Genomic DNA, 116,781 nt, shown 5'->3' with positions numbered 1-116,781 from the left:
CAAGTTTCCTGACAGATGATTTCATCCCTGGGCCCCTGGTCTCTCATCCAGAGCACACACTGAAAGTATCATGCGTGATGGTAATCACAACATTGCATTTGCTTTTATTTTCTATTTTTATGCATGTTGGATGCAGTACAAGAGAAACATTTTCCTGATGTTTCCAGACTACAGTGAATTGGCAATACATAATGACTGGAATAGAGGAGAGTAAATTCCTAAGCCAAAGTCCTTTAAATCCACAGGGGTTCACACAACGTATGTATCAGTCTTCCAAGATGAACAGGAGCCAAGACATCTGTGTGACTAGCAAGGACTGATCCCCTCTACCAAGAACACTGAGAATAGGAAAACCAGGATTATCTGGTCACATTGAATATCACGGGCATATATTCTCTGCACAATAGTACATGCCCTGCCTCGCTGCTATCCATAAAGTGCTCTGTGTCAAATTCATAATGCAATTTGAATAAAACATCCCAATTAGCATTAACTGTTAGATGTGCACACATATTTGTGAGGTGGAACTCAAGGGAAACACTCAGTGAGAATGTATCTCTCCCTACACTAATCTACTCTGTGTGGAGGTTTTCATTATCCACTATCCACTGCATTCCTGTTCAGTGGGGTCTCTGTGCCCAGTTAAGAGTCCCACTAGCCTGAGGGTAAAAGGATGGTAATGGGGATGACGGGAGAGCAGGGCTTAACTATTTCACTGCATTATGTTTTACACTTGCAATAATGCAGTAAAAGTAGAAGATTATTTCATCACCGCGTGATTATGATATTCACCATGCTTGTAATTTGAAATTTGTTGGGTGAGTAAATCAATAGATTTTTGAAATGGTGGACGGCTATTGGGAGACACACAGCTTGAAACTACTGTATGACATCAAGCAGTACTGTGCTATTGATTTAGAGCTTTACTGAGATTTGTCGGTGGACATGGAGGCTTCATTTGATATTTTAGCATGCAGAATATCTACAGTGTATAAAGTACATGTAAACACGACATGAGACTGTGTTTGTACATGCAGGAGCGTACAGGATAGGAAGCTTGTGTTCTCACATATGTGACCTCCTGTGTCCTAGAATGTTGCCTCCACCCAACCACACCCCCTGGTACACACACACACACGCACACACACACACACACCGCACACACAAACACACACGTATTCCACCCTAGACAGGCCAGGTTGCCAGAGCTACACAAACTCCCACCCATTAGCGGCAGGATTCCAGGATAACCATGGCAACCAGTCTCTCACCCCCGGGGAGACGAGCAGTAGAACTGAAAGGCTCCATTCAATTTCCACATCCCAGTACAGCACACACAAAAGGACACAAATGCACACTTTTCACACACTAACACACACTCACTGACAAGCACACACTCACAGAATCTCACACACATACACACACATACACACGCACACACACACAGACAGACATGGACACGTCCAACGCAACCCACTTGCTCTAACAGCCTCGCAGTCACTCCAGCCTTCCCTGCCTGCCTCCACTGGGGTGAGTGGGAGCTTGTTAGAGAGACCGCACACTACATCCTCTCACCCACGGTCCTCAACTGCACATACACAGCACACCAGTGAAACATTAATTACACCTCACTCATTGTGATTAGACACACTTTTAAAGGAAGTCGAGACTCTTTATTTTATGCACAAAGATTATCTTTTTCTCTCTCCGGAGGCATGAAGCATCTTATCAACGACAAAATGCTATACTGGGTCATATCACCTGACTGCATCCACAGTGACAATATGGCATGTGCATTCTTGTCTACAACGAGTGTTATGTCAGATGGCAGATTCAGGGAGGTGAGATTGGTTTCATGTAGAGTCATTTTCTTTGACAGCCCTACAGTATCTCTTCTGTGCAGACGTAAAAACTAAGGTTTGAAAGAAATTATATAACATAGAGCAAGGCAGAAGGAAATATTGGTATATGATAAGAGAGTGAAGTGCAGTTACAGTATCATTTCAATGGCTAATAAGGATCACTGGTGAAATCCCCATCCCACTTGAGTGAGCATGGCATGTTCCCCAAGTCTCCTCCGTCTCAAACAACAGAACTCGCTAGGTTTAACCAAGAGGAGAGAGAAAAGGTTAATGATGCACAGTGGGAAACCAACCTCTAAGTATCACAGATAGTATCACAGGAAATGGGATAGAGAGGTACGGGGTGGAAGAGAATGGGTAGAAATAGGCTATATGAGAAGGAGCAGATGATGAGATCCTGAGAGAAAAATGAAGGAAGGCAATGAGAAGGTATGGGCAGAAAGAGACAGTCATAGAAATATAAATGAATGACAAACATAGCTCAGAAATGCTGGGTGTTGATTATCTCCTGTTCACATTAGAGCCCACACAGACCATTAGATGTGAGCCCAGCTTGAATCAATTTGGAAATTATCTATTCAAGAAAATCTTTAATGGCAAGCACACAGCACTCAGCCTTTTACCAACACAATACTGGTTGTTTTTGTCATCTCTGTGGCAGATAATGGGGAGGTGAAAATGTGAGAGGGTGCAGTGTCTTGTTAAGATGGATGGACAGGTGGGAAGACTGGCAGAATTTAGGTCAAATATTATAAAAGGGTGTGGTGTTGTTTTGGAAACAATGTAGGAGAGAGCAAGGGAGGGAGATCTGGAACAGGGGAGGGATGGAGTGGAGTGAGGCTGGCACTAATGACGGGTGCGCCCAGGGCCACACAAGTACAGCTGTCTCCCCTCCCAACTTCAGCAATGTCAGATCAGCATAATAAAACCCAGTGTGTTAGTCTGTGCTCACAGGAACAGCTGGGTGGCATGACGAAAAAAATGAACAAGGGAGAGGAGAATTGTGCATCACCAAATCCTATCATCTCTGCCCTGAGCTTGTAGAGTTTCTTGTACAAATCCCAGCGATGTTCAGGAACACTATGGTTTAGAAAGGAGCTAGTGGTGGTGGGCACTTAAACCTCTGGCAGCCTCTGCTTGGACAAATCACTTTGCTTTCATCGAGTTTCCAGAGGCTGACGTCAGAATGTGTCCAGAGCACAGAGTCACACACGCAGGCTCAGCTCACCACCTCGTCTTTGTGTTTGTGTCCTTTGTGGCCTTGTGAAAAGGATGTACGTACACACTTTGAATGATGTCAGAAGTACTTCGCTAACCTCACCTCACACCCAGAGTCCCTTATCGCTGATATCACGCACCCAGGTCTTACAGGGCCTGAACACACAAACAGATAAAGTCAGCTCAAAGACTGTCTATACTGGACTTGATCTTTACATATTATTTGCACTTTTATTGGATGGACCTACATGTAGGAGGATATCTGCCTGTCTGACTCACTCCTTGTCTGTCTGACCACCCCCTCCTTCTAGCCTGCCAGCACTCTCTTTGTGTCTCTCGCTATCTCTTTCTCGTCCTCTCTCGCCTGTGTTTGTCTTAATCATTGCTGAGGTGATGTGGGCCAGGCAGAGCCATTGGATAATGTGATTAGAAAGGGCTCAGGCGCAAAGTCTCTACTCTGATCATTCCAGTCACCTGGGACTTCAGTCACATTTGTCAGGGATCTCCAGGTGGAAAATGGCCTCAATAAGATCTTCTTGTTACTTACAGTGTTTGAGCTCCATCTAACCTTTTTTTAGCCTTGTTTTTAAAAGTGTCACTATGTGTGCACCAGCCCTGCCAGAGATGTCTGTGAGCACAGCCATGGAGCAGAGGCCAGAGGGAATAGAGGGTTTGGGCAGCATGTCTGTGGCAGTTTAAAGTCCATGTGTGTGTACAAACAATTTGTGCGTGCGTCAAAGTCTAAGGAGTGTGTTTTTTAGGCCTCCAGAGGCTACACAGATGAATGAAGCATTGGATCAGGTAAGCCGAGAAATACTCCCCAGCATATGCTGCAGCTGGCCCCGGGGGATTATGGGTAGTGTGTCTACCAGACCACTAGAGGGGGTGGGGGTGGGGGTGGGGTGGCTCTCGTCAGAAAAAAGATGAACAGGGTTTAAACATGACAGGCGTGTCATTAATCACAGGATTTTCCAGGCAGTATTAGTGGATCTACCTGCTCTCGATGGAAGGAACCAAAGGAATGGACTGGACTAGTCATTGGAATAGGAAGAGTGTGTGGTTGTGTGTTTAGCTGTGTGTTTCTTCTGCGACTTCATTATTTTCCTATTTCCTTCTGCCTTTCCTGGCTCTGGCCATTTACTATAAGCCCCTCTGGCAGCTACATCTATGACAGGTACAGAGAGAGAAAGGCACTCTGTAGGAAGCAAATCTGTCACTGTGCTAACTAAAACATGTCAGTGGAGTGGTGCTGTGTCTAGGTGCACGCTTGTGCATGCCTGTAAAGTGTGGATAGCTGATTGGAATCCAAGGCTGCTATAGTGAAGAGTTTATTTCATAGCTTTAGAGAAGGAATAGACAAGGAAGGAGCTTTGAAATGGCTGGAGCAGTCGGTATATCTGCAAAGTAGGAAGATAGGGGGAAAAACGGGGAGAGAAATCAAGGCACAGCTAAACAATGAGATGCGGTGAAATGTGTCTGTGCCTGTGAATATGTGTGTGTGTTCCTGGCCTCAGGGGAGCCAACTCCTCTCTCTGGACTAGACTGAGACCACCTGAGTCTCTCACCCACCCCTCCAGCTGTTTCCCTCTCCACCTCCTTCCCCCATCACCCTTATCTCCATCCTCCAAATTCAGTAACTCCCAATATCTCTCTGCAGCTACAAGCCTGGTGCCGCTCAGATGAGCTGATGTATTTCTGCAGTTGTGTAATGTTTGTGTTTTTGCCTTCGAACCACATTATTGATTTGAATTGTGGATAATCGTGCTGCAAAGTAAAAGTTGAGCTGGTGTATAGATATTCCTTGACCTGTAATACTTTGTACTGAGGGCTGTAGCCCAGTGTTTTCTACTGAAACAAATCCAGCTTTTAGGCTGCGCCACAAGCGGAGCAGTACGAATTCCCATATAAGGCAGGAGGACCCTTTCTAACCTTCTCCCTCCTCCTCCACTCTCCCTCCTCTACTCCTTCACTGCAACCAGCTCACTCTTCCCTTTCTGATGAGACCGTGGTCTAATGCCCTTAAGACACACACACACACACACACACACACAGGCAAATATCTTATAGAGGGCTGCCTGAGAACAACAGTCCTGTGTCAAACAGTGGGGGTTCTCTCAGTTTGAGTACTGATACTTGTCATTTTGTGTTTGCAGTCTGTCATTCACTGAAATACCTGTCTGGACTTCAGCATTGCTGCATTTTCTCCTGTAAGCTCCACTATACCAAAGCTTCAGATCAAGACTCACAATTCCAATGGGAGGGATGAGGAGACCGGGAAACAGAGTGGGAGGTAGAGATGGATTGAAAGATGATGACAGTGAAGACGGAGAGAGAAAAAAAGAAACACAAACAGAGCTGATAAGACCTTCGGCAGAGGAAGTGTCGTTCTCAGCCAATCCCCAGTGGACTCCCAGTATCCCACTCTTCCCCCTGCTGCAGGATGTAACCTCGTGTGGGAATACGTAAGGAATGTGGCCCCTTTTGTTTAGTGTGCGATAGGCTCCTGTTTGGCGGTCATTTGTGTGTCTTATGTGTGACAAGCTCCAGGCTTGGCAGAGGCTGATCAGAGCAACACTCAACAGTCCTTTCTGAGTAAGACCCTCCTAGGAAAACAATGTCTTATGGCTTCTATCTTTCAAAGCCCCGCCTTGGCTGATGGAGCTCTTGCTGGGTTCTCACTGTGGTTCATATTCATAGACTACAGATTAAACAATGGCCTACAAAGACAACTACATCAGTGTTTCCCAACCTTTTTTGTGTGATGTACCCCTAAAGCCCTATCAGATCAAGGACCCCGTCATCAACACCACCTGACATGTTCCAAAAGTGTTTATTTAAAATGTAATATAATTTATAAATTATATTTATAATATAATTTATAAATTTAATATACTATAAATATAATTTATAGTATATTAAAGTGGATAGTGTTACAATAATCTTTTCATACAACTGAACTGTTAATGTTTAGATGGTTTAGTGAAAGTTGCATTCATACTACTACGTGGCATGACATTTCAACCAGCTTCTGCCACATAGTTACTTTTAGTTAGCTGTTTTACCCATTTATCCATTACTTTTAATGTTTTAATGAACAATTTCAACAGTTTATCCATTACAGTACCTTACTATTTGTACGATATATCCATTACTTTTAACTATCTATTTCAACTATTTATCCATTACTTTTAGCTAACGAGTTAGACTTGTTAACTCGCTCGCTAACTAATTTTCACACGCTCTCAATCATAGTACATAGTAGTCAAGTACCCCTGATTGGGAATCCCTGATTTACATCAAAGTGGTTTCATCAAACCAACTTAGTAGTGTGCGACACTGATATCTTCATTTCATTAAATGAAATGACACACCGCATTGTTCTGTATTTCTTTCATCATAAGTCAAGCATGTGAGGCATATTTCATTCACTACATTATGGCTAATTCAGAAATGTACACTCAGTTGAAAGTTTCAGATATTTTGTAAAAAGGTACAATTTCATAGAGGGTTTTTTTTCCCCCACTGGAGACGTGTAGTTCTCTTTGCCCAAGGCACTAACAAAAAGTACAACTCTGGAAAGGCCTTTAAATAGACTCACTATAACTGTCGAAGCATACCTTGGCCTTTTACGCAATAATACGTCTACACACAGAGACCATTTCAGCTTGAGGCTACGTCCTGCACTTGAAGTGCTACCTTGTAGAGCAGTAAAGGAACATGATTTCTTTATGAGAGCATACTGAGCAGGAAAGACATTTGGACATGAGTAGACAGAAAACAAGGCAAGGTTAAGTTTATTGAAGAATTCATGACAGTTTCTTTGCTTTTGTGTAGCCCTCATGTTGACAGAAAAACAATCCATCTATTATTAAGTGTCTTTTCTAAAAACACAGTGATACAAGAACTATTTAGTAGTCAGGACTCAGAGCACCTGATAAAATAAAGACCCTTCGCTGACCATGAGGATGTACTTAACATAAGATATTGACAAAATGGTCTCATATCTCCGATTAATAGAGAATAAAGGCCATCATTAACTTTTGGCACAAAGGAATAAGATGAGAGCGATGAATAAACAAGTCTGCCAATGTTTGTTTTTTTAGTGTCAAGTTTTTACTGCCAGTATTTGGTATCGTTTCAAGCTTCTGTGTTAGTACAAACCTAAAAAATGTTGAAAAGGTGTGGTGACAAAAAAGTTATCACATTTAACATACAGTACACCACAGCATTTTGGATGAATTCATTCATTTTTGAAAAACAACCACATCTTTGGTTCAATGGTCTTATATGACGCACAAATACGGTAGATAAGCAAAATACAGACAAAAAGAGGCAGGAAAGCTGTGTAGGACTGTATCCTACGTATCCTTCAACAGATTTCAAAATTAGTTGTTTGATATGTTTCACTTGCTGAACTGTTGACAGAATCCCTGCTGTTCAGAGGTAACTCTTTCTCTATTATGAGAAGTTTGGTGCAAACCTTTACAACATCACCTCAATTACCACAAGAACATTTCACAATGACAGGGAACGTCAGGCCAGATCAACTTTATCAAACTTATGTGAATTATTGTAGCTCCTCTAACTTCGCAAAAGTAGGCAAGTGCTCTGGGTATATGGAAATACACAGGACTGCTAAACATATTGCATTGAATGCCAAAGGGTTTGTCTGCTTGGACTAAAGTTTGAGAGTAAAACCTTTACACTGAAACAGACACAAATGTGTCCCCACAACTTGTCACTAAGGACAGGAAGACTGACACACACTGTTAGTAAGTACTTTTTTCATGATAGACATCACCTTGCTTTTAATGTAAGGGTGTTTTATGAAAGCGGAGTCAAGCCCAGAACTGTTTTGCTTTCAATCAGAACTGGCAATGGTGAGTCAGACACGGAGGTGGTATAAAACAAACTGTGAAGGGATCCAGGGACACTCCTTCAACTCATTTGAGCTGTCTGCCCATACACTCAGCCAGTTCACTGTACAGCTTGTGTGTATGTGAGAGTGTGTGTGTACATACACTGTATATATTACCCAGTATCAGGAGACACTTGTCCCCACTCAAAAGGAAACTGCATTGTTTTGTTTTCCTTTGCAGTCTCTCTGCTCACCTAAACACTTGCGTTTCACTGCAAACATGTGTGACTAACAGCGGTGCAACTGCAGATATGTGTTGTCTTAAAATCTTGAGCCAAACAACTGCTTGTAGTCCCACCTTCAAGAACTACAGGAAGAGAGGATGTTGCTAGTTTTGTCAAACCTCAGGCTGACAAAAACAAAAATGTCATACAGACTTCTAGAACAGAAGCATGTGATGCATATTCAGATCACTCCCCCACCTTAGTCTGTTCTTTGATGCCTCCTGGGGAGTGTGAACTTTGCTTCAGTGTCTGAACGTGGTGCTAAAACAAGGCGACACCGCGGTCAGTCACACAGGAAACTGAGAAGGCAGACAACCTCACATCCTGCCTGAGCTTTGGAAGAAACACTTCCTCCTTAAAAGCAGTAAGTACTAAAGATCTCTCACGTGAAGGAAGTGGTGCTGTGCTGAGAGATGAGTAACGAGGTACTTTATGTCTGCTGAAATTTAAAGCCTAACATGGCAGACGTGCATCCAGATGTCTCTGTTCTGAAAAACAGAATGTTCACAATGATCTTTGGGGGGAAATTACATTCACAAAAATCTCAAGTGAATAAATGGAAATAACAAAGAAATGTGATTACTCTGAGGCAGAGTTTCCATCACATAAACAAGTTCAAAAACAATGGGGTATCAACTCCAGGATCATACACACTGGTAATGGCTATAAGTTGAACCTGAGGTCCAAAGGACTGTTTTCCAACAGGCACCTTCTGTTCACTGCTTTTGTGATGCTACTGAGATTGGCAGTAAATACATCAAGGCAGTGCTCAAAAAGATTTGCAGAGGCAGACACATTTCTCACTTGTGTCAATCTAGAAAATTCCCCTGTGATTACCAAAAAGATCTGAATAGGGAAGGATGTTGTACATCTTGATCTAACCTTCAAACTGGCAGTGAAACACATGAGACAGAACAGCAGCTTTGATGCACTGATGGAACAGTCTGTTTGCTAATATAACCATCCTCCCACCACTCTATTATATACTGACAAATATCATGTAGATATTTCCCATTCAGTCTGTACATCTCAAGTCCAGACATCACACATTTACAAATCGCTGCTACTCTTGTGCAGCAGTACAACAATAGCTGTGGGGCTCAGCAGCTTTCCACTAAAGCAGTCTCCATTTGTTCACTTCAGTCTCTGCCTGTGCATCTGCCCAGAGCAGCCAGCCCCCTGGTTGCCATCAGGGCTTCTTGGCTGCAGTTTTGGCTTTCCCGTTGGGTCCTGTTTTGATCTGGGTCATCTCCACATCTGTCAGGGCGTCAGGGGGAAGGCATGAGCGCATGCGTTCAATGGTCTTCTGGTAAGCTGCCCTCTCCTGCTCCAGAGAGCGAATCATGTGCTTCATTTTGCTCTCCCGAGAAAGGAAGCTCTCTACGCTTGTCTCCAGCGTCTGAATCTTCTGCCGCGCGGCCTGGAGGACACAGTCATTGTACCTCAGTAAATACAGGGTACGATGCAAAGACAGACATTTGGACAGAGGGGAAACAAAAAGCACAGAAGCTACAAATTCTGAGAACTCAACTAGAAATCAGCACTAGTATGACTTTGTACCAGGACCATAGCACAAAATCTCGACAAAAGTGCGATCAAATATGATTGTAGTTCATACAGAATCCACATTTAACAAGTGTAAACCACTTGTTAAAGATTGTAGTAACAGTTATCCAGCACCATAGGTCTAAGAGTCCACTAATTTTGCTTTGTTATATGAAGTGAGAGCAGCTTAATACCTCTTTGACCCTCATTAGTATGAGGAACATAAGGTGTGACTTTAGCAGTCCTGCTGCACAGATTCCAAAACTACTGATCAAAATGTTAAGAGTACTTGGAAAACATATACCGTTCAACCCCTTTGTCTTGCTATCATTTCCATTGTGTTTTTAACTTGTGTTTTAGTGCCATCTATGGGTAGTCTGAGACACTATCAGTGGCAACTTCTGTGGATGTCTAAAGAAATATGACAGAGCCATTCACCAGTCAAATTCCCTCAATGATCAAGCATTAAAATAATGAATATCATTACAAATTATATACCAAGCATTTACTGTTGTTTCCCAAAATCATTCCCACTGATATGGATGAAAGGTAATAATAATCCAATAATCCAAATCTAAGTGCAATGCTTCTCTTCCTTACCTGAAGTTTTTCCAGCAGGTCCATGTTCTGTTTCTTCAGCTGCACATTTGTCTTTTCTAGTTTGTCGAGCCGGTCAGAGTCATCAGGCAGCGGCCCGGCATCTAACATCTCATCCTGCAGGACATGGTACTCCACCTCGTATGCATGCAGCTGCTTGGAGATGTCCATCTCCATAACCTGGTAAGCAACAGGTTACACAGTAAGACAGAGGCTATCAACTGACAAGTCATTATAGTTACAAAACCTAACAGTAAGGTCCAGCAAAATTAGTCTGTATAGAGAATTTAAAGGATGAGTTTATATTTTTATTAGTGTCAACAAATCCCATGAAAAGACTAAAACCAACAGTGAATTAATCTTACTAACAACTATTGTCTGTGTATGAAATGCCTGATAGCTTATTTTTCTGTGCCGTAGAGCTCCATTGTTGTCCAAAAACTATTAGAAACACATCACTGAGCCACAACGTTGCACTGGATGACATCTTCCTTCATTACAATGAACATGGGCACTGTAGTTAATTTTGAGTCAGTCCCACATACACTGCCCTGATGCTGAAAATACTCACTAGAGCACAAAATTTGCAGCTTAAAATGCTCTTGCTCCTGTTTGAGTAACATTTGGTAAAAACTACAGTGCCCAGCTATTGTAGGAAATTATTTAGCCTTAAAAAAAAATAAAAGTATATATTCATGACCAACTTTGAAAGACTCTCGTGCTCCTCGAAGTGACTGTACTAGTAACTAACACTAACACATTGTTGGTTTTGATATTTTCATGGGATTTGTTGACAAAACAAAAATCTACAATTAACATTAATGTTGATTTGCCGGATAATATTTGCACAATTTACTCACAGTCAAATCCTGAAAAACAAAAGTCTACTTTTTTGAGAAAGCTGACTATTGTGATAAATCTAAATGGATTGAAAAGGGATTGACAATCAGTTTTTGTGACTGTGGCTAAACACATACAACAACAGTACTTTTGCCAGCAGGTACTGTAACAGCAAACGTGCAAGAGCTAGGAATTATCTTGTTTTTTTCAAGAGAAACCTATGTACAAGAACATATACCGTTTAAATATGGACAGACACAAGTGACAATAGTTTCACATTAAGAAAATCAATTACAAGTGGAATTGCAAACACGCAAAAATTATCAAGTGAAATGAGAGATTTTAGTTTCAAAGTTTTTTGCGGCTCATTCCATTTGTGAGGAGCATAGCATAAAACCAGTTCTTCCTAGCTCAGTTTGAACATTTGGTACAGGTAATGTTAAAATATCTTGTGACCTGAAACTGAGAGATCTGAAATGTATCAAAAGCAGTCTGAAATGCAATGACCAGATTAAGGGGAGGGCCTGTGGCATATAAAATAGCATAATCAGCATCAAAATGTACATTTCAATCTGGAGTGGCAGAGATAATATTGTTTATGTATATGGTGAATAAAAGAGGACAAAGAATAGGCCTTTGTGGGGCAGCTATACTAACCTTAAGAGCACTTTGGAACCATTAGAAACTACTGCCTGAGTTCATCATATCAGAGAGATAGTCATAAATTGACTGTTCATCTAGTCCTAACTAGGATAGTTTTTCTAGTAAAATATTATGCTCAACAGAATCAAATGCTTTAGATAGGTCTATAAGAAGCACAGCACAGTGCTGATCATTGTCCAGGGCATTAACAATATCATAAAGTACACAAAATGCAGCGGTTGTTGTGCTATGGCATGATCTAAATCCTGACTGCTGAGGCTGTAATATGTTTTTTTTCTCTAGAAACAAACATAGCTGAGAGTTCACTGGGCACTCCCGGGTTTTTGCTAAGCAGGATAATTTTGAAATTGGATGGTAGTTATTCAAGTCACATGGATCACCACCTTTATGTAACGGAATAACCTGTGTAGCTTTCCAGATTTTCGGGATTTCACCAGATATAAATAACAGATTAAAAATGTGAGCTAGAGGTGCAGCAAGTAAGTGAGCACTAAGGCACAGAAGGGAAGGATCTAAATTATGTTCAGCCTAAGATTTCTTTCTAAGTATTAAGTTTACATGCATCACTGTGCTTAATTATCTGGAAACCTGGGGCTGTATTTCATACTATTTCAACTTCCCATTCCGTACCTTCGCAATGGTTTGCTCCATCTGTGTCTGAGAGAGGGCAGGAAGTGTAGTTTTCAGATAATCTACAATGCTCTCAAAGCTGTCACACTCCACTATCTCCCCCTCATGGCTGCTCAGCAGACAGAGGGCCACTTTAAAGATCACCTCGGTCCCTTGGACAAATACAAAATCTGAAAAAAACAAAACAAAACACAGGCACAGCAATAAAACATCAGTGCTTTAAACACTTTTCCTTTAAGCTGTAATTCTTACAAGGTTATTTAAATATCATCCACTTTTGAAAATAGCATTGTGCTGATAAGCATTTGTGTGTGAGCAAACACAGGGGCCATTATTCTAAAAATATACCAAAGATGCGGGACACAAAGCTGAGGGGGAACTGTGAGGCAAAGAGAGTGAGGAACCAAGGTGCTGCATAGAGGCTCGGGCAGATCTCGTGCTCCTCGAAGTGATTGTACAACTCGCGGTGGTAGTCGTGTAACAGTCTGGAGAGCTGGTACATCTGAATCTGGAATGACACAGAGTGTGCACAGGCATAAACAGACACATTCAAACAGATAATACACACATGTCAAAACATGCTTTGCTTGAACAAACTGGTATATCTGGATCTGCAGGAGGCAGAGTATCACAGGGCAATCTAAGAATTACTAGCTGGCAAATGAACCTTTAACCAAGCAGGCAGCTCCTTAAATATTATCAGTGATGTTTTACAGACTTCCTCAGACACACATCAAGGTCAAGAATTTCATAAACAGTACTAACTTGATAACAATGTATTACAGTGATCCTGACAAGTGATACAGTGAAATGCACAGCAGACAGAAAGGAGAAGCAGAAGTTAGCTCAAGCTAAAATTAGACCGTTATCAATATTACAATTTCCTGACTGTTACAAAGAAGACAAGTTATATCTTTACCTCCTCGTACTGAACCACTGCAGAGAAAACAAATTCCTCTTTGCTTTGCAACCTTTGGATTAGTCTTAACAGAACATAACTGCAGTGTACAGAAAACCAAGAGGCCACTGCTTGGCTAAATGGTTACCTGCTGTAGATTAAACATTACCACGCCTGCTGATGCATTCACCCATGAGGTCAGCTGATTTTTAACAGAGCAGGCAGGTGTGGTTTGAATAAGAGGTGGAGACACTTGACTACTGTTTGCCATTGCTAACTAATAACCCACACAAGCCCAGGGTTGCTTGTTAGTCACATACTGTTTTTAATAGGATGGAAACATACTGTACATATACTATAATATTTCAATTTAATAAGTCTTTGTGATTATAGCTCTTTTATTATTCACAACAAAAATGCTCAAATTATACTGAGAAAAATTCTGGTGAAAATGTATCTATGTGTTACTGTTTAATTGCAGTGCCCCATGGTCAGATCTGTTGGGGGAGGTGTAGGGGGGTATTGGCATACATTGCTGTCTACCACAGTGTCTTTCTTTGATACTACCAGTGGGGGGCACCAGAGTTGAAATTCTATTTATAGTTGCTTTAATGTTCAGAGGATTTGTTGAAGACCACTTTATTAAGTAGTCTGATAAAAGCTGTAATTTGGCTCTAACTTGGGCTCTACCTGGGTGCAACAAGTAATCATGTCTGATGTTAAACCCGAAATTATCTTGCAGGAATGAAATATAAAGGATTCTGTAGCTAAAATGTTACCACATAATAATGACATCCCTTATGTTTTTAATAACATGTTCTAGTGGTCCATCCACCCATTCATGTACTGACCTGCAGAGAGACCATGTCAGGTCTGTACTGCTGCCTGATGCCGAGGTCATACATAAGGAACTTCAGCATGTCAAAGGCCTGTTCTTCGCTCATGTGCAGCAGCAACACTCCAGCCACAAAGCTGATACCCTGGCAGTAGCCAACCTGTGTGACACAAAAAAAAAAAGAGCACACAATATGTACTAACATTTTCAGGACGTTGACCACACTATAGCCTTACAGTGATGCACTGTGGGGAAGGGAAACAGGATTACAGTACGTACCTCTGTATCCAGCAGAGAATAGGCTTTCAGGAGATTGTAGAGGGAAAGCTGCCCTGCGCCCAGCTGGGCTGAGAAGTACTGGTGGGTGGGGAAGGTCCGGCCTGAGCACAGAGACAGAGACAGAGATAATATTTACATCTGAACATTTACTAAATTTTCATAGTTTCTGTGAGCTTTCAACATGACAAGAAGAAGCATTGGGGCGAAGTTATTTAGTTTGCCTGTGAATAAATAAAACTAAAGAATAAAACCGAACTACTACTCCTAAGACTAATAATAATAATGATAGCTTCTACCTATAGAGCAGCTGATGCTGCAGCTGTCCTAAAATGTCTAAAACTTCCTCAGCATGCATTATCCTGAATAACTGTCCCATGCCTAAAATGTGAAACAGGCAAAGTTCATGACTTTTCTTTGTTCTCCATGACCGTGGGAACCCCTTTTTACAATTGCGTGCACACCTAGATCCACCAAAATAGCATGCTGCTGTGCGGTGAGCTGCTTGAGCAGGTCATGGTAGGGGGTGTCCGGGGCTTGCTGACGCTGGGGCAGTCTGTGACGCAGCCGGTGCTGATGGGAAAGGAGCAACCAGACCTCCCCACGCCTGCTCTTGGGAACACCTGCACACAAAGATGGCGGCTACATATGCTCATTCAAAACTTGTGTACCGCTTTGTGAAGAATAATAGATAAACAAATACATGAGCACGTCTTTGTTACACACAAAAACGTACAAACATGCACACATCTCTCACCTTGGCAGAGTACACGATACATCTCCTCCTTGTCTTGTGGGACCGTTGTTCTGCCTGGGGCTGTCAGTTTTCTCTCCCATAATGCCTGTGCTTCTTTGGAGCACTGCCCCACTTCCTGGTAATTCAGCTTCATCTTGCGGATGTGCAGCTCATCTCTGCTCGCTGCAACACAATTACCAGAATAAAAAGAGATCAAAGAACATAGTCAACATCATTTTGTCAATGAAGATTCTCTTGTTGCACCAGAAAATCAAGACCAAAAGGCCAACAAAAGAGGGCTGTCCTTGTACTGTAAAAAGCCCTTCTGTTCTTGCTTTTGTAAATCAGAATGTAGCTGATTAAAAGATGTGAGATTTGAGAGCAAGTGTGGATATAGTCCCTCACACCTTTTGTCACCTGTTACCATGGAAAGCCTACTACATAAACACAAGCCACAATACCCCGATTAACACCAAAGATCCATCTTTATTATAATGGAGGCATGTAGAACCTACATCAAGATAGTGGGGAGAGGTACAAAGGATAAAAGAAACAAAAACACCATAAAGTATGATTGTTCCTGAACATGCAAACAAAAGAATCTAAATTGAATGAATATGACAACCAACACCCGAAACCATGCAAAACATCTATGTGCCTTGATCCCATGGGCTCCTGTTATATCACTTACCTTCTATTGAAAACGGTTATTCACAGTTAGGTCCTCAGACCAGCATGTGTCAGAGCGACAAACAAAAGGGAAAGAGATGTGTTGTTATAATATAATATAAAGGCTACACATAGCAGGTCAATCCCAAGGCTAAAAAAATATCTCCTTTTCTCTTAGAGTAACATGTTAATTTTACACGCTGGTTTTCGTCCAATGTTTGAGAAAGGCATGCATAAAACTGACATATTATGTTCTTAGACTTATCATTTACAAGGTGGGGTTTACTTCATGCCACTTCACTGCCACCTTTTTTGATAATCAAGTAGCTAATAAACTGTCCCAAATGACCTCTACTTTCTCTTCTTCACTCTATTCCTCCTCTTGCCTGTTAACTTCCTGTTAAGAGACAAGTGGTTGTGAGGGGAGGAGAGGAAAAAAGGAGTGCTAAAAAAAGCTTTGGGATGGACCCTAAATAAGGTTGGGTGCATCAGTAGGCCATTAGAGGACGATATTTCAAATGCTATATCATTTTGTATGAGTATGTTTATGTATCTGCATGTGCTCATATGTGTGCGTGTATATGCAACACCAAAACATTTTGCTCTAAATAAAGTTGTGCTCTGGAATCTCAAACCAAGATGGCAACATTTGACTTCTCAAAATAAACAGAAATGACAGTGTAAGGAGTAGCAAACTCTGAGCTTTCTATCCTTGCCAAAACTCATAAAGCTTCAGTTAGGAATGACAAGACTTTAAGTGTTGGAGCATGTGGTGAGGACTGAGTGTGAAACTTTCATGAATATCTTAACAACCTTAACAATAAGACCCAGTGTGAGCAGATTTCAACAAGAACAGCCCCATGCCAAATTATAAATACCACCAGTGTCTGCAGAGGAACAAATACACTAAACATCAAAGAATACTGAATGATCTAGCGGCAACAAGACTACGGACATCATGTTCTTAATATTTGTCATTCATGTGACCAAAGGAAGGATTCATTCTAGGGCGATTATGATACTTTATGTCCACAGTAACAACTGCAACTCACCCTCCAGTCTCTGGTTCTCCTTTTCCATGCGCAGCAATAGGATCTGCTGGTGGATGGCAGTCTTCCAGAGGGCCCGGTAGTCAGCCCTCGTCCTCTTAGGCCTCTCCCCAGAGAGGGGGTCACCTGCCAGTGGCAGCAGACGCCCCAAAGGATCCAGACTTGAGTCAAAGGCACGAGGAGAGAGGGGCAACAACTCCCTGCCATCAGAATGGTCTAAAACACAACATCCAAAAACATCAATAGAAAGTATGTGTCGAAAATATATTTTTTAAATCATAATTTTTTATATGAGTAGTGACTCTTATGGCTGTACTATGTACTATGTGTACTACGGTTGTCTGCAGAGCTTTTAGCCTGTTCAGCTTATTGTTTTGATAGTACGGCATAGTCCCAGCTGCAGCAGGCAGTTGTTTTCAGCAAAAAAGCTCAGATAAACCTATTGTAACGCTACAGTAACTGGCAAGCACCAAACAGCAGACAGACCAAGTAAGCAACTAGATGGTGAAGAAAGTGGAGCATTTAGCAGGTAAAGAGCCAGATATTTCAGGGGTGGTTAATACTCTGTGAATAATCTGCTAGCTTCATTTTTAGCTCCCTTGAGTAGGCTAAGACTAAGACTATGCCAAAGGCAAGAAAAAACTGGCCATGAGAACAGGTAGGAGGGTCACTTTCACAAGCTCCTTTATCAGTGTGTATCTGACAAGGATGAAGTGGGAAAATTCCTCTTTCCTTTCAACCCTCACTGCATTTCCCATATACGCATGCAATTTCAAAGTCAAATAAGTTTCAGTATAGTGATTCTCCACGAGAATCAAAAGCTCCCCACTGCCTTGTACTCATTTTCTATGCACTTGTGGATTATTCAGAGCATATTCACTGTGCATCATGTTGTGCCTTGCCTGAACTGCTTGAGGGATTGTGTTACCAGACCTGGGTCCTGCATGGATGCAGACGGCTTGTTCATGGGCGAAGCGACCCTCAAGAAGATCTTCTGTCTCCAGGAGACCCTGCGTGGGGTCGGAGGGAGACCTCCACTCACTGAGTCACTGCTGCAGCCAGACAGAGTCCTCTTCCTGCCTTCCCCATTGCTATGAAAGAAGACAGCAGCGTCACAGAAACCCGATAAATGAGTCAGTATCATCTTACACCAACACTCTTTCAGCAGCTTTTACAAATGCAGGCACACACACATCCTTCAGTACGTGAACACACACACACACACACACACACACACACACACACACACACACACACACACACACACACACACACACACCTCACCTCTACACTCAGAAACGACACAGGAAACCTTATACAAGCTTCTCATCAACAAACTCTCTGAGCTAATGAGAAATGGTCAAGATGAATGTTAAACATACTAATGAAAAACATGTACAAGGCATTGACTGATTCCCAATGTCCATGTCAATAAAGCAGAAGGTGGTGTTGTAGGTCACAATTAGTATGTAAAATGACAACAAACATCAGCCACACAAACAGCCACAGCTGAGGAGCATGCGTGCTTGTTTGTTTTCTGGAAAAGAAGTTGCTTTTGTTAGTGGAGAAAAAAACTTGGTTACTGAGCTGCTGGAGGTACTGAAAGATTTTCACTGCCTCGTGTTACTTATTTTTCACATTTACGGTATGTACAAATAAAGGTGGGTGAAATGGAGAGGAGAGCGCAGCCCGGTTTCTCCAAGTAGGAAAGTTGTCTCCATATTTCACTTTTATTTCATGCATAATGATGCACCATGCAATTACCGACTCTGTAGCACAACATAATTAGTACAATAGCAGCAGAATCAAAGAAAATGTCTATATTCTTTTGCAGGCTGGGTTGTTTTACTTAAGTGATTAGTAAGGCTGCATTCAACTAGATATGATTATGTATACATGACAGACATTAATATCGTATTACCTTATTACTTTATACTGTATTATTATCATCAACCAGTAAACCCACTTTGTACTTCACACTTATTTTATTTTATTTTATACTTATACCCACTTGGTACTTAATTTATTTTCTGACCTGTATTATAGTGCTTTATATTTTTTGCTTAGTACTTCTATTCCTGTGTGCACTGACGTGATAGTGAGCTACTGTAACAAAAGAGTTTCCCCTCGGGGATCAATAAAGTATTTCTGATTCTGATTCTGTAATGTAACTGTCTGAAATATTACAGTCACTAAAACATTTTTACATTTTTTGTTCTCTTGAAGTTCTCGGCCTCGCTATTTATTGGATTTTCATGACAACCGTTGTTGCTCATTGAGGATCACTTGATTGCTACAGTAATTAACAAGCTTGGTCAGCGCACAAGCATCCGTCTGATCACGTAGACAGTGAAAAACAGGAAGTGACCTTTATTGAGACAAATATCACTGAGACCAAGATTTTACTCTCGGAGCTGTTCCGCAGATTTAACATTGCCTCTTTAACAGATTAAAATTCTTCACTTGACATATGACCTCTTAATGTGTTTTCCTGCCAGTAAAGTCATAAAGAAAGTCAGAGAAAAGACAGCACAAGGGTAAAGTTATCTCACAACAACAGATAAAGCAAACCTGGCTGTGAACAAGTTGGCATATTAAGATTTAAATACCCAGCAGGTCGAGGCTTTTCAACAAGTTCAGCTCTTATTCATCATCAGGGGTAATGTGTGCTGAAAAAGCTTTTCTTGCTCCTTTGGCTGCATTATCAATCCAAGTGCTCAGAGGATTGGACTGCTGTCAGAGGAGAAAAACATCCTGTGGAGATGCCATTTTACAATGGTCTGCTCCACTGCATTTCATTCATAATGGAAATGTTACTTTCTGCCATTCAGACACCTAGTAGACCCTGTCAGGGTAGCACTGCCAGAGAGGATCTAGAGACTCTCAGGCACATCGTGGTCTTCTTTCCTTGAACATACTATATTAGCAGATTGATTAGTGCAGCTGAACATTAACAGCAACCTTTCAAAATAAACACATCGCTGAACGGAATCAGCATGATGCTTAGTGTTCCTAAGGCATCGTGAATAGGACTGGTCAGGAAAGGTAATGGCAGTGTGAAGTGCAGTTAATAAAGGCTATAAATCCAGGTTAAAAACAGTTTTGCCGAAATTTACATGCAAATACAACAAGAGAGGGGTGTATCAGCATCCCCTTCTACTTCTGAGCGAAACAGGAAGAGGGCGGGTCCAGCTGCAGAGATGATTTTTTTGGGGGGATAGCTGGAAAATATTTTTACCAATAAAAAGTTGCTATGGATAGACAGGAAAAACGTACAAAGATACAGGGACATAAAAAGCTGGGTGTTAAAAGGTTTGGACAGCCAACATGTATGCGGCTACTGCCATTCCAGCAAAGAACAGTTTGTCCCTCCCACCCATCTCATCCCCTCTGTCCATGGTCGATGCGTTTGGGTCTAAGCCGGGGTCTGAGCACCCCCTCTCACCTCTTGAGGCTCCCACTGTCTGCCAGGGAGCTCAGGGAGCCCAGTGAGCCCTGGTAAATGTTTTTCAGGAAAGTGGGAGTGGAGAAGGAGGAGGGGAGGCTGAAGGAGGACTCGCTCTCCGAAACGCTGCGCGTTCTGGAGACAGCCAGGGGACTGGGCGAGCCACACATGAAATGCCCACAAATAAAAACACATTACACAAAAGAAAGAGCTTCTGGTCAGAGCACAGAAAAACACTGAGGAACTCATGAGGGATCAAAACAGTGACAGGAAACTTGTGATACTATTGTTCAAGGATAGTGAAGCAGGAGGTGGAGAGATTTAGAACTGATCAAAGTGCTACAAATAGATTACATTGTCTGTGTGTCTATCAAAGGTTAACAAAATATTTAGTTAGTGTTAAACTGATTAAAAGAAAAGCAAACAGGTTCTGATTTTCTAAGAAAAGTTAGAATTAGTCATATCTTCAATCAAAACACAAAAGCTCACTGCTATAGAAACATTTTAGTACAAATCACTCAAAACATCCACTCCTCCAGCATTACTAAAGGAGATGGATATTCTGCATTGATCATTCTTTCTCCCACAGGTTCAAACTAGGAAGGCAGTGACTGATAAGTGAAGTGTCAGTTACCTGCTCTGCAGTAGTTCTGGGTTAACAGACTGTTGTCTGCGCAGTGGAGCCTGTTTGCTCTGGTTGGCCGGCTGACCCTCGAAGGAGATGCGTTTCTTCACAGGTGGATGGCTGAAGGTGTGGGCACGCCGACGGAAGTGCAGGCCGGCTTCCGGGTCGTCGTCAGGAAAAGCAGGAGGGGAACCTGGAGGGGAATGACCAGGAGATTCCTCATCCTGCTGAGGAGGACAGAATGTGAAAGGGAGAAAGATGTCAGTGCATATGTAAAACTCTTTTACAGTAATGTACATTTATGATATTTTATATCTAGATTTTTTAAGCATGGTTGGATTGTCTGATGTATCTGACTGTAATACTGAGTGACAGGGTGAAATAATGAGAGAATGGTGAATTTAAAAGACATAATCCCAAAAAAATCCTCTAACATATTCTGCATAGCTATGCAGGTCAATAACCTGGGTATAAGAAGGCAAAATTCAAGGGCAATAATCATGCTAAATGTCTTTGGAAGTCAAACCACACACAGCTAGTAATTCTATTCCAGAGGCACAGCCCAAAACCAAATAAAACAACACCTTTATTACTCAAATTACAGGTCCGCACTCACCTTGCCAATGTAACCCCACAGCAAGACTCATTTCAGGTCCAACTTTCCGCTCAACAATCTTGGACTCAGCATTGCCTCATGCCTGGCGGTACAACACCCACATCTATTGTATTCTAATGGACAATGTCCTGTGACTCACAGCATCACACACTATTGGTGGGAAGGACCTCAGTGGATCAACTCCACATGAAAACCCTCCAATCTCCTCCCATCATGCTTTTAGAGACCTCCCTCTCTAAGATCTGACATGACAAGAGAAATTCAGCAATATTTGTGCTGCTTCTTTCAATATACTAGGAAAAAAACCTGCAAGGTCTAATGGAGCTACTGTCACTATCTTGAAAGTCCTTGCACTGCTAATCACGCTGCAGATTGCAAAAGGTCTGTTCGTCTGTTGCACACATGTAAATCATGCTAGATATCACTGTCAGCTCAATGGCTTAATTGTGATTTGTAGATTTCAGGAAACACTGTTAAGATAAACTGTCTCAGTGGATCAAACACTTGTGCAGCGCTGTGTCCTATGACAGGGCTAAGAAGAGGAAGCCAAGGACAGGCAAGGCTCACCAGACGCACAACTGGACATCCTGACTTGAATTTCCTGCTTGACAGGACATTGGAATCCTGACACAATCCCCAGATGACTACTTATTCGCTTAATGACCGGGTAAACAACATTCTTCTGACCGTATATAACAAAGAAGGGCACAGGTGAGCCTTGAAGGTGAAGACACCAGATTCTCCCTGTACATACAGAATATACACACACGAACTGATGTCACTTAATTTTGCATAGAACAACAACAGAAGGACATCTTAGTGATACACAAGTTGTTTATGAAAATACCATTACTCGCTCCTTATAAGTATGGTCGTCTGCGTCATTGTGACTATGACTGTTTGGTTTGATGATTTTTTAAATCTGCAACAGCCAGTATTGGTGGATTTGGTGACAGTAAGAGATACAGCAGCTTAATAAAACCTCCCATCACTTGAAGCTGCCATTTGAAGGCTGATGTGAATTATTTCCCTCACTTGGCGGTTCATATTTCCAGTAAATTTGACATAACATAATTAATGCAACAGGCAAACTAAATCATATGACAGCTACGCGGAGGGTCTATTTCATATCTCTGTGTGTTAAATACTATGAGCAACACATCTGGGGAACTCCACCGATTTTACACATCAAAGTCTGTTTACAGGTCTTTGGGAGTACTACTGCATATGTGAAAAAAGTTGTATAAAGCCTTTTGTGGCTCCAAAAGGAACAGCGTGAAATCTGATAAATTTCCTCAGGTGATGTCACTTGAGTCAGCATGGGTTGGGGCTGAAGACTACAAGTTTGAAAATGTCTGAGGGTGTGGAGAAAGAAGTGAGTTTACCAGACCTCTGTAGTTCGCTCCTCATCTCTTCTTGAGGCTAGCGGCTCGAGGCTACATTAGCCGCTACTAGCATAACACACCTGAATCTCTGACTGAACTGTTGGCGGTCGAGTTGCATTGTGGGTAATGTAGGTGCCAGGTTACAGGAGTTCAATGCTAAATCAGTGGAGTACTTTTAACGGCATCATGACTAATGGGGAGTCAGAGGGACTACATCACACACTCACTTCACATTCTGCACAGCAGTGACACAGTGGAGCCAACAACCCCAAATGGTTCACTGATAGCTCTGTAAATACACTCCCTGCTGTACTGTTCCGTCTTTTGGCCATTGCAGCTTCAGCATGAAACTATGGCGGAATAATGCAGTGCAGAATCATGTCTCCATGTGAGAAGAGAACTGTTAGCAGCCTCTAACTACTGACAGTGGTGAAAGTGAAAGCATGTTTATTACACTTGTCCTTTTCTAAGGACAGAGCTGGAATACAACATTCTTTTAAAAGTCACTGGGTAAAAAGTGAGAATTCCCAGAGTCCCTCGAGTGAAGTTCTGGGAATTCTCATGTTCCCCCTCAAGGACACTTACCCTTTCAAAACTGCTAATGCTTCCCATGCTTCCCAAACGGCCTCGCATCCGGCTGGCACCCTGGTGACAGAGGTGATTATACAATATGAAATGTGTTCTTTAAAAACAAATAGGTAAATTATAACATATATGCAAAAATATGTTTACATAACCCTTTTTCAAAAGTGTACCAACTGTTCATGACAAAAATTGCAGTTGGTATTGTCAAGAAGGTGGTAAAAAAAAAAAAAATCACAAATGGCAAGAAATATAAAGGACAAATATTTCCCTTTTTTTAAGATTATTTTTTGGGCTTTTTGCCTTTATTTGATAGGAACAGCTGAAGAGAGACAGGAAATATGAGAGAGAGAGAGAGAGAGAGAGAGAGAGAGAGAGAGAGAGAGAGAGAGAGAGAGAGAGAGAGGTTAGATTCAAACCCGGGCCACCCGGGACTCAGCCTTGTACATGGGGTGCAAGCTCTACCAGATGAGCTACCGGGGTGTCCCAGACAAATATTTCCTGACTTGATAACATTAACAGTGTCATTGTTCGGCTAAGTCTCTGAGACAATAACAGATGGCAGCAGAGGTCTCAAATTGCCTGGATCCCTTTAGTAAGGAATTATTCTGCTGTCTCACAGGCAGATATGGGTTAATCCAAATCCCCTGGATGACAATGACACAGAAACAGCAACTGATACAAAGAGAGCAGAGAGACACAAAAGTACACAGCACAGTGGCTATATTCTGTTTGGGGTGGAGAAATAAGAGACTGAGACAGGGATAAACTTGGAGAAAGAGAGATAAAATAACAGTAGGAAATTAAATAAAGATAAAGGTGGGGGCAGAAAAGAAAACGTCTTATAAAAAACACTCTCTGCTCAGACCCACCCTTGCAAATATGTTCTCCAGAGAGCTGGTGAGGGAGGTGCGTGCTTTATTTTTGAGAATATCAAGTTTGAAGCGACTGCTGGTGGCTGTGCCATCTCCTGATGAGCTGTTTGCTGCATTCTGTCAGAACAATGGACAGAAGAAAAGAATCGTCACAGAAATAATTAATAAAATGGGACTGCAGAGCCTTCAGTATACAAGCATACAGTAGCAAACCACATGGCCAAGAATAATACTGGGTCTGTTGTTGGGGTTCTGCCATTTGAATGATAATATTTAACATCCAATCCCTCAGGCTAGATCATGCTAAAGTAATAATCCACAACCCTTTCATACTTTAATGTCATGTTTTCCCCTCAGCAACTTATGGAATGTAACACTGATTCAACTGATAACCAGCTTCGGTCTTCTCCAGCAACATTGGGAAGTAATGAACTTTACGACAGCAGCAAAGAGCTGAAAAACTGAGCTTTTTGCATCAATAGCAGCCAACTACAATTCTAAAACATTCTATGCAAACTTACAATCACTCACAGAAAAGTATCACCAATAAAAAACCTAGGCTGACTTGTTTGTTGGAATTCAAGGACTTAAACTGGCTTGTTTGGGGGTAAATAATTATGCCATCATTGTTTTATTTTAACTCAATCTCTCTGTGGCCATGTCAGTTTAAAACTGCTGCTATATCAACACAAAAATCCAAAAGAAACCTAAGGATAAGAAGTCTTTGTAGATTGAGAGGTCCAGAGGTCTAAAATTTCTCAAATTTCAGGGATGTTAAAGGCCCTCAGAAACCTTTAAAGGCATTCAGACTACACCATTCGATTTTGATTTTAGTGAATATGTCGTTTCTTCAGTAACATTAAAGTAAAACCTCAGAAATCAATCTATAAATGGGAATCAATGAGAGGTTCATCTCTGCTCTTGATTTTTTTCATCATCTACAGGGTATAAAGTATTTACCTGAGGGGTCTCTCCGATGTGAAGGTGGGACTTTTGTTTGGTTTCACAGAGTTGTCTTAGATGAAGAATCACCAGCTCATTCTCCTCTTGGTCTGACCCGGGCTTCAATCTCTGCAGACATGGATACACAAACATTCAAAACCCAAGATGGAGAAAAACACTGCCTCAAAGCACATGCAACATCTGTCACGAAAATGTCAGTAATCTTGCAGACAGTAAAGTGTGTTTTCTCTAAATCTTACCTGAACTCGCTCAAAAATCTCAGCCTGCTCATTATCATTCAGCTGGGAGAGATATTTTTGGATGGCTAGCTTTGCTCTGGGTGGGTAGAGACCTGGAAATTAAAGAGGAAAAAAGAATGCTCTTTTATGTTGTTTTAACTTTGAGAAACAGACCGTGCATCAATATATTCATGAGTCAAACCGGAGAGAAGTGCTGAATGTGTGAGTGAGTTTACGTTGCTCACCTTCAATCCGCTCGCAGAGCTTGTGCAGGTCATGCATGGGGCAGGCTTCACATAGCTGGATCTGGGTCTTGTTGCTCTGCAAGGCTGCAGCTGTAGTGAAGGCCTGCTTCAGGGTCAGCATCACCTCATCCACCTGACACATACAGTCAAACGTCGGGACAAGACAAGAATGTATACACACACACACACACACACACACACACACACACACACACACACAGAAAGACACCACAGACAAGTTTGTAGGGACTCAAAAAAAAGTATTGGGTTAAGAGCAAAAGCTGAAGTCATTTGAATTTACATGTTTTGTGTGACTCACCAAGGGCTCACTGGCACACTGGAAAACGTAGCACACATACTGACTGGGACCAGACTCTGATTGGTCCCGACAGATGAATCCAAAATGGTCGGATTGGTTGATACCCTGCGTCAAAGTCAAGACAAACAGGAAACTAGAATAAATCACAGCAAGGGAAGACAATACCGTTGGATCTTTGTATTCAGTCCAGCAATACAAATTATAAAATTGCAACTACATGTCACTGACACCACAATGGCTCTTGACATTCTCCATTTACATTTTCCATTCAATTAGTAAAAATGACCACTTTGCTCACACTAGACAGTGTATTATTTTGTCTATTTAAAAAAATGGGACTGCATCAGGCAGTACAAAAAAGAACATATCTACATCACTGATGAAGATGTCATTGAAAATTAAAAGCCTGCTGTACTGTAAAGACAGGCATTAATGCATTCATTGTCCAGAAAAGACTTAAAATTAGTCTGAGCTTATTCTCTGGCTGGGAGCAGCAGAGACAGAAGAGAGAGGCTTTTAGTGTAAATACAGCAAGTAAAAATAAACCAACCTGACAGCAGGATGATATATCTTTGAAGTTCTTCTCCAGCACCACTGTTTTACTGTCCGGACTTATGAGGTTTACTTCAAAACGCCCGACCTGTGAAACACAAAAGTATATTGTTGTCAGACAGATTCATGCAAGAACACATAAAAAAAATACTTACACAAAATAATAATATCTCTTACTGTTTGTAGATCATGGATATAACTTGAGGCTAAGAGAATCTCAGTGTAAAGTATCTCATGACAAGGTCTGTGACTATTCGGAGACCCATTCAATGACAAACACAGACATATTCACGCACTCTCAAAATCAAGGTCAACAAGTCTGTACCAACGATTTTTCCCATAATTGACTGCTATGTGGAGTATCATATTGAGCGATGTGCTCTAGTTTTTAAAATTAGCTTCATGAGGAAATGGGCATGGTGTGTGAGGAATGGCAGCTGGCTCACTCTGCAGCCCGCATGCTTTTCATAAAGCAGGGGCCTTACATTTACACAGGAGTAGTGCTGCAGTCACAAATTCTATTCAGGAGTTATAGCTTCTTTAACTGAAGCAGTAACACAGGGCTGAGCTAGTCTGTACATCATAACTGCCAGCCACGTGCACATAAAAATGATTTGCAGTAGAAAGAGGCTCAGAGGCTGGACTAAATGCAGAGAGGGTGACATGCAAACAATGACAAATGGCGCGAAGCAAGCAAGCATTTGGTTTTCTGGTGTGACAGATGGAATCAAGTTCTTCAAGACAAATTATGACTTGGCGGTAGTGAGTGAAAAACATCCATCCATCTCATTGACAAAGGGAGTATATTTACAGTTCTGCCCATAAACCTAACATCCACTACAATTTTGGAATAAATCCAAAGAGTATAAAATGTTACTACAACTGTACATTGTATGTTGTCCATCTATACCACAATCACACATAGTATTCATTCCTTTCAGTACACTGCAAATTACTGTAATTCAAATATAATAGATCCTGTGGTGCTGGCCAGGCACTTAAGTGCACACTAAGCCATAGGTTTTAATGAGAGAACATTGCCGTTATGATAAAGCTCCTCAGTCCTGTGTTCTACCAATGGACTGACCATCAACAGTCAGCTTGACACAGATAAGAAACCTCTGAGCTGCTAAGCTCATTCTGAAACCAAGACATCAGCAAATTTACAGCACATCATTACTTTTCATGCAAATCAACAGCACTTCCTTTCTATCAAATTTCCTCTACCTGGAAGAGCATGGTGCGGTTCTTGTCTGCATCAGACGGCTGAACATGGTTTGGTGCGCTAGAGTGTCTACGGCGTGTGGGACCCTTAATGACGCCTTCCCCTGGCTTCCTTTGCATACTCCCTGCCAGGCTGCTGCAGCGCGTTCGAAACCCCTGAGGCTCCTCAAATCCAGAATCCTCCAGGATCCGCTCGGGGAACGATCCTCGCAGGCTGCTCTGATTGGCACTACTAAACAGGTCTTTATCTGAAACACATACAGCAAAGGTACACTCCATTGTTTATTTAGACAAGTTTGACCATATTATCTAGTTTAACCATATTATCATCTGATTTTACATTTTCTCTTATACTTAAAATATTATATAATACAATAATAATAATAAAATTATAATCTATACCAACAATACAAGAACAATGCTGTTTCTTTATTTAGCATTACATCTTTTGCATGAATAACCAACTGGTGAGGATGCTGACTTTTTGCCTGGGACATGTAGGTTTAGCCTCAGTCTTGTAGCACGATATCATATATGTAGACATCAAGTACATATCTAAGACCCCTTTCACACGATTCTTATTTTATCATCTTCAGCTATGCTGAAGGATAAGACAATCTCTCTGAACACCAACGGAAGGACATCGCTGGCCACACATGCTTTTGTGACAACTCATTGTATCTCAGACTCACGCACTACACTACATGGGTGGCATGCTAATTCATTTTAACAAATTACACGTTAGTTCGACTTTGTTCGAACTTGACTTTTTGAAAAAGTGACAGCTAGCAAAATCGACATTCGCCGGCTAGAAATGATAAGCCTGCTTTTATCTACCTCTGTATAAAATGAAGGACCCATTGTTTCAAAATTTACAAAGAATTTCAAGGGGTAAATCTGCCACCATTGTAAACTGCACATGTTTTGTGCAAGAACGGAAAGCTTGACAGGTGTAGCAACAGTAACTAAGGGCTGCGGGGCTTAGCGAAAGGTCAGTTGTGTGCTGTAACAATCTGACTAAAGCTACTTGCAGATTCGGTGTTTACCTTTTGTTCTTACTGTAGTTGTGCGCACACATTATTTCAATTAAACAATTAATCCTAATCCTCAATCTACATGAGGCTCTTACCTCCACTTCCAGTCATATCCTCCACTCCAGGGCCTTCGGGGTCTTCTATACTCTCATTTAGAACAGAGAAGAGTGGGTCTCCTTCTCCCCCCATGAGGAACTCCACAGGGGCACTCTCTGTGGACCCTCGCTGGCCATTGAGCAGTCGCAGGCGCTTGCGCTCGACCTCATGCTGGCGAAACTTATCGATGCAGTCATCGATGAGGGTGGATGGAGCCTTTTTGTGCAAAACTGTCACCTGGAATTTTTTCAGCTGCATTAATTAAATTGCCATATCAAATGGAAACATTTCCTATGTGAGGAGTGCATTCATTTCTACCTTGCCACAGTAAAGCACTTCAAACTTCTGGGAGTTGTAGAAGGCCTCGTCAGTTTCCTGTTTGGGCTTGGTGTCTTCCTTTAGGGCTGATTTGGACACTTGACGAATGCTGCTGATCACCTCAGGGACCTATAAGAAAGGAGAGTGGAACGAAGGGATATGATGAATAGGAAGACATTAAGGAGGAAAACCATAACAAAAGAGAAAGGGAAGTGAACTAGAACCAAACGCCAGAGATAGTTTTCTCTGCAGTCCTCCTACAACTGAACAACATAAGAATAACATAACACAACTGAGACAGCTAATAGCAATAACCATATTGCCTCAAAAGACACAGTGTGACTTGTTTCCAGTTTCTATAATATTAAAAATGTTATTTTCATCTTAAATTCAATCTCAAAACTGCTAAGACTTTAAATAACTCAAGGCTAAAAAAACAGCACAAGATTTGAGCTAACTAAGGCTAGTCAACAACAGACAGAACAAACACTACGTTGGTAACAGAAGTAGGCAAGGAGCCAGGAAAACGCCCACACTCTATAGGACAGAAGACAGGGCTGGAAGAAATCAGAGACTTGAAGGTCACAGAGCCTGTTTCTGCTCAACTGTGTTAGGCACTTGCACCTTGTTCAACACCTGCAGGAACGGTGCCATCAAAGCAGGAAATCTGTTTCGGTAACTTGCATCCAGAAAAAAACCCCAAACAAGTCAAGACAGAAAATGTAAGTCTTTCAAAGCACACTCTTAAGCAATACTTGGGAATTTGAAGCCAATCCATCCCACAGTCTTGAGACACTTATACAGTTGAGATTATAATAATTTTGGCAGACACAAGTTCCACACAGTTCCAGCTCTCTAAAAAGCGAGAGTGCCTAGAACCAGGGCCACAGCCAAGGTCAGCCAAATACCGTGCTTAAGACAACAATGAGCGCTAAAACAAACAGTAGCTCAACACACATCTCATATCGTATCTGATAAGATTTGCCTACTGACTGTTGAGCAAATATATTTATTATGTAGACTAGGGAGGGAAGTTATGTAACAAAATACATCAGTCTTACTTCAGAGGTGTGACCAGAACAACAGGATAGAGGTGGGAGGGCAGGCAAACGGCAAAAGGAATGATTTTGAATAAAACATCCTGACAAAGTCTATCTCGGCCAGTTTATGTATGAGACACAGAGATCAAATACTTGTCTGCCATTTTGCTGCTGTGGCTACATGAGCTATTTTAAAGTCCGTGCCTTCCCAAGGGTTGAGCTGTGCGTGGCTGGTGACAGAGGGCTCTATTGAGATGAGGAAGAGGGCAGGTGGTAGGGGTGGTTGATGGTTGGGCGTACATACTCAGCCATCTCTTCATTCCAACAAAACTCTGACCTGTGTAATTGATTTTCTAACTGTTAGCTGGCTTATTTTTCTGGAATTCTTTCTGGAAGATATTTAAAGAATCTTTTCAGATAACAGCAAACTTTAAGCTGCAACATAAATATAGGCACAAGATAACCTGAAACAAGTCACCGTAATTTTGAAAAGTTAAAGTGTGAAAAAACAGTACGTGAAATCAAACTGGCTACCTTTGTGGGGAAAAAAGCAGTTCTGCCTTGGCAAAAGCAGTGCTGACACTGTGAGGTCAAGGTAATTCAGAGGCCTTGGTGGCTGAAAATCACAGCTGCACTGCCTGGTCTGTCATGCAGTCAGGCCTGTGTCCACCACCACATTGTCACGGAGGAAAAAATGACTGCGCCGTCTTAACATTAAAAGGAACTGCTGGATTATACATGAGTAAGATGACGCCACAGCACCATTTGATCTGATTAATTATTTGTAGTCAACCCAATACAGAGCCAGTAAAGGTGCTCATTTCTTGGGTGGAGACAGGCACAGACAGGCAGAAAGCTGTTAGGGAAGAGAGGAAAGCCGTGTGTTTTCCACTGGAAATCTATTCAAAAAATATCCTGTCACTCCAGCGGTTCTTCCTGCTGGTTTTTACATCTAACCTTCACCCACCATTACCTAGCTTTATCAAACAATATCAGTGACAGTGGTTGTGATCCAAAGCCTGTCTACATGAACACCAGCAGCTTTAGAGCTTAGGAGAAAACAAACACGAGGATTGTCCCCTCTGAGCTGGTAGAGTCCTGAGCACTCTCAGTGCATGGCTCATGTAATGGCAAACCTCCCTACAATGGGCCCTCATAACATCTGATCAAACAGTAGCTGGCACATAGTTGTGTTGCACTTATTAGCACCATTAAGCTAAACCACTGAGAAACAGTGAAAACCCAACACACTCGCCCACAGAAGCAGAAGCAATCCAATCCGTTTTTTAAGTTTAAAGCAATCAATGTAAGTTCCTTCAAGATGACTCAACATAAATAAAAGACTAGAAAATCCAATTACAGCTGAACTTCATTCGTCCAAATTTCAACTGTTCAACCCAACAAGCCAATAAGAAAGAAAAAAAAGCTGAATTGAATCAGAAACCGCCTTATAAAATATCGGCACCTGAAAAAACATTCTGTTGCTTATTAACGTGACTTCAAGCATAAACTTGGATAAATGCTGTTGCTTAAGCAAACATATCTGTTTGTGTGGCTAAAGCTCTCCAAGGATTGGTTCTAAAGGCTTACTGTTGTCACGTGTTTGTAGCTGCACCTCACTACCACTATGACGTCCTCCCAGTGCTTTTCCATCTGCCCGAGGACAAACTAGGCACCGTAGTTTATGTTCATGTCCCAACTCACAACAAAGCAAGACAAAGGCTCTTTTGTCACCTTAACATGGGGCATATCAAAACTGAAAATCACCATGTGTCAAGACGGCAGTGAAATTAAGTGGTTATTTCTTTACTTTTACTTTTCAACCTTCAGTATACTTTTTTTTGCATCAAATAATATGTGATTTTTCCATGGAAGATCCATGTTGTGTCTTTAGTTTGTCATTACAATACAATGTCAGAAGAAGATCAATTAGCCTACAGTATATTTCAGTTATGAAATGATCAGGGGCAGTCTGTCTTCTTATAACAAACCAATGTACTGTACAGCTAAAAAGAGAATCAACTGGAAATAATGGAAGCAGTAGACTGTGATAGTGTGTTCTTATCATATGGAGGTAAAAGCAGGCAATATTTTCACGTATGCAAAGCTACTTTAACAATATATTGTATCCTTGCTTGGATGTAACATGTCAACATATGAATAAACTCAATTTGTTCCCAATGCAATGTTAACAGAGCCGATTAAGCACTACTTGTGACAACCAGATAAGAATCTATGGTTTCTCATTTTGCAAGATAGTGATTGTGTTAACAGCCACCTCACCTGCCTTGGCTAACCAAAGCTAGCACAGGTGTGACTCAACAAGCTTATGAAGCGGAGTCAAGTATGTCACTCTTGCCCTGACTTGGCTCATGAGTGTGTCCCACTGTCACTACGTGTCAGTGAAATGATGAACAGCACCCACAAGACAGCAGAGGGTCACCCAGTGAGAGATTCTACTGTAGTCCAGTTCCAGTCAACTTTTTTTCCACGCATACAAAATCTAACGAACTGTACTTGAGCCAACTAAGCTTCTCTGTTCTTCAAGACATCATGAGTGTCATTTCATTTTAACCTTTTACATCATATTGATAGATGCCAGGGGTCTTTCTTCAGGCGTTACACAATGTACCCTTGTCATGTCTACAGCTAAGAATAGATTTTGAAAACATGCCTGTCATTCAGAAACAAAGCAAAGACGTATAATGTCTTCAAACTCAAGGCAATAACTGGCAAATAATCAAATCATTAACAATGACTGCAACAGGGTATTGTACATGGCAGCAGTGTACTTGTAGAATAACCCGTGCATTCCACATGGTCCACCTTGCACATTTTGCTAGCTTGCTGGCTGCCAAACCAGTTTTTGTTGCATAGTAATGCTGAATGAGTTATGTTCAAGATGCCTTTCTGACTGCTGCAAACATTTGGATCCCAGTAGAGAGGCCAGACACCTCGAAAGTGCATCTGCCTTGAACTTGTTGCCTCTTCTACTCTCAGCTTTCACCAGCAGACAAACAGCTGGCACAGCCCCGCACATTGGAAGGAAACATGATACAACGCAGGCATATTTGAGATCTATGCAATAAGTAAGCATAACTGGATGTCTGTTTGTGAACATTATTTGCCAAGGAGGTTTCCATGTTCATTGGGGAAAACAAGAATAACATGGGCATGTGTAAGACTTCAAGCTTGTCTTACAGCAGGTGAAGAATCATGTTGGCACAACCCCAAACCACATGATTCATATATAAACACAAAAAAAAACATGTATTAAGCACTTATTCTAACTGCAAACTCTCACTCACACGCAAGCAAACACACAGACACACATCAGTGCCACTGGGGTGAGCTCTTGAGCACAGTGCCTTACACATACAGTATGACCTAAACTGCATTTCAGCAAAGACCAAAAAACATGACTGCACATTGATTTTTCAAACACTCCCACGTTCCTGATTTTGGACTGTTTACCACATTTCAGTTTATTACTCAAGAGTGGCATGCTGATCAGCATGTAAATGTGCTGACTCGATACTGTGCCTGTTCAGTTGTTCTCGCACTAAAGTCACCAGAGAGATGTCTGATCCCCTAAAGAGGAAAGCACAGAGATGGATTAACTTTGCCAAAAATCCAGGGTGCTCTGTTTATCATTCCCACCGACCGGTGGCCTAAATACTTAATACCAAAGCAAACATGTTTGGACCATTGACTAATCTACGTTGTGTGATTAAATAACATAGTTGTCACCTAAAGGATATTTCGTTTCAGGCTTTGCAGGACATTCCTTTGTCTTGTGTTTACTCTTAAAGCCAAACTCAGTCCATCATAACATTTAAATAGGTGGGCCTCACTGTCATCATAGTAGATTTACAGTTAAGGATCCTGAGGATTTTTACATTTTAATCCCTTTGGAATATTGTGAAAACATTACAGAGAGAGATTGGCATTGTTTAAACTGGACTTTTGAGGTCACTGAATAACTCGCTTCAGGTCTTCTTAAGTGCCTACAGCAATATGAGGGGGGGAGAACCAGAGGGGTGTAGATTACATTTTGGGCGAAAATAATTATACATATGAAATGAAAGCTCTTGAGGAGCTCTTTCTACTGCCAAAAGGGCACATGTGAATTCTAAAGCAATTATTAATCAAAAAACCGACCTAACGCTGAACTATTTGGGGCCAAAAGGGCAAAGGGTGATTGAAAGATATTTTTTCAATAAATGTCAAAATATTGTTAATTATATTGTCTTCCACATGTTTTGGAAACTTTATTATTAAAGATTGAATTTAATAAACAAAGTCAGGACAGGACAAAGTATGGTCATTTTTAGTTTTGGCTCTCCTGCAAAGTTGGTCAAATGTCACTTACACCCCTCTGGTTCTTATATACTCCATATAATTTTTTTTTTAATTTCAGTGATTACACTACTAATCCCCTAATTACCTTTTGACCTGCATTTTCTCAGTCTATTGTTCTTTACAATGCTATTAGGGGTACTAGGTGTTTAAAGGTATGTCTGATACTTGGGCAGGCCTACCTGGTTGTGGTCGCAGGCCTTAAATACGTGACAGGACATCTCGGACTCAGGGTTGTCAGGCTGGCCCCGCAGGAGATAGGCAAAATAGGTGAGGTCATTGCTGTTGTGGATGAAGCGAGAGATGAGCTGAGCTTTGTGCTCGAATATAAAGACTGAATCGTTGTTGCTGTTAGAGGGGACACATCGGACGAAGGGGGGGTTGAGGATCAGCTGAACTTCTCTCGGCTGCACCATGGGGCCGCAGTCGCCTTTCTCAGCCCTCCTGCGGATCTCAGCCACCAGCCACGGCAGCATGGGAAGGGTGGTCCGCCTGTCCAGCGAAGACCAGCCGATATAAGTCAGAGCCAACCTCCTGTCTGACTTCGGGCTGTTCTCGCTCTCATCCTGATTCTTCATGTCGACCCAGCAGACTTTCGGCCGAAGCTTGTTGACAGCGATGTGGGACTAAAGATTACTTTCAAAAGTGATGCCGATGTACCATCCCCCTGCAACCAGGGCCGGGCGTAGTTGTGGTTAGTTTGCAACAGTTTCCATGTACACATCCATAGTGAAAGTTCATCCAACGAAGCGATTAGCTACATGCACAACATGTGCTCGCCCTGTCGATCAACTGCAGCACTTCATGTTATCCACATCTCAAAAATCTCTCCGATGGACAGTTTTCCTTCAAGGATTTCAACTAAATTCACTTATATGGTCATGTATTTGCAGCTTGCTTCCCTGCTCTGTTCCTCCACTGTTTGCATGGGCAGTAAGTCAAACGCTGAACACTCCTGCACCGCACTGTCCCAACCAAGTTGCGTGCTTGCTTGCTAAAACGTGGCTTTGGATGGCTCCTGTGTAAACACAGGTCGCCCTGAGAAATCTGATTTCTTTGACGCGCTGTACGTTGCTCCTGAGCGCAGAACGGGACGGCGCATTACAGTCCCAGCCCTAAAATCCTGTTACATATAAGCTTGGCGGGCGCATTTTCCTTTCTCAGTGGTCTATAAAATGCATACTGATGCTTGTTTATCGCATTTTAATGCAGACTCCCGACTGTGATCCTTTCTTCCACAACGACTTGGAGGCGGAGCTGGTGTGCGCGTCGACGACCCGCCCAGCCTTCCCATGTGCTGGAGGAGTGGGCAGGGCAGAGTCGCTGTGTGAAACGTGACAGGACAAGGCTCCACCTTTCTCGACAGTGCATAATAACTGGAAAGCCTCTTCCATGGTAGTGTGGAAAATGTTTGCTGCCCCCATGGCTTTAGTCCTCCAGGCCTATAACTATGTTGGTTGTAATCCTACCTACCAACTGCCTTCACCAGGTAAAACGAGCAGGGGTCATGAAGACCAGACTTGGCCAAATGCTATATGTTTGCGGCACAATGAACCATATGCAATACTTGTAAACAAAACTGTTTACAAGCAGACTGTGCTGTTTCATAGTCCTGAAAATGTGTAATCTCTGATATACTTTATGCACTAGAGGAGTTCCAATCTACCAAATGCATTAATTCCAAGCACTCTGCCTATCCCAAAAACAGTGGCTGTGCCATATATAACCTCATCACTGAAGCAGTAACCACTAGAGCTCTGCAGCCTACCAAACCCCACACTACAGGTGAGGACCTGTGTACATATTTTAGTAGATGTAGATGACTTTTATATTGCAGGGCACCGAATAGACACACTAGCCTCCAGACCCTCATTTGATGAAATCATATGGTTTTATTTGTTTTTAACTGTTGCCATTGTATTGAATTGACTGTCTACAATGCATTGCGGTAAATGCATGAATGAATGAAATCATGGTTAAAATATGCAATCGTATACAATCTGCACACTGGATATTTTAAGTATCCCTAAATCTGCTGCAGACCCTCTGGACTCCCCACCAGAATGTTAAGATTCTCAGACTTCACATGGGGAACTACTATAATAAATATAATATCAATATAATAAAACTACCCAAAGGTAGATCAGAATTATTTCTCTGTTTATTCTACATATACAGGGTAGTTAGATGATAGATAACAGTGACACCAATTTACAGGATTCAATCAATGTAGTGTTGCATTTAGTTTGATTTGCTCTGAGCTGTGAAGTTGGGATCAAATAACCATGAAATGAAGGTTTACATTTAGTAATTATTTATTGCATCACTGTTGTATGGCATCCAACTGAGGACAGACCAAAGTAGAAAAAAGGTAAAGGCCTCCTCAGAACCACACAGTATGCATTTCAGCATTAGCAGGGCAAACACAAACAGTAAAAGTAAGTATTCATAATTTATTATCAACATCAACAAAAAGCAAAAGGACTGTAAAAAGTTCACATGGATCATTTTAAGTCACAAGCTTTTCAAACTAAAAACTGTGCTGCAAAGTTTATATGAAATTTTAGCCACCATATTCAAACTATATAGTACACAGGATGCTGTATTGTGGGCTAATCACAATCTCTTACCCTAGATAAAAATACAGCAACATAAGCAGTTGTTGTGTTCACTGTGGCAACGTATTTTCTTTCTGTTCAGTCTAAAGTACAAAATCAGAGGCCAACTGAAGTGAGTGTAGGCTAAACAACAGAAACACCTCTCTGTATAATGCAATACAGTTGAACAGCACCACAAACCTAGAACATTCTAACCTTCATGAAGGTAGGATTTATTGCAGGACGGTCGTGTTAAGACTGCATTAGTTTTAGCTAGGTGTGCCTAATAAACTGGCAACTGAGTGTACAGTACATGTCCCTAAAATTAAATTCATGACACCTGGATAAGTTGATGGGAAGAAGTACACTTCAATCTTGGCATTTAAAGTGAATACAGGCATTTTCAACTATTTTAACAACTGGAGGTCCTAAAAATCATTTAGGAGCAATCTGTGGAAAAATGGAAGTGCAACGCAGACAATTGAGACAGCCAGCAGACAAACGTGTCAAACTGTTCTTTCATTGGTTGCATGTAAACTGGGGTGTAATTGCGACAAGCACTTGGGTGTGCTTGCAACCATCATACAGTCTCCATAACAGCTGCCATCTCCTTGAACTGCTTGTGAAAGTTCTGCAGACGACAAAAAAAGAATCTCAAAATCAAGCCAGAAATAAATGACACCAACAACACTAGGTTCACATCAACAAATGTAGACCTGGAACTGTGGAATGGTCATCTCAAAAGACCGCTGACAAATCTGTCCAGAGGGCTCAACGATCTTCAGCAGTAGAGACACATATGGGGAGTTGAGAGATCGGCAGGTGTCGGAGCTCACGGCCATGCCAAGCTTCCACTGCATGTCCACTAACTAGAAAGATATAGCAAAACAACAAACAATGTAAGTCTCATCAGCCTTGAAAATAGACAAAATCTGTCTTCAGGTCATCAAAAAATATTTGAATGATTGACACTGCTTTAATGCACTACATTTGGACATACTTGGCTGATACTGAGCATGGCCTGGACCTCCTGCTGAGCATGGACTAATGCACCATGTTCACTCCACAACCTGTGGAACACCTGAAGGGAAGCTTTAGGCCATGTGTTACTACTGCCTTCTTCCAGCCGCGACACAAGGTCATCCCCAGAGAGGTTGTTCTTCCCAGCTGACCTGGTGATACAAATATTAATGATCACACCTTACATCGTAGAAAAGGTTTCAGTCGTAGTCATCTGGACACTGTTTTCAGAATCAAGACGTTTGGCTCCCATCCGGAAGTCATTCTCACATGCACAATTGAGAATGACTTCCGGATGGGAGCCGAAACGCCTTGATTCTGAAAACAGTGTCCAGATGACTACGACTGAAACCTTTTCTACGATAGAACGCTCCTGGACGAATGAGGGACTACACCATATCACACCTTACAGTACAACAGTGTGCTTCTTTATGTATGATTTAGCCTTATGTCAGGCCCATAATCCAGGATAAAAGCTGTTAAAGCTCCATTACACAACTGAAGCCAATAGTATTGACATGTTCTTATCTAGGGGATTTGGAATCAACATACAAATACATGAAACTGGACAAACATATCGACATGCAGGGCCTTGATGAATAACATATGGAATAAGCATGGGCTACATGGGAGAAGAAACACCAGTTATTACATTTTGACAAACCATATTCAGAGGCAAAAAGAATATGACAAAAGATACCTGAATGTTAACAAGAGAAATCTGATCATGCTCTGTAGAGCTTCATGATCAAGTCTGACTCCAGCTCTCTGAAATCTCTGCACAGAAAAGAAAAAAAAACACAAGTAATGAAAGAGGAACTTTGGAAGATGGGTTACTATAAGTTAAAAAAATATATTCTAAGGAAATATTGACTCACATCAGAAATTTCAGCTGAATCTACTCCTCTAGTCTGTCCTTGAAGATAAGTCAGAATGTGCTGACACTGTGGAGATTATAAGATTAGTTATCAGAACTACAGTATAACACCCCCACATCCTGCGTGACTTGTGCAGAGTATGGCTGCTAATATTCCTAGATGAACACTATTACTTTGTATTTAACATCCAATGGTTAATCTCACTGAGAGCTTTGCTCCCCAACAACTTCATCCTGTTGCAAATCTTAGGTTATATTATGACGTGTGAAGAGGCATGTTTGTTTGAATTATTGTCATTTAGGAAATTCATTATGTGCCTGTGGTAATCCAACAAATACTACAGGCCAACAATAACAACATCAATAACAACATGATGTGTGATTTGTGCGGTGCTTCTTTTCTAAGCACTTTAACTATATTACTCATTTAAATATTAATCAATGACTATGCTGTATGCTTAGTTCCCCTTTTGTAAAAATGTAACTTGTGCTGGCTGCATGGGGATATATACAACTAGAGATAAAATATACTCACTGCTTCTGCCAACAGATCTGGAGAAAGCCTACAGATGTTGTCCACAACTTTGTTGACTCCTGAAGCACAGAAGTGAAGCAATCCATTTATCACAGGTTTCCCCACACTTTTCTGGACCCGTAACCACATTACTGGTCTCAAAATGCCCACTAGTCACTGTGTCACGTGAGTCTGACTATGGCACCTCCTTGTTCTCTTCTCAAGAGCAGGCAAGCAACTTCAACAGCATTTATGATGTTTAGAAATGTTGTTTTATAAATGACAAAACTACTACAATATGAGTAAATATATCAGTCTAACATTATCAGTCTTCTTTGATCTGAAGAAATCTCAGACCTTTATTCTGTAAACAGACAAAATCTAACATATTCAGGACAGGAATGAAGAGAAGACACCAGGGGATTAAAAGCAGGGCCAACATAAAGCAAGATATAATAAAATAAAATAATTACATAACAGAAATGTTGAGGGTACAACATCCATTTGTAAGTTTAATTGTGTTCGCATTGGAAATAAGTGTTAGCATATATTGTGGAGTTACTTTTTTGTATATTAAAGTAGGGTTTAACCTTAGTAAATTTGTTCATATAAATAGGAATTTTGCCAAAATAATAAAACAAGTTGATAATATAGTAGTGCTTGGACTTAATTATGGCATATGTTCAACACATAAAACAAAGTCTGGAAGGATACGATCAACAATGACAGAACTAATATCAGACCAAAAACAATGTATATGAGAGCAGCCCCAAAATAAGCCAGAAACACTTTCAGCAGCCAAAGCACGAAAGGTACAATTATCATCACTTTTGAATCTCTTTAAATAAAGGTTAGTTGGGATAACATTTATGTAAAAGCATGAAAGAGATGTATTTAACTGTATTACTTATTAGACATTTATGAGGTACTTTCCAGATATTTTTCCAGTTAAGGATGCTAACCAAATTAACGTTATTCCAATAAGATTCTACATATGAAATATCTTTCTGAAATAATGTTCGGATGCTGTTATTGCTCAGTAGATATTTCCTGTGATATGCAGACTCCGTCTGCCCCGTATGTGGTCCCGATTACCCTGACAATCAGACTGCACTGATATTTTGTTCAAAAACTGAACATGTGAGCAGCGAGTCCGTGGTCTGGATCAGCCCAGGTCCGGACCCCAATACTGAGACACTTATCACTCCTTGTTCCGCTACCTAGCTAACCTAACATACATGTCTTGTGTGTTCTCTGACAGCTAACACCGTTATAGCATAAAGCCAGTTACGTATATTGTTTCCCTCCCGTTAAAATTATTTTTCTCGTAGCCCCCCCCTCGTCAGAACAAAGATGGTCGCAACTTGGGAAACGGGTCAAAAATATTTTCTCATCGTGCAGTTGGCGGAATATTTTTCATCCAGATGGTTAGAAGAGTCTTTGGGGAATCTGTAAATACCGCCAGAACAGCGGTAACGTTATTAAAGTGTTATTAAACGACCTTTTTAATTTCTTAAACATCGCCGGTTAAAGAAACCGACGGTTGCCTTTGTGACCCGAACATATACTAGTGTTAATAACTAGTTACATGAGAGGCACAAACTGGGGCTAGGCTAAATTATGGTTAGTGTAAAGTTGGGCATTACGCATCTTAGAAGACAGCTGGTTGGGGATATGGTCTGGTTCTTCAGATAAGTAAGGGGAACCACATATCGACAGGGAAACGGTCTTCGACACACCTCCGGCTAGCTTAGTTACCGTGTTAAGCTAACGCTAATGAGTAACTAATATACTGCCTGGGTGGTGTACAGTGTTACCGTGAAAAGCCCAGCATATTCGTCTCTCTAGTCAAACTACAATCTATTGAAAACAATATAACGCCATCTATATGCTGTAAGTTAAAACCCACCATGTGATTCCTCTGCTGCTGGCATCTTCTCTCTCAATTAGGCTGCAGGTTTCACCACCGTGGCAGTGTTACCAACTTAACGACTTTCTCGCTCGACAACTTGGAAGACCCCTTTAGCTTTTTTAAAAATGTATTATTATTAAAAAAACCCGCCTAGTGACAAATAGAGCGATTTTTTGGCCAGACAACTCCTCTCCTTTAAAGAGACTCGCTGTGTTTACTGGCGGATCGCAACCATAGTAAAAACGAGCATACTGCCCTCTACTGTATCGGAGTGTCTTCTTCTTTGACGTTTTACGGCAGTTGGCATTTTCATGACGTTGCATTACTGCCTCCTTCTGGATGATTTGGTCTTCCTCGACGTCTATTTCTTCTAAAGTCGTCTAATCAGTCAAATTGTGCTTAAAAAAACAAAAAAACAAATACTCACTCGAATATACTCTTTATCTATTTTCCGTAGGCCTAATTGTGTGATCAGTTCTTGACTTTCTATAGGCTATATTTTCTACATGTTACTAGGATATGCCCAACTGTCTCTTTTGAATGACACTGATCGTAATGACCTGTTGGATGTTTTCCCATAATGTAAAGTGTACTGTTAATGTTACTGTGTATAAGTGAGTCTTCTACCTACTTTATTTCGGATAGAGTGTAGATGTCTTCCTTTTGTTGGGTTATCTCAATACTGTTGCCACTGTTGATTTTTTTATTTACACTATGCTTTTCCCCTCTGATTTTGAACTTTAATTCATAATCAGATTACTTTCGACAATTCCCTTTTTGATCGATTCCTTTGCCAAGTTTGTTTCTAAATTTGCTTGGACCCACGTGAATGTAATATTTAAGACATTGTGGTGTCTGAATGTTGATTGTTTAAAAAAATCATAACAATTTTAAAAACAAAACCTATTTCCTAATCTTGTCTCCATAAAAAATCCCATTAGCCCCCTTTTGATTTCTCTTTATCCTAGACCTCCAGTCAATAGTCCTTTTAAACCCCATATGTGTCCTGTCTCTTGAGCTATATCTTTTAATATCTCCCTTTCTGAATTATATTTATTACATTGCATAATGACATGTTAAACATCTTCTACAGTATTACGCCACTTTTAAGGGTTCTGGAGGTGTCTTTCAAATTAAATAGAGGGTAGAATTAAAACCTGCATGTCCGAGTCTAAGCTGTGAATATATCACTCCCTCTCTCTGAGTACAACATCCTCTCTGAAACAGCTTCACATTAACAGATTTCTGTATTCTGTAATAATGTCTCCCACTGTGATCTGCATGCCATTCCTTCTGCCAGGCGTAAATCATGGCTGTATTCCAAACATTTATCCCACTTAGCTTTAGATTTTACTCCTCCCCTACAATATGTTACTCTTATTATTTCATGATTGTGTAATTTTAGAGCTTTCTTTGCTATTTTACCTGCTTGTTTATTTCCTTTAGCATCCACAGGTGCAGGGACCCAACAAAACTGAACCTCTACACTTATCCTTTGTAATTGTGAAAGCTTGATATGTATTCCCAAAATTAATTCTTCTCTTTGCAACAAAATGCAAACTTTTTCCTGGGTCAAAAAATCACAAATGATTCCATGTATAATAGCAGAAATGTAATCCTTCTCCCTGATTAAGAAATCCAAAATCTATGAATATGCAAATATTTTTGTCTGTAGAGACTTTTCTCAGTTTATGTGTGGTGGAAGTTTTAAGTTTCCACATCACAATTTTATAAGTTGCATATTGGACCACGATTGGCTTTCAAACCAGTTGTGATGTTATAAAATCCATTCTTTAACAACTTTAAGATGAGCACAGAGAAACTTTCCTCCTTCACCCCACAACAGCCTTCTAGTGTCTAACTCTGCACATACACCATTCTGCACAAGTGAAGTAACAATAAGCAAAACACATTTTTTCATGGAGGGGGATTTTAACTTAACAATTTTCTACTTTTTCCAGTTACACTTTATTTGGACATTTATTTCGACATAAATGAAAAAATATTCTTTCCTTGACAGGCATTGCAAAATACTCATGGAAAAAAGAACAGTGCGTATTTTTTAACTGTATAATTATCACATAAAGTAATCAAAACTAGAGACCATCTTCCGATGCGATCACACCAGCCGCGACGCCAAATTGGTGTGTTAATAGTGTGATGTAACACGTGACATGAGAGAAGTGTGAACTGTGCCAGATTTATTCAAAATCCCTAACCATCCTCGCAGGGTCAAGTATTGACATATGTATGTGTTTTGCTGAAATATTCCCTGCTTTGATACAAGGAATGTACAACATAAAAGATGGTTAGTCGTGAATGTAGAACGTGTAATTATTGGCAAGAGGCCTGGGGCGTAAAGGGGTGATGTGTGGGGGGTGTACACAGACAGACCCCCTATCATAGAGTATTCTGGGGCTTTAAGATTTTTAAGACTTTAACTTTTGCTGACAAACATGAAACTCAATCAAGTGAGTTGCTTCTTGGAACAGGCCCAAGGTGAAGTATGTACTCTGGTGTGCCAACAACTACAAATGTTGTACCAAACTAAAATTATTATCATTTTCATTGTCCTCATGTGGGTGACTGGACACAAATTCCTACCAACAATACTGCTAGGAAGTAAACATGTAAACAATGCCGGTTTTAAACCTTTAAAAGCCCCGAAAATGCTTTTTTTTCAATCAGCTTATTATGAACAATGGGGTTCTACATGAATGTGCAACTTTCTGCCAAAGTTTGAACATTTTTGATTATTTCCAATGAGAGAGTTCCATCTGACACGACTAAATCTTGCCTGTAGAGACTACTCACTAGAAAGCTTTCAAAGTGCCAAAGACCATTTAATAAATATCACATTAATAAATAAGAGATAAATAATTCTGTAATTAATGACACACCACTCACACAGACTTCTTTGGTTATCCTACTGCTGCCAAAAGAGATTAAATCCCAATTAGCTTTTTTCGTTCTCCTCGTGCCCGTTTGATTATGGTGAAAAAGCTGTGCTTTCACATGCAGACAAGTCGCTGGCTGTGCCTAAGAGTTGGTGAGGATACTTTAAAAGGACAATTTAAAGAGACCCATACCCATGCAATTTTATGGAAAGTTCTACAAATCTTTAAAGCCAAAATTAGGCTCAGGAAGAGGTTTAACATACAATCAGAGGCATGGTAATCACCACCCCACCACTGAAATGCTCCTATCCCTGTTGCTACGTTTTGTGTTGGTCCAATACGTTGGCGTCAATGACAGACTTTGTAGCTAGTGTGACTCAGCCACTTTTGTGGCTGCTGTCACCCGTTCGCTGCATGCGAGCAATGAGGACTTCCTTTGACACCTTCTTGCGGTCCTTGGCCAATCCCAGGAAGCACATGAGGTCTATAAAGGCAGTGGCGGGATTGAGCCAGTAGCCAAACTCACTGGAGGCATAGTCAAAGGGGAATGTGTGATGGAAGTTGTGGAAGCCTCCACCTGGAAACCAAAAAGAAAAGCTTAGTGTTTCAGTGAATGTCAACAAGTTCACAGGTATAACTTGCTAACAGCTATTGGCCGTATGTGACTGATAATTTGATTTGATGCTAAGTGGAGACTTATTTTTGGATTAGAAAATCTTAAAGGCTGACTGTCAAGTAATATAACTTACAAGCTACCAAAATCAGATTTGCTAAGTTAGTCTTTGTAATCATTATGACATTGGTTGGTAACAGCACAGGTGTCCCCAAATATATTTGTCAAGTAGAAGTTCCATTCATCGTTTTTCAAGGTTGAATCAACACCGCAAACAATGAGCAGATATGTTGAAAATAGACATTCTGGTTCATGAAAGACATAACAGCTTTAGGAAACAAGGTGTCTGTGGATCTCATGGAGCATTGCAGTAGAAAACATCCAATTAACAAGCTTAAGATGATGTTGTCACATCAAATGACACAATAAGTGGGACTAAAAACAAGGTGAAAATGGACTTCTGAATATAATTGTTTCCAGTACATTTTTTCCATTTTAAAAAATTCCAGTGGCTGATTCCAAATTAACGTCAGCCACTGGATTAGCACGCTTCCCCACTAGAGATGCCAGACTGAATCAGCTTTGAAAGAGCCGCCACTGTGTTTGACTTGACAGGACAAGCTTTCAACAAGTGATGAAAAGATCATTCAAATATCCCTTGGGCGCAAAGAGACACTTAATCACACAAAAATGCTTACATGGTCACAACAGGGTATAAGCACATTACTGTAGGACAAATAATAGTGAAAAGTTGCCCCACCTGTGTGCAGCACTGTTGACCAGCCAGGAGGCATTGAGCAGCAGAACGTATCTCAGGAGCCCAGAGAGGAAGTATCCTATAACCAAGGATTCACCCCAGAAATACCAGGGCACCAACGTGGGCACGAGGAAGCAAAGGATCACCACAGAGAGCATGTAGTGCCTGAAATGAAAGAACAAATTATATCTTACACAGATAAATTCTGACCTGACTGTAATTCAATCTGAGGCTAAGTAAAATAAAATAGAATTTTTTAATAATAAAAATTGTCTTTTTAGATTTAACTGGCATTGTCACATAATACAGTCTATAATCCCACAACACACTCTAAATGGGAGTGAAAAGCAACATTGCATCTCATGTGTTTTGTGATTTACATAATTTGATTGCTAAAACAGCATCAAAATCTGTACCTACGTCATGGTGAAATAAATGTAAACCTACATTGTTATGAGAGCAATTATAAACATATTAACATGAATATTTTTAGACAATTTGCACATTAGTACACTGCACACAGTTGATAGGGCCATCTGATTGGGTAGAAAAGAAGAGTAGAAATGCTGAGTGGACACTGCGCAGGTACGCTGTGATTCTGTTCCCATATGTATATTTAATATGCACATTTAAACAACACCTGAAGTGAAGAAATGCTTTTTAATATTTGACGCTCTCACATCCACTCTCTTTCTTTCAATCAGATCGTTCTTGCCTTGAGTATCATTAAATATAGACAAACAATAAACTCTCAAATACAGGCAACATAGGTCTGGGGATGTCATATGTGGAAGCCATCAGCAGCTCTGCTCTGGGTAGTGAGACGTGACCAGGCTGGGGAGCCGTAAGGGCTGGAGATGCCTGATGAGCATAGGGGGCATTATGAGTCAAATATGGTGGTGGTGACTAAAGAGGGGAAGAATGGAGACTGGACTGGAAAGGAGGTACAACATGCAGTGCATGGCAGCACAACGTGACACAGTGTGGAGTTGGTCACAGCTGGTGCTGGATCTGGGTGTGGTGTCACTGGGGATGCCCCAGGCAGTGGTGAGCCTGTAGCAGAATGTGACACCAGCGGAGGCGATGCCACAGGGGCCAGCGCAGAGTGTGAGGAGGCTGGAGGTGCTGCTCCTCATGTGGTCCTGCAGTAGGAGTTTGGTCAGCTGTGATGACTATGGCTGGGAGAGTTAATGCAGCTTGCTATACTGTTGAATACCCGCTGTGAATGCAGTAAGAAAAAGGTGGAGGATGACCCACTGGAGGTTTCTAACCAACTTCATAGTCAGCCAAGTTAGGAGTCAAGTGGTGGTCTCTACATGGCCTGTCATCGCTCGCTGGCATGTCTGGGACTGTGCTGTCCATATTGTCTGAGGGGTTGCTCTCAATCCAGCTCGAAGGACCAATTATTGCGCAAGTAACGCTTCCTCTCCAAATTATGCTGGTTGACGTGGCCAATATGGACATTGATTCTGGCTAAAGAATCAGGCTCCAGAGAAGGGATACCTTTCGAATGGTTTATTTCAACAGATGCCCAGCTCAGTCTGGGTAGGTATAGTCTGTGTGGGGCTTGCTTTGGTGTGTATTTGTAATTGTGTGTGTGTGTGTGCGTGTTTGTGTTCTGTGGATAGAATACATATAGGTAAATATGAGCTAAATTAAGCAAAAACTATCATTTCCATACAGAAAATGAGAATAACTAAGAAGTTACAGATTTACATGATGCATACTACTAAAAGTTAGCAACGGGTGATTCAATACAATAATAATGTGGCAAAACCACTTATGTACTCCTCGTGGTGCTGCAGTGACTGAGTGAAGCAGCAGACACATTTGACAGAACAACAGCAGTAAATCCAAAGACAAACTCTGGTTAGTGTTTGCTCACCTTCTCTGAAACATAACCACTTTATCTGCCTTCAGTTCAGACAGATCCAATTTTTGTCCCTTTTCAAATACGTTGGGATGCTTGCGAACCAGCAGCCAACCAACGTGGGTGAAGAAGAACCCCCGTGTGGTATTGTAGGGGTCTGGGTCTGTCTCTGAGTACTTGTTGGCGATAGCGAGGAAGACTCGCAGTGGAAAAGAAGCCTTAAAGGTTCTGTGGCTCCATAATCTGTGTGCTCCCACAATCACACCAAGCATACTGAAGATGTAGTGCACTGTAGCTGGAAGAAAGGACAGATATTATAGCTTTCACCACTACACTGACATAAATTTTATACCCATGAGAGCAGAGTCACTGGGACACCATGTTCTTTCCATTACACCCATGCCTCTCTGTTGGAAGAAAATTCATCTAGATGGGGAGATGGGACAGTGGGAGTACGCAGGTCTGCTGTTTTTCTAAAACTGCTGAATGTGTTTCTATGTGAAGCGTAGACAAGGCAACCCACGATTTGAGAATCGGGGACTTCGACTGGCAAAGAGCATTCTGTCTATGGGAATGGTGATTGTGCTTTGTCTTCCCCACTGAAATAATATGCAGCTCAGCATTGCAAAGAGAGGAATAATGAAAACAAAGTTGAGACATTCAGTTGTTCAGCATTTGGCGGTCTGGGCCGCTCTTTATCTTTATAGGTTTCGTCATCTTGTGCCTCCCATGTTTCTGCAGTGGAATCTCCATTTTGTTGCTTGCCAGCATGATGACTCCAGGTTTCCATTTCTGTCATTTTGCTGTCAGAAAAAGAGGACATGTTGGTCAGTTAAATGCGCACAGTGGGATGTAGAAACAGAGAGAAAGGCACAGCAGCTGGCTGTATAACCTCCATGTGGCAGTCCACCGTTAACTCTCCAGCAGTGCTCAGATTGGAAAGTGGCTGACGGTAGCCTACGCCACTCTTAGTGGCATATGTCGATTCTGAGTATTATGTCACCGTTGGTCTTTGGTATGCTGCTGCCATTCTACTGGCTTAGGCTATTTATAAATGGTATTTCACTCATGTTCCAGAGTCATAAGTTATACCACTTCCCACTGACATATACCGATTATTTTTGACAAATCCCAGTGATGATTATGATATGCTGCTGCTGTGTGTGATTTAAAAACAGCTCATCATTCATGTTTCACTGGCAGATATGACGTTTCACTGGTATACCAGTGGTTTGCCACTCTTGTTTTAGTATCATATGCCAATTCTGTGACTAGTTTTATATTGCCGACTGGCATATGGCACATGAAAGCACCATGTTACTGTCACACGACAGACATTTGATTACAGCTCTAAATATCTCAAGGCTGTTTTGTTTTGTTTTTTGACTGATCTGTGTTTGGCCTCCATGTTTCGACGGTTTTCCTCAAGTTTCTGGCCTCCAGTTACTGCTTAGCTGCAAGCAGGGGTCGAAGTAACGAATTGCATTTAGGCCTACTCTCATTCTGTAGGCTAACAAAGTCGTTTTCTGTTTCCTTCCATTTTTATGTCAAGTATTGTACTTAGATACATGTCGAGATGCATCCATGACAGTGAGAACAAAAGCCACATGAAAAATGATAAACCGTGTGAGAATGGAACAAGAGAAAGGTGCCAAGCTGCGGCGGAGAGGAGGCTGCTGGTGTGCTGCATGTCCAGAGAAGTGGACATGCCTCTTGGGTCAAGCCAGCCGCCGTTTGGATTGTGATGCGCGTCTATTCCTGCCGTCATGGTACTGGTGCTTTGGAGCTGAAACTCGTATTTCAGAAATAATTTCTCACATTTTATACAGTGTTTTCTCATGTAAGTAGTCAATAATAACAATAATGGCCGGGGGTGTGGTTGGGGGCAAAAAACAAGGGTGGATAAACTGCTGGTGCCTGTCATATAATGTGCATGCCAACTAAGCATAATGTGCATTTGATCTAAAGTGTTGTTGTCATATTTCACTTACTGTGGCTGTATACAGTATTTGCGTAATGTCTTAACCAAACGTTATTTTGTGCCACAAGATGGCAGCAGCTACATTTGAATGTATGGGAACTGTGCCATGTACTGTACATCCATGAGTCACAGAATTTTCTATATCAGGGTCCTACAAATGTTTCACAATAAAAGCCTTGTTATGAATGAAGGGATTCTGTCCACTGAAATGAGGGCTTTTAATTTTAAACAGATACAGAGTATCGAGTTTGTATTAACAGCATAATGCAGTCAATTTTACAGGGCAAATAGGAGTGGATTAGAAAACAATTAGGCTTCATACTAAAATATAAGCAAATAACTTATCAAAAAGGGGGAATTAGAAAAGACAGGGCAATCTTTTAATCCTGTTACGACAAAATACTGTTGGCTGAGACATTAACACATATACACCAACAGAGACTGAAATATATCTATTTACATCAGGTCAGCTGGAAATATTCACAAAAGCCCTACATTAAACTTGAAGGTGTCTTTGTATGTGGGAGACAGGTTCAATGAAGAATATTCCAGGAATAACTTAAATAATGTTTAGAGAAGTGGAATTTTTTGGAAAGAGATACAGCCGAGTAGGTTTACAGTAGGGTTGCACCTAACAATTATTTTAATTAACGATTAAATTACAAATTATTTTCTTGATTAATGAGTTCATCGTTTGGTCTATAAAATTAAAGTGAAAAACACACATCACAATTTCACAGAGCCCAAGTTTACATATTTAAATTGATTGCTTTGTCCAACCAACAGTCCCAAACCCAAAGATATTAATTTCACATATGTGAAGCTGGAACCAGCAAATTCTTCTTGCATTTTTTGCTTCAAAGCTTAAGACAAAAATCTTGTCTGGTAGTGCAGGAGACACTCTCACACTCACAGTAAAAACCGCTGCCTCCCTTGACCCCTTTTTACTTTGTAAATTCATGTTCTCTCTTTTAACAAGTGCAAGTCAACAAAATTAAAATTAAAATGCTCATTGGTTACAAAGTGCATCAACCCAAACAAAAGACATTAGAGCCTCCTCAGACAAAGCCTGAAACACTCCCCAGTTTCACTCTTGAAAAAGACATCTTTAAAACAAAATAGATCAGGTTGTAAAACGTGCAATGGTATCCAAGCCCCCTAAGCTAAGGAAAGTTTTTTCAGTTAATTGACAATATTAACTGGAATAAAACTTGGTCATTAACATATACATTCTGTATACCCAATAAGGCTCATGACACACATTTAAAAATCCTACATAACATATATCCCACTAATGTTTTTGTGTCACAATTCACAGATTTTGATTTTAACTAAAAGAAGTAATTTTTTAAAGAAAATGACTAGTTTGAAAGCCAATCATGGACCAATATGCAAAATGAAACCTCCAGTACACATACATTGATAATGGACTTTTCAGTGGAGTAGGAGACATCTTGTGTCCAGCAGTTAAACTTTTTAAATGAAAATATTAGCATTAAATTAATGAAGAACAACAGCGCCCCCGTCTGGCGAGCCAGTTCCCTGATTTGGGGGAAGTTTGTTTTTCTTTTTTCTTCTTCATCTTATTATTATTGCAAAATGGCTTCCAAAAAACGATTAGAAACACGTCCACCATTGATATAACGAACGACAACTAAACTGGAACAGCCAGATCATATTAACGGGAGTGAACAACTACAACCCCTGGGAACGTGTCTCACGCCCATGACCCTGGAATGGTCCACTGTGGGGCCGATGGTGTGGGTAGTACATTCAAAAATCCTTCATTTTGCAGACAAAGAACCATGACACAACTATTTAGGTTAAAAAAAGATATACTGTTATTAAGTAATAAATATATATAATTGTCTGTTCATGTCGTAAAGTAATGGGTGTGGTGTATTTATGGTTTATGAAGAAGCAAGTACCCCTGCGCACTACCTAAAAGTCAAGGTGCTCTTTCCAGACGCGGAAGCGATTTCCAGCTGTCAAACAGCTTTTGGTAAATTAGTTTCACCTCTCGGTTGAAAGGAAAACAACAATTGACGTTACTTCAAAATGGACTGTCCACGCTGGTTGCCTCTGGAGTCGAATCCAGAAGTATGTATTGCTGATTAAATTCAAACTATATGGTTTTGTCGAAGTCATTCATAAGCATGTGAGGGCTAGCTGACTTGTAGCTAGCAGAGAGAACAAAAGCTGAAGCCGGTATGACTGCTTTGCTAAACCCAAAAGCAATTTGATTAATATTTTTCTTTGTATCTTTTCATTTCAGGTCATGACAAAGGTGAGTATTTTCTTCTGACTGAATTTAACACCAGATGGGTCTGAATAATCAGCGGCAAAGCGACTTGCAGAGGCACACGGCCTACCCAGCAGCGATGCTACATCCAATGCAACGTTATTATTCAAGATTAAAAGTTACGAAATAATGTACTACTGTCTGATAAACATAATGAAAGGGAACAGGCCACGAAGAATTTGACATAAGCATTAACAGACCTTATTGCTAGTAGCATGCTGTAATTGTATGTCAGAGAATATATTTTTATAAGTTGTTTCACGAGCTTCACACATAAAACAAATGACATGGTTGGTTACATTTCATGCAGCTGTCCATGACATGTTCTAAGAGATCTACCTGACAAGGTAGTTTCTGACCTGCAGTTAATATTTACAACTTGAAGAAGCCAAGACTTGTGAGTAAAGTTACCGATGTAACCCCAGAATAATAACCAGACTAATTGCTGTCCACTTTTAACAGTGTCAAGAGGTTGGATGGTTTCAAAATTTCTCATTCTATAAATGCAAGGGCGGTTCATCTGTTGAATGTCATCCTAAGTAGAGACACACTTACGCACAATTTGGTAAAGCTCTGTTGTACAAGTTCACAGGAGCTATGTAATTTGGTACTAATCATGAGGAAACATAGAGAGTGTTTAATTGGTATATTTCCAATTAATTAATTTCAATTTATTGCAAGTGTAACCATTCATTCAATACACAGCAGGTCAGCTGAACATGAAAAATGTGAAATTTATCAACAGGCAAGCATACAATTTAACATACATGGACGGTAAAGTTTCCAATAATGTATCAGTAAAGAGTTTATATTTGTTTGGGTTTTAATGGGACTCTTCTTTTAAGAAAATTCCTATTTTCCTTATAATTAGTATCAACATACATAATTTAAGTGCTTTACATGGTTGAACCAGGAATAAAATATTTCAGGACTGAGGCAAAGAAAATCAGGCAATTTAAAAAAATAAATAAAAGTACAGCAATAAAATAAAATACAACAAACATAAAACACCCCACAATAAAGAGAATTAGAAGTAATAAAGCAGATACAATATATATATGCAATAAAAATGGAGTACTAGAATTAATAAGGCTTTTTTGAAAAGATAAGTTTTGAGAAGTGATTTAAAAGATACCATCGATTCAGCAAGCCTCAGATCAATAAGGCAGAAGTTTAGTATGCTGCCATGCAGTGGCCGAATATTTATTGGAGAGTAATGACACTGCATTTCCATTTCATTTGTAATATTTTTTTAATGTCTATGTTCTAGCATTTTTGGGGTTAGGTAGGAATCGGTTGTTTCTAAAAGTAATGAGGAGACAGCTATTACATACAACTTTACTTTGAGTTAAACTTGTCTGCCAGATATTGTTAGGTAAGCTTTAAGTCTTTGTATGCACACAAATTTACTCTCAGCTTTTGTGTAGTTTGTCAGTTGTTTGGGTATGAGGCCAACCTGGCAATTTGGAGATGTATATGGATTGGATCCAGAGCTTCTCAGCATGGTACCAAGACCAGTGTGTGCAGTGCTACTTCTGTTCCCAGTGACAGAGAAGGTACTTATTTTTGCAACATCTTTGGTGTAAAATGTATTAACTGCATGTTCATGAACCAACTTAAGAATTCCATGTAGTTGTGCAGACTCATGTCCATGCCATAAAACATTTATCTTCTCTGCTACGTCTGTCCAGTATGAGACATTCAAGCAAGAAGAGGAAGAGAAACTCAAGGATCAGCGACAGGAGGTCTCTCCTGACATCTACTTCATTAAGCAAACTATCGGCAATGCCTGTGGAACAATAGGATTAATTCACGCAGTGGCAAACAACAAGACACACCTTGAATTTGGTGAATAATTATTCTGTTCACGTCATATGCAATTGCAGAGATATGAAAGATTCCCATGTTTACAACTTGAGAGCGACTGTTGATTGCAGAGTTGATCGTGTGAGGGCTTAAATTACTGTGAATTGACAATACAATGCTATAAATATGGGTTTTATTACATTTTGAGAAAAAACTAGTGGTGTTGATATGATGGCAAAACAGTTAAAGGCATTAACTGTTCATTATTTTTCTCAGCTAGAACAGTTCAGACGATTGTATCACTTTATTTTTAGACCAGGAAAAGATGGCATTTATCATAATAACTCAGTGCCTCATAATACATAATCTCCTATTACAATATCAGTGTATTGACATATCACCCAGCTCTAAAGCCAAACACATTTTTGCTTGCAGACAGTTTCCTATAAATGTTACTATATGTTGTCCTTTTCTCTTCAGAGCCTGATTCTCCTCTTAAGAAGTTTCTTGAGCAATCCGCTAAAATGACCCCAGAGGAAAGGGCCACCTTCCTGGAAAAAGATGAGGTAAGAAACCACTGAAAAGAAAATCTTTGCTCAAGGATGGGGTGATGAAGCGGTCAGAGATAGCCACACGAATGAAGGACTGCACTTTTAATCAGTCAGGGGACAAATGAAAAAATGTCTTGGCTCCAGACCTTTAATCCATGTCACCATATCAGTATCTTGTTGGTCACCCAGCGCTCATAATCTATATTACCTGGTAACTCTTTAGCATTTACAATTTTATGGAACAGCTCTGTGGCTATCATTTGTTAGATAATAATAATAGTAAATAATAAAAAGTCTTAAATGTGTAGGAGATTGTTAATATTACTGTTAAGTACAATACCAAAAAAAGTACAAGGGACCAAATTATTGGCTTTTTTCCCTACTTTCTATTTCAGAGTATACGTGTTACACATGAATCCAGTGCACAGGAGGGACAGACTGAGGTTTGTATTGAGTGTTGGATGATCTGTGTTGCCTGAGGATGCTTCTGACCAAGATAACACCACTAATCTTGTGTTGAACTTTGTTCATTACACAATCTAAAAGAATGTGTTTAACTCAATACTTTGTGTTTATTTCTCGTCTGTTATAGGCTCCAAGTTTAGATGAGAAAGTGAATCTGCATTTTATATGTTTTGTGAATGTCGGAGGACAGTTATATGAACTGGGTGAGTTAACCGCTGCTGTATGCGCATATTTATATATAGTAGTATTTGTCACATTGTTGATGGTAATTACTTTAATTCCACATTTAGTGGTGACAGATTTGAAGCACACTGTTTGTTTGTTTTTTATATATAGATGGCCGGAAGCCTTTCCCTATTGTCCACGGAAAAACGGCAGAAGATACTTTCCTCGAGGTAAGGCATCACAGAATATAACAGACAGATTTTCATAAAAATATCTTCTCAAGCTGAGTTGCAAATAATCATTTTCCTGACGTGTTCGATTGCACTGCAGGATGCTGTAGAGGTTTGTAAGAGCTTCATGGCTCGCGACCCTCAGGAGGTTCGTTTCACCATCATTGCTCTCTCCAAAGATTCATACTGAGGAAACTCCCTTGTGACCCCAGAAAACAAAGAAAACATTACTGCCAAACATTCTCAAGTGCTGACTTCATTGGAAAATTACATCTTACACTTGTTAGAGTTGGATGAAATACGAAGAGAATTAGAGTGCTGCTGTGCAACTAAAGGTATTTCTTGTTAAGATCAAATTCTTCCAGTTCCCCACTGCTGAAACGTCTCAATAACTACACTGCACTAAAGTTTGTTTACATGGCATGTTTGGCTTTCAATTAAGAAAGAAATTTAACAAAATGTCCACGTCACTGAGGGAACTCAACTTCTTTTTTACTCTGGGTTAAATGATGCATATAGTGATTTGTTTTTGATCATATGTCTAACCACATGGTCAAAACCGGTTGAAGAAACATGTTTTGCAAGGCTTTAATTTCAGTCATGGCTTTGAAAAAAACAGATGCTAACAGCTTAATGCTGTTGTATGCAGTAATGATGTTACGAAAAGCTTATCAAAAAAAGATGTCTCCTGTAAGTGAGGCTAACTGAAAAATGCAGACTGTACGTCCATGTGGAAGGTGCCTACATTTTTGTAATAAGAATAAAAGATTCTGTCAAATAAAAGGCAAATTTATTAAACACTTTGCTTGTGGATCTTCTCTGTAACATAAACACATCTTAGTGGAAATGTTCATCTTTTTACCTTTTGTGTAAATTAGACTTTGACAGGTTTATTGCCAGATGTATACAACTTGATCAGGCCTACTGAAGAGAATTTAAAAAATATTCTGGCACACTGGTGTAGAATCTCAGCAATGGAAAATTAAATGCTATTTAGAAATCAGAAGTGTGAAACAGGCCTCTCCCTTGGAAATACAAAAAGCTATTGATTTGAATGCAACCAGAAACCTGCTCCAAATGTTGCAAAAATCATCCTAATTTTACTGAATCTCATTTTCATTAGTATGTCACTCTACCAATTTATTCCATAAAATGGAAAGATATTCAAAATACCTCTGCAAGGAGTATGTTTTTTCTCAAAACTTAAAGGATAGGTTCACAATTTTTAAGTCAGTCTTAAAACAATACTCAGGTGTACATATGGACATTGAAACAGGATTTGATTGCTGTAATCATTCCTCATGTTCATACTGGCCATTAAAAGATCTCTTCCTAATGCACTTTCAATGTAAGTGATGGGGGACAAAATCCACAGTCTTCATTCTGTGCAAAAATACATTCCACACTTTATCTGAAACCAATATGAGACTTTAGCAGTCTTAGTTAGACAAATCAAGTGGATATCTTCCAAAGTTACAGCCTTTCCCCCTTTTTGTTTACCCGGACAGTGTTTCCTTGCTAAGCTGTGGTGCAGGAACAATAAGACAAATTTTGTACTAAAAGGACTGAAACTTTGAAACATAACCTGCTTTATCTAACAATAGATTTGGGAACGGATCTCTTAAGGGCCAGTATGGAAAGATTACAGCAAGCAAAACCTGTTGCAATGTTCATATGGACACCTGACTATTGTTTTAAGACAGACTTAACATATCCTTTAAAAACACTAGAGGAGGCCTCATGATTTGCTAAGTCACTTGCCAAACTTGTGCCCTACATCTGAACATTAAGCAAACTGCATCTAAAGTCTTGACTTGTCTGTCTTGTTTATGTAATGTAGGCCATACCTCAGATGAACCAGAAAATACATTCTCAGGAGAACACAAATCATTATAGACACTTGACCAGGTGCTTAACTGCTGCGGTTTACATTGTGATTAAAACTTTGGTCCGTAAACTTCACTGCTTCTAGATGGAAGATCATCCAATCTGTGATTCCTGTAAGTCTGCACTTGGAGCAGATGTGAAAGCAACTTTAAATTGAAAAGTGTAGATTCTTGTTATTGTAGAAGCTACAGAAATGTTCACAAAAAGTAATTATTCTGTACATAGACAGATACTTGTTTGCCTTTTTATGAGGAGATGCTAGAGGGGTAACTGACTTACTGGATTATTATCAGCAAAATATCATTAAAGTATCAAAATTAAAAGTACTCATGCAGAATACCCCCTTTCATTCTGTTGTGTTAGTATATACAGTATATTACATCAGTGGATTATTATCATTGATCCATTAACATGTAAGCAACATTTTAATATTGTTGGTCAAGGTTGAGCTCATTTTAACAACTCTATATACTGTTGGGTATTTTAATCTATAGCAATGCATTTTATAAGATGATGGGTTATGTAGTCTATGTAAAATTTGAATCTGCAAAGTCACTATAATTGTCAAAGAAATGTAGCGGAGAAACATGCATTTCCCTCTGAATAGTAGTGGAACAGAAGTATAAAGTAGCAGAATATGGAAACACTCAAGTACAAGTACCTCAAAATTGTACTATACAGTAGTTGCTTTCCACAGCTGCTGTTACGTTTCCTTTTTTTTTCAGGCCCTGCAATGCACCCTATCCGCCGCTGTGTGGCGTTGCAGGAAAGAGATTTGTTTTAAAAAGAGAGCCGAACTCCATCAAAAGTAGAAGAGTTTACCCATGGACTCAAATATTTTAACATTTATCTGTTTGGTGCTCAGCAGTCCACATACTTCAAATTGATATGATTGTGTCCAGAGGAATTGTAATGTGAGAATATGTTAGGCCTAATATATGGGCATCAGTGAAAACCTGGGATCAAAACGGTCTTCCACAGAGGAAAATAACAGCGTACTAACACCTGGAAGCCGCTCAAGGACCCGTGGGTGGTTCTCGGACCCCACTTTGGAAACCCTCCTGCCACAGCCCCCACCTCATGCAGCTTAAACTTGATGAAAAGAGAATCTCTCCTGCCAGAGCCTCTACCAGACGCGGTGAGCCCGGGTCAACTTTGAAAACTCGTTTGATCGCTGCATAGGCGGAGTAGACCGAGCGCTGCGTGAAAATACCAAAAAGAAACAAACCACAGGTGTGTCGGATGAAAGAACAGGTAAGCAGCAGCAGCAAGGTGATGCAAAGGCAATACTGTTTCACCTTGCATTCATTCACCGATGAGCTGGTGGAAATGAACAATAGGAGGCATATTTCATGAATGAGGAGTGCGAATACAATTTCACCTGTGCTCGTCTAGACTGCTTGACCAGTTTTAAGTGCGTTCATTGTTTCTGCTTGTTTGAACCGGCCCACATTGATGTCACTGGACTTTTAAATGCGGGCGACTAGGAACCGATTTGGCCCGCCGGTGCAGCTCCGATAATAAGGTTGTGTGATGGAGTGGCGTGAGCAGTCCGCTGTCAGCTGCGACGAAGCCTATTTGGAGGCGCAGAGGTGGATTGAGGTGAGTAAAAACATGAAACTACCTCAACTTTCTTCATAGTTAGTGGCAGGAGTTTAGCATTGGAAATCCTAGGCAAGGCGACAAAAAGGTGAAAAAAAATTGGCAACTGCTTGTTGTGATCACCAAATGGCACTTCAGGAAAGTGTTTTTCTGTGGATGTTTTCAGTTTAAAGACTATACCCTTAGATATGATAGTATTTGGCTACTCTGAGATTACGTAAGAAAGACTGACATGAGCATAAAAGGTGTAAAGGTGAGGTTATGGATTCCTGATTTAGAATTTGCTTGAGTTTATGGCTGAACGCTTCAGGTGAACACCCTTGAACTTAAGTCTCAGGTAACTGGTAAGATAGAATCAGTCTATTATTTCAACTACCAGAGATCAGATGGCTCTTCAGAATACAGGTACATGGATTTGACCCCATTCATCATTATTGTTTTCTTTCTGCTTCCTTTGTCAGATCTTGCCTAGACCTGTTCATCCGTTTTTTAAGGGCTTTGAGGTTGCAGCTGCCAGCATGTAGTGAGAAAATCAGCAGAGCAATTAAGAAAAACTAATATGAATGATCCAAACTATTGTACCACACACCTACTGTAAGCAGATCAACCCAGATTGATAAATTGACTGGGTTTAGGGTTTATGTCACTTGCTATAAAAAGTAATACTCTTAGTCATTTACAGAATATTGATATAATAGCTATTTCAGGTGTCAGTAATGAATCCAAAACTACTAAAAGCAGTCACATATTATATATAATGTTTATGACAATTTCTGGGAAATGTGTAAGAGGTTTCAACAAGTGATTGCTTTTCTAAGGCTAAGAATGCTATTTTTACGGTCATAATGTGCCCCTTTTTTCTAGTGCAGTAATCAAAATGCAAAATAGCTACCAACCCAAAAAAAAAACAACTATCCACCAGCACTTTCAAAAACAGTCCCTTTTTATTTCCAAAATGTCAAATTATCTAAAGTTTCCATCCGACCTCCAGCCAGACTCTCATTCTTTCTTTTCTCTTTACAAGCGGGTAAAACTGTGTTTCCTCATCTCGCAAATTCTCTTCCCAGCAGGGTTGTGTGGAGCTGCTGCAAGGCTGTAACTAAACAAATATTGTTCTAATTTCATGAGGGGTGAATCTGAATGCTTGTGATGTGACATCAGTGTCTCTCACACTTGCACACTGGCCCTTTGTAGTGGCTTAGCTCGTGGACTGTGGTGGGGGCATGATCTCAAGCAGGGGCAGGAAGACTGAATAAGCTGAATAAGTTGAATAGGTAAAGGTATAGGCCATGGGACTATAACAGGATAGGTATGAGAGGTTTGGCGTAGGCGAAATACAATAGTAATCAGGGGCCAAGTTCTGGCACGGGGCAAACAGTTTCCCTTCAAAGAGAAAGTTTTGTGGCTATTGGATTCTGCCACTGAATGATTAACAAGCTGCTTGGCTTCACAGCACTTTAAACAGAGGCATGTGTGCAAGGCGAGGTTGGTGGTATTGTTAAAAACTAGACTAAATGGTCTGGAGCCTGTCACATGGACGCATTCCTGCATTAGCTTCCATGGCTGTGAACATAGCCCCCTCAGAGCTGGCCAGCTGTCAGCACAGGGCGCTGCGTCCTACAACCACAGGGCCTAGTAGAATAAAAGTCCTTGTTAATTCGATAAAAGGGTTGTAAGTGTGACTGTTATGACAATCAAGAACAAGTGGCAGTCTTTATGCAACTTACAGGTCAGAAGATCATGTATGTGGCCGTCTGTAAACACAAACACAGTCTGTTATGAATAATAACTAAGTTTGCGGTTAGTAATCTAATAAGTTCTTATTTATTAGATTTTGTCTCTTTCAGTTCTTTTTATGGTTTCACTGATGATGTTTTAGCAAATGTAGGTTGTTATATTAATAAATCACAAACATAGGTAACAGTGTCAGACTAATGCCAGTTTTTCTGTTACCTCTTTTGTTTAGGTTCTGATGGACAAGAATGTATTTTCCCAAAGAGCCAGGAAGGTGTTACCCAGAATACTTAGAATACCTCTTTAAACAAGTTTTCGGTAGAGCTTCACTACAGCCATTGGTCTGCTTTAAGGTCATGTAACAACACAGGCTATAATCTGTATTATATTGCAGCTCTAGTATTTTACTCTCTGCGTTTGTGTGTGGCTGGTTGAAAAAGACTAAGAACCAAGCAGCCAATCAAAGGTAACACAAGCCTGTGGATTTCTTGACGTTTTGTTACTTATCCTGTTGTTGCAGTCATGTAAAACTGAACCAACCTCCTTCAGGTTTTGGTGTATGTTGTTGATTAATTGTTTTTGTCTGTAAAATTTCAGGAAAACAATGGAAAATGCCGCCTTGGGCTCTGGGATTTGTTTGATCAACAGTCCAAAACTCAAAGATATTTAATTTACAATGAAATAAAACAGAGGAAACCAGCAAATCTGCAAGTTTGAGAAGCTGGAACCAGATGAAGTTTGGCATTTTTGCTTGAAACGATTAATCGATCGATTATCAAAATAGTTGCCGATTAATTTTCTGTTGACCAACTAATTGATAAATTGACTAATTGTTTCAGCTGTTCTGAATGTTAGATACTATATATGGCATATTTTTAAGGGGTTCACCCCACAGTTCACCCAGATTACAAGCTAAAAGATATTCCCTCTAGTGTTATTAAACCATCCAGATAGTTTGGGTTTTATTTTGGAGAGGTTTGGAGATATCCATCTATGAGTTTTGCCGCCACCCCAATACAATGGAGGTGAATGGAATTTATTTATTTATGCGGTGCTCACAAAATTGAAAAATTACTGTAACATAGGGACCATTTCTTTGGTAGAAAGAAAGTAGTAGTTCCAGTTAATCTGTTCAGTGAGGTCTGTGAATTATCTTGTCAGGGACATTATTTCTAGAAACAAATGTTGATATCAAATTTCAAAAATATTTTTAATATATTTTCAATCATGTGATCAACACAAACAAATTCCATTCATCTCCACTGGACTGAGGTGATGGCTGAAATCTCAGGGGTGGATAGGCCTTCCGTGACCTATGTTGCTGTGTTGTTTTTCGTACCAGGAACTGTGTGAGTGGTCACCTCACTGTAGCACCGTTCTGGGTTTTTGACAGTTTTGATAGAGAGCAATTAGAAACTATTATTTCTATGAACTATCATTCAGATGTACTCACATGAAGCCATTCACTTGCTGATACATGTTGATGTAGTTCTATTATTCTGATATGTTGATGGTGTCGATACTAATGGCTTCCACAGTAGTATATTTTTCTTGAGTCAGATCCCTGAAATATTTGGATAATGTTCCACTTGCCCTCTGATGACCCATGCCTCTCTCCTCTGAAGAAGGAACAAAGAATTTTAGGAACAATTAGTGGTGGGGGGCTGCATCCGTGCAAACCTAATACTGATTTGCCTCAGTGCCCTGCATGAATAAACAATAGCTGTGGTCATGGACCCAGAGACTCCTCAATTCCCCTGATTATTTGTGTTCTACCAAGACACCATTCTTGGTTCACTGCAAGAATAATAATTCATTTCACACATGTATCAGAACACTTTAAGAGTCCATAATGAATTCTGAGGACCACATTTCTATCTTTTACAGTGGGGTAAAGTCGTCATGAGACTCCATTCTTCAACACATTCAGCAGCACATTCTTGAGGGGAGCGAGGGTGGGTTTGCGGGAAGGCAAGCTGTTTTTGAAATCTCTGCTCCTGCCTTAAATCTCCCTGTTAAATCAGAGTAGCTGTATGTTGTTGCAGATTAGAGTTGTTATCCCGCATGGCAGGTTCAACAGGAGAGAGAGGGCACAGTAGGCCAAATCTAAGGGGATGTAATACCTCTAATGATGACGATAGAGAGGGGAAAACTATTCTGTTACAGCCAGCTTAGTGCTAGGTTCAGTGCCAGGGTAGGTCCCACCTTCCACACATGGACTAGGAGATAATATCTTAATTATCCCATTCAGTCTGTTGGGCTGATGTAACTTTGATAAGAAAATGTGTGGGGGGAAAAACATCAAAGTACCAAACACCTTAAGTAAGTCACAATGAAAGAGTGAATCCAAATTATTATGCTCTTTCTAACTGTATTGTCTGATTGCATACATGAATCCCAGCTGCTGGCCCCGCATACATAGAACAGTAGGGGTCAGGATTTCATATGCCAACTGCAGTGCTTGACGTATTATACACTGTACTGTAAAGTTTCTTTGCTCTGTGTGTGAATGTGTGTGTTTGCAGCTTTGCGTGTCAGTCTGTGTTCCTGTTTTCTGTTTTCAGTGTCTGGTTATGATTGTATTTTTGTCAATGAAGGAGGAGTAGGCCACGATTTCTGCATGTTTTGTAAACAAAACAAGTATTTCCCAACAATAGCTTGATCACCTTGTGCAAACACTGAAAGACTGCAGACGACTGCTGCGTCAAAACTTCAGTCTTATTCATCTTCTACAACATGATCTAATTCTCTTGGAATGATGGGTATTTCTGGCCTTGGCCATCTCAGGTTACCCAGAGTGTGGTCTGAGGGGTAACATGATTTTTTTCGAAAATGATAATAGTGTCCTCCAGCCACTTTATCTAATTGCTCCAGGTGCCACAACTGCATTCCTCAAAATGATGGCCTGTTATTAGTTATGACAGTAATTGTCCCTGCTTTTGTCCCTTTCTCTTGAAAGTAAAAGGGACAAAAGCCTTGAAGCAGGGCACATCTGACCAATTTTGTTGGTGAGACCCGTTTGACTTGTTTTGCCTTGTGCGTGAGTATGTGTGTGTGTGCAATCTGGTTAATACCAGCTGTCTTACTTTACTGTATACTTACAGTGTATTATGTGTGCTCATCAGTCCTATTGGTATTGTAAATTAATTGATTTCCATGCAGACTTGAAATCAAACACATTACAATATGTGAGGTTAGTGGAGCTAAAAGTGTTCATAATTCATAACATACACTCAGTTGCCAGTTTATTAGGTACACCTAGCTAAAACGAATGCAGTCTAATCCAACAGCCCTGTAATAAATCCAGCTCTCATGAAGGTTGTAATGTTCAGCTTGTGTTACTAGAGAGGTGTTGATTCAACTTTCTGATAATTTTGGAGGATGTAGTTTGTGGTGCTGTTGTACTCTACTGCACTATACAGAGAGGTGTTTCTGTGATTTAGTCTACCCTCATTGATATAAAAGGTTGGACAAAATAATAGAAACACCTGTCAGTATAATGCAATACAATTCAGCAGCACCACAAACTACATCACCCAAAATGTCCATACAGTCATAAATGCCACAATCCCACAGAGACTATTATTGAACTAATTCTGCAACAAAATATGATTAAATGTGGCTGCCAGTGTAGCCATAACCCCAGCCAATGAGGTAAGGTTGTCAGCCCAGTTTTATTAGCATTTGGTACAGATCCAGCTCCAGGATGTTTTAAAATGTTTTCTAGGCATTGGAAGGCCTTTTTGAGCATTTTTGCTATATACTTATGAAGTACTGCACTAACTAGAATGCAAAAAATGTATGTATCCATGTATAATTGTCTATAATTATGTATTTTGATGCACATCCAGATGTAGATTAAAAAAACTATGGACATTTTCATAAAATCATAAAATAACAAATATAGAGGGTTGTGCATAATTGGTGTAAGTATACACTAATTGTTTTCTAACTTTGTGTTGGATTCAGTAACTCAGGCACTGATTGGTCAAGTCGTTGATGGTGGAAACTTTCCAACAAAACATAACAGGAAGCTCTGTTAAGGAGTGGCCATCAACATGAATTTGATATCCCATAACAAAGTTGCAATTTCACATGAAAACATAAAAAACAATGCTATTATTGCCTTTTAGAGGAAATGTAAATTTGTATTTTGGTGTTCCTGCAGTGGTGGTTTGAGATCATGGGAAAGGCATGAGGCTCTAACACAGCACTGTGTTCCTCCAGCACTCCAGATGCTCCCATAGCCTTGCGGCTTGGGCAGCCTGGCTCCAGCACAGTTTTAGCACAGCTCTCCTGTTTACCAGTGGCTTTTAGCATTAATGTGAGCCACTCGAGAGCTCCTGAGGAATACCTGAAGAACTGTGCTCAACTCTGTCCCAGACACACTGTAGGAACTAAGGAGGAAATACCTCTGACTTCCTCTGCTACTGTTCTCAACATCCTACCTTTCTTCTTCAACCTCCCCACCTCCCAACCACACACACACAAACCCCCGCCTCCTCTCCTCACCCAACCCCTCTCGCTATTTTGCTCACTGTTTTTGTATTCCTTTTTTCCAGGCAGTAACCAAGAAAAAATTTGGGAGCAATGACTTCCGATCAGCGCTGGAGAATGGCGTTCTGCTGTGTGAGTAAGTACTCTGCTTTTCCCAGGCACCTCTCTTAAGCCACTCATTCATATGGAAGCCCTCTGCTCTCCTCCAGGTCTGCACTCCAACGTAAGTGTTACTGATATTTCCCAGGCAGACCCCCTGCCGGGTCACTGTTTGTTTGTCAGCCACATAAAGTGAGCCAGTTTTTCCAGACAGCTCAATAGAGGTTGTATTATGTAGTTATTTGATGTGTCCAGTGTCAGATTTGCCCTCTGTGGTCTTGTTTGAGAATATGAAGTGTGATCTATTTCAAGAGGAGTTGTGTTGCCTGTTTGACAGATGTTACAGATCTGTGGATGGGCAGAGTGCCATCCTTACTTTAATGAGAGCTGTGAGAAGCCATGTAGTGAAGGGAAAGCCTCAAGCTGAAACCACATCGGAGAGCCAGAGCACCCTGCTTTCTCATTAGCCCGGGGTGCATCAAGTTTTGATGAGCTAGAGGAACAAATTTATCTACGCAGAATTGGCTTTTGCATTGATTCCCCAACTGCTCTTCTAAGAGTTGTGGAGTTGTGGCTTTTCTCAGATCAGAAGTGTGTGTGTGTGTGTGTGTGTGTGTGTGTGTGTGTGTGAGGTTAGTATCATGTCCCTTTATCCATGTGTATGTGGGCAGCCCTGGTAGATGGACACAGTGATGTGATTTGCACGAATCAGCAGGAAGCCATAATTACCAGCAGCCCATGCAGAATCTTCCAAACCTCTATTGGCATCGGTTCAAGGAAGAAGCCCCTCATTGTGCTGATTTGAGCCTGACTCCACTGTTTGCTCACTCTCAGAGAACAACAGACACTTAAATTCAGAAAGCTGTCCATGTTTTCTCAGCGTGAGGAAGAGGAAGACAGATTAAATCGTTTTCACCTACAAACTCAGCCTCCATTACCATTGTGTTGTGGTTATCACAACTGTTTGGAAAGGAATGTTTAGTGTGGGTCACACACATGATTACATCCTACTTGGCTTACAGTGTGTGTTATCTGATTAAATCACTACAGCTTTCTATTGTTTCACTGCTAAAGGACTAATTTAAACCCAAATTCCATAGCATTCTTTCTGTACATCTGTTGTCAACCTATGCAAAGTCTTACATTCATCCACCCCCAGTCTGTCTGCTGAGAGAGCAGAAGATACACACTGCAAAAACATCCACCTTAACAAGTCATTTAGTCTCATGTTGAGTTTTTCTTAAAACAAACATTAGGTGTGATATTTATACTTTTTTATTTGCAGATTAAGATTTTACATACAAAAATAGCTTAAAATTAGCTTTACCAACTATGTCATTAAATACTGTTCACTCGTTAGTGCATCTGTAATAACAATCGAATAATATATGTGATAATATAACACACTGAAAGAAGCCATTCTGCATATGAGTACTATCACTTTTGATGCTTTGAGTTAGAGCTGCAATGATTAGTCAATTAATCAATTAGTGGATCAACAGAAATTTAATCTGCAACTATTTTGATAATCGATTCATCGTTTGAGTCATTTTTCATCAAACATGCCAAACATTTGACTCTTCCAGCTTCTCAAATGGGAACATTTCCTGCCGTTTCTCGTTTTACATTTTAGTAAATTGAATGTTTTTAGGTTTTGGACTGTTGGTTGGACAAAACAAGACATTTGATGGCATTGCCTTGAGCTCTAGAGAATTGTGACAGGCATGTTTCACTGTGTGCTGGTGTTTTATGTTTTATAGACTAAGCAATTAATCAGTAATAAAAATATTATAATATCATATATTTTGCTCCTAATTCTTCTGTAATTTTATTTGTGAATGCAAGACTTGAATTTTTACAGTGTAATTCCTACTTTTACTTAAGCAGAAGATCTGAATAGAATTTTATTGATTTTTTTTCTTATTTGGGGGATTTAGGATTTTTTACATCTTAGACTAAAGAATCCCTTTTAATAACACCAAAAATGCATTGTCATCTATCAAAAACCATTTCTGTTTTTCTAAGCTGATATGTGGTGATTCCAGGTTTGTTTGGTTTTGTTTTAGTAGATGAAGGTATGTTTTAGGAGCAGAGGACCCAGTGTTTTACATCAGGGTGCAGCACTGGCCACTTACTAAACTAAAGCCAGGTGGCCACCATTAAACAAAGTCGTAAACACACAACACTGAGACTTTGCAACACTTTTTGTTCATTTCCTGCTAGTTAGGCCAGTCTAGCCAATGACCGAGTGTATTCACTTACCCTCTTGATGTTCTCTCACTCTTTCTTTTGCTCACAGTCTGATCAACAAGATCAAGCCTAGTATTATCAAGAGGGTTAACAGGCTGCCCACACCTATTGCTGGACTGGTAAGTCTTCTTCTCTTTTTATTCAGCTTAAATGTGAGACATAAGACGTTGCATGTACATTTTGTTTACACATAGCCTCAACAGCTCATCCTAGTTTTCTTCATACACAGTTTTGTCTCATTATTACAGTTTTTTCATGTCGGGGTGATGTGTGTTGTAGAGAGTACATGTTTAGCTGTGAGAGGAAGCGTTGCGAGGTGCAGCAGCAGCAGTTGAGCTGACTGGTGACAGGTCTGAGGCACGGCTGCCAATGAGAAAGAGGTGTTTGCCTCAGTGACTCGTCGCTCCTCATATCCATCCACGCTAATAAGTTCAGTGAACGTGGAGCTGCTTGAAAGGCCACTGGCCGCATCTGAGTGCACCCTAAATGTGATGTCTGCCATGCTTGAGGCTGTGTTCAATCAAAATCATTTAAGACAAAAAGTTTTTGTACTGGTATGATAATTAGGTTTTTGATTGAGTGACGGGGGTCAGAAGGGGTCAGAGTTTGGTTTACGTAATAACCTATTATTGAATCAGTGTTTCTCAATCTTTTCACCTTTTTTAGACCTGGCAACGTCTTCAAATTCAAGCATCATGTGGCCGAGGTCTGTTGGGGCACAGTGGCTCAGTTGAAGTAAATGTTTTGGGAGTGTCTGCATACAAGTGCTCGGGAAGTAGAGGGTTGAAAACCCCTACCTTAAACTCATCTCTCACAAAGCTCTCTCTTGTGGGAGTAATTGAGTCCAGCTGTCTAGAGGAATTATAGAGAACCTGAACCCTAACACAGGCAGTCCAGGCAGGAGTGAATGTCGCTCAGTAACACTCAACATGTTTGGCAAGACAGTGACAAGTAGAGTTGCAGTAGCAGAAACAGGCTGGCTGGATGTAAAAAGTAAACACAGTATTTGCAGTACCAAACACTATACCATCATATGTGTGTTGTGACATAAATCAAATTCCCTGCCAATTTGTTTTGGACTGTTAGTAATATAACTGGCTGGGCACCTGCTGAGGTAATGAGGTAAAGTATCTCTTCCATCAGTAGCAGTGGTGTGGTATTTCCGAGACTTGGACACAAACCTGAAACCACCTGATCATAAATTCTCCAACAAATGTGAAGGCTCCGTGTTGGCCTGCGGGCGGCTATCAGTTACTGCCAACCACATGGAGAAAAGTGGAGAGCTCTCCCAAACAAACATTACTCACTCTCACTCTGCTGTGAGAATAGCTTTTCTCCCAAAGTAGTCAAGTAGTGTTGTTAAGATTGCTCTGTCCTTTATCTCTCATCCCTATAAATAGTAACACATCTGTTGTTTAAGTGTTGGAATTAAGTGTTTGAAATGGAAGTTAGCTGTGTTCTCTGAAATTGTGAAAACATTTAAGCATTAAATGTATATGTTTAGCCACTTTTTAGTTGTTTTTTTTAAAGGATTTTTGCATTGGGTTTGTCTTCATGTATGCTATCCATCTCCACTGAATGTTGTCAAAGAAGAGGAAACTGGAAAAATGTTGCTTTTCTAGTATGCTTAACTTCCAAAATGGCATGTAAAAGAAAAATGCAGTAATGTTGTTGGTGCTTTTTTTGTTTGTTTTTAAAGTAGATTATAAATTTGATCACTGCTGAATGAAAGGCTCTTTGCAAACACGCCTCATTAACACTCGAATATGAACATTTTCTACCATTCTGGTCCTAACTGTCGTTTTAGTTTTGCTATCTGAAAGATTTCAGCACTCAAATCAGTACCAGGCTTCTGCAGAATATAAAGCCCAGGGAGGGAAAAGGGGAAAAAACGGAAATCTCTGGTTTTGTGGAATATTTAGCAACATTGGCTCCAGATCCAGGCCTATTCTTTGGCTTCACTTGTGTCCAAGGGAATGTTTCCCATGTCAGCACACTTCTCTGCCTGTTGCTGAGCACTCAGTGAGCTGTGGGTTTGGGTCATGGCACCCTGGTTCAGGCCTGGTTCTGCTTTTACCAGTGCTGGGCAGGAAGCCGACAGTTGTGCGGTGGGGCAGCCAGCTACATGAGCAGGGGCCCGGGTTTGAGGCCCACTGGGCTGAATCCAGAGGGATCGGAGTTAAAGATGACTCCATCGGCCTCTGCTCCACCGTAAATACACTGTAATTGACATGGTGCTAGATGTTCCTGGATACACCAACTCCATAGTGAGTTGAGGTAGCAGTGGGAGGAGATAAACAATCAGTTCCAATGTCCCTGAGGGTGTCTTTACTCATCTAAATGTCTGTGTAATCATCTGTGCAATGACAGGCATTTGACCATCTTTTGTTACTGTGTTTGTGTTGTATGGGTGCATGTTATGACTGGATCAGACTGGAGGGACAGGAAGGTCTTTTATTGGGCCGGTTTCAGGAGAGGCAACATTTCAAGTATTCCATCTCCTCTCGGTTTATTGTCACAGGACTTAAAAATGTGTAGCCTGATATTTTAACCATAGCTTTGCCTGGTGTTTGAAGCACTGCCTGGGGTCAGTTGAGGGTAATTGTAGAGTATGCCCATCTTAGACAAAGAATGCAGTGGAAGAAATAGAGTGACCACAATGTGACCAGTAGGAACGAAGATCCTTTTATACCAAATCAGACACCTTATGAGTCAAATCTTTCCGTGTCTTGGTGTGAAGTGCTTAAATCAGGGTCCTCAAGTCTGCATGAGAGGATTAGAGGCTGCTGGATGGGTACAGCATATTTAGCAGGATTATGTGCAGGCACAAGTCAGCATAACATTCCTTCAGCATCATTATCTCTGCATGTTCTGGGACTGATTGTTAAAGAGGCTTTTAGTGTGTTCATAATGCTCCTTGAGGTCAAAGGGAATTCATACCTTAGTGATATTAATTATCCTTATACATTGGCCTTCATTACATTGGCTTAAGGTGAGTTTTTGCTTCACAAGGGGAAGACCAGGGTCTACAGTGAGAGATCCTTTGAGAGATTTTTGTCTACATTGCAGCAATAAAGCTCAGTTGTCTTTTATGGCCTGCAGTCTTTCAGAATATAAAAATCATATCTAGAGCTAGACCGATAAATTATCTGGTCGGATATATCGGACATTATTAGCTTATTGCAGATATTTAGTAGCATATGTCGGTCAGTAAGTAACAAGAAATTACTGTAGAGAAATACCAACGATTATGTTTACTATAAAATGTTCTGATTAGTACATACTGATGGTCACAATTCTTTGTCTATGTTAAATGCGTACGTAAAAAAAATATATAAAAAAAATATATATATGACCATCGGCCAGTACATTATCAAGTTTTATAAACTATAGAAAAACAATATCAGTATACGCCTAAAAATTCAGTATTGGTCAGGCTATAATCATATCTAATATGCAGAGTACCGGTACTTGAAAGTTACATGTAATGCTGTTTGTGCTGTCTGTTCATGCTAAGGTGAGGCGAGGTAGGCAAGATGTCATGTATACTTCTGACTGTACATGCTGTAAGCATTGAATAACAAGGTCATAAATTTTGTGTCACTGAAAAATGTACATGTGAAATGTGTTACATGGACAAATGATGAGAGAAAAGAAAGTCTTACATACTGTGTGAGATAAAATTTACCATTCAAAACCTATGTAATTAACTCATTTACTCAATCCTATTCTGTGCCATTCTGGAAAATTACATTATCATATCTATTACCAAGACACAGCAGAAGAAGAGAAAATTTCATCTGTGTTATAATGAACAAAGAGTAGCCCCAGTGCCTGCATACAAAGTAGGGAGGGGTTTGATCTTTGATCTGTAGGGGCCCACAGTGACCTGTAGGGCCCGGCAAAGTGCCGTTAAGGGACAAGCAAAGCTGTTAGTAAGCGATTCCTGCACAGAGAGGTCAGCTCTCTCCTACCATTTGCTAATAAGCATGTTTGCCATTTAAATATAGAACTAGCTACCCCTTAATTATTCCAGCCCATGTTGAAGCGATGTGTCATCACATGAAACCCTCTTAAGCAGTGCTGTCCCAATGGGAAGTGCAGACTTACAAACGAGACACTTGGGATTACAAGTGGAAAAGTCATAACCCCAGAAAGGAATGGTGTTTTTATGGTTGAAGATTTGTTTAAAATGCACGAGGTGCGTGTGTATTTATAGACCAAAATGTCTTTTTGCTATCTTGCATTACACTCATACATCTGTGCAAATCATGTGCACACATATAAACGTTATGCAATATAAAATGATTGACATAGTGTAGGAGGAGAAACAGTCGTTCCACTCCCATGTCCTCTTGAGTTGCCTCTGGAAAAATATTTGTCAGTTTCTGTCACCCGACCTCATGTTTCATAGCAACCAAATGTCTCCAAAATACTCCACCACCCCACAGGTATTTCACAGGTATTCACGAGTAAAGGGCATGGCAAGGAGGGGAGGGGACAGTTTCAGGGTGTGAGGGAGTCTGCGGCAGGCATTGTGCTCCTGTGTGTCAGTTTGCACTCGCGTGGCCGGTTGGGTGGGACTTGTGCGCAGCTCTGATGTCATTCTTCCTGGTTTTGGTTTTGTCCCCACCCTAACCCAGTCACAGGTAGCTTTGCTCCTGTCAGTCAGCTTCTGTCACGCAGCCTCTCCCCCCTGCATGAGTGTTTGTGTGTGTTCTGCACTGGGTCGCTTCTTATTTGCTACACACATGCTCCTCCCCGTCCGTCTCTGTTCTCTGGTGATATGAACTTTGGAAGCAATGAGTTGTAGGCTGTGTCCCTGCCAGAGAATTCTTGAGTGATTATTCTTTGCCTCTGAAGGTGGACCCTCATCCCTGCTTTGTTCTTTGTCCAGGACAACCTAAACGTCTTCCTCAAGGCCTGTGGGAAGCTTGGACTAAAGGAAGCACAGCTATTTCACTCCGGAGATCTTCAGGACTTATCCACAAGAGTTACAGTCAAGTAAGTTCTAAATATTGGTACTACGATGATAGTTTGAGACCTGTCCTTTCCATTCACAGAGTTGAGGTCCTCCTGTAAGCTGAGGCCAACTCTTCCTTGATTGAACCAATTCTTAGCTTCTGTTTATGCTGCCGTTGATAGGCACAGAAAGGATGAAGGTTTAAATGTAACTTTCACACTATACAGTATTTCAGAGCACTTGTCTCCTCATGTGAGGCATGATTCAAGCTGCCGTTAAAAAAGGTCAGTGCTATTTTCAGTGTGCGTGTATTCGTGTGTTGGTAGGCACCTGCTTAAGCACAACACTATGTGTTTCCTTAAAATATGATGGAGGGAACAACTGATGAAACCACACAGGCGAGAAGAACAAAGAACATGCTAATCAACATGTCTGGTGCTCTGGTTTGATTTAAAAAATATCTGATCAAATGAATTTCCTTTTGGTAAATCATGACCTCAGTCACAAACAAATTGTCATGAAAGTATTTGCTTACTGTCAGGCACAGGTTATACATCTTAAAGAAATGATTTTCTGATAGTGTGAACAGAAAGAAGTTCAACTTCAGTTGGTGCATGAGTTAGCGAGCAGGACAAACATTTCCAGACACCGCCACAGTGTTTATTATTTTTCAGTTTTAGACAGTTGTTCTTATGTCATTTTCGTTCCGGGCAAATATGTATGTTGAACAACCTGTTCGGTTTTTATACAGGTGTGCCTTCAGAAGGGAGCGAGGCAAGGCAGAGCAGTCCATCCACTGTGACACACTCTATGTGGCTATACAGCACTGCTGTGCAAGCACAAAGAAAAGTGCTTTAGCAGCAATGCCTGCAGGATGTTTAAAAAGTAGATAGGCACTCAATAACAAATACATCACTTTAGGTGACAAAATAATGCAAGGTGATGTCATAAAGTTGTCTTCCTACAACTCTGACACTCAGTCACTCTGTCACTTAGTTGTGCAATTAAGCTCAGATTGGATGTTCCTTTGAGATGTTGCCACAACCTCTAGGAACATTTTTCCCATGATCCACCCAAGACTCAGTCATTCTTCAGTAACACTGACAATGATGTCGAAACCACAGTCGTTACTAAGACACATACAGAGGCAGATGTACTGTACATACACTGGAATATGACCTCTGAATAAAGAAATCTGCCTGCCTTTTATCAAGACACACCCTTTCCCCACAGCAGAAGATATGCTGATAAAGATAAAGCAATACTATTCACAAAATGTCTGATTCTGTGTCATATAGAGATAATTATTTTATGGACATAATGCCTTGTGCGTTATCAGACATTTCTTGCACAACCTTTTTCCATGATATTGGCGGTAAATGTTTGTTTCAAAATGACATTCACAGTGTGGAAAAATTAGGCATATTTAAGGCTTCATTCACAGATTTTTGAATTTCAGTTTGTTTTTTCTCCGGATCAACCACTTTTTGCAAGAAATCTTTCAAATGTGCGACACCAAATCCTATTCCCACTGTTCTGTTGTTGCTGAGTGTACTGTAGCTCAGCTTTTTGCCACCACGTCTGCCTGTGTGCAGGGGGGTTTGGTCAGAGGGCGCTCACTATCCTATTTTTAGGACCTGGGGGTCACTTTGACGAGCAGGATTGATTGGAATGGTATCAGGACTCAGAGGAAGATCTTTTAATAGTGTTTTGTCTCCTCCTGGTACATTCTCCCCCTGCATGTGATCTTGAAAGTACACGTGTGTGAGGTTGTGGTTTTGTCACTGTCACTGTACTCATATGGAAGAGGAAAATGCATTTTTGTGTCTTCGATTGCTGCTGCAGCACACTGTTGCTCACCTCAACCATGCTCAACAGTTACAGGTTCTCATTTTTTTAGATGAACCTTCAGCTGCTCCTACTGTTCCCACTGAAGTGTTTTTTGTACATGAGTCAGTCTTGATGAGTTGTACGGAGGGAATTTCTTCAAATTGATTTCTTAGTCACCCTTGTTCTTAAATGCAGCATATTTCCATTGGGTTAAATGTTATTTTTGCTGGTGTATTTGTGTTTGTGGGCACAATTATGTGGTTCCCCAACAGCAGTATTTTTAACTCGTACAGTGAGAGATGGCACACAGAGGAGATGATCCCAAACAAGGCTGCAGACAAGCAACCAATGTTTTTTTTTTTCCAGTGTTATCAGAGCCTAGGCAAATTAACCACAGAGAGCAGAGCACACAGAGAGAGAAAGTTGTCTCTATCAGCTGTCTTTGCCCCTGGTGTGTGTCCAACCCCCACTCCCTTAAACCCAGTCTGACAGGTGCTTTACTCAGCTTTCCTGTTTCAGCAGCAATAAGGTTGTTATCTGTTGGTGTTGTATTTTGTTGTATTTTTTCCAGCAAAACCGTTAACTAATACATGAAGCAATCAGCTGCCTTTCATGTTTTGTTATAATTTTTTGTTCAATTTGTCATTTTATAGACAAAGTTATAGTATAACTTTAACTTTTGTGTGTGCATTAGTTTCCCTATAGTTTTGTTTCTGCACTAGAGCTACAATGATTAGTTGGTTTATCGATTAGTTGATCAACAGAAATTTTAGCATTTTGATAACTTATTAATCGTTTCAGTCATTTATCTAGCAAAAATAGCAAACATTTTCTGATTCCAGTTTCTCAAATGTGAGGATTTGTTGCTTTCCTCTGTTTTTACTGTTGCTTGGGCTAAACAAGACATTTGAAGATGTCACCTTGCACTTTGGGAAGTTGTGATAATTTTACTATTTTTTGACATTTAAATGACCAAACAATTAAGAAAACAATCAGCAGATTAATCAATAATAAAAAGAATCATTATTTGCAGCCCTAATCAACACTAACTAGTTTGAAAGATGCTACACAACAAAAGGAATTGATTGATATTTAAAAAAAAAACAACACTATTGCACTAGTGCACTGAAAAAGGAACCTCCCATTGATTTAGGATTGATTAGTCTTATTGACCTACACCTCCATGAGAAATGCTGGATTTCACACGTTAATAGTTTGTGCTTGAAATATAGTTATTAGCAAGGCCAGTATCTTTCTTTTGGCATGAAGCTGAAGTCAGATATTGGCTGAAGCAACATGTGCTTAGAACACAGTTTAATTCATACAAATCTGTGTCATCACAACAGCCATAAAAGATTATTGGATGTCTATTTTGACCTTTGAGCTTTGCAGTTCTTTGCAGGCCTTACCACCATCTGGAGTGCATATTGCTCTAGCTTATTGCCTTATGTTGTAAAATTGTGCTTTCTGATAAAGACAGAAACACATTCAATATCAAAATTGTCAAATAGCATGACAAACTGTTGTAATAGAGATACAGACTAATAAGAGGGGACGGTGTGCTGCTGTTCGATGTGTTCTGGAAGATTTTCTCACATCATCTACATGTCGTTTAACCACAGAGTGCAACTTCACTTCATCGTTGGAGGTATGATTCACTGGCTACTTTAGACCAACTCTGTCAGTTTCTAACAGCTGCCCAGTAAATCAGGGCATTAGAGTGCTGCAGATGAATCATGGTATCTGAAAGTGCTCTATTTAACTTCAGCCACTTCCTTTAGACCCTTAGCTGCCATTTGGAAATTCAGCAGCATGGAGTCCAGATCGGACTAGGACCACAACTCTGAGTTAACATAAAGGAAAAGGCTAGAACATGCAGGGTTTTCCCTAATGACACTAAATGTCAGCTGATTGCTTTACACTTGACCTCTATGAATGTTTTAACAAGTGACAACATTTGTCACAGAGCTACTTAAACAGGATATCTGTTTTAGAGGGTAGAAGTTGAAGTGTGTGGAACCAGGGATGCGCAGTCATTATACTGTAACATTACACATTGTGCTGTTATACTGCACTGTAGTTGCTGAGGGACTCTCGTGCTATTTAGCTTATTTCAGTGTGTAAGCTACCTCCTCATACCTACTGTATATCATAATAAGTTTAAGAGGAATTACAGCATATCTGATGTTCTATACTGTAGATGTTGTAAAAATCAGATGCCTAAGAGAACAAGCTATAAGGAGTGTTGGAAATTAACTAAGTACATTTACTCAAGTACTGTATTTAAGTACAGGTCTGAGGTATTTACACTTAAATTTAGTATTTCCTTTTTATGCCACTTTATACTCCACTACATCTAAGAGGGAGGTATTGTACTTTTTACAACACTATATTTATTTGACAGCTATAGTTACTAGTTGTGAATAACAGTTTACTGTAAATCTACTGTTTTGGTTCACTCTCACTGCTCTCATAGCGTTGTTTTCAGCCGCAACAGGCAGCAGTTTTCAGTGAAAAAGCTCTAAAAACCCACTGTACAGTACCTTCCCAGCACCAAACAGCAGACAGGCACAGTTGTCGACTCACTGGTGAACATAGTGCATTTAGCAGATAAAGAGCCAGATATTTCCCTAAAGAATTGGTGGAGACCAAAAACAGAGCTAAAAGAGAGTGAATATTGGACTTACATTTGTCAGATGGACAGAAACACAACTCCAAATGAATGATAATGTTTCTCTGTATCTGCTGGGTGTGTAAAACTGTTTGCAAACAAGTTCACCATAACAACTTAAAAGGTGATATGTCAATGTTGTGTTCACAACTCCAAGTGGCCAAAAAATCAGGAATTCCAGGTTTAAAGTATATTTTGCTGATAGTATTCTGTACTTTTAAATGAGTAAATTTTTAATGCAGGACTTTTACTTGTAATAGAGTACTTTAACATTGTAGTATTACTACTTACACTGAAGTAAAGAATCTATGTCTATGGCTCCAGCTCTTGCTCTGTGACCTCCAGTAACTGACAGAACACATCCCCCGCTGAGAGGGGTCCAAAGTCTCACTCATTGCCGCCGTTTGATTAAGCAAATTATTGACAAGGGTTGACTGCTCTCCAAACTGGAAAAAAAGGAAACTGCTCAAGATCAGCAGGTACATCAAAAATTCATTGTCCTTTGAGGAATGTCAATAATTCTTTCTAAACAATAGATAAAGAGGAGTGGCTGTGTGGTATGAATACATGATTTGGATTATGCAATGGCATCTGTGGCTGTAGATCAAACCAAATGTTTGAACTAACTGAAGGAATGTGTTGTTTCCCAAACAAATTTGGACTGACTACACAGCTTGTTATCAGAATTTACTCAACACTCACCATATATTGCACCTCATGCCATGTTTGTCTATTATTTATGTTTAAAACTTAATGTGACAATTCTACATGTTCTTAAGTGAAGTGCATAATGCAAAGGACACAAACCAAGTGCCCTGTGTGTTAGTATTTGGGGTGTGGTTCACTGAACTGGCACTTCATGCTCTGGTTTCATGGTTTAATATATGGCACTGCCGTCACTTCTTGTTGCAGTGTTGTGATAACTGTGGGCAGATTGTGAAACCAAACGAGTGATGATGGTGAAAGGCCAATAAAGTTTCTACACCCTGGACACAGCCCTGGCTGTAAAAGGCCAACACAAGCGTTATATTTGTGCTCTGTAGTTGACTTGGAGAGAGAAATGCCAGCCTCACCCAGTTTCCTCATTCACAGAGGCTGCAGTGTCTCTGATAAGTACGACACAATGATGCCCGACACTGTCTCACCCACAGCTGATTCCTCTATTCAAACTCTCCTTGTGTCTACATTTTTCTGGACTCCTGATGCATGAGAGCGTCTGGGTGTGTCTTTAAATCCGGAGTGTTTTATTAGAATGAAAGAACATAGCTGTAGGATGTTACATGTGGCGTTGAATACTGCAGAGCAAGTGATCTTCATTGCAGAGGTATGCTTCTGATCATACGTGCACACCCATTAATTTAAGGCTTTGGTACTGAGTTTGTTTGTCTTTCGGATGTTATTGTCTCAAGGAAGCAGGGCTGCCTTGATCTTGTTGGTGGCTGTACACAGACACATCCTGTGGTCTCAGTGCGGTTCATGTACAGCTCGCACCTGTAGATCTTTGTCTTGCTAGAGATCTAAACGTAATTTTGCCTCAGTTGCAGCAAAGAGAAGGGATTGACTGAATTGCAAAGATCATTTACTTTGGCTAATGTTAAGAAGTTATTTGTCTAACATTTGAATAGTGGCTGATGTTTCTTCGGTTGTATGTGTTTCTTTTTGTCTCTGGTTTGTATTGGCAGAACACGCTCTCTTCGACTTCTTCAAATCAAATGAAATTAATTTGATGTTTTGGCACAATAGTGTCACAATTTGACAAGATAGAACTCAATCAGGTTAATAACAATATCAGTTAGAAACCTGTTTTGTTATCACGTTATCATATAAATTATGGTTTTGATTTGTCTCTAATAATTATCTTTTGTCTGATATTGTTCCCCTGTATTGCATTGTGTGGTTGATGATTGTTTAGCATACAGCAAGTGGCTAACTTGCACAAGCATAGTGTCTTGTATCTTCGCATTTCCACTAGAAGTTAAAAAAAGAAGGATGTCCCTGGCTGGTGGAAGATTGGTTGTCTCTCACCCTTGGACCTCGGCAAGAGAGTGTTGATGTGAAAGTCTGTGTAAGCATGCAGAAGTTGAGTCTTATGGCTTAAATGACTGGCTATGGCTCTGGTGGGAAGTGATGGAGGGTTTCCTGTCAGAACTCTGTATACTTATTGTACAGCACATATACATTGTCTGATGGGGTCAGCTGTTTTAAGGACCATGAACTGTCCTGTTTTACTTCCTAAATTAGAACTTTTTTACCCGTAACATGAGAAAGAAACTTAGGAGGGACATCTAACAAAAGATGATCACATCTTCACAAGTCAAAAACACTACATTTTATTCTGATGCCATTTGTCTGACATGATATGTATTGAAATTGAAAAGTGCAATGCGGTGTTTAGAATGTCCAGGCTGCCTTCATTGCTTGTCTGTGTGCAAGATACACAAACACAAATGGCTTCCTTCTCCTTTTGGCACATTAAATACAAAAAACCCAATCTGATTATTTGAACTGATAATACTACTTCACGAAAGCTATTCCTAGCCTGTACTCTCTGTGCAGAACTCAGACACAGACTGGTGATGTTCTGTCGATGATTATGCTCAGTCATATGAGCGCTCAGCTGATTCTAAAAGACTGCAGCAAAGTCCTGAGGCTCTGGGGGCCTGAAAATAGCCCTTATATATTTTTTCCTCTGTTCAGCTATTACCACCAGCCATAAATGAGCATTACGAGAAGCGGTGTGGTTGTAGTTTTGGTATACAGCTTCTTTTTTTCTGGATCTGGCTTCCACTGCTAGACTTTGTGACTGTGTTCCAAGCCACACAAGAGAGGGCATTTTTTTTCTCCAGCCTCTTTTATTGGGCCTATAAATTTGCAATATGTCAAATTGGTAAATGTCCATTTCAGTTTTCACCGTTGGCAAGTTAGCATGTTGGAAGCCCCAGGTGTGAGATGACGCATAGTGGTGAGAAAGCTGATCTGCTTCCCAACCAGTTAAATGCTGTCAGTGGTGGAAGAAGTACTCAGATCCTTTACTTAAGTAAAAGTACCAGTACAGCAATGTAAAAATACTCCATTACAAGTAAAAGTTCTGCATTCACAATGTTAATAAAATATAAGAGTATTAAATATTAAAGAGTATTTAAGTATTAAAAGCAATTTATACTTAAAGCAGCTATAATTGATGTTTTTATAATAACAATGTATAAAATTATGCTAAAAGAGAGTGAATATTGGACTTACATTCACCAGGTGGCCAGAAACACAACTACAAATGAATTATAATGTTGTTCCGTAAGTGCTGGATGTGTAAATTGCAACTTAAAAGGTGATAATATATCAGTGTTGTGTTCACTTGTTTCTGCTGCCCCCAAGTGGACAAAAAATCTGGTATTTCAGGTATTAAGTATCAAAATAAAAATACTCATTCTACAAAAAAATGTCCCATGTGAATGTGTTATATTATTAGGCTGTTAATACTGATGCATCAATGCGTAAGTAACATTTTATTGTTGTAGCTGGTCGAGGTGGAGCTGGTTTCAACTACTTTATATACAGTCCAGTGCCTCCAAGTGGGTCAAAGTTCTGCTACAAATATTTGAATTCATTTTTAGATTTTTCTGTAATCTTAGCTTTTTTTTGTGAGATACTGAATAATACCTCTTTACCTCTTTGGTCCTCAAACAGTTACTTAAATGAAATCATCTGAGAAGTTTAGAGGCTTCAACTCATAGACATCCAAAACATGACAACTTTTTTGTAAAAATTCACAAGCTAAAATGGTTGGGAACCACTTGTTTACTCTTCAACAGTTCATTGTGTTTTATAATATGATCCAATGTTTTTAAAGTAAAATCTTAATCTGAAAAGTAACCATAGCTGTCAGATAAATGTAGTAGAGTAAAAAATGTTTCTCTCTAAATAAATATTTCTCTCTGAATTGCAGTGAAGTAGAAATATATAGTAACAGAAATGGAATTGCTCAAGTTCTGTACAAGTACCTCAAAATTAGACTTAAGTACCACTGAATGCTACATTGGACAATCAGTGCTAATGTCTCAGTTCAGTTCTCCCCATCTAATAGCAGTCCTGATTTTAAAGAATTGAAATTAAGTGTTTAATTATAACTCCTTGTTTCCTCCACTTGAACCAAGCAACCTATAGGAAGGGGCTGTAAGAAATTCAAGTGCTCCTGGGTAGAGAGGCATGTGTGACTATTGTATTACCACATGATAACAGGAATGTGTAGCATGCACAAGGGCTGTGAAGCAGACTGTAAATCTTCCTATGTCACCGTTATGGTTACTGTATGTACTGTAGCCATTTATCACTGTTTATTGACCTTTCTAAAGAGACACTATATTCAACTTAGGTGACAGGTACACAATGTACATGAGAAAAAGGTAATATCAGGCTTGTAGGTTGACACTGTAAGCTTTGTTTGGTTTCACAGGAGCAAGAATGAGCTGGCATTTTAATGGGAAAGTGATTTACTGAATGCCAGGTCAACTGGGAAACCCCAGAAATATAACTGACATTTTGCATTACCTGGGTAGCATGCTTGGGGCTTTGTTGCTCCAACAGTAGAACCTTGTTTGGTATTCAGATGTTAAATTAGCAGATATTAGTTTAATCATTATTTGAAATCAGAAACAAAAACCCCTTTTGTGTCCCTAAACTTTAACTAAATATTTTTACAGCTGCTTCATTTTGTGATTAGTGGAAAAAATAGACGCACATGTAACACTTTACTTTATGGCTTGCAATGATTTCTTTTTTAAATGTGTGTTTGTTTTCCTCTCAGCCTTTGTGTTGTTGTGTGAAAGTGAGTGAAGGGCTGGCAGTAGTCTGGATTGTACTCTCAGTTTCCAGCTCTTTCACTGCCCAACACAGAGACCCAACAAGCATGCCCTCTGTTCTTTTATTGTCATTTTCTCTCACACATACACCTCTGTTTTCTGCTCTTTCTCTTGCAGGCATCAAGAGACCAACAGAAGGCTGAAAAATGTGAGTGGAAAAATACAAGCAATGTTGCAATGTTTTTTTTCTGAGAGCTTAATTTGTTGGCCTATCATTCACCAATAATAAAATGTAAAACATAATTTAGCTTCAGTTACAGTCCTGTTCAGATGTCACTGGAGAATAGAATTAGCCGCTACTAGCATAACACACCCAAATCTCCAACCAAACTGTCGGCAATCACGTTGTATTGTGGGTAATGTATGCGCCAGGTTTTGACAAGGAAGAAGAATGCATGGAATAAAAAATATGTTTCTGATTTTTAGACTTTCTTTTTTAACTGTCCATTGTGAGTCCAACAATGCTAGGGTATAATGCTAAATCGTTGAAGTACTCTTTTAATTTTATACCTCAATAGTCCCTTAAACATTTTGTACCATTGTTAAGATGACATTAATGTGATATGAACAACTAAATATGGGATGGTAACATAAAATTTAGCTTTATTGCTTACACTCGCTTTTTTGGGGCAGTATTTTTTGGGCATGGGGGATGATGACAGGCAACAAGGGTTCCCAAGGACGTAGCAATTACATGTCAGCATCTTAAACCTTTAGGCCACCAGGACGCCTCTACATTATTTTATTTTGTTTTATTTGATTTATTTATGGATCTACAAATACAGGCAGACACTAAACATGTAACACAAAATTAATTAGTTTATCCTTACATTAATCCCAGACTAAATATGAGATATATTTCAAGGTCTTGCCTGTAAGTTTAAACAGTAAGCATAAAGGCATTAAAGGAGGAAATGTAAATGTTTAAATTGCTCTTTTTGAGGTAATGTTTGTCCCATAGATGTAATATTAGTCATAGATTTTCATTTTCATTTTCAAGTGCAATTGAAAACATAGTATTTTTCACCACAGCTACATCCTGTTACATTATTTTCCTGCATGTGGCCACTGTACACTCCAACTGTAACAATAATAAATTTCTAACTTTGATGACATAAAACCAAAGAGCTGACATATCAGTTTGAACTGTATCATGTGTAATAGGGGACCAGCATTGATGTAGCGATGATTGTTTGCTTTAGTGCAGCACATTTACCTGTCGTCCAGCTTGCTAATGCACACACAAACAGCAGCAGAGTATTCTGGATGAGCCTGGAAACAAGAGCATGGTACCAGGTGATATCGCTGTGTGCCAATGTAGGGCTACAACTATCAAAACAATCTTTAGCACTGCACAGAACATTCATCAGTTAGGGTAAAGGTTTAGCTATAATCTGATGTATTCTGTCTGGTAATGATATTGAATTTCCACATATAAGCATGTATGGTTTGTGTATTAAGCTATTCTTCTCTCCAGGTATTGATCACCATTTACTGGCTGGGTAGAAGAGCTCAGTGTGACCGTGTCTATGATGGACCTTACCTGAATTTTAAGGCATTCGAGGGATTATTGGGCACAGCACTATACAAGGTAAAACTCACTAAGTGGGTAATTATGCACTCTGTTTGCACACTGTTTTGTATGTGCTGCCATGAAACAAAAGCTTAATTTTCTTGTGGAAACCAGAAATAGCATGAATGAAATCCTCTTTTACAGCCACTGCCCAGTACATTTCTGTATCCACCCTGGTATGTAGACTATGTGCAGAAGAAGACCGTTAAAGGCCGAGGGGCATCAGATCGCTGGCCACCAAAACCAAAGCTACGCTAAGTCATAAATGACCTGGTCCCCTGACTCAGCTATTTTAATCTTGTTTACAGCACGGCACACAGTTCGCATAGTTTGTATATGAAAATAGCTGCTTCTTTTCTTGAGGAAGCCTGTTTCCTCCACCTGCTCATTCTAGTGTTGAATTTGGCACTTTGCTTTCACATAGATTTATAGGTGGTGGTGTGCAAGGCCTCTATAATTCAACTGACTACAGGGATTTTCAGTAATAGCAGTTGGTTACTACGTGTCTTGTACGTTTAGCTATGATAATCCAAGTTCACTGGCGCAGGGTTAGGCTGGGTTTAGTTTGTGGACTTGTATTGTCTGGTAGGATTCAGTGGATTACAGATCTGAAAATAATTTTCTTTTTAAAGTGGCTGACAAGTTTTTGCTTGTTTGTAGCCATGCTGGTTAAAGTGGCTCCAGGTCTTGCTTATGTGTTTATGTGCAATAACATTTTCTTCATGCAGTAAACAGGGTCATCAAGGGCACATGGAACATGGCACTGTTTGTTTTGACAGAGATGGCAGTGAATAGAAAACAATGAAGTTATTCCATTTAAATTGCAGCATTCATCACCCCTTATAAACAGTATAGGAGTGTATGTTTACAGTAACTAAATCTGCAAGAATGAGAGGCCAGATAGTACAGACTTCACACTCTACCTGGGAGATCTCTCACACACCACACACACAGTGGAGCTAAATATTGTAATTGGCACCCATTATCTGACTGTGTGTGTTTTTGTGTGTATGAAAGGCTCTGCAGGAATCATCCAGTCAGAAAGGCAACAACGTCAGAGACAGCGGTTTTGGAGATAACTGGTACACAGAGCAAGAGGAGCTCTACCAACTGAGAGGAGGAGGAGAAGGCGAACACAGGAGAGACGACTCCCTGGACAGTTTGGACTCTTTGGGCTCCCGACCCCACAGCATCTCATCTGACACTACTCTTAAAGGCAGCAGCGAGGGTAGGAGACGTCATGTCATTTGCATCTAAACACAAACAGACACACACTCATAATCAGACACATGTGCTATTCTGACAAAACCTGTAACACATTCTGTTCTTGACCTTTTTCTTTTTACCCTTCTAAAGCTTTTTTCTGTGTGTTATTTGAGATGGCCTCTCACACCCTAACAGTAGATTGTCATCAAAGTGTTCAGATTTTCTCAAATTGTATCTCTGCATGAATATGTATAATCAAGTTCATCTGTCTATAACTTCAAATATTTGTGAACGGGGAAGATATGCTGCATCAGAGCCAGAATGTTGCCTCCCATTTGTGAAAACAAATACCTATTGCCATCTAGTGGTATGCTTTTGAAAGTGAATATTTTCAGTGAAATCCACCCAATTCTCCAAGGAGGGTGGCCCGTCTGTGATCTTGTTTCATGACAAAAGTGTGGTATGCTTTGAGAGAGGGAATTGCTGGTTAGTGATCTCAGAGTGGTTGTCCCCCCTGTAAGAGACAGCAGTGAGACATTCCACAGCCGTCCACACCGGCTTGTAAATGAGGAGGCCTCCGCTCCCCACCCTGCACCCCTCTGTTACTCCTTCAAAGTCACGCCAGAACACACAAAACACTCCCCTCACTCTTTTCTCTATTCTCACGTCGTTTGTCCTTTTTGCTACTTCATTACCCTTATCAGACCTCTGTCTTCTCCTCCTTTTCATTTCTTCTGCCACTTTCTTAATTTCCCATAATCTGACCCCTGTTTGTGCTCCCTCCTCTCCTGTTCTGTCTATGCTCCAGGTTGTTGCAGTGATACTGAGGCAGACTCTGTCTTGAGGATGGCTGAGAACAAGGACTCTCTCAGTTACCGCCGGTCGGTTAGCATCACACCCAAGGCCAGCATCCAGTTTAATCAGTTCCTGCCCACTAAAGACAAACCCTCAGGCTACGTGCCTGCTCCGTTAAGGAAGAAACGAGCTGAACGCACTGAGGACAGTCGGCGCAGCTGGGCCAACCCCACATACACAGAGGATGAAGGCACACTCACTAGGTACAGTACTGTTACACTCAACAGTAAACACTTTAATCTGTGCTGTTTCTTATCTTGGCTAATTAATAAGTTATTATGCCTTTTATTTTTTGTAGTGTTGTCCACATACCCAAATCCTTGGTTTGTGCTTCCAATGCCTGAAGTTTACATTGTCTCCTCTCTCATCACTGTTGATGTTTGTGGTGCTGTTGTGTTGTCTGCGAATGGTCAATGGTGGTGTGTACTGGTGTTGTTTCATTTTGCTTTGCTGTGGAATGACAACCTCAGTGAAACAAGGCGTTCCTCTGACCGCTATGGCGACAGTCAAGTGTCCCAGAGTGCTTCGCCTGCGGCTCATCTACAGTGGGCCTACGAGTATGAAAGTGGCAGTGACTCGGACGCAGATCGACCGGACCCTGACCTTGTTCTGGATGACCTGGCCAGCAGACGCTTCCACAGCCCCTCCCCAGCTCCTCCCACCAACTTTGCCGTGCCTATCAGTCCCCTGGCAGCGGGAAGGGCATCTGGGGGTAGAGGGGGCCCCTGGCCTAAGGTCACTATGACTCCCAATGTTGCCCCTCAACATAATGTGACCTTCCTCAGGTCAGAGAACATGAAGCAACAGTGTGACTTTGATGTGCCTGCCTGAAGAGAGCAAACTAGAACGCTTCTCATACCCTCAGTTTGCATGGTTAATTGTAACCATGAGCTACATCTTTGGTCGTAGTATGCTGCCTCTAACAAGTCTTCAGTTTGTTGGTTTCTGTTTGAATTGTTTTGAGATTTTAGCTGCAGCACGTCCTTATTTGCACCTTCTGAATTTTATGAGCTTGGAGGAGTGATTTGAGTTGGCAACATAACTCCTCAAATCAATTTTTGCCTCCTTTACAGTTTGGTTTTGAGCTTGCATTGGTTTGCTAATCCTTGCGTCATCTCATTTGAGTTTGTTGTGCTCGAGGAATATGCTCCTCTTTGCGTGACTGGCGTGCTGTACTGTTGCTGAAAAATTCTTTTGACACGTATGATTGGCTGTCTCTCTTGAGCAGCAGCGGGATCAACAGTGGGGAAATGCAGCCCCCCCAGGACGGCTGTGTGAGGTTGAACCACCACCAGGCCGTGCCCACTGACAGCCTGTTCAGGGAGATATACCATGACTCTGAGGATGAAGACGATGAGGTGGGCTATGCTGACCCCATCCAAGATGATGTCTACGCCCGCAAGATGGGCGTCAAACCCCAGCCTGCTGGCAGTGTATCTCATGACAAGTTCTTACCAAAGTTTTGGACCCCCGAAGAAGACATTCACATACAGAAGATCAAACTGGGCTCTCAGAGGAGACCCTGGTACAAGAAGATGCAAGGCTTCAGGTGTGTGAGGGCATTCAAATCCAGCATACTTTAAATCTGTGTATATAATATTCTACAGAGTAGCAATATCATGAAATTTATTCCCTGCTTCTTGCACAATCTTTTCTTACTTTTCTACCAGACACATTGGATTTTGCATGCCAATTTAACCATTTAGGTCCTAAAATTCAACATTTGGTGTTCTGTCATTCACTGCATTTTCTGTATCGTTTCTTCCCACTTACTTTTCTTTCTCTTTCCCTACTATTGCCTTCTATCTTTCCCTTTTACCCTCTCTCTGCTTCTGTCCCCTGTCCTTCGTCCACCTTGCTGTCCCCTGTCCTCGGCTGTAGCCATAAGAAGTCGGGCTCTTCGTCAGATGATTCAGACTGTGACATCAGTCCTTGGCTCTCCTCTGCCCCCTCTCCCTCCGGCACCTCTCCCTCTCACTCCCACACACATGAGGCCTCAGATCACACCACCGTTGTTGTGGGGAAAAGGTCGATACAGCTGCATGATTGTGACAATGAAGGAATGTTTTAGAACATCCGGATTTTATAGGAGAAATATAATTGGTTCCTGTTAGGGCTGAATTTCTGATAAGCTGCTTTCTAATATACTAATGATAAAATACAGTGTCAAGCTACGGAAGGTTGCCCTAACTTGCTTTATAACGCTGTTTGCCTGCAATGACCTTAGTAGAAAATAGGCTGTGTCTCAGCATTATCCTATTTTTATTACAGCTTATTCTAGTGAAGACTTTTTTTAATAGCAAAATAGCATCTCTGTTTCGTTTCGTATCAGGGTGATTGTAAAATCCTGATTTGATCAACATCTGTTTGAATCAGATATCACCACTATGGCTGCTTGACGTATCTCTTCCTCCTTTTCTTGCTCTTTGATCCGGTTCACATGCATGCACTCATCACCTCTCTGTCCTTTTCTCTCCTTTTGCCCACCCTGCAGTCCTCATATCCAACCTCATAATCTCCCACAGCTCCCCAAGATACAGCCCCCTCTGTTAGAGACCCCCCCTCTGGTGTTCGCCCCAGTGGACCCCACCTCGGGTCCCAGACTGGTCAAATGTGAGAGGTGGCCCCTCCTGGGGCGTCAAGACCCCCGGGAGTCCCCAGACCTCTTTGATTATGAGAGCATTAACCCTGACTTGGAGAATGATGACATGTTTGCTAGGCGAACCCTGGCCTTCCAGTCCAACATAGATTTGGCTATGATGAAGACTCAGTTGTCTGCCAACCGCCGTCTCTACACATCCGAGCCGCAGCTCAACATCATCACCCAACAACACTGCCGTGGCAGCACTGAGGAGAGCGATTTCCCTGATATCGAGCAGGACGATGTGGTTTATCGTAAGGAGAAAACCCTGCAGGCTCAGCAACAGCGGCCACTCTCAGGAGCCCCTGACAACTATGCCCCTATGCCCATCCCAGAGCCATGGGCTCTGCCTCCTGATCTCAAGGCCAGACTCTTGTGCCCCCCATGTCCTCTGACCCAGGAAGCAGCAGCAAATAAACAGAATCAGGTTGAGAAGGAGACGCGTCCTAAAACAGACGACATGCTTGTCCGGAAATTTGGAGTTAGTTCTGATCAGAGCTCCCAGAGAGGCCCATCAGCCAATCAGATCTCAGTACCTTCTTCCTGTAGTGAAGATGACCTGCAGAGATGGCAGGCTATCAGGGAAGCCAGTCAGCTAAGATATAAGAAGAGGCTTATGGTGGAGAGACTGGCTGCTCTGAAGTTGTAATAAAGCAGATTGCTGTAACAGTGCCTGTTAGACTTTTTCTTCCATTTTTTGTGTTTTTATTGTTTCTGTGAAAACTCACAAGTGCCATTTCAGTCTTGAAATATTTTCTGTCTGATAGTGAAGTGGTCACAGATGGGAGTTCTATCCAATTAAGCCGTCTGCATTCATTGGATCAGTCATGAGTATTTCAACACAAACTGCAATGAAGGAGCAGCAACAGCTCAGAACTTGTTTTAAATGTTTGGTGTTACCTCAAGATTGAAAGAGTATTTTTCCAGTCAGAAAAAACTGTAATGAAAGGCCCTATGCCATGATGGCTATATGGTTTATTTTACCTTAGCAACACATGGTATGTAAATGCTGAGTGGATGGTCAGACTGTACATTGAACTTACTGCTACTGTGTTTTTGAAGTGTGATTTCTGAACAAAACTACACAAATCCCCGACATCATTAACAAATTGTTTGGTACATCATGAGCACTGTTAAACAGACCCAAATTCTGCATTTTATCTTTGGTTTTGTTTTCCTATCAGACCGAGTTTGCCTGTGAATGGAAAAAATATTCAAGCTTAATAAAGAAAATAAGAGACTTCATGACCTTGTGATGGAGTGCCTTGAATTGGCCATTCCTTGACCTCACCTAACACCTACAGTAACATGGATCTGACCAGTACAATGTTGTTTTTCTCAGCAGAAGGAACTTCACACTGACATGTAAAGCTCAAAGTGCAGCAGTATGAGAGTGTGGAAAGGTTCAAGCCTGAGTAATATTTAAACATAACGTCCTGAACACACTGACAGCACCAAGCAGGGCTGTTAAATGTAGTCTTGTCTGTTGAGTCGACATGAAAGCCTATAGAAATTCCCCACAGCTCTGAAAGAAGATGCGACTTGTAGACTCCATAGTAACCTGAACACAAATCTGTATTGCAGTGTTTGCACATGAAAAGACACACACAAGGACGCACAAAGCAACCATTTAACCTGAGTCAAGGCCATCTGGATTTACTTCACTTCCATATGTAAAGCCATGTTTCCAGTGACATCATGTTGGAGTTTCCAGAAAGGCAGCATTGTTTAGAAAAAGATACATGTCTACACACCTCCCCAGCCAAATGTCAGGGAAAGGAAAGGTGATACTACGCCTAAGCCTACTATATACAGACCTTAAACTCTAATAAATTCATCGTATAACGTGAAAACCAGCAGAGTCATGTTTTAGCTATGTATACAAACATTTGAAGCCCACCACCTGGGGATGACCTGGTCTGAGATTCACTAATTGGCCTCAAGCTCTTGACCAGACCATTGTCAGACTCACTGTCAAATGCCCTGCAGAAATGTGACTTTATTGTCTGTGGATCTCTCTGGTTTCCTAGACAGCCGCAAATGCAAGAGAGTATCGACGGGTGAGTTGATACGAGCTCCCAGGAATGTGGCACGTTTGCATTTGCTCTGGCCTCTTACAGTCGCACCTCACCGCCTCCCGCTTTTGTGCTGCTGTTCTCACCCTCTAGCTGCTAAATGCTGACACACAACACAGTGTATTGTATGGCACAGGGCCAAGTTCAGGGTTGGGGTGTGGGGTGGGGGGCTTGTTGCACCACAAAGCTCTATTGACTAAGCAACAAAGTGAAAAGATGCACACAAAGGCATTACGCTGGGTCATTTACCTAAACTGTACTGTGTCCCAGTCAGAGTTATGGCTGAGCACTGGCCTAAGCACCCTGATAGCAATATCAGACACTGATACTGTAAATCTTAACAGGTAAGTGAGAACGAAGAGTGTATTTTTCTAAAGGCTGTTTGCTTTGAGTGACTTTGCTCTTTTGCATGACGGCGTGATACCTGTTACTAACCCACTGAGCTTAAATCACTCCACTGAGTTTTTTGTGGTTGACGTTGACCCGTGTGCTGTGTTTGCAAACTAATAATGCTTACAGGTTAAAGGTTTAATCCAATTTAATTTCAGCATCAGCAACAAATATTTTCTACTTTATTTAATCAGGAAGATACATTGAGATCGAGATCTCATTGGTCTCAAGTGAGACCTGACTACAGAAATGGTGCATTCATACTTGGAGTGGAATAAAAATTTTGGATTTTGCAAACTTTTTTTACCTTGTGTAAAGCTCCTACCCGGATGTGCAAACTAAAGGTCCCCTCAACTTCTCATTTGAGCTGCTGATGCCCGGGTCATTTTTTAAAAACTCTTTCTTTCCACAGGAGTAAATCAACAAGCGATATCCAGGTCGACCCTACCATCATCCGGCAGGCTCGCTACGAAGAGCTGCAGAAGTATCGTGAGCAGATAAAGAACAGTGAGGATAAGTGGCAGGATGTGAGTATAACTGATAGGTGTACTGCACACATACGCTCGAGGATATCGGTTTGCTCCCCACCATTTTCGTTATACGAATCAAGACAAGCTGACTCTGGCAGAAAGATGGCAGAAAGAAGTTTTGTTCCCAACACAGCAGTGAAAAGTGAGCACATGATCTATGGGATCTGTGCGACAATCAGGAAAGCAGGTGTTGTGGTGCAGTCACAGGGTGAAAAGAGAGCTGTTTAGATGGAAGCCAGAGACGGGGGCAGACACTGATTGGTGCAGCACTGCCCTCTGGCAATGGACTGTCCTCATTTGCAAATCACAGTGTTTGTGGCAGGAAACACCACATACTGTAAATACTAATAATATAATTAATGTGAAGTGGTGTTATGATGTTATACAGTCAGATGTCAGATGCAAGACAGAGACCGCAGAACAAAAATAACTAGACTTAATCCATATAAAACTCGAGGTGTAAGTTATTCCTGGAAAATACTTTTCACAGGGCAGTGGTGCTCCACTTTTGAACACCAGTGATCTAAGTGTTCATTCTTAGGTAGAAAGATTAAGAGTGATGAAAAGTTATCCACATAATATATATGACTGGACGTGACAGTGGGGCATCTGTCAGCAGTCTGATTGGTGTCATGGCAAAATAATGGAGTCTTAAAGCAGCATTTAGGTCACACAGTCCCCAATACACAGGGGAGGTGAGCCGGGAGGAGCCTAAAGCACACAAATAGAACACCTTCAAATGTAGCACTTTCTTTTTTTTTTTTGTCTTTCTCTCTCCTTCCCAACTTCATTCCCTTCAGCTGTACAGTTAGCCATGCAACACAACCAGTCTGCTTTATCTAGCTCCAAGCTGAATTGTTACGAAATGGTGCATGAGGTGATCTGGGCTTACTTTTGCTGCAGGACCTGAGCAAATGGAAGAGCCGGCGCAGGAGTGTCAACTCTGATATAGTGAAGAAGAAAGAGGAAAGGGAGAAGATAGAGCAGATCACGTACAGCAGCAACAGAATCTCCAAGACCTTCAAGGAGATGCAAGAGGAGAGGTAAGAGCAATTTAATGCTATAGAATTTATTTTATTTTATGATCATGGTTTTTATTGAAAAGCAAGACACACTGAATTTATTCCTCTGTTACCCTTTTTTACCCACGGAGGGAGATCCTTTGCTAAGGTAATAAAAGAAAAAGTGCACATGAGAAGTTTTGCGGTATTAAACACAGAGACTACAGGATTATTTGTGCAGGAGTGAATGTGCCTTCAGTCAGTGTGAAAGTGTAATCTAATCATGGCTTACAACCTGCCTCCCCTTTTTTTGCCCCACCTCTCTCTACCCTCCTCTTTTCAACCTGTGCTCTTCTTTCTCTTTTCCTCCACTTCACTTGTCATCTGTAATTTTACCCATCACTGTCCACTTTTTTCTTATTTACCTCTTTATCACATCCCCCATCTCCTCCTCTGTCCGGTCCACAGAGAAAATAAAGTAAAGAACAGCGTTGGTGGTCGTCTCGGATCTCTCTCTTACCTGGACGACGGTGAGGACGTATTTGAGAAACCTGTCATTTTCCCACGTACCCAAACCCTTCCTACCAGGAGCTACACTATTGACACCCCTTACTATTCCTTTGAATGCCCTCTGAAAGAGGACAAACCCCCCGCTGCTTCCCCAGCTACTGGCAGGGCTGCTTCCCCTCCCACCTCACAGGAAGTTGACATTGTGGACCATCCTGCAGGCAGCGACGCCACAACCGCCATCACTCCCACCAGCCGCAGATCTTTCCACAGATCCCAGTCTCCAGCAGCTGCACCTTCACAGAGGAGTCCAGTCTTAGAACACACTAGCACTGTCAAGACAGAGAAGACCACAACCATTGTCCCCTCTTCTAGCTCCATGCAAAAGGTGCCCGAGCCAAGGCGCCCATTGTCGGGCACACAGACTGAGGTGGGGGCCCCCTCCTCTGGTTCTCTGTACAAACAACAACCACAGCTCAGCTCAATGGAACCCAAGCCTCCCGGGGTGTCTCAGGTTTCCACCTCCCTCCCCAGGAGCTACCAGAGATCGGATAGCGCACGTCTAACCTCAGTTGTCACGCCAAGGCCCTTCGGGACCCAGTCGTCCCGCCTCACCTCACTTCCCAGAGCCTTTACAGTGAGTACTAGATCATTCTACAACTAAATACAAACTACTAGTGCAGCACAAGGGGCTGGAGGACATCTAGAGGGCAGGAGGAGACAGTGTTCGTTGGGCAGTAAGAAATCTTTGTCTTGTTGGTCAGGTACAGTGTTAATAGTTTTGAGTACATCAATGTTACCCAAGAGTCTGATCTGATTACTGTGTGAATAATGGATGAAGCTACTGTTTTTATAATGCTAACTCAACTACAAGGGCTGCTATTTTCAGCCTCCCTCATCAGCAATCATTACTGTTATAGTAAATGAAAGAAAATACATTTTGTTTAATCAGATCAGTTAGTGACTGTCAGGTGAAGAATGTGAAGACTCTTGAAACAGTTTCACAGTCACTTAAAGAGTTGACATGTTCCCTAGCTGATTTCCCCCCATTCTAAGGTCTTTTACAGATTTAAATTGATTATTTTGTAATCAACAGCCCTGTGTTATTCAAGTTCAATTTACGTTATCTTATTCTTAAGACTCAATCTCTGCATTTCTTGAAAATCTGCATTCGTCCCGTACAGACGGACGACTCTCACAAGCGTGTCAATGGCGGCGTCGATGCTTCTAAGAAGTCGTCTGTGCCGAGCCGCTATCACCAGTTTATGACCTCTGAGGACGAGACTCACTCTCAGTCCAGCTCGGCCCGCAGCAGTGAAGAAGAGGAGGAGGAAGAAGACGAGACCACAGCAAAGAGCATCACTTCCATTCAGAGTGTTTCACCTGTCGCTCCTCAGGTCAAGAGCGAAGCCCCAGTCATTCCTGCCCCAGCCAAAGAAACCAGCCAGGTACTCAAGTTACCTACTGTTGACTGAACAGATCAGCTTGTATATTTAAGGCATTGAAAAATAATGAATGTGTTTGTTACACAAATCATATTAAATACTGACAATATGAACAGTCAGTGAATGTATTTGTAGCTTTGTGGTAAATAATTAGTGAACCCAAATGTGTCATTAAATCAGATTTTTGCTTCAACCTCTTTTCTTATGTAAAAGTTGCCTAAAAATGTGTGCTGTACTGCAGGAATTAAAGAATAGCAACAGGTTGGAATTTAATCAACAGCCATAAATGATTAATACAAGGCTTTCTTGCCAAAGCAGGCCTGCGTACACACAGGCACACAACCTGACATGCTGATCCAGAGCGATGGAAAGTCAGGACCACATTTCTGCACTTAAAGCTGTTTTGTGTATGTGAATAGTTGTTGTTCATCTCTATTCCCGTGTTGGTGTTTGTTTTCTAGGAGAACCAATGCGAGATGCGGATCAGCCTGAACCAGAAGCCCAACAGCAGCAGAGACTTTGGCTTCCAGGCGTCCTGGGACTCGACAGGAGCTCGCGTCACGTCCATCCAGCCAGGTAACAGCAGAGACAGTTGAGAAAAATACCTTCAATGGGATTTGAATTGTATGGGTAGAGCTTTATTCACCTTCCAAATATACTGTGTGCTGGTCAGCCAAACTGGCAACCTTAAACTCCAACATTCTCAGTGGTTAAACCAGTGGAAAAAGATCACTTAGTCATATTTTCACTAAAGCTGACTGACGTATTCACAGATATAGTACAGTGGTATGGATACAGTATGTAATGGAAACCAGTGCTGTTATATTTTACAGCCTTGCACTGCTGGTTAGTCGTCAGCAAGGTTTCGAGTCCATTGCAGTGGCGATGCCAGACCTATGTAGGGCAGCATCTATCTGGGTCAGATCTGCTGGGTCTGAGCCTCTCTTTCTACTGAGATTTTCCCACTTTCACAGTGTCTCGTGAAATTTACTAAGGTTTCACACACACCCCACATCAATACATGAACTCTAGCTTTGTCACACCAGTTTCCTAAAGTTTACTTAAGCATAACTTTGTCCGCTATAGTCGTTGTATGTATCGTGTCAACCTTATCAAATCACCCATTGTGTTATGTATATTTTCTTTATTTATAAGGACAACACACATTAATCAACGTTTCTGTAAATGTGTCAGTGTTAGCCAGCTGGCTAATTTTCAACTGCAGTCCCTCGAGAGATGTTCTAAAACCAGTGAAGTGACAGGTTAAGAAAAATAACCGTAAGACAGTTAGATGCCCAAATGACAACAAAAGCAACAAAATCAGCATGCATAGGCCATATCATGCAAAGCAGCAGGAAGAAGCAAATGCAACAGTTCAATGACCATATTCAGCACGCACTATGCAAAGCAGTATAGAGCAACAGAACCTTTTGCACACATCAGCCATGCAGAGCAATGAGTAATAGTAATTATATCTTAATAGGATGTTAATAGAAATAGTTTAAAAGTTGGTAAAATGGTTATATCGCACGTTAAACATGAACAGTAAGCCATGCAGCACAAAATCATAATCAAAATTGTATACCACATTGTTAATAAAAGAAATATAGTAAATATGTAATATATGTCCTGTCTTGTTTCACTTGGTGGTAGTGAAAAGAAAAGAAGTTTGTGACTCTTAGTAGCTTACATTTCTATCTAAAATAATCCAAATGAAAAACTGCTTTTATAAAAGAGTAACGTGCAAGTAAAAATGTCATTGTCAAAAAGCTCAAAATAATCACTTTGCTCTAGGTTTTTTCATCAAAATTCTTGTTGTATTATTGTAATATGATTCTTTTACATCAGTGAATGAAGATTCTCATGTCAAGCCACAGATATAGAATTGAATTGTCTAACTGTGAATGTTATATGTGGAGGATTATACTGGTGAGAATAAAAACTGTATTAGAAGTCAGTCCTACATGTTCTCATAATTTCTTGTAAATTCAATTTCAGTGAAATTACAACAACCACTGTTTCATGCAAGAATAATGGCTCTTATGATAACCAACCAGGCCACTGCAGTGGTAGAATTTGGTAGTTTCTTTGCTGCTAATGACGTTTTTGTCTCGTGCAGGCAGCTCGGCAGAGATGTGCCAGCTTCAGGCCGGAGACGAGGTGCTGACAGTGAACGGGCACCAGGTGGCAGAAATGAGCTACACAGACTGGAAGTCCTGCATGGAGGAGTCTCTGCAGGAGGGCAGTCTGGTCATGGATATACGCCGTCATGGCAAGAACAGTGAGTGATCTGAGTGTGTATGTGTGTTTCATGTGTGTGTGTTTGCTTGCGTGAGATTGAATTGAACCACTTAAAGGGTTGCATTCCTGAACTGACAGTGCTGCTTATGCTGCTTGCGTTGCTAAACAGTTTTGACACTTTAAATTGGTCCGTAAACTATTGTGAAATCATCCATGAATGATCTCATGACAGCTGGTGAAGGACCTGTAATTTTTTTTCTCATCTGACAAGGGAAGACTATTATTGTGTTCACCTCAGTGGTTTTTATTTCTTTCTGTGTGCGTTTTTCTCGTCTTGTCTTTTCCATATTCTTCTCTTTCTCCTTTTATTCCTACTGGTTGTTTCTTCTTTTTTGCTGCCTTCTCTGTCTCATCAGCATTCCTCTCTGTATCCATGCGTGTTTTCCTTGTGGAGAACTAACCCAGCTCAGGTCCAGCTCAGGTTCCTGGTCCTCTGAGTGTGCTGTTTTCACAGTGTTAGTATAACAGGCTTACTTATTCCAAATACGTCAGTGTCATCTTACAAAAATAATAAACCACCCAGAGTAGCTCACTTGAACTAACACTACTTGTTGAAATAGTTTAGTGAAGGCCAGTGGTTGTGAGCCTGTTACAAACACTGTGTGGTTTTATGAAAGCTTTAATAGGCTGCATGGCTGGGGAAGGTGGTTTCTCTGTCACACCCTGCTGCTCTCTATAACACCATAACAGCAACCTTGTCGCCTGCTTTATAGTGTTCTTATGTAAATAGGCAATTCTGTGTCAAATGTTGGGTTTCACATATACAGAACCAATACTACATACACACAGGCACAGAAAACATGTGGTTTTATGTGCAAACACACATCCCATTTTTTGCCATTGCGTTGTCTGCATGCAGACTGGGACAGAGATCAACCTTCCCTGCTATTTAAAAGCCATAAGACCATCAATCTGACCAGTACGGATCATCTGATACTTCTAGGTTCCCCTGACACAAAGACTGTCAACTCCAACCTGGATATCACCTCATGCATTTCCATGGAAATGCTGCCGTCCAAAGAGGCCCCCGCCCTCCCAGCCGTTGTAAGTTACCCAGAATCACTCAGGTTGACTCAGGTTTGATCAAGTTTTATTCCTGGTTTGTTTCTGTCCGAGCGCCTCTTTAATTAGCGTGCGCCCTGCCATGTCTCCCTGCAGGATGCGGCTTCAAACGGAGTTAATGGAGGTTTTCGTGAGGAGTCAGTGACCATGAGGAACAAAGGTAAAGAGCAGAGCACACAATCAGAAAGGTTATGAAATTGATCCTGCCGATTATTTCTGTACTGATTACAAAAACACACCAGTAGGGGGTGTCATTTTGTGGACTTAGTTTACTTTGCAAACACTGGACTATTGTAGATAATATTAATGGACATTAACTGTATATAAAAAAGTTATGTAACAAACCATAATCTGAAATGTAGCATTATGATACATCTTAAGCAGCATGTACTGTATGTGTTATTCATATATTAGTAATATAAGGTGGTACATTCCCTGGTGAAACTTGTTTCTCTCTGCTGTGCCTCACTGTATCCTGTTTTCCATCTCTCATGTAGAGTCAGAACCCATATCTATGAAAAACTTAAAACGGAGGTCAGAGTTTTTTGAAAAAGGTAAAAAAAAAAAAAAAAAAAAAAAAAAAAAACTGACCGAATCGGGGCTCTTAATAATAATGACTTCTGTGTAATCTGATGGCTGGGTTCTCTGTGCTTTTGTGTCACTGAATTCCTCAGATTCCCAAGGACTTTTTGCATGTTTCTTTTTAGTCACAGCTTCATGTTCAATTGATAAGTAACCTATTATCAACTGATTATGAGCTGTCAGGATTAAAATAGATTTCTCTATTACTCTGTTTTGGGGCTATTCCATTTGTTTATTTATTTTTTTGACAGCTTAACCCTTGTGCTGTGCCCCCTCCCTCCTTCAGGTGGCTCAGGGCCCAGTGTCAGTGCGCTGGTCTACCTCTGTGGTAAACAGGGTTGAGTGTGCAGTGACCTCCTCACCTTCGCTTGGTACACCCTGGGAGACTGACATGCTTTTCAAACCAAGGGAGTCTAGTGATATTTTGTGGCAAATTAAGGGAATTGTCTCTTCACAAACAAAACAAACTTTGTTTAGCTTTATTATTTTTAAGATGAAGGGAGAAAAATCATCCGTTCATTATCACAAGATTTCACAACTTATTGTTTTTGTAGTGAAGAAGAGACCCCATAAAATACAATAAAATGAAAAGAACATATAAAACTGTCTGTGTATAAAAGCAACATATTCAGCTCCAAAGGCTGGACAGCATGTCAGACACTACGCCAGCGTACCAACCACAAATACAAATCTTTGAATCCTGTTGTGTTTGTGGTATTTTTTTGAATGGTGTCCATGTTTAACACATGGTTACACTTTTAGCTTTGCTGCGCATGAAGTTAAAAGCATTCCTGTTGCTCTCTTGGCATGCATGTATTGAACCGTATTTCAGCCTTTCAGACTGGCTGCATTGTACTTGTGTGCATCTTATGCATGCTGCTGATATGTGTGTTTTTCTTTATTTGTTTGATCTTGTTGTCTTCACAATCAGTTTATTGATTTTCCTATTCAGAACTTTTGGGCTTGCATCCGATGTAAATGTCAAGTGGGTGATATTGAATTGAGAGAATTAATAAATCCTAGTAGGTGAAATTTGACCTTTGTTGCTCAAGGCTTGTTGAAAACACCAGTTACTGTTGTGGTTTTAAACCCATTTTTAATGATGAATTGGTACTTGACTTAAAATTCAAGTTGAAACTTTAATAAGCCTGTCAACTTTGTGTTGCTACAGTTTATGTCCTCGAGGTTAACTTCTATTCTATTGCTCTGCCTGTGCATGCCCAAAATATTGACTGGATGATTTTCTTTCCTTTCAAGGAGGATTGGAGTCTGCAATGCCAGATGTGAGTAGTATTATCAGTGCATAAAGGGTATTTTTGTCTCTGTTGTGTTTGCTCTTATAGGATGACAACATCTTTGAAAGCAGATACCACAGTTATTACAGTACAAAGCCCAGATCCATTATCAAGAATCTCACAAGGACTGCATTGCTAGTTTACTTTATACAGTATGCTGGTTCAGAGTTACTCCCAAAATGGAAATGGACAGAGGCATATTTGCAGTTTCGAGCTTTACTTTAAAACCGTCATCAGGAGCACCTAGCGGTGTTAGGAAACAACAGCTAGTAAACACTGGGCGTGCCAGCTGATTTCTCACTTGCATCAATTAGTTTGATGATGTCACATGCCACAATCTGCTAGATTGAATGTACAAGCAGTTATACTGTATGTCTTTCTTCTCTGTCTGCAGATACCTGTTCCTTCAATCACTCTGTCTTCCAGTCGCTGGTCTTGGGACCCAGAAGAGGAGCGCAGAAGACAAGAAAAATGGCAGAAGGAACAGGAGCGCCTCCTACAGGTACATAAAGGCGTACTCGCGTAGCAGTGATGTATATTACAATATGCAGAGTTGCCAGTTTTTCTGGTGTTGATTCTGTAGTTTGTGGTGCTGTTAAATTGTGTTGTGTTATACTGACTGAAAGTTGAAGTTTCGCTGTTACAGCAACAATTCAGATAAATTACAAAACAATGCAATAAGGCCACTCAAGGAGGTAGATAAGAAAACAAAATACTATTAAAGCCATAAAAACTGATTAAAAAATAGAATTAAAAATAGAATAAAAAGTCAGAGAATATAAACTCTTTTTAATGTATTTATCCCGAGGGAAATTGTTGTGCAGCAGTTGCAAAACAAAGGAAAGAGTGCAAATATAAAATATAAATAAACATGCAAGTATTGATGCAATGCACTTAATGTAATGTGTATGTTTTTGCATTTGTTTTATATTATGTGCATCTGTGTGAGCCATGTCAAAGACGAATTTCCATTTCCTTGCGTTTTACAATAAAGACTTTCTGATTCTGATAAAGACTAGGACCATATACTAATTTGTACTGAATATACACAATATTCTAATATGTGGCCTGCACTCATTGATAGAAACAAGGTGGACAAAATATAAGAAACACCTCTCAGTATAATGCATTACAATTCAATAGCACCAAAAACACCCACCAAAATGACCATGAAGTTTAATCAACACCTCTCTAAATCAGTTTAAACAAAAACTGAAAAATATAACCTTCATGAGAAGAGCATTTATTGAAGGGCTGTTGTATTAGACTGCATTAGATTTAGCCAGGTGTACCTAACAAACTGGCAACTGACTGTATAGTCGATTAATAAAGCTGAAAATACCAAATGAAGCAACCTCACAATCCATTTGATCTAAAATACCCATCTGGAAGTATCTGTTGTGTGTCCCATCTGACAATGAGACGAGGCTTAGAGCTTGAAATGACAGGTTAGGAAGTCCTCACATTCAGTGTACACTGCTCCTAATAGGCTCAAAACAAAAACTTTACAGAGCGCTCTGGCAACTGAAAGTAAAGCATCTGTCGAATATCCAACTTAAATGTAGTAGAATCCTGTCAAAACATTTTTCTGAGGGTCTATTTCTGGATGGAGATCAAAGGTGTCCAAGCAGAGCACTGATGTAGCCGGGAAGGCTTGTTACTCCTCCAGTCTTCCCTGTTGGATACACAGCCTGGTTTTATGATGTGCCAGGGAGACTTTGTCTGTGCAACTGTGTCAATGCATGTCATTAAATGTTTTCCCTGTTTTTCTGCCCAGGAGAAATATAAACGTGACCAGGAGAAACTGCAGGAGGAGTGGCTAAAGGCTCAGCAGGATATTGCCAAGAGCGTAGACCAACAAGAGGTAACAAAAGTATTTTAATTTGTAGAAATTATGGGCTAATACTTGAAACAGCTGGAGAGCATTAAAAGGTGGCAGTAAGTTCTGGCCCATAGCACTAAATTATCTAAATGTATCCAAAGAGCTTTGATAGTGAAATTGCTATAATTATGCAGCAGTGACGTGGCCAGGCACTGGTATTTCTGGCTTTTGAAAAGCAGGTCTATTTCACATAAGAGACAGTGAATGAGAGCAGAACAATGTCTAGTCGTGGATAATCACACAGCACACACAACCTGTGTGGCTATGCTTACTCTTTCCAGCTCATAGGTTTGCAACAGAAACTCCCCTTCGAATGGAGTTTCAAAACACTGGTCTGATTGCTGGGAGAAGACATAAGTTTCTCCACTGTTGTTGCGGTCCCTCCTGGAGGTTAATAAAGGTTTAGAGTACTTAATGCCATCATGTGTCAAATGCTTCCTCTTTTCTGTCCTTCCTTCTCTCTGGCAGCCTGAGATCCTGGAGGTGGACAGCCACAGCGTCAGCGCACACTCTCCCCTCTCTCCCATCAACCAGCCCACCTCTCCTCTGTGGATAGAGGAAGAGAGAAAGAAGAAGGAGGAGCTGGAGCACCAGAGGCAGGCAGAGGAGAGGAGGAAGAGGGAAGAGGAGGAGCGGGAGCTACAGCGTCTCCAGGAGGAGAGAAAGAGGAAAGAAAGGCAGGAGGAAGAGGAGAGGAAGAAGAGGGAGGAGGAAGAGCTGAGATGGCAGAGGAGGAGAGAGGAGGAGAAGGAGGAGGAGAGGAGGCGGCAGGAAGCTGCAGAGCAGCAGCGCAGAGAGCGGGAGGGAGCCTTCGAGCAGCAGTGGTCAGTAGAGACACTGCTCCTCCTACTATCCTGTACTATCCTCACACTTTACTCCCATGTCCTCCTCATCTGTCCATCATGTTGATAATAACTTAAATGTACTAGAATAACACATTGAAGTGTAAAACATAACCTGTTTTATTGTCTGTGCATTAACATAAGTGCAACTAATGTGTTTGCATGTGCTTTGTCCTCCACCTTTGTGTTGTAACCCCTCATCCCACCTCTCTCTACACACTAACCATCACAAAAGGGCTGGTGGCTCCCATGTCTTTACCAATGTCCAGTCTCCACTGTCCTTTACCGACAGGTTAGTACAGGAGGGATTGTGTATGCTTTTGTCAAACTGCATCTGCATCTGTTTCTTTCTGTATTGAGCTAATCAGCTATTGGCACTAATACAATATGTTCTTACATCACATAATTTTATGCAGTACATGTTTTCTTCATACCCTATTTTGATTGATTATTGGCAACACTTCATTTCAGGTCCCCCGGTTTAGCATTTTTAAGCAGTATAGTATGTAAACAATTAATAAATGGTTTATAACACACTATAATGTAGTTGTTACCAGATATACAGTAAGTCTTTATTAATGTATTTGCCAACAACTATAACTCCTCCTGTGGGCACCCATAAGTGGAGGCTGCTGTATAAACAAATAATGAATGACAATATAGTAAAACACAGTTGTAATAATATGTCTTCATAGGAGAAGTTCTAATTACTGACAAATACTGCACTTTAATAAGCACTTAGAAATGTCCTTATATCTGCTTACAACTACATTATAGTGTGTTATGAACCATAAATGTTTCTATACTACTTATAAATGCTAAATAGGGGGACTGTATTTTGTGTTGTATTTGTAATTAACTCCTAAATTAATAAATGTTGCTTTCACGTTAGCTTCCCCACGTTTTTAGCTTTTAGTTTTCAGCTCCAAGTTCACCTTTTCTGAGTCCTTTATACAATTCTCATTCTTCAACCAGGAGTCATCTTGGCAACACAATTTGTTCTTGCCTGAATTGTACCAAAATAAGCATATAATCCTGCCAAACACCAACACCAGTTTCTAACAAACAAGAACAATTTGTCACTCATGTTTTAACCGAACCTGAAAACATATACACGAGGTAACATTACAGTAGATACATAATGTAGTTTATTTATTCATGTCTGTCTTTGAAGCTCTTTTGTTATATTTTCAACACATTTCTCAGTACAAAACAAAACTGTCACATCTTCACTGTATAGCTGATGTGTCCAGGTGTTCACTGCATTGTTTCTTGCTGGCTCCATTTGAAGCAAATCATTCCAACAATGTCTCTTTATAGAGAATTCAAGGTCCTGAAATTGGAAGTCCTCCAGCAAGTGCGTTCTCCAGCTGAGATGGGAATTACCTGTGATTGGTCTGCAATCAGCAGTTTCCCATTATAACCATTCAAAAAATATATATAGTTTTTCACTTTGGTATTTGACATATCGAAATACTTGAACACTTGAGAAACAAAATCTGTGGCTTCTATAAAATTAGCTAAGTATGATTACTTTCTTTTTTGATCAGGCTCTAACAGGTATTTTCTTTTGTTTGACAGGATGAAATCTAAATCATCTCCCCAGCTTGATGAAGAGGAAAAACCTCAGTGGAAAGGTCAGTTTTCATGATTTACTGTATTCTCCTTTAGTTAACTTCTACTATAGTTTACCTAAAATGAAAAAAAGCAATGGATTGGATGACTGTTTTATAAATGACTCCATGTACAAATGTTGTTGCACATATATGTGGGCTGTACTCTACTGTAGGTGCGCGTGTGCAGCCGGGGGGCATGGCTCAGTGGCTGCTGGAAGAGCAGTGTAGGAGTGCGCATGACAAAGAAGCCCGGAGTCAGAGGGCTGCATCAGAGCTGGAGATAGAGAGGAGAAACATCCTCAGTGCCATGAGATACAGAGAGCCAGAGAGAGGTGGGCTTGGTCCCTGAACCTCCGCCTTGCCATTCAATCTGAAAACCAGCCAATCTGCACTCATTATATGACCCCTTTTGATCAGCTGATCAGTCTGACCAGCCAAATGTAAATCAATCAAGTTAGCTAACCAGAAAATTACATTCAGCAAAAACAATTTGACAAAAACATTTGATTGCAGTGTGATTTCTCTCTGGTTGATGCATTTTTGCTTCCATAATTAAATTGTACTCAAAACAACGGTGTGATCGAACCAGACTAGGGAAACACCTTATCTACATCAACCAATCTTTTCCAAATTCTCTTCCAGCTGTGATCTATTTTTGACTTCCCAGAAACTTTTCATTTCACATGGCATCATTTTTACTTTATCTCTCCTCTCTGGGTGCAGTGACAGACAGTGGAGTGGGTGAGAAGAAGGGCCAGCAGACCGCGTCGCAGGCAGAGGCTGAGCGGCAGCAGATCCTGAACGAGATGAAGAAGAAGACTCCGCTGCTGACGGACAGCAGCTGGATCCGCCAGCGTGCCTCCAACACCGCCACAACCATCAAGGAGACCGACGTGCCACCCATGCGCAGGTACAGTCTACCCAGCATGTATGAGAGTAAAAAGTCCCCTCTCTGTTGTGTGATGGTGGTGGTCAGCTTTTTTACCCTGACTAATATCCTGTTGACTTATGTTGTGTGCTGAAATTATAACATTTATTAGTCTGGCTACCACTCTGACTTTGCCTTGGCAAATTTGGTTTGACCATTAGTAAATATGCTAACATAAAAACAACTGCCACAGGTACAGATGGTAACCAGACTTTTTAAATGCCTCTCCTAACCTGCTAACGTGAGTGTGGCGCGGGTTGGCTTTGCAGAGGCGAGTCTCTTGACAACTTGGACGCCTCCTACAACTCCTGGCGCTCGTCATGGACACCCAGAAGCAACTCTTATTTCCAAAACTACACTCGGCCTCACTCCGCCCTCTCCGGCACCACTTCCTTTTACGGAGGCAGGTCGGGGGCCCAGCGGCCCCTGGGCTCCTCCACTCTGCCTTCCTCCTACTCCATGAGCTCCCTCCGAGGCGGGGCAGGAACCCCCCCGTTTCCTTGGTCCCAGCAGTCGCCTTCCCCCTCACCCTCCTCACCGTCACCCACCACCTCTCCAGAGCCCACTTCTGAAGCAGGCGCCCCTCAGCAGCGGAGCAGGTAAAATCAATAATGCTGCTTCGCTTAACACCCCCAACAAGCTGCCTCTAACCTCTCACTGGTATACTGGGTCTCATAATCATAGTCCAGGTGGTGTTGTTAAACCATAACTTTGGATGGGGAATGGTGGCAAAGGGCAACTGAACCTAAATTGTTTTCACTTGTTCTACTTTTGAAAGTATTACACTGTTGCATATAAAATTGTTTTATGTGATGTTCACCTTCCATTTCACACCTGAGAGGTTATACTCAGACTATTCTGTTGTTCTCATTTTTCCCTGTTTGATTTCACTTGCACATACAGTATTGTTTTGAGTTTGTGTGTTTCTTTGTTCATGTGTTGTAAAGAAACAGCCTGGCACTGATATTTTAAGAGTTAAGCTAACACTACCCAGTATGTCTGCCAAATTTTATATAAATCATCATTGTTTCCTCATAATTTTATACTTGTCAGGAATAAAATTTAAAAAAAAAACCTTATACATGACACAAAAATGTTAAATTAAAAGACGTTATTGTAGGTCACTGAACAATTCAAAAAATGCAAAAACATCATTGAATGTTTTAATGGCGCTATGGTCATCGAAAAGCTTCTGTTCCATTTTAGCAGGGTATGTGATTGGCCCTCATCCAAAATTAATATTTAACAAAAGCCCAATATTGGCCAGATTTATTAGCAGACAAGTGATTTATCAGTTTAAACCTGTTGTATACCGGTGTAAACATGTGTTTTGTGTTTGTGTGTGTGTGTGTGTGTGTGTGTGTGTGTGTGTGTGTGTGTGTGTGTGTGTGAATACATACATGTGTCATGCATGTGTGCTCAACTCTCAAATCACAGCTGTACGTTCTGTAATCCAGGTCAGTGAGTGGCAAGAAAATCTGTACGTTCTGTGACGCCCCGCTGGGAAAGGGAGCTGCCATGATCATCGAGTCCCTTGGGCTCTGTTATCATTTGGGCTGTTTTAAGGTGAGAGCTGGGCTCCTGTAGGCCCCGGAGCACATCATCAGCACACCCCGGCCGATCCTCAAAAACTAACCTGATCACTCCAGACTCTTTTTCTTTTATTACTAACCTGGTAAATCCTGGTGAATATCAAGGTCCTGATCTCTGTACAGCTGAGCGAAGTTGATTTTCTGTGCCAAAACCTGCAAGCCAAACTAATCAACCCCTCACTTTGTTTCTTTTTACCAACGCTTAACTCTGGTTGTTGATCCTTCCTGGAACTTTGGTCTTCACTTGAGTTTGGTCTCCTGCATCTGAACAGTGATCCATCCTGCCAATCTTTAACATTTTACTCATTTATTCTGTTTCCTTCATTTTTCTCTTTCTATACATACACGCAATCAAGGGGCTTCTGTCCGTCCTCATCCCTCCGCCTCTGGACTTGGACACTTTGTTCTAGCTTTAATTCGGTTGAGTAGCTCTTTAACTCTTCCCTTTCCTAAACTTTCTCAGTGTATCGACTGTAAGTCTGACCTCGGAGGATCAGAAGCCGGGGCTGAAGTCAGAATACGAAACAAACAGCTCTACTGTAACACCTGCTACATGCGATTCAAAAGTGAGTACATCAATCTAATCAGCGTGATGACGTGTTGTTTTCGGCTTTCTTTAAGTGTAATCTTGCTGTTTGTTTTCTTTTAGCTGGCCAGCCAACCACTATGTGATGTGACTGTGCTCCAGCAGATTGATGAAGAGACTACTTGTGACAACAACCCATGAACATTAAAGTGAACATTGAAGCCATTACAAATAGCTGGGACATTTGGTTTGGACATACTTCCATTTATGACTCTAGAAAATCTCAGTTGAGAGAATTATATTTGTGTTTTTTCAGTGTGTAATTGAGAGGGTAAGCTTGCTAAGTAGTTATCTACTTTAACGTGTTTATATCATATCAAGTATTACAGTTGTACAAAGTGTAAGGGTTCTGCATGCACCAGAGTTTTTAAATGTCTTAGCCACAAAACTAGTCAAAACATTAAATTGTCTATAAGATTATTGAGGCAGATCTTTGTAATGACCTTCACTAAGACAGATTTTAGAGATATTAAGAGAGTTTTCAAGGAACCTGCAGGATCGTCTCCTTTATCGTGTTTCTTTTTCTGCTGAGTCTTGTGATATTAACACGTTTGTCGACCAAGCTATTCTTATCATGTCTATGTGCCTTTTCGTTTGTAACAGGGAGAAGTAATTAAGATTATTAGAATTCTTTCAAAATATATTTAAACCCGTCTGGTTCGATAGCACTTCTGGAGTTTTCACTGATAGATGGCGGATTGTACACATAAGCAGGTTTCCGTTTGAAGTATATATCATACTGAATGGCAATGAGGCAAATATTTGTAAATAAAAAGACTAAATGCTCATCTCATGCGTTTTTGTTTACTGTTTTCAACAGTGAAATTGCATAATTCTTTGTAATGATGTTCCAAAATTTGATGCAAAGATTTTCCTGCCTCTGTAATCAGAAATCATTATACTCCTCTTTCTCTGTCTGTCCCTCTCATTCTCTCTTTCTCTGTAGTGCCACAGTCATAATAAAAGGAATTTCAATGAGCTTTTGTGCTAAGGTTCAGAGGACCTGCCTGCTCTGTGTTCTCCAAAGCCAATTTGTCATGCATATTTCATTCCGTGTGCATGCATTACATTTGATTACACTTTGATAAGCTATTTCCTTAATCTATTCTGTCATTTTAGCTGTTTCGTGAAATCATATCTGCATAAACATTTATTGAATATTCATACGAGTAGGGACGCTCATGATTGTTCAGTTTGCATCTCCCAAATGCATTTTAACAGCAAGGTATTAAAAAGGTAGAAATTGGCATAATTTCTCATATATGGAAATAAGCTCAGTTGAAGCAATATATGGAAATAAGTTGGACCAAGCAAAAATTGGCTCGTTATTCTTGAGGTGAAGCACAAACAGCCCCCGGAGGCAGACATCTCAAATTCTTAGATTCCTTTTTTAGATCTTTCTTGGCTCCCTCGTGGGAGAGAGAGATTTTAATCCTTGTGCTTAGAAAACAAGTGCGGCCTGAATGGCGCCGAGCAGAGTCTAGTGGCTGAGAAATATAAAACCTTTCAGGATAAGTATCCCATCTTTTTCCTCCAAAGCAAAGGCCACAACCAGCCTTTATGGATGGCTCTGACGTGGAGAATCGAATGGCTTGTGTGTGTGTGTGTGTGTGTGTGTGTGTGTGTGTGTGTGTGTGTGTGTGTGTGTGTGTGTGTGTGTGTGTGTGTGTGTGTGTGTGTGTGTGTGTGTGCTGGGGCAAAACACTATGCTTGGCTGCTCAGAAGAATAGGGTCTAAAAAGAGATGGAACACAGATGGAAGAGCTTAGATATGCCTGCTCTACCGTCCAATAAAAAGTCTTTCCTAACTCTTAACAGCTCACTGTAAGCTTCTTTTTAATGCTTTCCCACTGGAAGGAAAGATTTCACATTTTTCAGGAGATTTCCAGTCATGCCCATGTGGATGATTTTTCACCTTACAATCAACACACAAGAGTGAGTCAAATAATTGTGCTCTATTTCCACACCAGTGTTTTGAAGATTTCTTTTAAGCTTAGGTGTGACTCACCAGAAGGAGGCACTGTGATCTAAGATTTATACCAAGAAAGACTGCAGCTGGATGATAGCTGCTGTGGCTTGCACTACTAAGCATATCATTTAACTTCACATACTTTATGAGAAGTAGAGGTGCGGGGTCCTTGGATTTTAGCCACAGTAGTTTATAAACATAATGCCTAAAAGATCTTATAGTTTAGTTTGTAAATTAATCATAAGGGACACTGAATTTTGGCTCTGAGCACTCTCAGACTGGCACAATCTGCTTTCTTAATGAAGTTAAATTTTTTAGTACAAACCACATTTTTGACTTGCTTTTGACCAACAAGTAGAGACTGTTTAATTAAAGACATCTTAGACAGCAGCACCTCCTGCCATCTGCCATTTAGAGGGAATGCTTTTCTCACTTGAGAGAAGCCATCAAGCACTAATTCACCTGCAGCTTGAATCGATGCTATGTGTAATTGCAGACACTGTCACCAGACCTGTTGCCATGGCTTGCAGTCACCATGCGTACGGCTCGAAGCGCTGTCATAAATTCAATTAAAAATAGGGATTAAAGAAAATGGACTAGTAAACCTGTAAAGTCCCAGAAGGTCAGGATGAATCTGTGAGACTATTCTTCATTCATGGTTGCTTCGTGTTTAATTCTCAGTGGAGAATCATTAACCTGAAAAAAGTGCAGCAATTTAATAAACAGCAGTGTCACGGCAGTTCATGAAATATGCTAGTCACGAAATTTAATCTATAGATTCGTGTACATGGACACGAATTTTCCTTTTTTTTCGATTGTCGATTGGAAGTAGCCTATCTTTCGTGCCTGCAACACGTTTTTGTTGTTTTGTTTGTTTTTAATAAGCAAATAATAATAATAAATATGCAACGTCCGGTTAGACTTTCAAAATAAAGCTTGTCGAGAAACATTTCAGGTGACTGTCGCAGTTTGGTTAGGTTTAGGGAAAGATCATGGTTTGGGTCTCCCGTGTAGTCCATCCACTCCGACCTCCTCCCTACGCGGACTTTGTCGCTGTCTATAGGCTACTACGTTGGTAATTCGTGTCTATGTACACGAATCTATAGGTTAAATTTCGTGACTATATCACGAACTGCCGTGATACTGCAATAAATCACTGAAAATGTGAACAGGCACTGGTTTGCACAGATGTGCAGAGACATATCACATGATAACAAAATACAACCTTTATGGTAGTTGTATTGTATTCGTGTAAGCTGTGATTACTTACGAGGCTAAATAATGACTGAGCTGGATTGATTTAATTACAGCACATATCTGCAGATATTGAAATAGTTTGACAGTGTTAATACATGAAGCCGAATATGGTGTGAATGTAAATTGTAGCGAATGTCCACTATCTTGCAAGGCCATAGTGGCTACAAAGAAGTGTATAGATTTTTGCTCAGCAGCTTAATCCATGTACCTACATTATACACTCTCACGCTTCAGGCATTTTAATTCTTTATTTTAGAGCCAATCTTAAAACTAAAAGGTTTTCCAGTAAAAAAAAAAAAAAAGGTCTCATCTTTCAGGTGTCCTGTTTATGCATGTGCTTCTTTGTACTTGGATGCACTATGACACAATTATCAGGGTCAGCAGGTGCATTGCTGTTGGTGCTACCTGTAGTGAATATGTTAAATACAAGTGTTCATCCTGTGGAATAATTTACATACAGTACTTGCCGGTTAAGTGTCCTTCACAGGTGGCATAGGTGGCTATCATCTGCTGATTATCAACACATAATCACCTCCTCATCCGCAGACATCAAAACATTTTTTCAAACTGTATAGAGATATTGATCTGTGACCTTTTGTTCAATGAGGAAATGATCAGCCTAGATCCGTACTTGTCCTCATTATGAATGCTGACTCTAATCCCTGACTCACAAAAGGGCAGCGCTCAAGGGATTCAACCTTAGAGCAAAGATGTGTTTTTAAATAAATAAAATAAGACTAGATTAATTTGATGACTGAAGGCTTAAAAGTAGTCTGTAAATATGACACATTCACAAGAGCAGGTTAGTTCTCTGTAGATGATCATTTAACATGACTCATCATCAGCAATGCTCTCCTTTCTTCTACTCGAATGTTACCATTTTGACAAAGGAATTTTTCTCCTATGTTTTCAAAAGAACAGTGTCTACGCATGGAAACAGTCCACCATCCAAGAGAATTATTCATCCAAATGCAGGGGGGGGGAAGTAATAATAGAAAGCTTTTCTTTATCTTTCTTCCTCTGAGTGCAAGAAGACTCCATGCAGCCATGTTACAATCAGGAGCAAGAACATCTGCAATTTCTCGCCGTGACCTTAAAGAGCACTCCGATTTATTTTCGTTCCTCTACTTAGTGGCTGAGGAGAGAAAAGTATCACTGTCAACGAGATGCATTGGAGTTGCTTTTCCAGTTGGCGGGAAAGAGCAAAGGAGTGTAGAAAGAGTTACATGGCTCTGAAATGATAAGACTGCATGATCACAGCTGGGGCACCCTGATATGCTTGAGACTGCATTATGCCCGGAGTAACAGCGGACCATGTTTTCTGTCCTCATAGTAATTCATCCTGCTTCAGTTCTATAGTTGAGCATGAGCTAGAATACTGATTCTCTGTTAAGCATTTCCCACTTTTTATCTGGTGTTATTGTGTGTTTCAAGCAGAGGAAGATGAACGGGGAAGAGCAATAATTAGCTGAGACTAAATACTATCAAATTTATCCACATGCCCGATATTATACCCCACTCGCATTTTCTATGTGTAGTCTGGATGCTGTAGCACTACCCATTCATTAAAGCAGCACTACCTCACAGTCTGCTGCATCTGTTCAAACATTATCCCGACAGGAAGACAGATGTATGACAGATGTGGATGGAGTATATTTGGTTGCATGTCACTTACAGTCCAACTCAGTCACACTGAACAAAGTAGAATTTACTGAATGAGTTGCAGCAGCAGGCACACTGGTTGACTTGGAAAGGTGTACAAGTCCACAGATGGGAACTGCAACTGCAACTCTTGTCTGTCACAAACTGACAGAGGCGTCATACTGAAGTTCATCACACCTCATCTTTTACCACCATTACTCCAGCCTCTGCTCCCAACCCCTTGTCCTCACCTGTCACCCAGGATTGAAGTTAATTAGAATTTTATCAGAGGAAAACTTAAAAGAGAGGGTGACACATTCTCAAATCTGCCCTTCATTTGATGTCAGGAGATTCATTTTGACATTTGCACTGCTCACATCGCTACAAAGACAGACAGGGTGGCATGATGGAGGTCCTGTTGGTACCTGCCACCCACAACATCTAGCCACCCATCATACTCACATTAGCTGATGCTGAAATGTCTTTTACTACTTAAATCTCATTATATAGTTGCCATTTTGGCTGTTTACAACATTTGGTGCTTTGAAGCATATTATCAGAAGTGCCTTAACCAAAAAACAGGTCACTACCATGCAGCCCAACTATCACCTTCGACCTTACCTCTAATTGTCACACCCCTCACCCCCTACAGTATATCACAATACCTAATAGCATACCAGTAATTATCTTACAGCACAAATGAACAATAACAAAGTCTGCCAGAATTTCTGTTCCAAAATAAATAGTGACATAAGAGATTTTGTTGCATTTAAAGTACCATCCAGGATTTAAAGAGGTCCTGGCTTTCAGAAAAGAATTCTCTTACTAATATACTGTATAATACTACTATTCACTAAACTCCTCCCCAGACTGCTAGCTTTGCTTCGAATGCCAAAATGATCATTTATTCTAACAACAATCTTACGTTGTGTTTCCATTACAGGTTACGTTAGAAAAAGCTGGGAACATTAAAAAATCAGCAGGACTCATGGAGTTAATGTTAGTTAGTTAGCTGTCTCCTGCTGATAAAATCTGCCAATGACAGTTTTCGTTTCAGATGGCAAAATCAACATTGGTAGCTAAAAATGAGAAGTTTAGGCTACTATTGTCAACTTCTGCCTGAAATTAAGTACCCTTTTTTTTTTCAAAAGAATTACCATGAATTTCAAGTGATAAATCTGCCCTTGTTATCATTGTAAACTGTACACATGCAGTGTTGCATTGGAAAACTTGACAGGAGTAGCATAGCCATAGCTAAGGGGTTGTGGCTTAGCAAAGCTTAATTTTATGTTGCGTCTTCCACTAAGTGACTTTTGTGTCACTTAGTGGGAAATGCACTTATATGATTTCTCTTCTCGCAGAGAGTTAGATGAGAAGATTGAATGGACTATGTGTGGGGGTAAATCTTAAATTGAGCCAATATTGAGGTGTTATTTCACACTTTGTCACAATTAATAGAGTAATGGAAACACATGCTGTATTTTCATTATTCAAAACCTCCAATAAAGCTGCAGGAGGAAATTGGTGTTTTAATAAATGAATGGGAAAGAGACCTGCAAAGAGGCCGTGAAATTTTGTAATTTAAATACTAGACAGAATGACAACCATGTTGCAGCCTGGAGAGTGGAGTGTCACTGTGATCACAGGAAACAGGATGTAATCAAATTTTTCTCTGTTTGGAAACTGTGCGGGTCAAGGTCGTTGTTGAAAAAAATGTTGTTTTTTTACATTTCTTGTATGTCAAAGTTAGATTATTGATGAAGAAAAAGTATAGTCTTTTAAATGATTTGTTATTGAGCTGTGGTTAGATAGCGAGTTCGCTATTCATTTAAATGTGCAGCTCGAGGATGGGTCATATACACAAGGCAAGGGCAAATGAGGTAGGAAGAGTGGGTTCTTGTGTGTGTGTGGGGGGGGGTTATGCAGATTAGCAGAGTAGACTAAAGAGAAGCAGAGCTGTTAAATTCATCTCTGGCAGGACTGTGTCACACTCTACATGCCTTAGGGAGCTGTGAAGAGTGTTTGTGACTGTGCATGAGTGCTGCTCATTCACCACTGGATGTAGTAATGCCAGGACCAAGCTTTGTTCCACTCGCTCTCTCTTGCTCTCTCGCGCTCTCGCGCTCTCACTCTCTGTCTTTGAGTAGCCATATGGGCAACTCTGTAATCCTCTGGATAGCCTAAAGCCAACCTGAGGCTGAAACAGCCAGATTAACACACTGACGGCAAAGCCATTTACTGTCTTTGTTTCAAATGGTTATGTAATGTTATGAATCATGACAGACTGAAGCATGTATACGTTGTTTTGCTAATTTAGAATGTGTTATATGTCTAAGGATATGTACTTTTTACAACCTGTAAAGAGATTTTGAATAAGTAGCGGTGAGCTTTACAAAAAACCAGGCTGTTCCACACGGTCTCTGAACAGTTCATTTGTGGATTCATCTGCTTTCTTCTAATCCTTCCTTTTATTTGGCCTAAAATAGGATCTTTTTGTGGAACTCTAACCACTTTAGGCAGAACATACTGTTATGTAGATTATGTAATGGCATGCTGAGTTCAGTGTAACAGAAAATTTGGTTACCAGTTTTTTGACAGCCCAGATAATGCAGTTGGTCATGTTTTACAGGTCTGATTAACAAACTCCAGACAGAGAGAGTCTGCTTTTTAATACCCACACCTTAAAGCAGCAATAATCTATATTTTTATAACAATGGATCAAATGACAATATGAAAACAATGTGACAATGTGACAGGGGTTGCACGTAATGGTGAACCTACAGAGAATTATCACTAAAAATCTGCAGCTCCCCTCATCTTTACAGAACTTTATAGCAAGTTTCAGCTCATTGTTTAGCTGTCCGGCCCGCAACTTTACTTTTTTGGTTCATTCGCACGCTCTCATAGTGTTGTATTTGGCAGAAGCAGGCAGCTGTTTTCAGAGAAAAGGCTTTAAAAGTTTTTTTTACTGCCTTAATAAAAGGATGTTAAGTGGAGTTGGTCACCCACTCCACCTAAAAGGAAAGGTGGCTTTTTTCACCAGCTCAGTTAGTACTGCTCTTAGGATTATCCCTACAGCTACGGTCAGTGAAAGATAATGCAGTATAATGGATGACATGAAGCAAAATAGAGGGATTTTTTCGGGGGTGGGCATTTCTGTAGGAGCAGAAGATAGATCCAATTGTATTTCTTCCTTTCTCTGCCTTGAAAAGCTCTTAAACCAGAGTAACACAGTTACTCTCAGTAAGATCAAGTTGTTCCATGTCAGAATCTGAGCGTTTTGCTATTATTTTAAGCTTCTGGTTTGTGTGGAATGATCCTTTGAAGATGTGTAAAAAAACAGACTGATGACACATCAGTTTGAAGCATATTTTTGTCAGTGCATCTTTTCAGCGCTGCAGACGTCACTAACACAAAGCAACACTTTATGTGCCTGACAGTGACTCTGCTGCCTGACATAGATGAGTTGTCTTCACCATATGTGTGTACCTTTTTAGACAGCAACATGAAGTGTCTTCTCCCCTACACTAGTGTGCAACACGGAGTATGTCAGGTTTTGACTTTGACTGATGTCAAGCATCAGTCCTTTCATCTCAGATGTTTGTAACATATATTGATGCTCTCAAAGTGTTTTGACTTGGTTGGTCATGCTGTATGTGATTTTTACTTTTTGAAACTATATATGTTGCTGCCCTCCTGGGAAAAAGTGTTTTCTTGCGCTGACAAATAACTGTTTCTTTTTTATGTTGGCTGTCTAGCTTGTGGGAAAATCCAACCACCAAAACAGGAAACAGGTAAAACTACATTCTTGTCAATAGCAATTGTGATTTCCTGTATTTATCTGTAGTGTCCTCTTAGTGGTTGGCCTACACACGTTTAAATGCACGAGAAACAGTGATTTCTGAACTTGTTAATTGTAAGAAATCAAAGGGGAGAGAAAATAATAGCTGTAAGTGCTGTGTGAATTTTGAACATAATCTATTATGCCATTAAATTATGAAAACAAGTTGTATTGACAGTTATCAAATTCAGTAAAAATGTTGCAGTGTAGATAAAAGCGAAGATTCTTCCTCATCCTCAGTCTCCCGACTTGCTGAATTTACCTCTCGTTGTCTACACTTTGTGTCTAAATGAAGAAACACGAGACTGTGGAGTGAATAGATTCCTGAAAAGGCGGCAGGCCAGTCGAGATGGGACTTTATTGTTGCCACTGCAGCAAGCGGGGAATATTCCATCTGAAAAGCACCACTAGAACGTGAAGCTCTGAGTCCAGTCTTTTGTTTGTGGTCCTTTCAAAGTCATTATCTCCCTTGCAGAGCTGTAATTACTGTATGGTGAAAAGCTTTCCAGAACCCATCATTTCCTGCACTGTAAGCTTCTTGTTTTGTTCGTGCTACAACAGAGGAGCTGAGCTATTGTGAATATATTGATATTAACAATTTTCATGACGGCAACACTGGAGAAGGTTTTGTGCCTGTGCCATGTACATGCAAAGAATGAAAATGTCCATCAATGAGAACCTTGGGGTTGAAATAGTCCTGACAGTCTGTGACATATCGAGGAATTGACCTCAGCTGCGTTCATTGTGAAAAAGAGACTGTAAAAGAGCGCAATGTCAGCAGCATGCTGTACACCCATGGGGTTGATAAGCCTTAACACTTGCTTTATTTGAAACAGCTTATTCTTCAGATTTTTTACTGTCAGACTTTGAGTAATTTAATTTGGACTTTAAGGCTGCAAATGGGTGAGTTCAACTTTCTAAGGCTTTTGCCCTGAAGTCCCAGGCGTACAGGACGTTGATACGCCAGCTGCTATCTTCTTCATACTTGACTGCAGGCCCGGGGGGAATGAAGCTGGAGCTTGAGCTGGAACAGGGCGCCCCTTAGGGATTCCTCCAGAGCCCTCGCTCCTAAATCACTGTTCGACAATTTGTTTGTTTTGGATGAATGCTCATCAATCATATTCACACGCTGAAGGCTCTCTGTGGACATAGGAAATTAAATTCCAATGACTTTTACTCTCATATTCTTGTTAATTTAATATAAATACAACACCTTTGCCATTGCTCCAATACACACAAAGCTAAATAAAAACCTTCCATTTTAGGAGGAAAAGGTTAATCCTCTCTGCTGTATTTTCTTAGCCAGCATGCCCTGTCTTATTTTTTTCTCAATTAAAGTCTGACTGTGCATTTGCAAACTATA

At 40.6% G+C, this 116,781-nt stretch overlaps 4 protein-coding genes and 2 long non-coding RNA genes across 28 annotated transcripts; 3 read left to right on the top strand and 3 right to left on the bottom strand.

The window, feature by feature from the left end:
- Positions 1-6,847: 6,847 nt before the first annotated feature.
- On the bottom strand, positions 6,848-36,115 carry tbc1d4 (TBC1 domain family, member 4). Of its 9 annotated transcripts, none has more exons than XM_044215633.1 (24): positions 35,039-36,115; positions 29,458-29,586; positions 29,139-29,376; positions 28,013-28,257; positions 26,784-26,873; positions 26,234-26,338; positions 25,915-26,047; positions 25,691-25,782; positions 25,449-25,559; positions 24,486-24,605; positions 23,617-23,676; positions 21,040-21,257; positions 20,406-20,558; positions 17,894-18,051; positions 16,964-17,176; positions 15,934-15,936; positions 15,264-15,425; positions 14,971-15,129; positions 14,510-14,610; positions 14,247-14,390; positions 12,846-13,005; positions 12,498-12,667; positions 10,368-10,544; positions 6,848-9,642 (listed from the first exon to the last, which is right to left on the bottom strand). In XM_044215633.1, exons 1-24 carry the CDS (start codon positions 35,432-35,434, stop codon positions 9,412-9,414), a joined length of 3,768 nt encoding a protein of 1,255 aa, XP_044071568.1. In that variant the 5' UTR covers positions 35,435-36,115; the 3' UTR covers positions 6,848-9,411. The 9 variants fall into 9 exon arrangements, with proteins under 9 accessions (XP_044071568.1, XP_044071570.1, XP_044071569.1 ...); XM_044215635.1 differs by having other exon boundaries at positions 21,040-21,254; XM_044215634.1 differs by lacking the exon at positions 15,934-15,936.
- A 91-nt stretch (positions 36,116-36,206) lies between these two features.
- On the top strand, positions 36,207-37,659 carry LOC122885040. The gene is made up of 2 exons (XR_006380036.1): positions 36,207-36,345; positions 36,565-37,659. It is a non-coding gene; the product is annotated as an uncharacterized LOC122885040 (long non-coding RNA).
- Positions 37,296-42,029, bottom strand: commd6 (COMM domain containing 6). Its single transcript, XM_044215645.1, has 7 exons — positions 41,774-42,029; positions 39,886-39,944; positions 39,352-39,417; positions 39,174-39,250; positions 38,454-38,625; positions 38,170-38,322; positions 37,296-38,084 (listed from the first exon to the last, which is right to left on the bottom strand). The coding sequence occupies exons 1-7, from the start codon at positions 41,796-41,798 to the stop codon at positions 38,034-38,036; spliced, it is 603 nt and encodes a 200-aa protein (XP_044071580.1). The 5' UTR covers positions 41,799-42,029; the 3' UTR covers positions 37,296-38,033.
- A 6,476-nt stretch (positions 42,030-48,505) lies between these two features.
- Positions 48,506-51,697, bottom strand: LOC122885041. The gene is made up of 2 exons (XR_006380037.1): positions 51,313-51,697; positions 48,506-48,716 (listed from the first exon to the last, which is right to left on the bottom strand). It is a non-coding gene; the product is annotated as an uncharacterized LOC122885041 (long non-coding RNA).
- Positions 51,698-51,841: 144 nt separating this feature from the next.
- On the top strand, positions 51,842-56,213 carry uchl3 (ubiquitin carboxyl-terminal esterase L3 (ubiquitin thiolesterase)). Of its 2 annotated transcripts, XM_044215643.1 has the most exons (9): positions 51,846-51,994; positions 52,170-52,181; positions 53,624-53,752; positions 53,888-54,044; positions 54,483-54,568; positions 54,949-54,996; positions 55,146-55,221; positions 55,355-55,413; positions 55,514-56,213. In XM_044215643.1, the coding sequence occupies exons 1-9, from the start codon at positions 51,953-51,955 to the stop codon at positions 55,601-55,603; spliced, it is 699 nt and encodes a 232-aa protein (XP_044071578.1). In that variant the 5' UTR covers positions 51,846-51,952; the 3' UTR covers positions 55,604-56,213. The 2 variants fall into 2 exon arrangements, with proteins under 2 accessions (XP_044071579.1, XP_044071578.1); XM_044215644.1 differs by lacking the exon at positions 53,624-53,752 and having other exon boundaries at positions 51,842-51,994.
- Positions 56,214-58,395: 2,182 nt separating this feature from the next.
- Positions 58,396-107,499, top strand: lmo7a (LIM domain 7a). 14 transcript variants are annotated; one of them, XM_044216483.1, is made up of 31 exons: positions 58,399-58,554; positions 58,788-58,902; positions 65,199-65,269; positions 67,532-67,601; positions 72,380-72,486; positions 81,920-81,950; positions 83,280-83,393; positions 84,393-84,603; positions 85,390-85,639; positions 90,108-90,137; positions 90,955-91,069; positions 91,976-92,115; positions 92,542-93,217; positions 93,765-94,028; positions 94,487-94,601; positions 96,145-96,306; positions 97,270-97,370; positions 97,485-97,548; positions 97,886-97,942; positions 99,228-99,253; positions 99,660-99,767; positions 101,043-101,129; positions 101,616-101,971; positions 102,225-102,281; positions 103,571-103,626; positions 103,779-103,937; positions 104,329-104,515; positions 104,803-105,132; positions 105,991-106,099; positions 106,589-106,691; positions 106,775-107,499. In XM_044216483.1, the coding sequence occupies exons 2-31, from the start codon at positions 58,834-58,836 to the stop codon at positions 106,795-106,797; spliced, it is 4,248 nt and encodes a 1,415-aa protein (XP_044072418.1). In that variant the 5' UTR covers positions 58,399-58,554; positions 58,788-58,833; the 3' UTR covers positions 106,798-107,499. The 14 variants fall into 14 exon arrangements, 13 of the variants coding, with proteins under 13 accessions (XP_044072422.1, XP_044072421.1, XP_044072416.1 ...); XM_044216474.1 differs by having other exon boundaries at positions 97,186-97,370; XM_044216486.1 differs by lacking the exon at positions 104,803-105,132 and having other exon boundaries at positions 58,397-58,554; positions 97,186-97,370.
- Positions 107,500-116,781: the final 9,282 nt, after the last annotated feature.

This window comes from Siniperca chuatsi, linkage group LG12, assembly GCF_020085105.1.
Source record: "Siniperca chuatsi isolate FFG_IHB_CAS linkage group LG12, ASM2008510v1, whole genome shotgun sequence".
Classification (NCBI taxonomy): Eukaryota; Metazoa; Chordata; class Actinopteri; order Centrarchiformes; family Sinipercidae; genus Siniperca; species Siniperca chuatsi.
Note: the sequence above shows the minus strand (reverse complement) of the source record. Positions and strands in the feature narration are given on the sequence as shown.

Bases quoted from the DNA above. Each gene is read 5' to 3' on its own strand.
- uchl3 (XM_044215643.1), top strand. From the start codon at position 51,953: ATGGACTGTCCACGCTGGTTGCCTCTGGAGTCGAATCCAGAA. The intron at 53,753-53,887 runs GTACTTATTTTT...ACGTCTGTCCAG, and splicing joins TGTTCCCAGTGACAGAGAAG to TATGAGACATTCAAGCAAGA. The intron at 54,569-54,948 runs GTAAGAAACCAC...TTTCTATTTCAG, and splicing joins CCTTCCTGGAAAAAGATGAG to AGTATACGTGTTACACATGA.
- tbc1d4 (XM_044215633.1), bottom strand. From the start codon at position 35,434: ATGAAGAATCAGGATGAGAGCGAGAACAGCCCGAAGTCAGACAGGAGG. The intron at 14,611-14,970 runs GTGTGCACGCAA...CTCTGTGCTCAG, and splicing joins TGCTATTTTGGTGGATCTAG to GCCGGACCTTCCCCACCCAC. The intron at 14,391-14,509 runs GTACGTACTGTA...TGTGTCACACAG, and splicing joins ATTCTCTGCTGGATACAGAG to GTTGGCTACTGCCAGGGTAT.
- lmo7a (XM_044216474.1), top strand. From the start codon at position 58,834: ATGGAGTGGCGTGAGCAGTCCGCTGTCAGCTGCGACGAAGCCTATTTG. The intron at 58,903-65,198 runs GTGAGTAAAAAC...CCTTTTTTCCAG, and splicing joins AGGCGCAGAGGTGGATTGAG to GCAGTAACCAAGAAAAAATT. The intron at 94,602-96,144 runs GTAACAGCAGAG...TGTCTCGTGCAG, and splicing joins CGTCACGTCCATCCAGCCAG to GCAGCTCGGCAGAGATGTGC.
- commd6 (XM_044215645.1), bottom strand. From the start codon at position 41,798: ATGCCAGCAGCAGAGGAATCACATG. The intron at 39,418-39,885 runs GTGAGTATATTT...TAATCTCCACAG, and splicing joins CAGATCTGTTGGCAGAAGCA to TGTCAGCACATTCTGACTTA. The intron at 38,626-39,173 runs GTATCTTTTGTC...TTGTATCACCAG, and splicing joins TTTCTCTTGTTAACATTCAG to GTCAGCTGGGAAGAACAACC.